This window comes from Hyla sarda, chromosome 3 (assembly GCF_029499605.1).
Source record: "Hyla sarda isolate aHylSar1 chromosome 3, aHylSar1.hap1, whole genome shotgun sequence".
Lineage (NCBI taxonomy): Eukaryota > Metazoa > Chordata > Amphibia > Anura > Hylidae > Hyla > Hyla sarda.
This window is the reverse complement of record NC_079191.1, coordinates 271,835,446-271,967,793: the sequence shown is the minus strand read 5'-3', so window position 1 is coordinate 271,967,793 and position 132,348 is coordinate 271,835,446. Positions and strand designations below refer to the sequence as shown.

Here is a 132,348-nt window from a genome sequence, read left to right as displayed (position 1 = left end):
TTTTCTATATACTATAGAGAGCTGCTATGTTACTGTTAGGGCCCCTGTATTTTTGGTGGTAAGAACACGTTTTCTATATACTATAGAGGAGCTGCTATGTTACTGTTAGGGCCCCTGTATTTTTGGTGGTAAGAACACGTTTTCTATATACTATAGAGGAGCTGCTTATGTTACTGTTAGGGCCCCTGTATTTTTGGTGGTAAGAACACGTTTTTCTATATACTATAGAGGAGCTGCTATGTTACTGTTAGGGCCCCTGTATTTTTGGTGGTAAGAACACGTTTTCTATATACTATAGAGGAGCTGCTATGTTACTGTTAGGGCCCCTGTATTTTTGGTGGTAAGAACACGTTTTCTATATACTATAGAGGAGCTGCTATGTTACTGTTAGGGCCCCTGTATTTTTGGTGGTAAGAACACGTTTTCTATATACTATAGAGGAGCTGCTATGTTACTGTTAGGGCCCCTGTATTTTTCGTGGTAAGAACACGTTTTCTATATACTATAGAGGAGCTGCTATGTTACTGTTAGGGCCCCTGTATTTTTGGTGGTAAGAACACGTTTTCTATATACTATAGAGGAGCTGCTATGTTACTGTTAGGGCCCCTGTATTTTTGGTGGTAAGAACACGTTTTCTATATACTATAGAGGAGCTGCTATGTTACTGTTAGGGCCCCTGTATTTTTGGTGGTAAGAACACGTTTTCTATATACTATAGAGGAGCTGCTATGTTACTGTTAGGGCCCCTGTATTTTTGGTGGTAAGAACATGTTTTCTATATACTATAGAGGAGCTGCTATGTTACTGTTAGGGCCCCTGTATTTTTGGTGGTAAGAACACGTTTTCTATATACTATAGAGGAGCTGCTATGTTACTGTTAGGGCCCCTGTATTTTTGGTGGTAAGAACACGTTTTCTATATACTATAGAGGAGCTGCTATGTTACTGTTAGGGCCCCTGTATTTTTGGTGGTAAGAACAGTTTTCTATATACTATAGAGGAGCTGCTATGTTACTGTTAGGGCCCCTGTATTTTTGGTGGTAAGAACATGTTTTCTATATACTATAGAGGAGCTGCTATGTTACTGTTAGGGCCCCTGTATTTTTGGTGGTAAGAACATGTTTTCTATATACTATAGAGGAGCTGCTATGTTACTGTTAGGGCCCCTGTATTTTTGGTGGTAAGAACATGTTTTTCTATATACTATAGAGGAGCTGCTATGTTACTGTTAGGGCCCCTGTATTTTTGGTGGTAAGAACATGTTTTCTATATACTATAGAGGAGCTGCTATGTTACTGTTAGGGCCCCTGTATTTTTGGTGGTAAGAACACGTTTTCTATATACTATAGAGGAGCTGCTATGTTACTGTTAGGGCCCCTGTATTTTTGGTGGTAAGAACATGTTTTCTATATACTATAGAGGAGCTGCTATGTTACTGTTAGGGCCCCTGTATTTTTGGTGGTAAGAACATGTTTTCTATATACTATAGAGGAGCTGCTATGTTACTGTTAGGGCCCCTGTATTTTTGGTGGTAAGAACATCTTTTCTATATACTATAGAGGAGCTGCTATGTTACTGTTAGGGCCCCTGTATTTTTGGTGGTAAGAACATCTTTTCTATATACTATAGAGGAGCTGCTATGTTACTGTTAGGGCCCCTGTATTTTTGGTGGTAAGAACATGTTTTCTATATACTATAGAGGAGCTGCTATGTTACTGTTAGGGCCCCTGTATTTTTGGTGGTAAGAACACGTTTTCTATATACTATAGAGGAGCTGCTATGTTACTGTTAGGGCCCCTGTATTTTTGGTGGTAAGAACACGTTTTCTATATACTATAGAGGAGCTGCTATGTTACTGTTAGGGCCCCTGTATTTTTGGTGGTAAGAACATCTTTTCTATATACTATAGAGGAGCTGCTATGTTACTGTTAGGGCCCCTGTATTTTTGGTGGTAAGAACATGTTTTCTATATACTATAGAGGAGCTGCTATGTTACTGTTAGGGCCCCTGTATTTTTGGTGGTAAGAACATGTTTTCTATATACTATAGAGGAGCTGCTATGTTACTGTTAGGGCCCCTGTATTTTTGGTGGTAAGAACACGTTTTCTATATACTATAGAGGAGCTGCTATGTTACTGTTAGGGCCCCTGTATTTTTGGTGGTAAGAACACGTTTTCTATATACTATAGAGGAGCTGCTATGTTACTGTTAGGGCCCCTGTATTTTTGGTGGTAAGAACATGTTTTCTATATACTATAGAGGAGCTGCTATGTTACTGTTAGGGCCCCTGTATTTTTGGTGGTAAGAACATGTTTTCTATATACTATAGAGGAGCTGCTATGTTACTGTTAGGGCCCCTGTATTTTTGGTGGTAAGAACACGTTTTCTATATACTATAGAGGAGCTGCTATGTTACTGTTAGGGCCCCTGTATTTTTGGTGGTAAGAACACGTTTTCTATATACTATAGAGGAGCTGCTATGTTACTGTTAGGGCCCCTGTATTTTTGGTGGTAAGAACACGTTTTCTATATACTATAGAGGAGCTGCTATGTTACTGTTAGGGCCCCTGTATTTTTGGTGGTAAGAACACGTTTTCTATATACTATAGAGGAGCTGCTATGTTACTGTTAGGGCCCCTGTATTTTTGGTGGTAAGAACACGTTTTCTATATACTATAGAGGAGCTGCTATGTTACTGTTAGGGCCCCTGTATTTTTGGTGGTAAGAACATCTTTTCTATATACTATAGAGGAGCTGCTATGTTACTGTTAGGGCCCCTGTATTTTTGGTGGTAAGAACATGTTTTCTATATACTATAGAGGAGCTGCTATGTTACTGTTAGGGCCCCTGTATTTTTGGTGGTAAGAACATCTTTTCTATATACTATAGAGGAGCTGCTATGTTACTGTTAGGGCCCCTGTATTTTTGGTGGTAAGAACATCTTTTCTATATACTATAGAGGAGCTGCTATGTTACTGTTAGGGCCCCTGTATTTTTGGTGGTAAGAACATGTTTTCTATATACTATAGAGGAGCTGCTATGTTACTGTTAGGGCCCCTGTATTTTTGGTGGTAAGAACATGTTTTCTATATACTATAGAGGAGCTGCTATGTTACTGTTAGGGCCCCTGTATTTTTGGTGGTAAGAACATGTTTTCTATATACTATAGAGGAGCTGCTATGTTACTGTTAGGGCCCCTGTATTTTTGGTGGTAAGAACACGTTTTCTATATACTATAGAGGAGCTGCTATGTTACTGTTAGGGCCCCTGTATTTTTGGTGGTAAGAACACGTTTTCTATATACTATAGAGGAGCTGCTATGTTACTGTTAGGGCCCCTGTATTTTTGGTGGTAAGAACACGTTTTCTATATACTATAGAGGAGCTGCTATGTTACTGTTAGGGCCCCTGTATTTTTGGTGGTAAGAACACGTTTTCTATATACTATAGAGGAGCTGCTATGTTACTGTTAGGGCCCCTGTATTTTTGGTGGTAAGAACACGTTTTCTATATACTATAGAGGAGCTGCTATGTTACTGTTAGGGCCCCTGTATTTTTGGTGGTAAGAACACGTTTTCTATATACTATAGAGGAGCTGCTATGTTACTGTTAGGGCCCCTGTATTTTGGTGGTAAGAACACGTTTTCTATATACTATAGAGGAGCTGCTATGTTACTGTTAGGGCCCCTGTATTTTTGGTGGTAAGAACACGTTTTCTATATACTATAGAGGAGCTGCTATGTTACTGTTAGGGCCCCTGTATTTTTGGTGGTAAGAACATGTTTTCTATATACTATAGAGGAGCTGCTATGTTACTGTTAGGGCCCCTGTATTTTGGTGGTAAGAACATGTTTTCTATATACTATAGAGGAGCTGCTATGTTACTGTTAGGGCCCCTGTATTTTTGGTGGTAAGAACACAGTTTTCTATATACCATAGAGGAGCTGCTATGTTACTGTTAGGGCCCCTGTATTTTTGGTGGTAAGAACACGTTTTCTATATACCATAGAGGAGCTGCTATGTTACTGTTAGGGCCCTGTATTTTTGGTGGTAAGAACACGTTTTCTATATACTATAGAGGAGCTGCTATGTTACTGTTAGGGCCCCTGTATTTTTGGTGGTAAGAACACGTTTTCTATATACTATAGAGGAGCTGCTATGTTACTGTTAGGGCCCCTGTATTTTTGGTGGTAAGAACACGTTTTCTATATACTATAGAGGAGCTGCTATGTTACTGTTAGGGGCCCTGTATTTTTGGTGGTAAGAACATGTTTTCTATATACTATAGAGGAGCTGCTATGTTACTGTTAGGGCCCCTGTATTTTTGGTGGTAAGAACATCTTTTCTATATACTATAGAGGAGCTGCTATGTTACTGTTAGGGCCCCTGTATTTTTGGTGGTAAGAACACGTTTTCTATATACTATAGAGGAGCTGTCTATGTTACTGTTAGGGCCCCTGTATTTTTGGTGGTAAGAACATGTTTTCTATATACTATAGAGGAGCTGCTATGTTACTGTTAGGGCCCCTGTATTTTTGGTGGTAAGAACACGTTTTCTATATACTATAGAGGAGCTGCTATGTTACTGTTAGGGCCCCTGTATTTTTGGTGGTAAGAACATGTTTTCTATATACTATAGAGGAGCTGCTATGTTACTGTTAGGGCCCCTGTATTTTTGGTGGTAAGAACATCGTTTTCTATATACTATAGAGGAGCTGCTATGTTACTGTTAGGGCCCCTGTATTTTTGGTGGTAAGAACACGTTTTCTATATACTATAGAGGAGCTGCTATGTTACTGTTAGGGCCCCTGTATTTTTGGTGGTAAGAACACGTTTTCTATATACTATAGAGGAGCTGCTATGTTACTGTTAGGGCCCCTGTATTTTTGGTGGTAAGAACACTGTTTTCTATATACTATAGAGGAGCTGCTATGTTACTGTTAGGGCCCCTGTATTTTTGGTGGTAAGAACACTGTTTTCTATATACTATAGAGGAGCTGCTATGTTACTGTTAGGGCCCCTGTATTTTTGGTGGTAAGAACACGTTTTCTATATACTATAGAGGAGCTGCTATGTTACTGTTAGGGCCCCTGTATTTTTGGTGGTAAGAACATGTTTTCTATATACTATAGAGGAGCTGCTATGTTACTGTTAGGGCCCCTGTATTTTTGGTGGTAAGAACATGTTTTCTATATACTATAGAGGAGCTGCTATGTTACTGTTAGGGCCCCTGTATTTTTGGTGGTAAGAACACGTTTTCTATATACTATAGAGGAGCTGCTATGTTACTGTTAGGGCCCCTGTATTTTTGGTGGTAAGAACATGTTTTCTATATACTATAGAGGAGCTGCTATGTTACTGTTAGGGCCCCTGTATTTTTGGTGGTAAGAACATGTTTTCTATATACTATAGAGGAGCTGCTATGTTACTGTTAGGGCCCCTGTATTTTTGGTGGTAAGAACATGTTTTCTATATACTATAGAGGAGCTGCTATGTTACTGTTAGGGCCCCTGTATTTTTGGTGGTAAGAACATGTTTTCTATATACTATAGAGGAGCTGCTATGTTACTGTTAGGGCCCCTGTATTTTTGGTGGTAAGAACACGTTTTCTATATACTATAGAGGAGCTGCTATGTTACTGTTAGGGCCCCTGTATTTTTGGTGGTAAGAACACGTTTTCTATATACTATAGAGGAGCTGCTATGTTACTGTTAGGGCCCCTGTATTTTTGGTGGTAAGAACATGTTTTCTATATACTATAGAGGAGCTGCTATGTTACTGTTAGGGCCCCTGTATTTTTGGTGGTAAGAACACGTTTTCTATATACTATAGAGGAGCTGCTATGTTACTGTTAGGGCCCCTGTATTTTTGGTGGTAAGAACACGTTTTCTATATACTATAGAGGAGCTGCTATGTTACTGTTAGGGCCCCTGTATTTTTGGTGGTAAGAACATCTTTTCTATATACTATAGAGGAGCTGCTATGTTACTGTTAGGGCCCCTGTATTTTTGGTGGTAAGAACACGTTTTCTATATACTATAGAGGAGCTGCTATGTTACTGTTAGGGCCCCTGTATTTTTGGTGGTAAGAACATGTTTTCTATATACTATAGAGGAGCTGCTATGTTACTGTTAGGGCCCCTGTATTTTTGGTGGTAAGAACACGTTTTCTATATTACTATAGAGGAGCTGCTATGTTACTGTTAGGGCCCCTGTATTTTTGGTGGTAAGAACACGTTTTCTATATACTATAGAGGAGCTGCTATGTTACTGTTAGGGCCCCTGTATTTTTGGTGGTAAGAACATGTTTTCTATATACTATAGAGGAGCTGCTATGTTACTGTTAGGGCCCCTGTATTTTTGGTGGTAAGAACACGTTTTCTATATACTATAGAGGAGCTGCTATGTTACTGTTAGGGCCCCTGTATTTTTGGTGGTAAGAACACGTTTTCTATATACTATAGAGGAGCTGCTATGTTACTGTTAGGGCCCCTGTATTTTTGGTGGTAAGAACACGTTTTCTATATACTATAGAGGAGCTGCTATGTTACTGTTAGGGCCCCTGTATTTTTGGTGGTAAGAACACGTTTTCTATATACTATAGAGGAGCTGCTATGTTACTGTTAGGGCCCCTGTATTTTTGGTGGTAAGAACACGTTTTCTATATACTATAGAGGAGCTGCTATGTTACTGTTAGGGCCCCTGTATTTTTGGTGGTAAGAACATCGTTTTCTATATACTATAGAGGAGCTGCTATGTTACTGTTAGGGCCCCTGTATTTTTGGTGGTAAGAACATGTTTTCTATATACTATAGAGGAGCTGCTATGTTACTGTTAGGGCCCCTGTATTTTTGGTGGTAAGAACACGTTTTCTATATACTATAGAGGAGCTGCTATGTTACTGTTAGGGCCCCTGTATTTTTGGTGGTAAGAACACGTTTTCTATATACTATAGAGGAGCTGCTATGTTACTGTTAGGGCCCCTGTATTTTTGGTGGTAAGAACACGTTTTCTATATACTATAGAGGAGCTGCTATGTTACTGTTAGGGCCCCTGTATTTTTGGTGGTAAGAACACGTTTTCTATATACTATAGAGGAGCTGCTATGTTACTGTTAGGGCCCCTGTATTTTTGGTGGTAAGAACACGTTTTCTATATACTAGGAGGAGCTGCTATGTTACTGTTAGGGGCCCTGTATTTTTGGTGGTAAGAACATGTTTTCTATATACTATAGAGGAGCTGCTATGTTACTGTTAGGGCCCCTGTATTTTTGGTGGTAAGAACATCTTTTCTATATACTATAGAGGAGCTGCTATGTTACTGTTAGGGCCCCTGTATTTTTGGTGGTAAGAACACGTTTTCTATATACTATAGAGGAGCTGTTATGTTACTGTTAGGGCCCCTGTATTTTTGGTGGTAAGAACATCTTTTCTATATACTATAGAGGAGCTGCTATGTTACTGTTAGGGCCCCTGTATTTTTGGTGGTAAGAACACGTTTTCTATATACTATAGAGGAGCTGCTATGTTACTGTTAGGGCCCCTGTATTTTTGGTGGTAAGAACACGTTTTCTATATACTATAGAGGAGCTGCTATGTTACTGTTAGGGCCCCTGTATTTTTGGTGGTAAGAACATCTTTTCTATATACTATAGAGGAGCTGCTATGTTACTGTTAGGGGCCCTGTATTTTTGGTGGTAAGAACACGTTTTCTATATACTATAGAGGAGCTGCTATGTTACTGTTAGGGCCCCTGTATTTTTGGTGGTAAGAACACGTTTTCTATATACTATAGAGGAGCTGCTATGTTACTGTTAGGGCCCCTGTATTTTTGGTGGTAAGAACATGTTTTCTATATACTATAGAGGAGCTGCTATGTTACTGTTAGGGCCCCTGTATTTTTGGTGGTAAGAACACGTTTTCTATATACTATAGAGGAGCTGCTATGTTACTGTTAGGGCCCCTGTATTTTTGGTGGTAAGAACACGTTTTCTATATACTATAGAGGAGCTGCTATGTTACTGTTAGGGCCCCTGTATTTTTGGTGGTAAGAACACGTTTTCTATATACTATAGAGGAGCTGCTATGTTACTGTTAGGGCCCCTGTATTTTTGGTGGTAAGAACATGTTTTCTATATACTATAGAGGAGCTGCTATGTTACTGTTAGGGCCCCTGTATTTTTGGTGGTAAGAACATGTTTTCTATATACTATAGAGGAGCTGCTATGTTACTGTTAGGGCCCCTGTATTTTTGGTGGTAAGAACACGTTTTCTATATACTATAGAGGAGCTGCTATGTTACTGTTAGGGCCCCTGTATTTTTGGTGGTAAGAACATGTTTTCTATATACTATAGAGGAGCTGCTATGTTACTGTTAGGGCCCCTGTATTTTTGGTGGTAAGAACACGTTTTCTATATACTATAGAGGAGCTGCTATGTTACTGTTAGGGCCCCTGTATTTTTGGTGGTAAGAACACGTTTTCTATATACTATAGAGGAGCTGCTATGTTACTGTTAGGGCCCCTGTATTTTTGGTGGTAAGAACATGTTTTCTATATACTATAGAGGAGCTGCTATGTTACTGTTAGGGCCCCTGTATTTTTGGTGGTAAGAACACGTTTTCTATATACTATAGAGGAGCTGCTATGTTACTGTTAGGGCCCCTGTATTTTTGGTGGTAAGAACACGTTTTCTATATACTATAGAGGAGCTGCTATGTTACTGTTAGGGCCCCTGTATTTTTGGTGGTAAGAACATGTTTTCTATATACTATAGAGGAGCTGCTATGTTACTGTTAGGGCCCCTGTATTTTTGGTGGTAAGAACATGTTTTCTATATACTATAGAGGAGCTGCTATGTTACTGTTAGGGCCCCTGTATTTTTGGTGGTAAGAACACGTTTTCTATATACTATAGAGGAGCTGCTATGTTACTGTTAGGGCCCCTGTATTTTTGGTGGTAAGAACATGTTTTCTATATACTATAGAGGAGCTGCTATGTTACTGTTAGGGCCCCTGTATTTTTGGTGGTAAGAACATGTTTTCTATATACTATAGAGGAGCTGCTATGTTACTGTTAGGGCCCCTGTATTTTTGGTGGTAAGAACACGTTTTCTATATACTATAGAGGAGCTGCTATGTTACTGTTAGGGCCCCTGTATTTTTGGTGGTAAGAACATGTTTTCTATATACTATAGAGGAGCTGCTATGTTACTGTTAGGGCCCCTGTATTTTTGGTGGTAAGAACATGTTTTCTATATACTATAGAGGAGCTGCTATGTTACTGTTAGGGCCCCTGTATTTTTGGTGGTAAGAACACATTTTCTATATACCATAGAGGAGCTGCTATGTTACTGTTAGGCCCCTGTATTTTTGGTGGTAAGAACACGTTTTCTATATACTATAGAGGAGCTGCTATGTTACTGTTAGGGCCCCTGTATTTTTGGTGGTAAGAACACGTTTTCTATATACTATAGAGGAGCTGCTATGTTACTGTTAGGGCCCCTGTATTTTTGGTGGTAAGAACACGTTTTCTATATACTATAGAGGAGCTGCTATGTTACTGTTAGGGCCCCTGTATTTTTGGTGGTAAGAACACGTTTTCTATATACTATAGAGGAGCTGCTATGTTACTGTTAGGGCCCCTGTATTTTTGGTGGTAAGAACATGTTTTCTATATACTATAGAGGAGCTGCTATGTTACTGTTAGGGGCCCTGTATTTTTGGTGGTAAGAACATGTTTTCTATATACTATAGAGGAGCTGCTATGTTACTGTTAGGGGCCCTGTATTTTTGGTGGTAAGAACATCGTTTTCTATATACTATAGAGGAGCTGCTATGTTACTGTTAGGGCCCCTGTATTTTTGGTGGTAAGAACACGTTTTCTATATACTATAGAGGAGCTGCTATGTTACTGTTAGGGCCCCTGTATTTTTGGTGGTAAGAACATCTTTTCTATATACTATAGAGGAGCTGCTATGTTACTGTTAGGGCCCCTGTATTTTTGGTGGTAAGAACATCTTTTCTATATACTATAGAGGAGCTGCTATGTTACTGTTAGGGCCCCTGTATTTTTGGTGGTAAGAACATGTTTTCTATATACTATAGAGGAGCTGCTATGTTACTGTTAGGGGCCCCTGTATTTTTGGTGGTAAGAACACGTTTTCTATATACTATAGAGGAGCTGCTATGTTACTGTTAGGGCCCCTGTATTTTTGGTGGTAAGAACATCTTTTCTATATACTATAGAGGAGCTGCTATGTTACTGTTAGGGCCCCTGTATTTTTGGTGGTAAGAACACGTTTTCTATATACTATAGAGGAGCTGTTATGTTACTGTTAGGGCCCCTGTATTTTTGGTGGTAAGAACATCTTTTCTATATACTATAGAGGAGCTGCTATGTTACTGTTAGGGCCCCTGTATTTTTGGTGGTAAGAACATGTTTTCTATATACTATAGAGGAGCTGCTATGTTACTGTTAGGGCCCCTGTATTTTTGGTGGTAAGAACACGTTTTCTATATACTATAGAGGAGCTGCTATGTTACTGTTAGGGCCCCTGTATTTTTGGTGGTAAGAACACGTTTTCTATATACTATAGAGGAGCTGCTATGTTACTGTTAGGGCCCCTGTATTTTTGGTGGTAAGAACATCTTTTCTATATACTATAGAGGAGCTGCTATGTTACTGTTAGGGCCCCTGTATTTTTGGTGGTAAGAACATGTTTTCTATATACTATAGAGGAGCTGCTATGTTACTGTTAGGGCCCCTGTATTTTTGGTGGTAAGAACACGTTTTCTATATACTATAGAGGAGCTGCTATGTTACTGTTAGGGCCCCTGTATTTTTGGTGGTAAGAACACGTTTTCTATATACTATAGAGGAGCTGCTATGTTACTGTTAGGGCCCCTGTATTTTTGGTGGTAAGAACATGTTTTCTATATACTATAGAGGAGCTGCTATGTTACTGTTAGGGCCCCTGTATTTTTGGTGGTAAGAACATGTTTTCTATATACTATAGAGGAGCTGCTATGTTACTGTTAAGGCCCCTGTATTTTTGGTGGTAAGAACACGTTTTCTATATACTATAGAGGAGCTGCTATGTTACTGTTAGGGCCCCTGTATTTTTGGTGGTAAGAACACGTTTTCTATATACTATAGAGGAGCTGCTATGTTACTGTTAGGGCCCCTGTATTTTTGGTGGTAAGAACATGTTTTCTATATACTATAGAGGAGCTGCTATGTTACTGTTAGGGCCCCTGTATTTTTGGTGGTAAGAACACGTTTTCTATATACTATAGAGGAGCTGCTATGTTACTGTTAGGGCCCCTGTATTTTTGGTGGTAAGAACATGTTTTCTATATACTATAGAGGAGCTGCTATGTTACTGTTAGGGCCCCTGTATTTTTGGTGGTAAGAACATGTTTTCTATATACTATAGAGGAGCTGCTATGTTACTGTTAGGGCCCCTGTATTTTTGGTGGTAAGAACACGTTTTCTATATACTATAGAGGAGCTGCTATGTTACTGTTAGGGCCCCTGTATTTTTGGTGGTAAGAACACGTTTTCTATATACTATAGAGGAGCTGCTATGTTACTGTTAGGGCCCCTGTATTTTTGGTGGTAAGAACATCTTTTCTATATACTATAGAGGAGCTGCTATGTTACTGTTAGGGCCCCTGTATTTTTGGTGGTAAGAACACGTTTTCTATATACTATAGAGGAGCTGTTATGTTACTGTTAGGGCCCCTGTATTTTTGGTGGTAAGAACATCTTTTCTATATACTATAGAGGAGCTGCTATGTTACTGTTAGGGCCCCTGTATTTTTGGTGGTAAGAACATGTTTTCTATATACTATAGAGGAGCTGCTATGTTACTGTTAGGGCCCCTGTATTTTTGGTGGTAAGAACACGTTTTCTATATACTATAGAGGAGCTGCTATGTTACTGTTAGGGCCCCTGTATTTTTGGTGGTAAGAACACGTTTTCTATATACTATAGAGGAGCTGCTATGTTACTGTTAGGGCCCCTGTATTTTTGGTGGTAAGAACATCTTTTCTATATACTATAGAGGAGCTGCTATGTTACTGTTAGGGCCCCTGTATTTTTGGTGGTAAGAACATGTTTTCTATATACTATAGAGGAGCTGCTATGTTACTGTTAGGGCCCCTGTATTTTTGGTGGTAAGAACACGTTTTCTATATACTATAGAGGAGCTGCTATGTTACTGTTAGGGCCCCTGTATTTTTGGTGGTAAGAACACGTTTTCTATATACTATAGAGGAGCTGCTATGTTACTGTTAGGGCCCCTGTATTTTTGGTGGTAAGAACATGTTTTCTATATACTATAGAGGAGCTGCTATGTTACTGTTAGGGCCCCTGTATTTTTGGTGGTAAGAACATGTTTTCTATATACTATAGAGGAGCTGCTATGTTACTGTTAGGGCCCCTGTATTTTTGGTGGTAAGAACATGTTTTCTATATACTATAGAGGAGCTGCTATGTTACTGTTAAGGCCCCTGTATTTTTGGTGGTAAGAACACGTTTTCTATATACTATAGAGGAGCTGCTATGTTACTGTTAGGGCCCCTGTATTTTTGGTGGTAAGAACACGTTTTCTATATACTATAGAGGAGCTGCTATGTTACTGTTAGGGCCCCTGTATTTTTGGTGGTAAGAACATGTTTTCTATATACTATAGAGGAGCTGCTATGTTACTGTTAGGGCCCCTGTATTTTTGGTGGTAAGAACACGTTTTCTATATACTATAGAGGAGCTGCTATGTTACTGTTAGGGCCCCTGTATTTTTGGTGGTAAGAACATGTTTTCTATATACTATAGAGGAGCTGCTATGTTACTGTTAGGGCCCCTGTATTTTTGGTGGTAAGAACATGTTTTCTATATACTATAGAGGAGCTGCTATGTTACTGTTAGGGCCCCTGTATTTTTGGTGGTAAGAACACGTTTTCTATATACTATAGAGGAGCTGCTATGTTACTGTTAGGGCCCCTGTATTTTTGGTGGTAAGAACACGTTTTCTATATACTATAGAGGAGCTGCTATGTTACTGTTAGGGGCCCTGTATTTTTGGTGGTAAGAACATGTTTTCTATATACCATAGAGGAGCTGCTATGTTACTGTTAGGGCCCCTGTATTTTTGGTGGTAAGAACATGTTTTCTATATACTATAGAGGAGCTGTTATGTTACTGTTAGGGGCACACAGTCTGATATATTAGAAGACCATGTTTCCTGCAGCTTCTCAGTATGTGCTTTGGTGTCTGTCACATCTCTTCAGATGACTCCTGCGATATAGTTATTAAAGAGGTACTCCGCCCCCAGACATCTTATCCCCTATCCAAAGGATAGGGGATAAGATGTCTGATCGTGGGGGTCCCGCTGCTGGGGACCCTGCGATCTCGGCTGCGGTACCCCAGACATCCGGTTCACAGAGCGAACTTTGCTCCGTGCCGGATAACTGGCGATGCTGGGTGGAGGCTCGTGACGTCACGGTCACGCCCCCATCGTGACATCATGGCCATGCCCCCTGAATGCAAGTCTATGGGGGTGGAGGCTTGTGACATCACCCGATGTTGCACCCGACACCTGGTGCTGCACCCGACACTCTAAGTGAACGCCAGGTGAAGCAAGGAGATTGTGGGGGGCCTCAGTTGTGGGACCCCCGTGATCATAAATTGCAGGGGGTCCTGCCACTGGGGACCCCGAAATCTTGGCTTCGGTACCCCAGACATCCGATGCACAGAGCGAACTTCAATCTGAGCCGGATGACTGGCGATGCGGGGCGGAGGCTCGTGATGTCACGGCCATGCCCTGCTTGTGACATCATTGCCATGCCCCCTTAATGCAAGTCTATGGGAGGGGGCGTAGATTCGCAATGAGGGGTCATGGCCATGACGTTGTGAGCCTCCAGCGCTGCACCCGACGCTCTAAGCGAACGCCGGGTGTAGCAGGGTAATTGTGGGGGCTTCAGTGGTGGGACCCCCGCGATCATACATCTTATTCCCCTATCCTTTGGATAGGGGATAAAATGTCTAGGGGCGGAGAACCCCTTTAAGTATGTCTTGAAGTTTTAAATACATCTACTCTTAGCCACTGACTGGTAGGTTTGTTAAACAAAATAAAAATCAGGTAAATGTATGCAATAGCATAAAAGCAGTAGGGTAAAATTTTTTAATGATGCTTCGAAGTGCAAAGCTGTATTTTCTTTCCAAAAGGACAACTATCCCTGTACTAAAGAACAGTTTAACAATATTTGCCTTTTCCCTAGCCAGGGAAGAAACGATGAAAACAGTTCTCCCATATATGATGCTTGTTAGGCTGGCATCTGTTTATCTGAGGTGTGTAGTTTATCAGGTAAGGGTAATTGGTGACAGTGCCCTTTAAAATGCTCAAAGAACTAAAAGAAGTGCAAAGGCATATAGATAGTGAGTACAGTGTTGTACTTGTAATGCTAACTACATCATCGCATTTACATATAAAGCAGCAGATCTGAGTAAGCTTAAAGGGGTACTCCACTGGCCAGCGCTCGGAACTAAATCCGAATGCTGTTTTTGCGCTGCGGTGGTCGGCCATTCCCCTTGTGACGTCACCGCCACACCCCCTCAATGCAAGTCTATGGGAGGGGGCGTCACGCCCCCTCCCATAGACTTGCATTGCGGGGCCGTGGCCGTGACCGCACAAGGGGTGTGGCCGTCCACCGCAGCGCGAAAACAGCATTCGGATTTAGTTCCGAACGCTGGCCAGTGGATTACCCCTTTAATCCAGCCATTCTATTAGCTCAATGCCAACCTGGCACTGCAGGGCTTTGGTTACTTGTGCTACTAGGAAAACCAGAAAGCTCAGTCAGAAATGATATGAATAAGTTCCTTTTTGTCAGGTCTAGTGTTGTTTTCGGTAGGCTATAACCAATATTGTGGTGTCATGACTACATACATACAGAAAATAATACAAGTATTATACATTCTTAGAAATGACCGAGTTATAAATGTAGCAGGATAGGCAAAATATTTCAGAACTGTAAATACCCATGAAATATCCTACTTACAAAATGTAATAAACCTTATTTAGGATAGATTTTGAAATGAGAATTTGATATGTAAAAATCATAGTGCCACCATAAACTTATAAAATGATGTCATAAATTCTCCCGACCCTACCCAACCATTCCCTGACAGCTTGACGCACACGTATGTCGTTCACATGACATGTCAGCTGGCTGATGCAAGGAAACACCGCAGGCTGCAAAGCAGCAAACATCTGGTCCGGTAAGATCTGAATTTGGTTTAGTATTGTCAACACCATGTTGGTCCATGCCTAAAATACAAAGCACACATAGTTAGGTAGTGTAGGTGAAAGCAGAAACCCTCGTCTATACCTACAACATATAAAACAGATGGTGTTAATATTATTTGTGGCACAGAATAGTAAAGTAGACTACACTATTCTATGCCATAAACAAAGTAATACAGTATAGCAGATCAAACATACTCAAAGAAACGCTAGATTGTATTGGGCACACTGCAGTATATATTCCGACATATACCCAGGACATCATGCAGATAATACAGTGAAGAAAAAGATTATTTGACCTCCTGCTGATTTTGAAAATTTGCCCACCAGATATGACCAGTCTGTAAATTAATGGTAGGTTTATGGGACAGAATAACAACAAATACATCTAGAAAAAAGTGCATTTCATAAAAGTCATTAAGCGATTTGCATTTTACTCAGTAAAAGGGGTACTCCGGTAAAAAACATATTTTTTTATATCAACTGGTGCCAGAAAGTTAAACATATTTGTAAATGACTTCTATTGAAAAATCTTAATCCTTCCTGTACTTATTAGCTGCTGAATACTACAGTGGAAATTCTTTTCCGTTTGAAAAACAGAGCTGTCTGCTGACATCATGAGCACAGTGCTCTCTGCTGACATCTCTGTCCATTTTGGGAACTGTCCAGAGTAAACGGTAATCCCCATAGCAAATATATGCTGTTCTGGTCAGTTCCTAAACTGGACAGAGATGTCAGCAGAGAGCACTGTGCTCATGATGTCAGCAGACAGCTCTGTGTTTCAAAAAGAAAATAATTTCCGCTGTAGTATTCAGCAGCTAATAAGTACAGGAAGGATTAAGATTTTTTAATAGAAGTCATTTACAAATCTGTTTAACTTTCTGGCACCAGTTGATTTAAAAAAAAAAAAAAAGTTTTTCACCGGAGTACCCCTTTAAATAAGTATTTGTATCCCCTTTTAATCAACAAGATTTCTGTCTCCCAGGTGTATTTCATATAAGACAGGGATAGGCATAAGGCTATCCTTCATATAAGATAGAGATAGGCATAAGGCTATCCTTCATATAAGATAGGGATAGGCATAAGCTATCCTTCATATAAAATAGGAATAGGCATAATGATATACTTCATATAAGATAGAGATAGGCATAAGGCTATCCTTCATATAAGATAGGGATAAGCATAAGGCTATCCTTCATATAAGATAGAGATAGGCATAAGGCTATCCTTCATATAAGATAGGGATAAGCATAAGGCTATCCTTCATATAAGATAGGGATAAACATAAGGCTATCCTTCATATAAGATAGAGATAGGCATAAGCTATCCTTCATATAAGATAGGGATAAGCATAAGGCTATCCTTCATATAAGGTAGGGGTAGGCATAAGGCTATCCTTCATATAAGATAGGGATAGGCATAAGGCTATCCTTCATATAAGATAGAGATAGGCATACGCTATCCTTCATATAAGATAGAGATAGGCATAAGGCTATCCTTCATATAAGATAGGGATAGGCATAAGCTATCCTTCATATAAGATAGGGATAGGCATAAGGCTATCCTTCATATAAGATAGGGATAGGCATAAGGCTATCCTTCATATAAGGTAGGGGTAGGCATAAGGCTATCCTTCATATAAGATAGGGATAGGCATAAGGCTATCCTTCATATAAGATAGAGATAGGCATACGCTATCCTTCATATAAGATAGAGATAGGCATAAGGCTATCCTTCATATAATATAGGGATAGGCATAAGACTATCCTTCATATAAGATAGCACCAGGGACTATTGATAGTATTCAGAATATTGGGCAGACTAGATGGGCCAAATGGTTCTTATCTGCCAACACATTCTATGTTTCTTTTATACAGGTAGCAAGCTGAGACTAGGAGCACTCTCTCTGGGTGTGCTCCTAATCTCAACTTGTTACCTGTATAAAATACACCTGGGCAATCTATCAAATTATAAACTCTCCACCATGGCCAAGACTAAAGTTCTGTCCAAGGATGTCATGAACAAGATTGCAGACCTACTGAAGGCTGGAATGGGCTACAAGACCTTTATCAGCCACTGAAAGCCAGCAGTGCCCGCAAGGAGACCCTGCTCAAGAAAGCACATGTACAGGCCATCTGAAGTTTTCCAATTAACATCTGTCTGAAGTTTTCCAATTAACTTCTAAATCATTCAGGCCTGTACATGCGCTTTCTGGAGCAGGAGGACCTTGGGGGAACTGCGGGATTTCAGTCCTTTATAGCGTAGTGTGTTACCAATTGTTTGCATCAACTATTGTAAACTTCTCACCGAGCTTCTTTGTGATGGAATGTAGTGCAATCCAGCCTTGTGAAGACCTACAATCTTATCCCTGACATCCTTGGACAGCTCTTTGGTTTTGGTCATAGTGAAGAGTTTGGAATCTGATTCATTGCTTCTGTGGACAGGTGTCTTTTATACAGGTAACAAGCTGAGATAAGAATTACTCCCTTTAATGGGCAAACATACAAAATCAGCAGGAACCTTTCTTCTGCATATTTTGATGCCTCTACCATTCCAGCTGTCCCAAGTATTGTTCATCACGCCTGTATATAAGCAGTGATATGCAGTCAATGATTACCGTATTTTTCGCCGTATAAGGACGCAATTTTTCTTCCCCAAAACTGGGGGGGGGGAAAGTTGGTGCATCTTATATGGCAAATACACATTAAAACCCTGTCATATCACCGCGGTCCCGGCAGCCATCAACAGCCGGGTTTTGCGGCTAATACAGAACATAACCGATCGCGGTGATGCCCTGTATTAACCCTTCAGGCGTGGCGATCAAAGCTGACCGCCGCGTCTGAAGCGAAAGTGAAACTATCCCGGCTGCTCAGTCGGGCTGTTTGGGACCGCCGCGGTGAAATCGGGGCATCCCGAACAGCCCACAGGACACCGGGAGGGACCTTACCTGCCTCTTCGGTGTCCATCAGCGAATGAACGCTCCGCGCCGGGATCCCCTGCATGGCCGGCGTTCTCCTTCGTCATCACGTCGTCGTGCACGCCGTCCCGTCATCCAATAGGAGCGGCGTGCTTAGCGACGTGATGGTGGCGATGGAGAGCGAGGATCCCGGGCAGCAGAGACGTTCCGGAGCGACGGGGACACCCCAGGGACGCGGCAACAGCGATGGAGGGCGACATCCAGGGCAGCGGTGATGGGTCCGGAGCGGCGGGGACACGTGAGTATTACCTCCTATACCAGTTGTCTTCAACCTGCGGACCTCCAGATGTTGCAAAACTACAACTCCCGGTATGCCCGGACAGCCAACGGCTGTCCGGGCATGCTTGGAGTTGTAGTTTTGCAACATCAGGAGGTCCGCAGGTTGAAGATCACTGTCCTATACTTTACATTATATTTGGTTCAGAATCTTTTTTTTTCTAGATTTTCCTCCTTTAAAATTGGGTGCGTCTTATATGCCGGAGCGTCTTATACGGCAAAAAATATGGTAACTTTGGAAACCTCCTTTAAGAGCCATAAAATGGGAAATTACAAGCAGTAAAGCAGTAAAAAAAAAAAAAAATGGCATTACCTGTATTTGAGCTTCTGCATCTCTTGTTGAAATATTGAATGTGCTAACAGTGGACCCAGAGCGAGATCTCTTCTCCTGTCTCAAAATCTCAGGGCCAGCACTGAAAGAGTGTCTCATCTGAGTCTGGTCAACAAGATGTTGGGGCCTTTGTGGCATAGGTGAATCCTGCCCTCTAGAAGATAACATTTCTCCTTTTTTATCCAACTTTGTATCTTTAACAAATGTAGTCAGGTTATGTTGCTGCTTTCTCTTCTTGTATTCGGTCATGAGTTTTGCTATTGTTTTATCAGTGGCTATGGTATAGATTTTATTGCCAGCATTCTCCCACCATTCTTTCTTTTTGCCCTGATCTCTTTTCTCTAGCTTGGGACTTTGTGGCATTGATGCAGCAAAACCTCTTGGTGTTACATTATCAATAGGGTGCTCCTTATTTAGATATCTGTCATCTTCGGATGGTGTTTCCTTTCCCGAAATACCTCCAGTTGATGGTGTTGAGGTTTCTGACTGAAATGATGGTAGGATAAAGAAAGGATCTCCCCTAATACCTGGGTGATCGTCATTATTCTCCAGGTCCAGATGCATTTGAATGTAGTTATTACAAAGTTCCATGCAGAGCTTGTGAAGCCTTTTAACCAACCAAGCCCAATCGGCATTACTGACCGGCTGAACACTCAGAGATGGGACTCGAGCCCTCCATTGCCGTTTTTCCTTCCCTCTTGGAGGACTGACTTGAGCAGTTTCTTCAAATATATCTTCATCCTCTGATGAACACTGCTGGGAGGAATCTGTACTATGTTCATCTTCTTCAAAAAGGATTTTCTTGACAACCTCAGCAGTGATGTTGTCCTGATTGGTCAGCAAGGCACAAATCAAAGCCTGGAAGTAGATGTTAAAGCTCATTGCCGATTGTCGATATAGATTTGCTGCTCCACCAATGCCAGAAACTTTCATGAGCAAGCATTTCAAACCGGGACGGGCATCAAATTCCCTGGCTGTCCTATAGGAGTCCAACAACAAGTCAAAAATAACAGCCAAGTTTTGCATTGAAACGTATCTCAGAAATCCAACAGTTTTAGTTTCGGGAGGAGGGACCGATTTATCCTCAGTCACCGCAGGGCATTTTACAAACTCCTCCAACAAAATGTCGTATAGGTTTTGAAGCAGAACTTGATGAGAAAGCAAACTGACTACGATGGTCCTAAATGGAATACTTTAAGAAAAATAAAGAAATGGTGTTAGAAATGGTTAGCAGGTCTAATTTAAATGATGATGTTCTTCTACCATATAAGGCACTAAATAATAAATTACATTATAGATGTCACATTTTACCATTTACAATATACAGTGGTCCCTCAAGTTACAATATTAATTGGCTCCAGGATGACCATTGTATGTTGAAACCATTGTATGTTGAGACCATAACTCTATGGAAACCTGGTAATTGGTTCTAAAGGCACCAAAATGTCATCCAAAAATAGGAAAAAGTGAGGATTAAAGAAAAATAAGTAGATAACTAATACAGATAAAGCAAATCCTTACATATAAAAGTAAGACAGATCTGCTGGGAGCTGTAATCACTGTCTACGTAGTGTACAGGAGCTTCTTTAGGGTCCTTTACAGAACACGCAATGTCCTAAAAATTTTACATGGAGCCGCCCTAACCTGGTGTCCAAAGGAGCAGATAACCCAGGTACAGAGTAGTACAGAACATGTAGTACCACCCTGTACTGTAGGGGGCACTACCAGACAGCCAGTCAGTGCATACACTTCAGTAATACAGGGGTTTTACCAGTAAAATGCCCATTCTGATGATTCTGGTCTTTTATTCCAGCCATTGACAAGTTTCACAGATCTGGACTGTCTGTAGCATTGTCTGTTGAGTCTGTTTTCAAGTTACAATGGCCCAGAAAAGACCATTGTATGTTGAAAATATTGTATGTTGAGGCCATTGTAAGTTGAGGGATCACTGTATATCATTTGCCATTTTAGGGTGACTCTAAGTAACCCTAATACTACTCAAACACAGAGGTTTTTTGTTTTTTTTCATTGATGCCAATAAAGAAATGAAGACTTTCCTAGTGGATAATGCTGAATATTTTGCTACGATTGTTAAAGGGGTTCTCTTACAATAACAATCCCTGTTAATAATGAAGCCAGCATGGTCTATGATGATTGCTGTTGGTCAACCTTTGAAACCTCTAGCAATAACCACTGTTGTGGCATAACACACATAAATGGGTAGGGGATGCACCTGGTATTGCAGCTTGTCCTACTGAAGTAAAGTACAGGTAGTAACAGAAAATGCCTCTAAATCTCCCAGAAAACCCCTTTAATACATAGCTATAACAATCTCTGATTTATGTGAAATTCCACACATCTTTTTTATACATGCAACCCATTAGTGCCATTAAATAGGTTGTCCAGGGAGGAATATCTATATGGCTGGAAGTGGTGTAAAAATAAGAAACACAGGGGCAGATTTACTAAAGACCAGCATTTTACACACTAGTCTTTAGTTTATCTGCTCTGGAGTACTTTGCCCAATTTATTAAGAGGTGCAGATATGTGGGGCTGTCTTTACGACTTGAGGAGCTGCCGTACGTTTCAGCAAAATTTTACACCAGTTTTTAGGCACAAGTTTTGTTAAATAGGGCAGGTGTTAAAGGGGTACTCCATCGCAAACATCTTATCCCCTATAAGATGTCCCACCGCGATCTCTGGCGCAGCACTCCGTCATTCGACGCACAGAGCGAACTCCGCTTCATGCCCGATGACTGGCCATGTGGCTGCCACACCCTTCTATTCACTTCTATGGGAGGAGGTGTGACGGCTACGGCCTCTTCCCATTGACATGAATGAATGAGGTGTGATGTGACGTTCCTACGCTGCCGCTGCCAGCACTGAGATTGCGGAGGTCCCCAGCAGCAGGCCCCCTGCAATCTAACATCTTATCCCCTGTCCTTTGGATAGGGTATAAGATGTTTGGGACGTAGTACCCCTTTAAGGCCACTCATACTTCCTAAAAAGCAACACCCCTTTAATACAAAGATCCACTCCCACTCACCGAATGCGGCTTTAAAATGAACTATTTTTGGCACCAAATGAGACTTTAGATGCATAAAAAGTTGGATGTTTTTGCCCAAGTCTCGATTTATGCAACAAATTGTGACTATTATGTACATGATAAATTCCCTCCCATAGTAAACTCACCTCTCTTTTTTTGTACCCAACAATATAAGCAATATACATAGATGGGGTGGACACAGTTTCAGTACATTTCCGTGTAACCCCGGATTGTAATTTCTGTTAGCCCCACAATGCAATAGCACCATGCAACAAAGATCTTACCCCAGCTTTCTGTTTAGTAGAACAGCATAAGTTACAGGCAGGAGAGAAAAAGGCAGAGAATTAGAAGCTGTACATGCAGGAAATACAACAATACACACAACATAAGACATCAGCGATAACCTGAACCAGTGATGGTCAGCAGAAAACTAAAGCCTCCTACATCTATACATCAAGCTCCCCATGATTGGTGTCAGTGTTACCAGAGTCTGATCACAAGCATTACGCCACATGAAGGAGAATAGGGGACATACCAAATTAGAGTAGAGAACTATGACATTTGCTTGTTATATGCCCCCCCCCCCCCCCCGCTATGTTCTTCAGAAAGCATGCATAAAGGCAAAAGTGCATATTAAAAGACTACCGTATATACTCGAGTATAAGCCGAGTTTTTCAGCACGATTTTTCGTGCTGAAAACGCCCCCATCGGCTTATACTCGAGTGAACTCTCCGCCTGTCAATCCCTTCTCAGTGGTCTTCAACCTGTGGACCTGTTGTTGCAAAACTACAACTCCTTGCATGCCCGGACAGCCATCGGCTGTCCGGGCATGCTGGGAGTTGTAGTTTTGAAACCTCTGGAGGTCCGCAGGTTGAAGACCACTGCGGTCTTCGTCATCATCCCATCCCCCCCCCCCCCCCTTTAGTTTTCTATTCACCTCCCCTCGGTGGGAAGGAAGGGTGAGCTGGTCCGGAGGGTTAGTCGTTCCGGGCTGTCCATTTTCACCGGGGGGGGCCTCTTCTCCATGATCCGGGCATGCCCCAGACTAGTGACGTTGCCTTGACGACGACGCACAGGGAGACCGCATGAACGGGCATGCTGGGAATTGTAGTTTTACAACATCTGGAGGTCCGCAGGTTGAAGACCACTGATGAAGGGATTGACAGGCGGTGATGATGAAGGGGGGGGGATGATGACGGGGGTCTGGATGATGACAAAGGCCGCAGTGGTCTTCAACCTGCGGACCTCCAGAGGTTTCAAAACTACAACTTCCAGCATGCCCGGACAGCCGATGGCTGAAGGGATTGACAGGCGGTGATAATGAAAAAGGGGGGGGGGGGGGATGATGACGGGGGTCTGGATGATGACATGGGGGGATGATGTATTTCCCACCCTAGGCTTATAGTCGAGTCAATAACTTTTCCTGGGTTTCTGGGGTGAAATTAGGGGCCTCGGCTTATATTCGGGTCGGCTTATACTCGAGTATATACGGTATGTGGTATCATATAATTAATCTCATGATAGAAATTTACTTCCTCAGGATCCATAAAAAGTACACATGGACTGTTTTCTTTTGTCTGTGAAGGTTGAAGGGAAGCACATACAGGAAGAAATGACCTCTGCATGGATCAGGCCGATGACTCTTTATGGCACACGAAAGTCAAGTTTCAAAATCAGCGTCTATCATGCACTTGGTACATGGAATGTCCTAAGATTCTATGTATGATTTTTAAGTGCATAACACACAAATAACACATCTAAAGCAACTAAAAAAAAACATTGAAAACCATTTGTGCAAAGGTCTTTGCAAATGAGTAGCCAAACTGCTGAAGGGGACGTAACCACTAGATAAAATAACTGGCCACACACAAGTCTAAGGCACACTATGGGGACTAAAAATCAGTGAAAAAAAATATTTAAAAAATATTTTTTAGCTCCGCTGTAGATTTTGTGGTAAAATGAATGATGTCACTACAAAGTACAATTTGTCCAGCATAAAACAATCACTCATATGGCCCTGTACCTGGAAAATTGAAACCCTATTAATTTTAAAATGGTCAACAGTGCAGAAAAATAGGACAACAATTAAGTATTAACCCGTCTGCCTGTCATACAGTCTTACCTTTTCTGTGTGTGCCCATTGGGCTTCTCATCTGGAGGCAGCTCAATGATAAGCACACATGACTGAGCATGCTCAAAGCCTTCCTTATTGTTTGGGGTCTTTGGTGAGCACTGGGCATCCAGCATGAAGACCTGTCAATGGAAATGATATTAGTAATTATGAGCTGCAAAAATGGTGCATTAGGAAAGCAAACTGAGAATATTACATTGTTAAATAAGAAACATCTGGCTTTTTACACGCAATATTCGGGTTATCAACAAACAATACATAAATATATATACATAAAAGAGAAAGTAGCGGAGCAACTCACCCGGTGGTAATGGAGTCAGTTCAAATAATGGACATCGCGGTCAGGCGGAGATGCAGCGGGAGGTGTAACGGGGGGAATTCAGGTGTCGGGCCACAGCCGTATCGCACCCTCTGGTGCTTCGTCAGGCCCCTGCATCGCAGGGGCCTGACGAAGCACCAGAGGGTGCGATACGGCTGTGGCCCGACGCCTGAATTCCCCCCGTTACACCTTCCGCCTCCCGCTGCATCTTCGCCTGACCGCGATGTCCATTATTTGAACTGACTCCACTACCACCGGGTGAGTTGCTCCGCTACTTTCTCTTTTATGGATATTGATTACGCTTGCACTTTCAGCGTGTAGCACCACCCATAGGAGAGCAGACACCTGCTACACCAAGTTATATATTAAGAGGGATTAAGCCGTCAGGTGTATAGAACTGTGCCGGATCTGCGTTTTCTCTTGTGATTATAATACATAAATAAACCTCATGAGATAGAAAGCAGTGCTATAAATGAATCTCCTCATCTGCATTAAGCTTCCTTCATAGGAAAGAGTTTTCATTTATTGTAAGCACACGGACTTGCTTCTGCTATAAACCAATTTCTCATTTCCTTGCCAGGAGCCAGCCAACATGGGGAGGAGAACCTTATATTGTGGCTAGTTGGAATGAAAGTAATAGAATACCTTAATATTAGGCTTACCTGTTGTGTCATAGCCCGGATTCTCCAGTATTCAGCTTCTGCATTGGGAGATAAAGATGGTGCTGCCACCTTCACTTCACAGGCGTCTCCAGAAAAACTTTCCGACCCACTATGGAAATAACCTAATAGATTCTGAAAGGTGATGGACCTTTAGTTATACATTTACAGTAGAGTGCCCCACTTCATTGAAATAAAATATATAACATTTCTCGCGGCTTACCTTCATTGGTTCTAACGTAGCAGAAAACGCATCTTGCAAAGCACAGCATGCCAATCTCCACATCTCCTCTGTAAAGACTGGCCCTGCAGTTACCAATACATATCTAAAAACCAAGATCAAGACACTGACATCAGATTAAAAACTGTAAAAACATACTTAAAATCAATGTTGTAAATATAAGCTTCTGTATATTGCAAAGTCAGGGTTAAAGGAAACCTGTCATCAGTTTTATGCTGCCCCCACACGCTGGGACTATGAATCACTCTGATATGCTTGGGTGTTTCAGAGACCCTGGTAAGTAAGTAGTTCCTGCAAAATATCCCTGCAGCTGCACCCCCTGGCCGACCTTAAGTGACTCATGTCTCCCTACCTGTGTATAGGGAGAGTAGACTAACCGACAGCTCATCTGCGCCACCTGCACCTGTGCACGGGCCTGATCAGCAGCGTCCCTGACCACGTGTGTGCAGCAAACGAAAAAGGACGGTCCAGCCCAAGGTTGCAGGTAAAAGCAGTACTTTCTTTATTGGGTAGTATTCAGACAGAACAAAAGCCGACGCGTTTCGGACCTACACCCGGTCCTTAGTAATGGCTAAGGACCGGGTGTAGGTCCGAAACGCGTCGGCTTTTGTTCTGTCTGAATACTACCCAATAAAGAAAGTACTGCTTTTACCTGAAACCTTGTGTATAGGGAGAGACAAGTCAGTACTGGCATAGTGCAGCGCAGCCTTGGGGACCCTCCTTGATGACTAGTTTCTCCATGCAAAAAAACTAAATAATGAAACTGGCCTGGACAAAAATGATGGTACCCTGTACTTAATCTTTTGAAGCAGTCACTGCAATCAAGCGATTTCTGTAACTCTTAGGCTATGTTCACAAGGAGTTAAATGTGTGGAATGCACGCCCGGACGTTCCACACATTTGCATGCTCCGGCGGGGCTAGGATGGCTTGGAAATGCGCCATCTCCATAGATGGCAATGCATTTTCGAGCAGAATGCTCAGAAACATTGACCAGGTTTATTGTTTCTGCGGGTGCCGAAATCAGGATTTTCACAGCAGAAATATTAGCAGCGGAAATTCCATTGTGTGCTCAGTGTAGAAGAATCCCACTGAAATGAATAGGACGCTGCTGCTGCAGAAATTCCATGCAGAATATTCTGCTGGGTGAACATAGCCTGAATGATACTTCTGCACTTGGCTCATTCCTCATAAGCAAACTGCTCCAGCTGTCTCAGGCTAATAGAGTACCTTCTTCAGACGACATGTTACGGCTTCTTCCACAGATGCTCAATAGAATTAACATCTGGGCTCATAGAAGGCCACTTGAATAGTCCAATGTTTTTCTATTGGAGGGCCTATAACCTGCGACAGAGACTAAGCTTCCTGACTTTGGGTAGCACACGTTGAGCTACAGAATGCCTTAATAGTCTTGAGATTTCATTGTACCCTGTACAGATTCAAGACACCCTGTGCTAGATGCAGCAAAGCAGCCCAAATACCTAACTGAGCCTCTTCCATGCTTCTCAGTAGGTACAATGTGGGAGATTCTAAAAGACTACTGTAATTTCTGTTCCAGGAATATTATTCGCACCTTTTTTTTTCTCCTCACATTTTCAAAGGTCTCTTGTGCTGCTTTGACAATATGTGAAACACCACTTTTGTTTTGTTTTTTAGCAGAATTTTTTTTCTTTTTGTTGCAGCCATATTGGAATTTTTGCGCCAAAATTGCTGAGTTTGGCACCAAAATTGCCGTTTTTTGGACCAAATTTTAAATCCCAGAAAATTCTGGTGGAAACATCTCACAAAATATTCCATGGTTACTAGAGCCAAGACAAGCGATAACTATATAAATAAAACATTTCTGAGCTTAAATGTAAATGCAGGTGCAGTGACCAAGAGAAAAAAATTTATAAAAAATATATATTTTTTAATAAAATTTTTCAATAAAAATTATAATTTTTTTTTTAATAATTACTTAAATAACACATTTTCCCAACCAAAAACAATAAAACTACAACCATTTTTGAGATTTCTACACTATCAAAAAGCTGGTGTGAAATGTAAACTGGACTCTCACCCCTATGAAAATATCATGTAAAGCAGACAATATACGTGGACACACCCACTTTTACAAAACTGGCGTGAACAGTGTAAACTGTGGCACAAAGCGCTTTGAAAATGTGGCCGATACTTCTTGCGCCAAAATTTTGGGGCAAAATTTATTTATTTTTGCCGCAAAATTCTTTGAGAATCTCCCCCAATGTTTTTTTTTCTTTATGTGATTCATTTTTGTATCTGCATAAGGCTGATGTGACTTGTCGAAAATATTCCGTTTTGTCTCATCTGTGCATAGTACAAGTCACATAGCTTATGGAAAAATGGCTATAATATTTAATGTGGGGACTCGAGAAAAAATTGCGCCTGCTGTTTTCAGGATATACGTTTGTAAAATACAATACAAGAAAATGTATGTTGTGTGAACCCAACATGAACCTCAAATTACCATTTACCTGTCAAGTTACACCTACCTAATGCAGGAACAGCCTACTCGAGAGATGGTTTCAGTGGGTTCAGCCACACATGATACAAGCAGCTTAAATAATTCTTTTAGCATTGTGTTAATCATATTCTCATATCCAATGTCTGCAATAAAACAAATAAATATATTAAATGGAAACTGTCAGATCCCAAAACTTTTATATGTTGTTACTGGTGAAAATTAAAGACCTTTTGTGATATGGTTGTTTGAATGTTTAATGAAGAAAACGGCTCCTGAAAATCCCACCACTAGGGGTCCCCATATCTACTGGGACACTAACCAGTCCTTCAGCCGCATCAGCTTGTCTATGAGTCATGGACAAGAGATTACATTTTAATTGCAGCATTTTCCCCAATAGACAGTGGTCTGCAGCCACTGTCAAGTACATATTACTGTGAACTCCAGACAGGAGAAGCAACACTAGTTGAGGGAATAGCCTGCTAATTTTATTCACTACAGGGGACTTTTTTAATAATAGTACAATAAAAGTGAAGTTTTATATAGTTAGGGAGGGAATTTTCAATAGGGGTTTTTTACCCCGTCACCTTGGTGACTGGGGTTTGGAGGTTTTTCATGGACAAGAGAGGACTCATGGACAAGGCTGCATGAGCAAACACACCAATTACCTCCCACCACCACAAGGGAGGAACACGTCCCCTTCCCCTGAGAGGATTTCCAACACTGTTACCAAATAAAAAGGGATTTTATAATAAACTAGCTGAATACCTGGCGTTGCCCGGTTTTTCCTTCCTAATCCTTGTTGGGGAGGAAAATAAACAAAGGAGGAAGCTTTTGACTTCATATCCCGTCCCCATATATTGTTGTCATATCCCAACCCCATATCCTGACCTCCTATCCCGTCCTCCTATCCCGTCCTGCTATCCCGTCCTGCTATCCCGACCTCCTATCAGAACCTCCTATCCCGTCCATCTAACAAAACCTACTATCCCGTCCTGCTATCACGACCTCCTATCCCATCCTCCTATCCCTTCCTCCTATCTCGACCTCCTATCCCGGTCCTCCTATCCCGACCTCCTATCCCGACCTCCTATCCCATCCTCCTATCCCATCCTCCTATCCCGTCCTCCTATCCCATCCTCCTATCCCATCCCCCTATCCCATCCCCCTATCCTGACCTCCTATCCTGACCTCCTATCCAGACCGGTAATATGTGTACCAGTTATTGAAATATCTCCAGCCGTACGGAAGTTATGTGGGAACATACATTTCCCATTGATTTGCATGGGACTTTAAACAAAAACCCCGACCCTCACAAATGGGGGTAGTTAAGGGTTAAATTAACTATCCTATATTTTAAGTGGACATATAAGTAACATGTGACCAAGTATTATCAAAATATCTCCAGCCGTTTGGAAGTTATGCAGTAACATATATTTTCCATAGACTTGTATGGGACTTTAAACATAAACGCCGCCCCTGGCAAATGGGGGTGAGTAAGGGTTAAATGACCTATCCTATGTTTGTTGTTGACATATAAGTAACATGTGTGCCAAGTTTCATGTTAATATCTTTAGCCGTTTGGACGTGATGCTGGAACATACACACATACATACACGTTGAGTTTTATATATATATACATATATATATATATATATATATATATATATATATATATATATATATAAAAACCAGATACAGGCGCAGCACTCCAACAAAATAAGTGATTTAATATCTCATGTCAGCATTACAACGTTTCAGCTCCTCCTGGAGCCTTTTTCAAGCTCCAGGAGGAGCTGAAACGTTGTAATGCTGACATGAGATATTAAATCACTTATTTTGTTGGAGTGCTGCGCCTGTATCTGGTTTTTATCTTGGATGGACTCTGATCAAGTCCTTTGGGACGCTGGCACCAATTTTTTGGTTGGACTGGATAAGTAGTGCTGCTTTATTTTGGGATTATATATATATATATATATATATATATATATATATAGATAGATATAGGTGATAGAGGCAGAAAAATTAGATGTACATGGTCAGGATTAGGTACTGAGTGACATATTAATTTTTTTTTTTTTTGTGGGATCTGGCAGGTACGCTTTAAACTGGTAGATCAGAAAACATGCAAATAAGCATGACTGGCAATGGTGAGGTGCTAATGTTTAAATTTTTTAGTAAACTGCATCATCATTATCAATTCTCCAATATACCTTAAATACCACTACTGCTATTTGTACAATCAGGAGTTTTGTGGTACCGCTCAGTATCAAGGGATGTCAGATTTCTTATGGAACTACTCCCCTTCCAGCACACCCCGACATAGATTTAGTATCAGACAGCCCCTGAGCTTCATCTACTGACACAGGCACTGTGAATGTGATTACTCTGTTACTCTGTTCCTGTTATTTTACTAATATCAAAATCACTTCAGCTCATATTGGAAGCTTTTAAGATACTGGAAGGATATTATGGAATTACATTATCCTGCAAATCAATAAGGAAAAAAATGGACAAACTCTTTAGCATAAACTTATAAACTTTAAATATAAAAATACTCAAAAAACATCCCAACAATTCCTCTAATCAAATCTCCCCTCTTTGATCCTGTTGTGTCTCATACTGCAACCAAACTGTGAAAAATATATATAGCATTGTATGTTTTTCCTAGAAGGTCAGCCATTGGCCCTCAATGCCACTGGTCTGGCTATGAGGCAACAGGCTACAGCAGGATCCCACCCATATGCCCACAATATGAGACCAAGAATGCTTATCCCCCTAGGGCAGATTGGGTCTTTTTGACCAACTAAAAAAAAAAATCATCGGCCATTGGCTGCACATCTCTCTGAGTAATAGGGTTGTGGGATGTGTGGCCAATTGCTGATTGCCACACGGATGATCCAGAAATTGTTCACGTAGCCATCCCTGCCCGAAGAGCATTGATCTAAGAGATTTGCAGTCGTGTACAGGGTAGCTCAGGCCGTCTTATACAACCCTTAGTAAAGCCTTGACCCTCAAAGCAGGAATAGGTGATAAGACAATGGCATATGGCCATGTGCAACAGAGTGGGCCATGACGCCCTAATACAGGTTAATGTGCAATCTTTAGCTTGGTCAGCCTCCAAAATAAATGAAAGAACAACCAAGTTAAAAGAAATGGCCACACTAAGGCTAGAAACACAAACTGCGGAAATGTCTGCAGCACAAAACATGTCAATTTGTTACGTTTTCTTTTTTCAATTTAGGTGGGTGTCTACTTTCAGTAAACTGTCTGGGTTACTAGTGGAGTAAAATGTCCAAAACCTCTGGCAGTGAAAAAGTTAGAGGCTGAACACATTTGAAAATAATTTATATATTTTTTTTGCTTTATACTTATGGCGCAAAAAATATTTTCTCCATAGGTCTTTGTTGCTTAGTTTCCCTTCTACAGCCTCTAAAATGTACTGTCTGAGCTCCATTTTCAATTGAAGGAGATATCCAGCCAAAAGTGGTAAAAAAAAAAAAAAAACAACATAAATCATTTATACATATAAGCTCATCATGACTCCAGACGGCATCCCAGCTGAAAACTACACACACTGGGGGAGATTTATCAAAACCTGTCCAGAGGAAAAGTTTCCCATAGCAACCAATCAACTTGCTACTTTCATTTTTTAACAAACTGCAAAATGTAAGAAGCAATCTGATTGGTTGCTATAGGCAACTTTTCCTTTGCACAGGTTTTTATAAATCTCCCCCACTGGGCTAGTTTCCTGTGTGAGCTGAAGGGAGGGGCAGCTGTGAGAGTCAGCAGTGATGGGGGGTGTGAACTCCAGCCAATGAGGGACACTCAAACCCGGCAAACTGAAGCTGTCGGCTCTCTGAGCTAAGGAGAAGGGAGTGTGAAGTATGTCTACAGTAGACGCTAGTCATCATGTGTGATAAGATCTCCTGGACTTCCTGCCTGGAGGAAAAGCTGAGAGAAACAGGGTATGTGCTCAGCAAAGATTACACTTCACATTGCAAAGTTATATAACTTTATCATGTGCAGCTATATAAAGGTTATTTCATTTGGAGTTCTCCTTTAAACTTTGTACACAGCCGGGGCATGGCCTGGCGGTTGAGATGAACGGTCGCACACTGTAAGTGCTCCCGCTCAGAACCTACACATTACCTGTCCTGAACTGAGTCCTGGAGTCCCTGACACCATTAACTCGTCTTAGGAACAAGAACAAGGTCTGTGCGGCAGTGGAGAAGCTCCAAGACTTCGCCCGCATTGGAAAAGCAAGATGGCGTGGGGCAGGTTGGAGCGCTTGCTTCTACCTCAATCACAGAGGTGCATGAAGCCTATTCGCTAGAAGGGTGTCCAGAATCTCCAGAACTGATGCTAAGGGAGGTGAGCGATACCATCCTCCTGGCTATCCAGGCATGCAGATCCTCACTCTCCGGGAAGATGGAGGAGATCAGGGTGGATGTGGGCCTCCTGCAGCAAGATATGGAGAATCTCCGCAGAACATCATATCTCCACACTTGAGGACACTGTGGCTCCCATTATATCCTCCCTCCGCACAGTGCAGGAGCAGCTTGAAATTGCCCAGCAGAAAAACCACGATCTTGAGAATGTGCCGCCGGAATAATATCTGGATGATCGGCTTACCTGAGTGGGCGGAGGACCAGAATCCTGGGGGCTTTGTGGAGGGCTGGACTAAAGACCTCTTTCCTGAGGTAAAGTTCTCTACAGCATTTGCAGTGGAGCATGCACACCATGTGCCCTCAAGACCACCATTACCTGGGGCGCCCCCTGCACCCTTTGCTGGCCCGACTTCTCAGCTGCAATGACAGAGACCTGATCCTCTGCTCTGCGAGGACATTGCCGGAGATCACATTCAACAGCAACAGAGTTCCCGGATTTTCTCCATATTCCCGGATTTTTGTCAGATCTGCAACGCAAAAGAGCTTCCTTCACTTCCATCAAGTCTGCGGGAGAGGGGTGTCCCCTATTCTATAGCTTACCCTGCTCGCCCATGGGTTGTGGATGGAGACAGGGCCATCTTTTTCTCCACACCACAGGAAGCTGATTGGCTGGCTGAACAGGAGAAGGTGATCCCCGAGACGCTGCTGTGAAGAACCGGCACATGTGCTAGGTGCCTTCCTATACTACTACCTGGGGGATCCTGCTCAGTGTCCACATCAACCTGTCTGACTCCTCACCTAGCTCTCTCCAGCTGCTTTAACCCGTTTACAGCTGACAGCGATCCGGCATTGGATGTGAGACACACTATGCCCTCTGTGGGGCCCGGTACTGTTACGCTCCCCTGGTAGCTCTTGTTCTCCCTTGGTTTGTCCCGTCCCCCTGTTTAGTATCTCTTCCTGCCCTGCTTCCCCCCCGGGGAGAGACACTGCCACCCTCCTTGGCTCAACATGATTCCCCTGATCTTGTATGTACCAGCCCCACTTCCCTCCACTGACCCTGGATTCCCCCCCTACTTTGTTCCCCATCTCCGCTGGCCTCCTGGCTCCTTCACCCTGACTCCTGTTCATCGTCCACCCCCCTTCCCTTCCTACAGGAATTTATGGAGGGTAGCTATGTCTCTGAATACTCCGAAGGACACTATGCAGCACTGTTTATGCTTCCGTACCTGTTATGCATATTGTAAGGGGAGCTACTGAAGTCCAGTTGTAGTGCCTTTGGGAGCTTTGCTGGAACATCAGAAGAGCCCTGTACCCCATGTAAGCGTGCAATGATTTTTGCCCACATTAGAAGGTACCGTCCGCATATAGTTGCCTTACAGGAAACTCACCTCACCCCTGATAGAGACAACCAATTATCTAAATCATGGGTCCAATGGCTACAACATTCCTTCCATACCTCATTTTCTAGAAGAGTTACTGTTCTGGTTAGTCGGTTGGTAAGATGGGAACTGGTTACGGTCCGTAGGGACCCGTTAGGCCGATATATCTTTATCCCTGCCTATTTAAACAATGTCCCATTTGTATTCTTGTTTATCTATATCCACCCCCGGCATCTATGGAAATATTGCATAGAGCAGTTACCTTTGCAGCTGGGTATCCATCCTTCCATGATACCAGACCCTTCCATGGACCATCAAAGCCGTCACCATGACCTACATTTATGTCCATTGTCATTAAGGGGTTAAAGCCTCGGATGGGTCCTTATTGCTTGGTAATGAGGAAATGGCTCTTCGCTTTTCCTCCTTTTACTCTGACCTTTACTCCTCACAGGTGCAGTACGATGAGGCGCGGTTAGCCTCCTACCTGGATGGCAATGCATTCCCTTCGCTATCTGAGGAGGACAGAGACTCCTTGGATGCTCCTCTTACGTTGCAGGAGGCACAAGAGGCAATAGCTGATATGACCAAGGGTAAGTCTCTGGGCCCGGATGGCCTTCCATTGGAGATTTACCTGAGGTATTCAGATGTGCGCCTCCCTCCCCTCTTAGCCATGTAGCAGGCAGCGTTTGCAGATGGAACCCTGCCAAATTCTCTCTAATGTCATCTTATTGAAACCAGATAAAGACCCTGTGGAGTGTGGCTCCTACAGGCAATATCTTTACTAAATTTGGATTATAAAATACCAAAATTCTGGCCACCCGGCTGAACTGCTTTATACTTACGATTATTCATATTGATCAAACTGGTTTCATGCCAGGTAAATCTACCTCAGATAACATTTGTCGTGACCAAACTGCCGTCCAGGTGGGAGGAGCTCTGGAGGGAGATTGGGCCTTGGCGTCATTAGATGCCGCCAAGGTATTTGATTCGGTGGAATGGAATTACTTCTGGAGATCCTCCATAGGTTTGGTGTTGGTCCCAACTTTTGGAAGTGGATTTCTATCCTCTATAGGCATCCCCGGGCTCAAGTTCTTGTGAAAGGGATCTGTTCTCTCCAGTGTACCCTAGGCCGCGGCACAAGACAGGGGTGCCCCCCTGTCCCCGCGCCTGTTCGCGGTGGTGGTGGAGTCCCTTGCGCTGCGTGTGTTCGGTAGGACCCTGACTTCCTTGGCATGTCTATGGGCGTTAGGGAGGAACGTATAGGATTATATGCAGATGACATGGTGCTCTTTCTCTCTAATCCAACCAGTATGCTGCCTTATGTCATTGACCTAAATGATAAGTTTGGATACTTCTCTGGTTTATTTATCAATTGGACCAAACCGGCGGTGATGCCGCTTTTACATTGTGATTGGCCCTCTGTTATGTGTGGTCTCCCGGATGTCACCGAGTTTAAGTATCTGGGGGTATATATCAACAGAAAGCCATTGATTGATCTGAACACTAATGTTCTCTCCCTTCTCCCATATATCAAATCTAAATTTAGGATTTGGACAACCTTACCGCTATCAGTTACTGGCCGTATAAATCTCATTAAACTTATTATTCTCCCCAAGTGTCTATATGCACTGGAACATGCCTCAGTCCCAATCCCTAAGTCCTTCTTCGACACCATTCACTCCCTTCTCTCCCCATTTATCTGGGGTCCTAATAGGCCTAAAATTCGTCTTACTACTCTACAGTGCCCTAAATTGGAGGCCGGCCGGTCCCTACCAGATTTGTTCCTATTTTTTTGGCGGGCCAATTAAGTTATATCTGCTCATGGGTTGTAGATCAGACAATGCCAGATTCGGAGCCATATCTGGCCAGGTTTGTCCCGCACTTGACGCCAAGACTTCTTCTGGAAAGCCCTAATCTAGGAGGTCATTCTTTTTTGCCCCTCCACAAATTGGCCATATGAGTCTGGCGCAATGCTAAAGTGGTTTATGGTTACACTGGTATACCCTCAGATACTCCGTTGTGGCACAACCCGAACTTCACACATATTGATGGTAACCTAGATCCGATATTTTGGCAGAATGTGGGGGGTGTGCCTTAGAACACTTGTATTGTGACAACGTGTCACAATACAAGTGTGTTCATTTGACCAATTACAGTCCAGTCATGCTCTACCCAGGAACAGTTTCCATAGGTATCTATAACTGCGTCACGCCCTACATGCTCAGTTCCCAGTGGGAGGCTCACCAATTTCGGCATTCCCACTAACTGGGGTTTTGAAATCTCAGGGACCTAGGGGTCCGGTGTCCATCCTTTATACGAAACTTATTCAGGCCAGGAACGCATGCTCACAATTGCCAGCTATACAATATTGGCAGTCGTATCTCCCCAACCTTACTTGGGATGACTGGGAGGAGATTCTATCTTCTCATATGCTACTATCTTCGGCTGCCAATAATAAACTTATTCAATTGAACATCATTCACTACAGTTATGTTACTCCCACCAGATTATTTAGAATGGGTCGCTCCGACTCGGATGCATGTCACTGCTGTGGTGCTGCAGGAGCTGATTTTTGGCATCTCCTTTGGGCGTGCCCTCAAATTGCGGCATTTTGGAATGAAGTCCTCCGACTTCTTGCCACCCTTGTAGAACCCTCTCCTCCAACTGACCCCCTAATGTGCCTTTTTCGTGTCTTGAACGAAGAAGTGTGGACTTATCATGTTCGCACATTTTTGCGGGAAACTCTGCTCTTGGCCAGGAAGGCAGTTGCTCTTAAATGGATGGACCCACGACCATCTACCCTGTCCCAATGGCGAGCACTTGTTAATGCTGTGATTCCCTTTTCACATCTCATCTACAAAAATAGGAAGTGTACAGGTAAATTCCTTTCAGTGTGGGGGGCCTGGTGCTCTTCTCCCCTTACTCAATGCACTTATTCCATGACGACTCATCGTATCCCCTAATTGCATTGTCCACATGGAATTGTTTCATTTTGTTCCTCATCCCCTCCACTTTTACTCTCTTCCTTTGGTCAGTGCCTGTCCATCGTTTGTCTTGTGTGTTTCCTTTTCACCTTGTAACTATCATTAATGGTGGCCATCCTTGGCGCAAGCTAAGTTTTGAGAACCTGCTGATTCTTGATAATAGGTGGCGGCTAGCCGCCCGCTGAAGCGGTGTTCCTGTATTGTTTCATTGGATTGTAAACTTGACATTGTGTTGGCCCTTGTGGTCAGACGACTATGAACCTGTCGTTTTTATGCTGTACTATTACCTATATCAGTGCCTCGGCACCTTTTGCTGTACACTTGTGGTGTTCTCTGCAAGGCCACTTGGCCAACTTTACTTATCAATAAAACGCATAATAAAAAAAAAACTTTGTACATAGCCTATATGATTCTCCCATGCAAAAAATTTTTGTATTTGTGCTCTTTACTTTTTCCCTTCTGTTAATTTTTCGCTGACTAGCAGCTTAAAAAGGGGTACTCCGGTGGGAAAAAAAATTTCAAATCAACTGGTGCCAGGAAGATAAACAGATTTGTAAATAACTCTATTTAAAAATCTTAACCCTTCCAGTAATTATGAGCTGCTGTATGCTCCCCACAATGTTCTTTTTTTTTTTATTTCCCCATAGCAAACCTCTCCTGCTCTGGACAGTTCCTGACATGGACAGCGGTGTTAGCAGAGAGCACTGTGGTCAGACAGAAAATACATTCAAAAAGAAAAGAACTTCCTCTGTAGTATACAGCAACTGATAAGTACTGGAGGGATTTACCCCTTTAATGGTGGTGAATTCCCAATGAAGACTATTCAGAAAGTCTGCAAGGTCATGGTAACAGACAATTGCATTTCTATAAAAAAATATTTTACCTGAGTTTATGAAGCTTTGAATGTGTTCAACCACTAGCTCACAAGATAAGCCAATAGCGTGTTTGAAATTTGCAGAAGCTGCGTCCCAATATACGTGATCACCCTGGCTGCGACCCAGCCACATGGACATGACCGGTAATAGCAGATGTACAACTGCATAGATAGCAAAGCCAGGGCCTGCAGAGAAAAAGCACTCTGTGAGCATGAGCAACCGCATCCTATTAGAAATTAAATATTAGATTTATAGGCAAAATGGCTTTAAGAGTTTTTATATCTCCCATGATAAAAATGAAATTCATATATAAGGCTTATTTTACCATTGCAATAAATTTACCTGGCACTTTGGCAACTTCCCTTAATAACTCAAAGAGTAAATCCAGAGTGGGTGGTTGGTGCTGGCGAGGGCAATTCGAAACAGCAGCTGTAAGTTGTTCTAAAAGGTTTATCCATACGTCAATAATTCCTAAAGGAACACAAACAGTCACTTTATAGAACTTATAGAATAAGGCTTCATTCACACAGTGTATTTTTCACATGTATTCTGCATCAGAATTTGTGAAAACCACATGTAATACATGTCCCATAATTTTTCATGACAATACGCACTATAGTTCTCATTTTAAACGGACATGCATTTTATCAGACACATATAATTAGCAAAAATGGTTTGTTTTCCATGTGTATTCCTTGCAGACAACACATTAAAGGGGTACTTCGCTGCTCAGCGTTTGGAACAAAATGTTCTGAACGTTGGAGCCAGCGCCGGGACCTCGTAACGTCATAGCCCCGCCCGCTCAATGCAAGACTATGGGAGGGGGCGTGACAGCCCCCTCCCATAGACTTGCATTTAGGGGACGTGGCATGACGTCATGGGGGGGGCGGTGCTAGGACGTCACGAGCTCCCAATGCCGGCTCCATCGTTCGGGACAGTTTGTTCCAAACGCTGAGCAGCGGAGTACCCCTTTAAGTATCCATTTTGAATGGAGGAAATCTGTGTCTAAAATCGAGGCAAAATCTGCAGCCAAGATAGGTGAAATATAATGCAGAAGTCCCAATTTTCTCCTCATATTCTGTGGTGCATATTCTGATATACACCCACCAGGCAACAGAAAGACACAATAGTGGGCAGCATGGGCCAAATACTGAAAAATGCAAAATTTTTGACCAAATGCAGCTTTCCCAATAATTTGCTAATTTTAGACACCACTTTTTTGTTGCACAGAGGTTGATAAATACTGTTAATTTAATGTCCCATGTTAGACAGTTGCCTTTTTTGGTTATTTGAGTATGTTCACACACAGTATATACGCTATGGAATCTGCAAGGGAAATCTGCAACGTGTAATTACTGAGCTTCTCTGCTTAGAATTTGCCCTATAATATAATAAAAAAGTGTTGAATAAATATTCGAACTGTCATTTTACATCTGAATAAATTCTGCAGCATATATGCCATGTGTCAACATAACCTAAGAAACAGAAATCTTTTTTTTTTCCACTTTTGCATCTGTCTTTTTTTTCTACAGTAATATAAACTGATGTAACAGTTTTTTGTTAGTTGTTTGAAACCTGCTGCCTGTTTGAATACTGTCATTGCCGACCCCACCATGTGAGCTGTTCCCTACACTATATAGAAATCATTTGGCTCAGGCATTAGAAAGCTATAGATAAACCTACCAGTGTCATCATCAAACTCGGATAATACAGCATCAATGCCATCTTCACTGCTTGCTGATCTTTCTTGAACTCGGCGAGGCAAACTGTTCAGGCGCCCACACAAGAAGATTGGTTTCATAGGCATCTTGTAGATTTTAGCCAGTAGCTGTAAATGAAAGAAACCAAGGTTCCATTACTATGTATGTGTTTGTTCTGTATGCAGACATGTTCTGTAAAGTATCCATAAACCTCTCTTCTGCAGAAAAATTACACTAAACTGTCCTTTTGTGATACACTTCACAGGGTTAGGGACTTGACATCAGCTTATTTTCTTCAGTGTTCTGCTCTGTTACAGAAGAACAAAGAAAAATGGGGCACTGGATTTGCAGTATGCCAAACAGCACCTGATAGATCCTATTGACTTCAAAGGGGGTCTGTCAAGTTTCCAGGCGGATGTCTCACGTTAAACTAGCAAAATAACACAGCATACTGCTATTTTGCCTGGAATTTATGATGGAATCTGTTGTGGAGGCTGCCATGCAGATGTGAACTAGGCCTTGTGACTCAACCGCTGAAGACCACAGATACATTATAAATTGTTTACCATTTGTAGTAATGCGTATGGTCTACAGAGTGAAAGAATCTTGGAATCAGATGCTGTTTTACCTGAGAACACTTTCTTAAATAATCCAATGCTGGTAGACAAAGGTCTGTAGATGATGAGGCAGATGACAGTACACAATCTCCAATTTCTCTGCAATCATTTTCACCTGAAAATGACATTAAATAGTACCATTATTTTGTGCTCTATAGAAAGTACACTTCATTAAAGAAGCATTCCCGATTTTTTTTAGTATAGACTTTTATTAAATAAAGTAGAGGTTCTTGTGCATGCCTTGTTTGTACCGATTTAAGTTGATGTCCAATGCATGGGCTGCCTGCCATCTTGACTTTTATTTCCTTACTGATATAAATTTTTAATATTGCCTACATGTCACATGATTCCTCCGGCTTTAAAGAGACAGTGAGAGTGGAGTCTCATCACTGCAATTGCTCTGAGTCCTATCTAAGTGCAGCAAGTGACCGATCAGTGACATAAAACTTATGCCCTCTAATTCAAACCATAGAGTATCACATAATTCATCTGTAGTTTTTCTCCTTGTTAGCTCTTACACACAGGAAAGCACTTTGAGGGTGCATCGCATAAAAGACAATAAAGAATGTGCACACAAAACATAGCAGATGCAGACAATAAGAGCCAGGGGAGAGCTAATTGGTGCATGGATAAAGCTAGGAAAGCGAGGAATTTGAGGTGCCAGAAGGGATCTGATAGGTGATCATGTACTATTAAAGTTTACAGGAAGTCAGCTGACACAGAAGAGACCACTTCCTGTTAGGGATGTCCCGATACAGATACTAGAATCGATATTGGGGCAGATACCCGGCATTTGCTTGGTATCGGGGACTCTTTTAATGTCCCCAATACCAAGTCCGATACCTGCTGCAGTACGGCTGCCCCGTTCTCCCGTCCGCATCATGGCATCCCGTGGAGGAGCATGTGACACACACGTAACTCCACCTCCTCCACTGAGCCCAGCGTAACGCTATGGATGAAGCAGAGTGACGTGTATATCACATCCTCCTTCATAGGATGCCATGATGCGGACGGGAGAACGGGGCAGCAGAGCGGCAACACCCGACAGAGAAGCAGAATTGTCCTATGGCAGGTGGTGTTGGTGCTCTGCTGCGGATTGTCAGGAAGAAGCGCAGGAGGAGAGACTTGAATAGGGCTCCGGGAGAGGAGGAGGTAGAGTGAGGTAACCGGAGATATACCTTTCATATACTTGGTATATGAAACTTCTGAGGTGTACACTGTGCATATGACACTACTGGTGTGTATACTACCGCTGTCTACAGGGAGGGGGGCTGCTGTCTACAATGGGGTACGCTGTCTACAAGGGGGGCAGGGCTGCTAATGTCTGCAACTATCTATAATACCTACAAGGGGTCAGCAGCCGCCTCCATTGTACACAACAAGGAACCTACATGTCAGCACTGTAAGTAGCGCCAGAAACCGGGTCACCCTGGTGTCAGATTCCCTTAAAAAAATGAAATAAAAGTACTCGTAATTGGTATCGGCAAGTCCTAGAATTAAAGTATCAGTACTCGTACTTGGTCTTAAAAAAAAAAATTGTAGTATCCCTACTTCCTGTTACACATTGATGATGTAACTTTCTGGTGGCTTGAGTGGCATTTGTATGACCTGGCTGCAGTAATAAAATGTAAGGATGCATCTGAGCTGGAATGATACAGATGACACTGCAGTAATACTGGGGGTGAGTCAGTGTTGCATGTTAAAAAAAAGCTGACTGCTCCGCTGCAAGGTCTGGATATTGCACATTATTTTTACAGGTGCTTATATGGAATATGTATAAGAGTTGAAAAAGTTTAATAACATATATTTAGCCATAACCATTATAGTATCTTGTTTAAAAGAGAACTGAATTGTACCTAATCCTTTGACAAATTTCATAAGGCACATAATGTAATCAGTGGCTGCATTGGCAAAGACTTGAATATTGTCGGTGTTCAGGAAAGCTTCAAATACATCGAACACTGGGGCCTGGCGTTTTCCTAAAAGACAAGAATTGGTAAAACACAAGATATTATATTACATATAAAATTACATAACACGCACAAACTATCATTATTTTAGAGTAGAAAATTGGAGCACTAAAGCACAATACCACAGTCATTTATATTCAATCACTCTTATAAGTGTTATAGAGAAGTGGTGTATTTAAAAGGTAAACTGACAGCTGGTGACAGCCGATTATAGTGGGGGTGAACCAAATAAGATTGGTCAAGCCATTTCTGAGTTGCAGGCTCCATTGCTAGTAAGCAAATATGTCCCTTTGTGCAATGGAGGTGTAAGAAGGCTCTCCGATCTTCCTAGCCTCCTTCCTCCTTAATCATATGCCCGAATGAGCACTCTGCTACAATAGCAAAGCACAGGCGCAGCTTCCTTCTCCTCGCTTCTCACTTCCTAATGATGCAAGAGCCTGTGCCCATGTCAGCACTTTGCTCGAATGGAAAACTCATGTGGGCATAGTCTAGGACGATGAGGAGCAAGCTGTGCCTGCTCTGCTATTCTTAACCCCTTCAGGACCGAGCCAATTTTCATTTTTGGGCTTAGTTTTTCCCTTTTCGCCATCTAATAGCCATAACTCTTTAATCTACAGACCCATATGAGGGTTTGTTTTTTGCGTGACCAATTCTACCTTGCAATGGCATCACTAATTTTACCACCAAAAATGTACGGTGAAACAAACAAAAAATTGAAAAAAATAAAATAAACAATTTTGTAACTTTTGGGGCCTTCTACGCAGTGCACTTTTTGGTAATAAGGACATGTTATCTTTATTATGTAAGTCCATACAATTAAAATGATACCCAATTTAAAAATGTTTTCTTTTATTTTACTTCTTATAAAGTTATAAAAATTATAACTTAAAATTGTCCTCTTCTGACCCCTATAACTCTTTTAGGTCAACAAATGTAAAAGTTTACCCAAGGGAACATGAAGGTCACCATAGATGACTGAAAAAAAGTGTTTACTGCGTGGAGAATTCGTTTGTTTTTTTAAACACAGCCAGAGCATAAAAAAACACAAAAACATAGCTACATGTCAGAAGTTTGGTTTAATGGACGAATAAGAGGGCAGCGACTTTCTGATTCATTACACCTCCCGCCACTCTCCAGCAAAGCTATGTGATCACAGGAACAGCTGAGCTCTGATGCACATTCATTTTAGTAATAAGTTGGGTCTCAGCACCTGGACCCCTACTGTTCTAAACTTCTGACATGTCACTATGTTTTTCATAACAGATGGTAAATACATATTAGAAGTACAGTGGCTAAAACATCATGTCTTAGGCTGCATTCACATCATGATTTCTCCAATTTCTCCATCCGGTCTGAGTACACAATTTTTATAACTTAAAATCGTATGAAATCGTATATTAAGTCAGATCCATTGACCTCCATTAAAAATCGGATCCATCACACACTTCCGATTTGATCCGCATCCGATTTCACACGATTTTTGTTCAGGTCTGAAATCGTGGTCAACCCCGATTTCAGACTCAAACAAAAATCGTGTGAAATCGGATGCGGATCAAATCGGATGTGTGTAATGGATCTGATTTTTTAATGGAGGTCAATGGATCCGACTTTATATACGATTTCATACAATTTTAAGTTATAAAATCGTGTACTCAGGTCGGATGGAGAAATCGTGATGTGAATGCAGCCTTACCTAACAAAATAGTTCACATCTTTGTATGGGCATATTCATAAAAGAACCAATGTTTTATTCAGTTCCTAACCTACCCATAGAGTACTCTCCAACAAGATATTCTTTAATATCAGACTTGCTGCTATGTACGGTTTCCAGGGCACTAAACAGTGGTCTCCATCCTGACTGGATCCGAGGAGAGCACACTTCTACCAGCTCACCAATTGATGTGACAACCTAGATGCGCAAATACAACAATAAATCATATTTAAATTACTCTCCCAAAAAGTTTACCATACATATCATATTTGGACATTTAAAGGGGTTGTTCAGTGGAAACAGTTAAGTTACTATTGCCCCCAGCCTGCCTACAAAAATAATATACACTTCAACTCATCTTCCGCCACTCCCTCGTAGCTCTGTGATCTGGGTGCGCCATCTATGGCTAGTTACCGCTGACAGCCTGCTTCAGTAGGACCGTCTAAAGCTGTAGACGTGACAACACAGCGCCGCTCTGTCAATAATTGGCCAGGGCCAGTGTCCTGCCTTGGCGAGTGATTGCCGAGCGGAACTGTCAGTTCTCCCAGCTATAGACACTATGGGGGAGATTTATCAAAACCTGTTCAGAGGAAAAGTTGCTGAATTGCCCATAGCAACCAATCAGATCGCTTCTTTCATTTTTGAAAAGGCCTCTGAAAAATTAAAGAATATGGTTGCTATGGGCAACTCAGAAACTTTTCCTCTGGTCAGGTTTTAATAAATCTCCCCCTATGCTCTGCAGTCTGGGGGAATCTGTGTCACTGGCCATGTACTGGGCACCCCAATACCGGTTTTACTAGGGAGTGGAGGAAGGTGAGTTAAAAGGATTATTATTTTTGTAGGCAGCCTATGGACAATAGTAAATTAACTGTTTAAAATGGACAACCCATTTAACACTGCTATGCTAGATGCCGCATTAAAGCAACTCTTTATTAACAGGATCAGTGAGGGAAGGTTAGAACCCCAATGATTCAAAAATGATGGAAGTGATATGCCATTATTTTATCAGATGGGAATATCTCTATATAGAATAAAATGTATGAAATATTTCCCAAAAAAAAGTCTATTTAATGAAGTTAGTGAAAGTTCAGATGTTAAGAGGACATTAGCTTTAAAGGACATCTGCAGCGCTGGTACTTAAAAAAAAAAAAAGTTTACCTCATCTAATAGCTCTTTGAAATAACATTCTAACAATGCCTCATTTGTCCAAATTGGTCGAGCCGTTCTCCGGTAATTGCCGCCCAAAGCAGTAAGCATCCATGTCATAGAGACTACATTTCCCATAACTCCCTGCGCCCTGCTTCCTGTAAGCTGCTGCCCTCCCCCTTAGGAAATTATAATAAAGTGACGCCCACAGCTCCTTCCCTTGTGGTTCTCCCCTCCCATCCTCACCACATGTTCTCCCCTGACCAATAGGAGAGCAGGCTGCAGCACATACTAGCTATGAGAGCGCACTGCCTGAATGTACAGTGTATGGTAAAACACAAACCTTCCCTATAAAGCAATGTTGTCTATAGTTATTGTAACACTACAACTCCCAGCATGCCCAGACAGCTATGTGCTGTCAGGTCATGCTTGGAGTTGCAGTGGTGCCTCCAGCTGTTGCAAGACTACAACTCCCAGCATGCTCAGACAGCTGAAGGCTGTCTGGGCATGCTGGGTGTTGTAGTTTGGCAACAGCTGGAGGCACATTGGTTGGGAAACACTGCTCTAAAGGTATTTATTAAATGACTTCAAGAATATCCCTGTTAGTTACGGCAGCGTGACTAGCAGGGATATAATTTGCCTGCTAAAGTCATATGTCTGGTCCCGGCTCTGTAGTGAGTGCGCAGACGCGGACGGAAGACTGTGATTGGCCAGGGGCGTTTGCACAGCCCAGCGGATCGCGGCTGTGCAAACGAAGATGCCATGAATATGTAAACTGTGGGAGTGACCCACAGGAGGCTAGGGGGGCCAGCAGAGAGCAGGGAGGATGATTCCAAAGGTGGCGTTTCGTTACCAAAATGGCCGCGGCACGCAGAATGAATAGGGGACAAAATTCATCATTGAGAAACCCAGGCTGTACTTCCAGATTCCGGAAATCGGGGATGCGTGCATATTACTGAGTGGAGGTAATTAACAATGTTATATAATTTAGGATTATCTTTTAAATGGTCCAAAAAACTTTTGCTCCGGAGTACTCCTTTAAGCGTAAGGCCTACTGAGTGGACTTGAAGCCAAAAGGGGTTCAGTCGCCACAAAGAACCCCGAAACCTAGGATGAGAGTTCAAAGTGAGGTGCACAAGGATGGGAGAGTGATCAGAAAGGCTATCGGGGAGATACTCCACTGAAGTGACCAAGGGAAAAATCTATTTGTTACCCAGCACAAGATCAATGCGTGACAGTTACCCAGCGCGAGATCAATGCGTGACAGTTACCCAGCGCGAGATCAATGCGTGGGAACTAGAGTAGCAAGAATATTGCACCCGGATAAGATTTTGTCTTCTCCAAAGGTCTGCCCACCCCACCTCCTCCACAGACCAAGCCAAACCCGTAGAACCAGTAGTCCTGGAAGGCCCTTTAATAAATAAGATACCACTCTGCGTAAGGCATCGCTCCAGTATGGAGGGGGAATATATAGTGCAGCCAGAACACATAAAGTACAATTAAAGGTGCATCTACCATCCAGATCAATAAGACTAGAAGTACATGAAAACAAAATACTCCTATGAATGAGAACACTCGCCCACCAACCCCCCCCCCCCCCCCCCCCCCGTGCATGTGAGGAAAAAGTGGCGCGGCAGGTCTTGCCAAACCACGGTTTATTTAACACATGTTTTTTATCATTCATCAAGTGTGTCTCAAGAAGCACAATACAGCAGGTTGATAAGATTTAAGCGCCTGGAAAATATCAAGACTCTTAGTGGGGTCATTAAAGGAGAACTCCAGAATATAAAAATTGTCCCCCATACTGCCGGCAGTAAAAAAATAAAGATGTACATACCTTCCTTCGCTCCCCTGGTGCCTCCGGTAACCCGCTCCAGTTTCTGCCGCGATCCTATTCCTGGTTGCCAGTGGTCGGCGAGTCATACTGCGCTCAGCCAATCACCGGCCGCCCCGGGGGAGCGAAGGAAGGTATGTACATCTTTATTTTTTTACTGCCGGCAGTATGGGGGACAATTTTTATATTCTGGAGTTCTCCTTTAAGGCCCCTCACATTCCACGCCACTACATGTAAATCAGTAGCCATAGGGAAAAAACAGAACAGAAATGAAAGTACAAAAGGGCGAGCACAATAGCCGCCAGCAGCCTAGGCGGAGAAGAAACAAGAAAAGGGGGGAGAGGGAATCACTGCGAGAAGACCGGAAGGAAGGACACAGTACAAAACAAACACCTCAGACAAACAATAGAAAACAAACAGTCGCAACATGCGACACAGGGGGCAAACAAAAAGCCCAGGTTAAGTGAGCAGGTAACATATGGGCAGGAAAAAAAATCACACACACATTTCGTGCTCAAGTCCAACATGTACAGTAACCCACAGAACATAGGGCCAAACATCAAAACAAATGGAAAAAATAAGGGGATATCAAAAAAGGGTAATATAAGCAAGAGCAAGGTACATAGACACAAACAGAGCCAGAAGTCTTAGACAGGAACCGGGGCTCAGTCAGACAGGTAGGACCGACATCTGCATACACAGTCCACACAGGAACCTCAGGTACGGGCACGCTGTAGTTGTGCCTCATGTGTATCCAGCCAATCCACAGCTGCTACAGAAGTATCAAACATGTGGGTAGTCCCTAGGGCAACCACATGGAGTCTAGGAGGGTATAGCATAGAGTACACCACATTCAGTAAACACAGGCGTCGCTTGACATCAATATATTTAGCCCGCCTCTTTTGAACCTCAGCCAAAAAATCCAGAAAGATAGAAATGCTTCTGCCACTAATGGTGAGCGAGTCCATGTCCCTTGCTTTGGAGAATAATGTCTCTGTTCTTGAAATGTAAAATACGGAGGAGGATGGCTCTGGGCGGAGCTCCAGGAGGGAACGGATGAGCCGGCATTCTATGGGGGCGTTCAACAGCAAAAAGAGGCGTCAAAGTTTCTTTTCCAAATGTAGTAAGGAGCCAATTCTGGGGCGGTCAGATGAGTAATCACATGATGCATGACTCTCTTGAGGGGAGGGACTTGATCCTCCAGATCACCCATTCTTTCCTCAACCGCACTAATTCGTTCGGAAACCTTCTACATATTATGGTGGATAATGTTAACGTCCTCACGCAGGCCGCCAAGCAACATTTTAACATCAGTGTTAGCCTTGGAGACAGCCAAGAATATATCTTTTAATGTAGGCTCAGTAGTAGCAGATAAAGGCAGAGAGTCACTCAATGCAGCAGGCACCACACCAGCAATGGAAGGGTTAATAGTGGCAGGCAGCTGGGTAGCCATAGCTGACACAACTTTAGCACAGGTAGATTTCACAGGGCTAGCAGATATAGGAGCAGCATTAGTGTAGGAGTCCCCAGAACAAGTAGATGGCAGTCCAGCACTTAGGGGTTAACTCCAGACTGACCTGCAGCACCAGTGTGCGTGGGCCCGTTCGGCACAGCAGAGGAGTCCAAAGCTGCTGAGGAGACCCGGGCCCAACACAGCCAGTCAGCCCCATCTGCCTCTTCCTTCCTCCAGTCATCCACCGGGGCCCGTTCCAACTGATCAGTGACTCGCGCAAAGCGCTGCAGCCACTCCGCAACTCCTGCCACCTCCCCACAAGATGGTGCCGGCTCCCCCATCATCTAGGCCCCCCTGTCCTCCTGTGCCTTCTGCATCCTGATGTTGCGTCTCCGCCCGGCCATCCCGACACCACACCGATCCAGGTATAATCACCCACAAGTAGGCACTAAATGGAAGTAGTTTACGAGCCAAATGCCCAGGATAACAATAGGCCACGCCCAAATTAGAAAGGTTAATGTTTTGCCAAAATGTACAACATATAAAACGTTTTTGAATCTGACAGTGCCCATTTAATGTGTACCGGTCATTTAAAAAAAAAAGATATATCATAGAGACATATCAAAAGTTTTTTTTTTTTTTTTAATCAATTAAGGTCCGAGTGTTTAGACCCCAACCAGTCAGTAGAACTAGCCAGGAGAAATGCACACTTACTTCCAGCTCTGTGTCGCATGACCAATTAAAACATGACCAATTAAAACTATGGACATGTCCCTAAGACGTGAAAGGTTTTTATAACGATAGGTACATTTTAAGCAAAAATATCTAATAAACTAATTTGGAACAGCATATCCAGATATTAAGTTAAGTTATTTATTATGTACAGTGAATGTTAAAAAAAAAAATCTGCTAGAATCCCTGTTTTTCAGTCACCTCGTCTCCCAAAGAAAAATGGAATAAAAAGTAATGTGAAAGGCTGATATACTTTAAAATGGTACATATAAAAGCTACACTCCACAAAAAACAAACCCTTTAAACAGATTATTAACAGAAAGAAAAAAAAGTTGATTTGTTTCACCATATTCTGGCATCCATAACTATATTATTTATTTATCTTTAAAATAGTAAAACATATAAAAAACGCCATACATCCAGCACTGGGGTACCTGATTAGTACATGCACACCAATTGTCACTGGTATTAGTTCACCTGGTCTTGGACATCTTCGTCACATAACTCTAGCTGCATGATGCGCTCAAAAGGACGGAAAAGGGCTTCATTAAAGTGGAAGTGTGGCGGCTCGTTCCAGTCACTCAGAACCTCGGTCATAATGTCGTGGATGAAGGAGACGGCTTTCTTAGAAACACGCCTTTCTTTGTGACAGGCTGCCTAAAATAGGGCAGGAAAAAGGTTAGTACTTCTGCACAAAAGAACTGCAACCACAAAAGTGAAAACAATTTCTCTAAATCATAGATACATATAAGAAAACCACATCAATGAAGAGGTAACCAGAAAGAAAAAGGATCTATAGGGAGCCAAGACCCCTTTGGCATTGCTCAATGTTTTTTTTTTATTATGACTCCAAACAACATTTTATCACACTACCCCTGACGAAGCACAAGCGAAACGTACGTTGGGTTGGAGGTGGTAGGTAGGCAGTCCATGGCAGGATGTTCTGATTTCATATACTTCTTTCTATCTGTTCTCATTGTATCCATCTGACTGTATGCATTTTATATTTGTGCCCACTGTTTGCCCATGTGAGCCTTGTGGTCTCCTCTATTTCCCCCTTTTTTTGGTCATTAGGATCCATACTGGTATTATTTATATTAACATCTCCCTCTACTCCACGCTGCTGTATCCACCATACTCCCTCCACTTTTTCTGCAGTTGTTAAAGGGGTAGTCCAGTGGGTCACCACTGGGTCACCACTGGACTACTCCTTTAACTTGGTGTCTTGCTTTTACAGCTCTGCTATTTTTAAATGTATGTCTTTATTTTTGCATATATATTTATGAAATGATATTTCTTTACATTGCTGATTTTCTTTATTGGTGTATATATTTTATACATGGAGCCACTCATATCAATGGCAGTGTTGTGGCAGATATGAAATTAAAGAAATCTTCAAGCCATGTCTAAGGGTTTAAAGCTCAAGCTCTATAGAGAACCAGTGTCAGCCCAGTGTTCTTCTTCTGCCCTTTAGATCAGCATTTCCCAACCAGGGTGCCTCCAGCTGTTGCAAAACTACAACTCCCAGCATGCCCGGACAGCCTTTGGCTGTCCGGGCATGCTGGGAGTTGTAGTTTTGCAAAAGCTGAAGGCACCCTGGTTGGGACACACTGCTTTAGATCACATCTCACATACATATTCTGTTCTTCAATAGACTGTCTTCTCATGTACACTTGTCTGCCCCTCACATTCTTGCCTCTGTCTATGATATGTAATATTCCCCTTGCATTGTGTATACGCCAATATCCCCCACGTATACTGCACCTTGACGAGTGGTTGATAGAGTAGTAAGGCTAGATTTCCCTCATGAAGATTCTGATACACCCAATACAATGGGGGAGATTTATCAAAACCTGTGCAGAGGAAAAGTTGCCCAGTTGCCCATAGCAACCAATCAGATTACTTCTTTCATTTTGCAGAGGCCTTGTTAGAAATGAAAGAAGCGATCTGATTGGTTGCTATGGGCAACTGGGCAATTTTCCTCTGCACAGGTTTTGATAAATCTCCCCTATATAATAGGGATGTAAGAAAAAATCGATTTGCACGATTATCGCGATTTTTTCATTTGGCGATACTTAATCGATTCAAAATATTTTTGAATCGATTCTTTTAGGGATGTGGAATTTGTATCTCCTGACGCCCGGAACAGCATGTCCCGGGCATCAGGAAATGCAAGTTCCACATTTGTGGAGCTGGGCAGGCCGGATCTGACGTGGCAGCGCTCTGGGTGTATGGAGCGGGCTCCGACTTGCATCCCCGGCTGTTCTCAGTAGCCGGGGACCGCTGCTAATAGCCAGCATGCGGCGATCGCCGCGGCTGGCTATTAAAGGAGTAGTCCGGCGCACACTTTTCTCGTTTTATCCCGTCCGGGCTGCAAAATAAAAGAAAACGCACTTTCTCTTACCTGCATACGCTCCCCCGGTGCTCCGGTACACGTATTGGGTCCCCGGGCTGCATTCTTCTTACTTCCTGTTAGCATGGCACGTCACACGGAGCTTCAGCCTATCACCAGCCGCAGCGATGTCCCGCCTCGGCTGGTGATAGGCTGAAGCTCCGTGTGACGTGTCGGGCTAACAGGAAGTAAGAAGAATACAGCCCGGGAACCGAACACCTGTACCGGAGTGTACCGGAGCTCCGGGGGCTCGTTGGCAGGTAAGAGAAAGTGTGTTTTCTTTTATTTTGCATCCTGGACGGGATAAAAGGAAAAAAGTGTGCGCCGGAGTACTAGATCGCTGCTGTCAAAGCTGACAGCGGCGTCTATTGGGATCTATGAATGCTCCCAGGTGGGCGATGTATCGGGATATATCGTGATGTATCGTCACCTAGACGGTATCGCAATATATCGGGATATATCGAATCGCCACACTGGTATCGCGATTCGAATCGTATCGCCAAATTCTTGGCGATTCACATCCCTACTATATAATGTACTTATTTGCTTGGACTGCAGCTGCCTGGTACTGGTTTAGTGAAGTCTAATGTCCACTACTATTCCTATGTCCTTTACCATGTCAGTTTTAACAAGTAATGTTTTTAAAGGGTTTAATGCATTATATCCATGTGTTCTCCTCCCATGTGCACATATGCATATCCTTAAATTTATCCAACGTATCCAGATCCATTTGTAACTGTGTACTGTCCTCTACCAAGTCATTAACAAATATATGTAAGAGAATAGGGAGAACCTTGACCCAATATAAGCATGTACCATTAAAGGGCTTCTCCGCCACTAGGCATATTTTCCCCTATCCAAAGGATAGGGGATAAGACATCTGATCGCGGGTGTCCCACTGCAGGGACATCCGCGCATCACCTGGCGTTCCAAGTAAACGTTGGGTTCTGGGGGCAGTGGTTGTGACATCACGCCACGCCTACTCATGACATCATGCCACACCCCTTCATTCATGTCTCTGGGAGAGGATGTGACGGCCATTATGCCTCCTCCCACAGGCATGAATGGAGGGGGATGGTGTGATGTTACAACCACTGCTGCCGCCATTCGTCCAGAATAAATAGGGGAGAAGATGCCTAGCGGTGGAGTTCTCTTTAATGACTACCCTCTCTTTCCTATCCCTGAGCCAGTTACTTACCCATGAACATTTCCCCCAGCCCGAGCATTATTTTATCAACCTTTTACATAGCACAATATCAAGTGAATTCTAAAAAATATCATAAATTACATCTGGCGGTTTACTCCAGTCTAGTCTAAAATTACCCAATGAATACCGTAAGTTTCATTTTCATAAAGCTGGACAACACCTTTAACCATAAGAAGAAGGTTTACAGTAAAACCACACACACACCTAAACTTGATCAAAAGACACATCATAAATAATGATGTTTTAGAATTAATACTTGATTTTTATAGTTACCTCTACAAAATGAGGGGCAACTATACTCCAACACCGAATAATATGGAGCAGAGGACGAGATTTGCTGCGAACGATGCGTAACATGACATCGCCAAGGCGGAAAAGATGGAGGGCGCTTCTTTTGTCCTGAGTAGATTTAACCTCACCTGTAAAATCAGACAACCATTGCTAAATTACAGAAGACAATAGCCACGTTACATTAAGGCAAGAAAAGTATGTTAGGGAGGGTGGAGACCATGATAGTAATTGGAGGCATATACTTAGATTTCTGACACAGATTTCAATTTGCTATGCTATAGATTTGGGCAATGGTTACCTCTATCCATCGGGCTAGTCTACATGGGATTACCTGATGAGCTATCTATATGGAATTTAGGTGACGTTACTTATTTTGTTATTGCCATAAATATCTAGATCCCCATCAGGAAAAAAAATACATTAAACTCTATGAAATGAGAATCTATCAGAATTCTTGTGAAAAATCTTTTGTGTGAACAGTGCCAGAGAGCCCTTACCTGGCATTGCCAGGGAATAATCCACTGTATCAGTGACTGAATGAAAAAGCTGAGCCTGGGATGCCTTCTTCAGCTGGTATAGGAATCCACTCAGAGCCACCAGATTGAGCTTGTCTGCAGCACCTTCAAATAGTCTAAAGAGAGCGGAAAATGTATCTTAATATTCCAATATAAAAATAGGGTTGGGGTCACATTGCATTTTTGTCTTTGTTCCTACAGGTTCCCCGACAGTGCATTTAAATTTGCTGTATACAAAACCTTAAAGGGATACTCCGCCCCTAGACATCTTATTCCCTATCCAAAGGACAGGGGATAAGATGTCTGATTGTGGTGGTCCTGCCGCTGTGGATCCCCGCAATCTAGGCTGCGGCACCCCAGACAGCCTGATGACTGGCGATGTGGGGCGGAGACTCGTGATGTCACGGCCCCGCCCCGCTCGTGACATAACGACCACGCCCCCAATGCAAGTCTATGGGAGGGGGGCGTGATGTCTGTCACGCCCCCTCATATACACTTGCATTGAGGGAGCGTGGCCATGACGTCCTGAGCGGGGCATGGCCGTGACATCACGAGCCTCCGGCGCTACACCCGACACTCTAAAAGAATGCCAGATGCAGCATGGAGATCCACCTCTGGGCCCCCCCGCGATCAGACATCTTATCCCCAATTCTTTGGATAAGGGATAAGATGTCTAGGGGTGGAATACCCCTTTAAGTCAACCATACTGGTGTAGGTAAAAGGAAAATATACATGTTGCAATCTGGTTTTTATTTTATTTTATAATGTCAAGGGGGAACAGATTCTGCTGTATGGCATACAGCAGCATTCATTTTTAACATCCATTAATGTATAGGTTTTTCCTTTTCAAGTGCATAAAATGTATACGTTAAAAAAAATAAAAAACCTAGTGTGAACCCAGCCTATGAAAAATAAGATATTCCTGCTAAAAGCTATTTTGGAAGATACAAAGTAGGTTTCTTACTTGTCTGCTTGCGTGGACAGTGTACAGACAGCTTTAGCAGCATTGCTGGGGGTCATCAAGGAATTTCCACGGAAGTCAAATGCCCAGCCCTTGTTGCCCTCCTTTATGAGCTCTTGGATTGGGACCGGCTGGATGATGGGACTCTTCCCGAATGATGCCTCTAGTTCTTTAGTCTGTCCTTGGGAGAAGTCAGTTGAGAGGCCATGCGGGTCTGAGGACTGAGTGATGGTCAGCGGTAGCTGCGATGTCCCCTCACTGAAGTGCGTGTGCTCCAATGTGCTTATATATTCACACACCCTGACAGGGAGAACAGAGTCATATCTCTGAATAAACTCCTTTTGGAACATCAACATATTCATTTCTTCTAAATGGGACCACAACAGAAATTATTATCATACCAGCCCACCAGAGGGTTAAGTACATGGCAGACCCTACCTAAACACATGCAGCCAGCAATCTTGATTGTGACTTCCTATCTCCAGACCGACATTGAGTATGGCATCCATACACAGAACATGGGCATTATGAAGTCGATATCCCCCATGTTTACCCATCTGCTCCAGTTTTTGCTCTACTTTCTGCTTAACTGTAAATCAAAACATGAATGAAAAAGTGTATTAGCCTGAACAATCTCATGGTTTATACGCACTTTGGTAACAAAAACTACACCGGACATCCAAGTACGCCCACCAGGGAGTTTTATTAGCTTTCTAGGAATCTCTAGATATATGGGACATTTATCATTGGCTTTACACCACTTTAATCTTGTCTACTGTTTGGTGCACCGTACACCACTTTTTGCAGAAGAGTTGTATTTATTATTTGCACAAAATAAATTTAAAATGCTTTTTTTTAACAAATCTGCTTTTTTTGCGCAAGTGTACGACAGCTAACAGGACACGTACAAATGTGTCTGATGCCACAGCATAAAGCTTAAACCTAGCTCTGCAGCTCACTGGTGTCTATATTTCTGCAGAATTTGTCAAGTCTGTGAACCATTTTGATAAATTTTGGGAAACTGTAAAAAATTGGAATTGATAAATGTTCCTCATAGAGTTGAAATAAATAAGCACAAATTGGGTAGGTTCACACTGCGGAATCTCAGCTCGCAGAATTCTGCAAGTGGAGATTCCGTCTGGCAGTCGCCGACAAAAATACTTCGGCTGCAGGACCGCGCGGCACTGTCGGCTGTGCAGTGAGCGCGGACTTCTGCAAAAACAACGAACATGTTTCTTCTTTGCGTGGAACAATTTCAGCAGCGGTATTGTCCGCCGCTGAAATTCCTCAGTGTGAACGGGTCTCCCGGAAGACCCATTCACACAGATGGTAATGTTCACTGCGCGGAATTCCAGTGTGAACATACCCATATAGTCAGATTTTTTTAAGTCCCCGTATCACTCATCTTATGGGTTTCAACAACTGGTGAGGGTTGAACAGTTTTTGAGTGTATAGAGGTTTCTGTATAAATACTTCATATATGGAACAAATTTTAGTAACAATAAGGACATCATCACAAACCCCTGCTCCTTGTAGCCTAAGTCCCCAAGATGAATGCTCTGGGACAGAACTGGGACTATATTAAGAAATGATGGTGTGACTCGCACTATATTTACATGCTTTTAGAGAATACCTAAATATATTTGTAAAATATGTACCTTGCGATATGGTGTCATTTTGCTCTGGATTTTCTTTGTCCTCCTTCTCTTCTTGCACACAGGATGCGGCAGCCATCTGAGCTAAAGCCGATGCACAGTTAGCGGCCACTCCTGTAAGTGCATGGATGACAAGGGAAATAAAGCTCAGTATACACAGATGAATGAGGTGGATGGAAAACTAAGAACAGACGTAACCAAAATAACAAAAAAACATAGAGAAAACAATCTGGGGATGCATATTTAAGCCACAGTTAGACCATGGTCACACGGCAATAGAACCACTCAACATATTGTGATTCCACAGAAAGAATTGACCTGTCAATTCTTTGTGTGAAGGCCACAATCGGAATTTTGACAGCAGATGTTTCCGCTGCAGAAACAATGCTGCGTGCACGGTGCAGCAGAATCCTATTGAAAACAATGGTACTCTGCTGCAACAGAATTTCCTAGCTGAATTTTTCTGCCAGATAATGCTTGGAAATTCTGCCATGTGAACAAAGCCTCAGATGGCTAAAATACAGCTTGGTATAAGTTGTATACATATTACCAAAAACAGCATATGATCCTGTCACAGAGTCACTTTTCCTTTTGTATCAAAAAAAGTTTCCCTACTTTAGTATGACATGAAGATACAGTATAAACAGTATAAACTGTATAAAAATAGGCTTCACATGTGTGCATGTGTTTGAGCATTTAGATGTATGTATTTACTTTTTCCACAGCCGCAATACCCCGTCCCATTAGCAGGAGCCCTACAGAACCAGCTCTTGAGTGGAAATACCTTTTTTCCCCACAACTTTACACATAGATACATATACATTATTATTGGAATATTGATCCACTATAGGAGGGTGACAGTAATGGATTCCCTGTTTATAGTAGAATATATGACTCTTTTAGCTCCAGCTCAGAAACACAAGAGTGCTCTAATAATGTATGTATTAAATGTTTTTATGTATGTGTCCATGTATCTATATGTGTGTCTTTGGAAGTATCAAAATTTTCATGGAGATATATTTATCATATATGACATTTATTATTGTGATATTTTTATATCATTTTTATGTTATTATTTTTCAATAAGTTTATTTGGACTATTTTTCTATGGATTCATACAAGTAATGGAAATGTAATGGTGTGGCTTTCCTTATAAAAATCTCATTATGGGAAAGTGTTTAATCTTGTGACACTGAGCACCACTCCACTGTTGGAAACAAGGTAGTTTTGAGCAGGATCCATTATAGAAACCGACCGCATCATTTCTATCTTACTAGAGAGTGTCACAGAGCCTCAGTGCACAGAGCCCTGCTTGTCCTCAGTGCACAGAGCCCTGCTTGTCCTCAGTGTACAGAGCCCTGCTTGTCCTCAGTGTACAGAGCCCTGCTTGTCCTCAGTGTACAGAGCCCTGCTTGTCCTCAGTCTAAAGAGCCCTGCTTGTCCTCAGTCTAAAGAGCCCTGCTTGTCCTCAGTGTACAGAGCCCTGCTTGTCCTCAGTGTACAGAGCCCTGCTTGTCCTCAGCGTACGGAGCCCTGCTTGTCCTCAGCGTACAGAGCCCTGCTTGTCCTCAGCGTACAGAGCCCTGCTTGTCCTCAGCGTACAGAGCCCTGCTTGTCCTCAGCGTACAGCGCCCTGCTTGTCCTCACTGCACAGAGCCATGGATTAATGTGTGAATGTCATCAAAGATAAAGAAACTTCATACCTAAAGCGCAGCTGAGACGAGCAGCTTTCCTAAGACCATCCAAACTCATACAAATAGAATCTCTCTCTTTCTGATTTTGCTCCTTCACACCTTCTGCACCCAAAATAAATGACAATCCTTTGGAGCTTCCTGCCATACGTCCAGTCAGAGGAGCAGACAGGGTGTCTATTAAATTCTTCCAACATCCAATAAGAATAAACCGTGCAAAAGCAATACCTGGAACACAAAAAGCAAGGAATATATAGATCACCAGTTTAACAGTCCACCTGAAAATGGACTCCAAATGCTAAAGATGCATTACAGAAAAGGATGTTAAAGAGGACTTGTGGCCAACCCAAGAAGATTAAAAAAAGAGATGTAAGCATGTTTAAATAGCTTAGAGAGGCCTGATCACATACCTCCCTCTGGGAATCGTATGAAAAGATGGATGTGAACTTAATTTTAATAATGGAAATGAATATCAGGTGATAGGAGGGATTATACAGTCAATGTTTGAGAATGTTTTCAATTAAGGGGCATGTATGCCTAACACACACCACTTAATATAATCCCGCCCATCACCTGATTCAATCCCATTATTAATATGAAGGTCACGCCCATGTGACTGATTCCCTGAACTGTCAGACAAACTCTAAACCCGCATATCTCAAGTACAGGAGTGCATATCAAGAAACTGTAGAAAAGTGTGTGTGATCAGGACACCCTAAGCTATTTAACATCTCTTTTTTGGTGGATGACCACAGGCAGGTCTTTAAATTGCACAGTTTTTACAAATATAGCATCATGACCTTTTTTTTTTCTTTTTTTTTTCTTTTTTTTAGAATAAAAAATGTATATGTGCAGTTCACAACAAAATAAACGAGATTAACTGAGATACTCTCACACCCAGAGAGTGATAAATGGAAAATAATGCGTCAAAGTTCCTCAGTCCTCAGTTAAAGGAGATGTCCGGCGCAGACTTTTTCTATTCCGTCCTGACTGGGCTGCAAAAAAAGACAAAACAAACTTTCACTTACCTCCATATGTTCTACCGGAACTCCGCAACAGCTGATCAGTTGGCCGGACTGTTTACTTCCTACTTCCTTTAGCCTGATACGTCACACGGCACTTCAGCCTATCACCGGCAGAGGTGGTACATCGCTGCGGCCGGTGATAGGCTGAAGTTCCGTGTGACGTAACGGGCTAAAGGAAGTAGGAAGCAGACAGCCCGGCCGACCGATCAGCTGTTGCGGAGCTCCGGGAGAACATATGGAGGTAAGTGAATGTTTGTTTTGTCTTTTTTTGCAGCCCGGCACGATGGAATAGAAAAAGTCTGCGCCGGACTGATAGTTGATGTTTGGAAATAAATCAATATATAATGTATAGTTGTATTTATATTTATTAAAACTTATTGATATAACAGATCTAATAATAGATTCACAAACCGCAGGGCCCTACGGTTGTGTACAGAACCGTAGGGCCCTGTGGTTCGTGAATCTATTATTAGATCTGTTATAGCAATAAGTTTTAATAAATATAAATACAACTATACATTATATATTGATTTATTTCCAAACATCAACCATACATCAGTACTTGTGGCCGATAATAAACTGAGGAACTTTGACGCATTATTTACCTTTTATTTTACATTTTGTTTTTTTTTCTCTGTAGGTTCTTGATTTTGCCTTACAAATGGCCTTTTTTTCTGTTCACATTTTTTTCAGCTTTTTTTTTTTATTTTGGTCAGTTTTTTCAGGCATTTACAGCTCATAATGAGGTTAAACAAACAGTGTGTGAACATAGCTGTTTACATGTCTGTAATACGGATCCGAAATAAGGATATATCACAGATGAAATACCATCAGTATTCCATCTGTAATTCTGTAAAGTTAGTATTGTTGTGCTGCCTTCTAAGTATATAATAAAATATAGTATAGTATTTAGGAGTTTAACTAGAAATGTTGACCAAATATTGACCAAAATACCATGTGTGAATCCAGAAAATGGGACTTTTATTATTGACGCTTATTTCAGCAGTAAATTTTCGCCTAAATAAGCATCAATTCCAAGCGGTGCAGATCTACTGAGAAAATGTAGCAAGTAAATTCGTCACTGAATTTTCTCAGTGATGGGCCTTTACATGATGGGGACAGTCTGTTCCTCAGTAACATTAATGTATAAATCCCTAAGACACACTAATACTTTCTGTTGCCCATACCTGCCACAGTCGTTGGGTCCATATTCTTGTCAGCAGGAAGGGGAGATTGTGTTGACATGGTTTGCAGTTGTCCACCAATGGCACTGCTCCCCAAACCATCGATATCTAAAGTAAAGAAAATGCATTAATAAAACTTATGTCCTAACCCCGTTATTTACTGTGTCACATGACTATGAGGGTGTTGGCACATCACTGTGATCTGATCAAGCGTTACAGAGTATCACTAAACTTCATGTCAAAATGGGCAAAATAACTTATCACTAGAGGTAACTTGGCAAAAAAAAAAAATGCTTTTTCTTATATATTGGTTGAACATTTAAAGGGGGTTTTCTTCAAACAAAAAAAAAAAAAAAAAAGAAGAGAAGTTCGCCAAGTGATAGCTGCCCATGAATGATGGACTATGTAATGTATTGGCATGTCTAGTTTTCCAGAGGAGAAATTACTTTTACACATTAGTCCCTAATAGGACATATGCACAGAAGCTGCTCAAATAGGACACCTGATGCTTTATAATATTTGATAGCACTTTATGGTATGTCCATACTACTGTCATTGGGTAGCATTCATAGGAAGGAAGTGGCAAGTCATTTCGCAATATATCATCACGACTAGCAATGTAATTATAAAAGGTTGTCTTGTAAAAATGACATCCAGCACAGAAAGCATTGATTCAGTGAAACAGTCTAATACTCACTTATAAGCATAGTAATAAGGGGTAGACATTGTCCCTCAGGGGTCCCCCAGAATCCAGACTCTCCAAGCATGTTTCTGTCCAGGATTTGGTGATACAGTTCCTCGATCCAAGCCTGGGAGAACACTATTATCACACCGCTGGACTGAACCTGCTTTATAAATTCTTTCTGCACGATAAAACATTCAAAGTCAGTGTTATTATAGGAATCGTCTAAGTGGAAGAACACTTATTTGATTAGGATTATTGCACTAATCTAGTAATTCAGGAGCTACATGTGGCTCTTACTTCCCTTCATGCATCTCCCTAGCCCCATTTGCAGAATCCGCTTAAATAGTGGGACAGGAGCAGAGAAAAACATACTGCAAGCAACAATCTTTTCTCTGTTCAAATCGTACTAATAAACAGACACCAAAACGAAATCCAGACACCCCCCAATAAAGTAAACAGGCCCTCTACCTCTGATCTTTGTGTCACAAATGCAGTCTGTGACGGAGCTTCAACGCAGATGTGAACCTAATCTAAGGCTGAAACTGTTTGCTGAGCCTTTAAAGGGGTACTCCGGTGCTTAGACATCTTATCCCCTATCCAAAAGGATAGGGGATAAGATGCCTGATCGCGGTAGTCCCGCCGCTGGGGACCCCCGTGATCTTGCACGCGGCACCCTGTTTGTAATCAGTCCCCGGAGCGTGTTCGTTCCAGGACTGATTACCGGCGACTACAGGGCGGGCAGCATGTTACGTCACGCCCCCGCCACCGTGTGATGTCACGCTCCGCCCCTCAATGCAAGCCTACGGGAGGGGGAGTGACAGCTATCACACCCCCTTCCGTAGGCTTGCATTGAGGGGCAGAGCGTGACATCACACGGGGGCGGGGGAGTGACGTCACGCGCCACACGCCCTGTAGTCGCCGGTAATCAGACCCGGAGCGAACACGCTCCGGGGACTGATTACAAACGGGGTGCCGCGTGCAAGATCACGGGGGTCCCCAGCGGCGGGACTCCCGCGATCAGGCATCTTATCCCCTATCCTTTGGATAGGGGATAAGATGTCTAAGCACCGGAGTACCCCTTTAACCTGCACAAACCTGTAGAGAAACCACACATCCGCAATATTTACCAAAAATGATAAGGTAACATTTCACTTACTAGTGTCACAGGGGCCAAAGCGGTTTTCTTCCTGTAATAATCGCTGTTGGCAAGTTTAAGGTTCATCAGCAGAGTATAGTAGGATGCAACATATAAACTGTCTGCATTCAGAAGGGACTGGGCGCACGTTCCACCATTACTTTCAAAGCCAGGTGAATGCATCACACCTGCGAAAATGAATAATGGATTTAATAAATTTTAATAAACATTCTAGAGAATCAGGAGAGAGATATCAATAGTAAGGGGGTGCAATGGAGTAGAGGTAGAGTAAAGTTGGTGCTTTAGGCATTTAGGGGGAAAAGGAGAGTTTTTGTTCTTACCGTAAAATCTCTCTTTCTCGTAGCCTTCATTGGGAGACACCTATACTGATGGGTATATGCTTTTGCCACTAGGAGGCGCTAACACTAGGAAAAAAAGTCAGCTCCTCCCTAGCAGGATATACCTGCCCACTGGAAGTGAGGAAATCAGTTTTGTCACAAAGCAGTAGGAGAAGCCAACAAGAAATAAGTCCGAAGGACCCTAGAAAATAAACCGTATAAAAAAAAAAAACAATAACCGGAAAGGATTATCCGGACCAAAAAATTAAGAAATGGGTGGGTGCGGTGTCCCCCAATGAAGGCTATGAAAAAGAGATTTTACGGCGAGTACAAAAAAAATCTCCTTTTCTCGGTCACTCATTGGGGACACCTATACTGATGGGACGTACCAAAGTAGTCCCCTAGGGTGGGAATAACAACCACCAGAGAAAGGGAGTCAGTCCAGAGACTGAACCCACTCAACCGTAAGGCATGTGGACAAGATCAGGGGCCAGAGACAACTGAGGCCCAGAAATGAAGATGCACTAGGACACCAATGGAAGGGACCGACCATTGCAGAGACGCTGACCTATGGTCCAGATAGAGAGCCAAGAAAAGAGTGACTAGGAAGCCAGATGGACCAGAACCATCCCGGAAGGAGGAAGGAAATCAACTCCAAAAAAACAGTCTTTACTAGAAAATAATAAAATAATAGACCAGGTCTGGGGAGCTCCCAGACATGTGTCTTGCCTCCTACTGACACTAGCTAAAACTGATTACCTCACTTCCAGACTTTCAGTGGCCAGGTATGTCCTGCCAGGGAGGAGCTGACTTTTTTCCCTGGTGTCAGCGCCTCCTAGTGGCAAGAGCATATACCTATCTGTATAGGTGACCCCCAATGAAGAGCGAGCGAAAAATTTATCATTGTCTGTGTAAATCAATTTATTTTATCTTCCACTGTTTGCGTCAAGTGGGCTTCCCACAAATGTTATATAGAGGTGCTAAGTGTGGTCTGAGCTAATAATGCTAAACTACATTTAAGTTGTTGTCTTGAATGAGGCTAAATGCAGTGCGAAAAAATGTGCAATTTTATACTACCAAAAAAATTTGTATAAAACCAATTATAAATTTCCCCTTTACAGTTTAAGGAGGCAGCATTAGTGGAGTCTGTAAGGTGAAGTCCCAATAACAGCATTTACTGTCCCTAAGGGCTGTTGCACACTGAGCAATTTCATTCTGAATTTCTGCTTCCAATTGTTTTCAATGTGATTCTGCTTTACTGTTTTATAACGGAACTTCCGACGCTGATCATTATTCTGCTGAAAGTATGAACAGGTTCAGTGTTTTGGTGGAATATGCTAGCAGAAGCCCATCAATTCTGCACCACTATAAATGGCGCAGATCTGTTGAGGTATTGCCTGAGGAAATATTTCTCACAAAATGTACTCGGTGTGCAATGGCCATACTGAGTGTTCAATGGCCAATATGAAAGCTACAATGTTATTAACATCGTAGCTTCTATTTAAATCGGTCGCCACACTTAGATCTGTCCGCATCGTGCCTGATGCTTTGATAGGAAAAATAGTGATGTGCGCAGCCACTCTGAATGGAGCCTCTGATGAAGATGTGAACATAGCCTTAGAGGCTCATAGCACTGATTTCAATCACCAGACAACACATACTTCTCTGGAGGTCGATAAAGGTGAAAAAGTTCCAAAAGGGGGCATTCCCAGGCAAAAATGGAAGGGATGGTTATAACGTCCCATTAAAGGGGTACTCCACTGGCCAGCGTTCGGAAGTAAATGTTCTAAACCCGTTTTCGTGCTGCGGGGGTCGGCCACGTCCCCTCATGACATCACGGCCATGCCCCCTCAATGCAAGTCTATGGGAGGAGGCGTGACATTTACTTCAGAACGCTGGCCAGTGGAGTACCCCTTTAAATGTCCCTTAGATGTTGATAAGTATGTAGGCAGCTTCATTACCAGTGCATAATAAAGTACTGTTCAGAAGGCTGACTACTCCTATATGTACATTTTTGCATTTTTTATGAGGTAAAGAAAAGTTAAACCTATTACTTATTGGTGGTTGCTCATTGGTAAAAGGGCTGCAGTCATGTCAAGCCTGGATAGACATATACACTGTGACATATTATTTCAGAATAAATAGTTACCAGCTTGCAAACTTGAACAAAACGTTGAAGCAAAATTCTGCAAGGTGGAATCCACTTCCTCCATTCTTTGCAGTGTCAGGAGTCGTGGGATAAGGCCTTCAAGGGACTGTACAAACAGCCTTGCACTGTGCTGATCTGCCTCCTGGTTTTTTAGCAGTTTTAGGGATAAAGCAGCAGTTCTCAATGACCTATGGCCGGGACAGTCTCTGGGAGTCTGGTCTTCATCTGCCAGGGAGCAGTTATCAGAACCAATGTCAGAGACATCAGATCTACCCGAATCCTTTTCTGCTGCCATGGAATATTGATCGCATGAATCAAACTCGGTCCTAGACAGATCCTGCTCATCGACACTAAAGTTACTCTCACTGTACCGTGAACCATAAGATCTGGTCCTGCTGTCAACCGACAAGAAATTTGTTATGTCAGGATAAACAGTAACATGGCTCCTTTGAACAACATCTGGTTGGTCTACAACATCCAGCTCTGAATCTTTATTCCTATTATCTCTGAGAATTGGGGACTGTACATTATTTCCTTGACCATCCACGTTATCTTCTGGGGTAGTTTGTCCTAAATCCCCTTCTAAGGTGGTTTGTCCAGTATCTGTGGTGACGCTGATGCTTATGTCAGGACTCTTTTCTGTTCCCAGCTCCCATGGGGTATGTTCAGATGACAGAATGCGTCTTTGCCACCTGAAATCTGCCTCATTGATTTCCATGGATTCCCGGCTAGATTCTACTCCATCTCTCAGCTCCTCAAGATGTCTCAGGAGATGCTGGACCTGAGCGTCTTTAAGACCTTTCCCTTGACTCATTTCATCTAAAGCTCCAAGCAGTGCACAGACACATGAAACGGAGGCATAACAAGCTTCAATGCCTCCTTTGATACAGGCTTCAGCCATCCCATCCATGATCCTACAAAACAAACCATATAAGTGTCATACATCAGTGATCAGTGTTATTGGTAACTTCAAAGATTAGATAGCATCTTTTTATAGGTCCACATAGTCCCAGCAATTGTTGGCTGGTCACTGGGGCTTTCACCCTGGGAAATAATCAGCCTGTTGTAAAAAGGGCCTTTACTTTCCAGTATCTGGTGTAAAGCCTACAGTCCACAAGAGAAAGCACTATACATACAGTGGGCAGGAGGGGATCTGGGCATAAGTGAGTTTATCAATCTGCAGAATTTTAAAAGGAAAACAGTCAGCCTGTTCACCCACGCTAAACTCAAAACACTATGTCCAGTAGGTCCTGAGATACGTTCCCCAGAATATCCACTGCTGAGTTCATTGAAATGCATGCAGGGGGCGGTGCTTCGCCAGCTCAATTTACATATTCATTGTCTGTGACTCCACTTCACTAGGATATGCGTAACATCTGCGCTCCGGGCAGACACACTGGCCGTGAGCACTCTCGTCATTGCGAGACGTACCCGCATGCAAATCCCAGCCAGTCACTCACCTCCCTGGTCTTTCTGTTCCCACAGCCCTGACGCATGTGCCCCTGCCTCCTAGTGCACGTGCCGGAGCTTTTACATTTAAAAGGGCCAGTACTCATATAATTAAGTGTATTCACCTGTGCTCTTGTGATAAGTACTTGCTCCTCCCTTGTATCCCTGCCGGATCTTTGTTGCCTTTGTGCCCTAGAGAAAGCATACAGTATTTCTGTGTTCCTGATATCCGTGTTCCTGATCCTTGTTCCATTACCTGACCCTGCACCTGTGCCACCAGCCCTGACCTTTTGCTACCTTGACCACGTCTTGCCGGTTTCCTTTTGTGCCAAGCCACATCCCAGCAACCTGTGTGGACGAGTCGTGCCAGGGGTAGTGACCTGGGTGCCGCCTGCCGCAGCAAGACCATCCCGCTTTGCGGCGGGCTCTGGTGAAAACCAGCGGCACCTTAGACTCTGCTCCCTGGTACGGCTCACGTCATCATCCACACAGGCCCAGAGGATCCACCACCTGCCGTGACCCATTACAATATGGAGTCACAGAATATGTAAATTGAGCTGGCAAAGCCTCACCCCCTGTGCACGATTTACTGAATTCAGCAGAGGATCTTCTGGGGGACATATTTCAGGACCTACTGGACTTATAAAAGTAAGTGACCCCTCCTTGGACTCCTGTTCACCCACACTATAACCCAGTATATTGGATTTAGTGTGGGTCAACAGGCTGACAGCAGCTCTGGGTAATGATGGGCTACTATATCATGAACATTTAATTAAGGAAATAAATTGCAGAGCATATCTGTTTAGTATTACATCTATATGTATTAAACAGGTTGCCTTTTTTATGCCAACCCTTTTGGTAAGGGAATATAGATGCAACCGAGCAAGGGCCTGTCAGGCCCAAGCCCTGATTATGGAATCATAAATGTGTATTATAATTGTATTTGTGTATAATGTATAATCTAAGGCATGGGTGAGGGTTCATTCAGACTGTGTATTTCTTTATTTAGATTCCAGTTTTATTGGGGGGTCCGTCTGCCTGTGTTATACTTCTTTTGAAGTCAAAAGCCTTAGTCGCAGCAGGATATGAGATGTCTCTGGTCCCATCATAAAAACAAGTTTGAGATAAGTGACCAGGAGGAGAGATGCCCCCCACCTGGTGGGATCAGAGCGGAGGGGGGGGGGGGGATGGAGTTTAAGACTCCTAAGACTGAGATGCTGGACAAACCTTTGGTTAAAGCCTGTGGAAAAAAGCTGAAAAGCCATCAGAACAGCTGGACTCTACATTTACAAGGACTGCTATACCATTATGCTGTAAGGACACTTCACTTTTGTTTTCTGACCTTTTCTTGCTGAACTCTTTTATATATTTTAGTACCTGTATGTCATTTGTTTATTTTATACGTAGCACTGTGATACCTTTTTTCTGGTCTGGTCTCTGATCTCTAAATATAGGAGCTTATCTTTCTGAAGGAAGCTCTGGTGAAACACGTTTATCAAATGATTAATTTGGTGACTTGCTGGGACTAGTAGTGGATACCCAGAGGTCTGGTGGCTTTAACCCTTGCACCATCACACTCTCTCTAGCGTCTTGGCTGGACCGATAGGGTGTGATCGTGACAGGGCCCCTCACTTGATGCCCCTTTATACAAGCTTTAGTAGAGAACCGCTAACACACACAAGCACATGCTGTGATAGACCCAGTCTGATTATGTAATAAAGGTCCTACTATTCATACAGTGGTTAACAGTCATATATATAATACTACATTTCAGTTTTGCATTATATTTTGTTACAATGATAAATGATGCAAGCTGCATAACAAATCTATATGAAGCTGTCTATGAGAAATACTTTTTTGTTTGTGATTTGTCTTTGTTGTTTGTGATTGGTTGCTATGGGCAAATCCAGAAAGTAATAATTTTAGACAGTTTCATATGTCTCCTTATGTTCTTGTTTCTTTTCCGTTTAAAGATGGCAGTTTCTGGGAAGTAACATTCTAAACCATTTGCAAAAAATTCTAAAATTCTGTTTTCACTTTGTCATTATGAGAATATTAATTACAGACTAAAGGGGGAAAACTTGTTTTTTTGTATTATGTTAGCACTAGTCGCAACATAACAAAACGTGAAAAAAGTGAAAGGGTCCGAAAACTTTCCAAGTGCATTGTACAGAGCACTGGAACCAATGGCCCTCTAACTAAATATTCATTGAAAGTGCTGCTTTAAAAAGAAGCCACATGGCAGTTTGTCTAAATCATTCAGAAATGAATACTCTGGCAATGTGTCCTTTGATAGTTCACTATAATATAGTTAGAAGAATCAAAAGATTCAACGGTATCAACTGTATTACAACATTGTTAACATGGATTGTAAGTTTCCCAGTATCTCCTCCACACCACCTTATTTCAACAGTACTCGGTCTCTAGTTGGGATATTTGGGGATAGTTCATGGCTCCTCTTTTTTTGTAAGTATTTTTTACGTCAATAGACCAGTTCTTACTATAAGTTCTCTCCTGGGAAGTGGGGCTACATTAAAGGGGTACTCCGGTGGAAAACTTTTTTTTAAAAATCAACTGGTGCCAGATTTGTAAATTACTTCTATTAAAAAAAGTCTTAATACTTCCAGTACCTGTTAGCAGCAGTATACTACAGAGGAAATTCTTTTCTTTTTGGATTTCTTTTCTGTCTGTCCACAGTGCTCTCTGCTGACACCTCTGTCCATGTCAGGAACTGTCCAGAGGAGGAACAATTCCCCATAGCAAACCTCTCCTGCTCTGGACAGTTCCTGACATGGACAGAGGTGTCAGCAGAGAGCACTGTGGACAGACAGAAAATAAATCCAAAAAGAAAAGAACTTCCTCTGTAGTATACAGCAGCTTATAAGTACTGGAAGGATGAATATTTTTTTAATAGAACTAATTTACAAATCTGTTTAACTTTCTGGCACCAGTTGATTTAAACAAAAAAAAAGTTTTCACCAGAGTACCGCTTTAATGTAGCCCCACTTCCCAGGAGAGAACTTATAGTAAGAACTGGTCTATTGATATAAAAAATACTTACAAAAAAAGCCGGGACCTGCCGTGCATAACCCGAGAATTGCCCCGATGCTCGTGGTCATGCATAGGATGTAAATGTATGTCCTGGTGTGTTAAGTACCACCGTACCAGGACATACATTTATGTCCTGCGTCGTTAAGGGGTTAACCATCAGAACCAAAGTGACAAGTGTAATGCAAGATTAACCATCAAAGCCAAAGTGACAAGTGTAACGCAATGGTAACCATTAGAACCAAAGTGACAAGTGTAACGCAATGGTAACCATTAGAACCAAAGTGACAAGTGTAACGCAATGGTAACCATCAGAACCAAAGTGACAAGTGTAACGCAATGGTAACCATCAGAACCAAAGTGACAAGTGTAACGCAATGGTAACCATTAGAACCAAAGTGACAAGTGTAACGCAATGGTAACCATCAGAACCAAAGTGACAAGTGTAACGCAATGGTAACCATCAGAATCAAAGTGACAAGTGTAACGCAATGGTAACAATTAGAACCAAAGTGACAAGTGTAACGCAATGGTAACCATCAGAACCAAAGTGACAAGTGTAACGCAATGGTAACCATCAGAACCAAAGTGACAAGTGTAACGCAATGGTAACCATCAGAACCAAAGTGACAAGTGTAACGCAATGGTAACAATCAGAACCAAAGTGACAAGTGTAACGCAATGGTAACCATCAGAACCAAAGTGACAAGTGTAACGCAATGGTAACAATCAGAACCAAAGTGACAAGTGTAACGCAATGGTAACCATCAGAACCAAAGTGACAAGTGTAACGCAATGGTAACCATCAGAACCAAAGTGACAAGTGTAACGCAATGGTAACCATCAGAACCAAGGTGACAAGTGTAACGCAATGGTAACAATTAGAACCAAAGTGACAAGTGTAACGCAATGGTAACCATCAGAACCAAAGTGACAAGTGTAACGCAATGGTAACCATCAGAACCAAAGTGACAAGTGTAACGCAATGGTAACCATCAGAACCAAAGTGACAAGTGTAACGCAATGGTAACAATCAGAACCAAAGTGACAAGTGTAACGCAATGGTAACCATCAGAACCAAAGTGACAAGTGTAACGCAATGGTAACAATCAGAACCAAAGTGACAAGTGTAACGCAATGGTAACCATCAGAACCAAAGTGACAAGTGTAACGCAATGGTAACCATCAGAACCAAAGTGACAAGTGTAACGCAATGGTAACCATTAGAACCAAAGTGACAAGTGTAACGCAATGGTAACCATCAGAACCAAAGTGACAAGTGTAACGCAATGGTAACCATCAGAACCAAAGTGACAAGTGTAACGCAATGGTAACCATCAGAACCAAAGTGACAAGTGTAACGCAATGGTAACCATTAGAACCAAAGTGACAAGTGTAACGCAATGGTAACCATCAGAACCAAAGTGACAAGTGTAACGCAATGGTAACCATCAGAACCAAAGTGACAAGTGTAACGCAATGGTAACCATCAGAACCAAAGTGACAAGTGTAACGCAATGGTAACAATTAGAACCAAAGTGACAAGTGTAACGCAATGGTAACCATCAGAACCAAAGTGACAAGTGTAACGCAATGGTAACCATCAGAACCAAAGTGACAAGTGTAACGCAATGGTAACAATCAGAACCAAAGTGACAAGTGTAACGCAATAGTAACCATCAGAACCAAAGTGACAAGTGTAACGCAATGGTAACCATCAGAACCAAAGTGACAAGTGTAACGCAATGGTAACCATCAGAACCAAAGTGACAAGTGTAACGCAATGGTAACCATTAGAACCAAAGTGACAAGTGTAACGCAATGGTAACCATCAGAACCAAAGTGACAAGTGTAACGCAATGGTAACCATCAGAACCAAAGTGACAAGTGTAACGCAATGGTAACCATCAGAACCAAAGTGACAAGTGTAACGCAATGGTAACAATCAGAACCAAAGTGACAAGTGTAACGCAATGGTAACCATCAGAACCAAAGTGACAAGTGTAACGCAATGGTAACAATTAGAACCAAAGTGACAAGTGTAACGCAATGGTAACCATCAGAACCAAAGTGACAAGTGTAACGCAATGGTAACCATCAGAACCAAAGTGACAAGTGTAACGCAATGGTAACCATTAGAACCAAAGTGACAAGTGTAACGCAATGGTAACCATCAGAACCAAAGTGACAAGTGTAACGCAATGGTAACCATCAGAACCAAAGTGACAAGTGTAACGCAATGGTAACCATCAGAACCAAAGTGACAAGTGTAACGCAATGGTAACCATTAGAACCAAAGTGACAAGTGTAACGCAATGGTAACCATCAGAACCAAAGTGACAAGTGTAACGCAATGGTAACAATCAGAACCAAAGTGACAAGTGTAACGCAATGGTAACCATCAGAACCAAAGTGACAAGTGTAACGCAATGGTAACAATCAGAACCAAAGTGACAAGTGTAACGCAATGGTAACCATCAGAACCAAAGTGACAAGTGTAACGCAATGGTAACCATCAGAACCAAAGTGACAAGTGTAACGCAATGGTAACCATCAGAACCAAAGTGACAAGTGTAACGCAATGGTAACCATCAGAACCAAAGTGACAAGTGTAACGCAATGGTAACCATCAGAACCAAAGTGACAAGTGTAACGCAATGGTAACCATCAGAACCAAAGTGACAAGTGTAACGCAATGGTAACAATCAGAACCAAAGTGACAAGTGTAACGCAATGGTAACCATCAGAACCAAAGTGACAAGTGTAACGCAATGGTAACAATCAGAACCAAAGTGACAAGTGTAACGCAATGGTAACCATCAGAACCAAAGTGACAAGTGTAACGCAATGGTAACCATCAGAACCAAAGTGACAAGTGTAACGCAATGGTAACCATCAGAACCAAGGTGACAAGTGTAACGCAATGGTAACAATTAGAACCAAAGTGACAAGTGTAACGCAATGGTAACCATCAGAACCAAAGTGACAAGTGTAACGCAATGGTAACCATCAGAACCAAAGTGACAAGTGTAACGCAATGGTAACCATCAGAACCAAAGTGACAAGTGTAACGCAATGGTAACCATCAGAACCAAAGTGACAAGTGTAACGCAATGGTAACCATCAGAACCAAAGTGACAAGTGTAACGCAATGGTAACCATCAGAACCAAAGTGACAATTGTAACGCAATGGTAACAATCAGAACCAAAGTGACAAGTGTAACGCAATGGTAACCATCAGAACCAAAGTGACAAGTGTAACGCAATGGTAACCATCAGAACCAAAGTGACAAGTGTAACGCAATGGTAACCATCAGAACCAAAGTGACAAGTGTAACGCAATGGTAACAATCAGAACCAAAGTGACAAGTGTAACGCAATGGTAACCATCAGAACCAAAGTGACAAGTGTAACGCAATGGTAACCATCAGAACCAAAGTGACAAGTGTAACGCAATGGTAACCATCAGAACTAAAGTGACAAGTGTAACGCAATGGTAACCATCAGAACTAAAGTGACAAGTGTAACGCAATGGTAACCATCAGAACCAAAGTGACAAGTGTAACGCAATGGTAACCATCAGAACTAAAGTGATAAGTGTAACGCAATGGTAACCATCAGAACTAAAGTGACAAGTGTAACGCAATGGTAACCATCAGAACTAAAGTGACAAGTGTAACGCAATGGTAACCATCAGAACCAAAGTGACAAGTGTAACGCAATGGTAACTATCAGAACCAAAGTGACAAGTGTAACGCAATGGTAACAATCAGAACCAAAGTGACAAGTGTAACGAAATGGTAACAATCAGAACCAAAGTGACAAGTGTAACGCAATGGTAACCATCAGAACCAAAGTGACAAGTGTACTACTCCAATTTCACAGCTAGTAAAAATATAAGCAAATGAAGGATTTAACAATTACTCACAGCTTTAGCAGGTCCAGATGTGACTTCCTCTTTGATATGGACCTTTTCCTGGTTTCTGTTTCAGAAGTGCATGGCCCAGCAAGATCAAAAAGTCTCTGTGGACTGCTAAGTATCTAGAGGACAAGAGGAAAAGGAACTTAACTATGTAACATGTCCTGTGAGGAGAACTCCAATGGTCTATCGCTGTGTATGTCAGGTGCAGTACTGAGGTGAAAATTTCCACTGCTGCCCTGCCTGAAATCCTCTCAAAGCCAGGTCAACAATGTAACAGGAGAATGCCACGAACACAGGGACTTGTGTAAAACACTGCTGCTGACATTCAATGTACATTTTCCAAAATCTATATACCGTATATATAAAACTCAACGTGTATGTATGTGTGTATGTTCCACAAAAACTTCCAAACGGCTAAAGATATTAACATGAAACTTGGCACACATGTTACTTATATGTCAACAACAAACATAGGATAGGTGATTTAACCCTTACTCACCCCCATTTGCCAGGGGCAGGGCTTATGTTTAAAGTCCCATACAAGTCTATGGGAAATATATGTTACTGCATAACTTCCAAACGGCTGGAGATATTTCGATAATACTTGGTCACATGTTACTTATATGTCCACTTAAAATATAGGACAGTTAATTTAACCCTTAAATACCCCCATTTGTGAGGGTCGAGGTTTTTGTTTAAAGTCCCATGCAAATTAATGGGAAATGTATGTTCCCACATAACTTCCGTACAGCTGGAGATATTTCAATACCTGGTAAACATATTACGGGCCGGGATAGGAGGACGGGATGGGAGGTTGGGATAGGAGGTCGAGATAGGAGGTCGGGATAGGAGGACGGGATAGGAGGTCAAGATAGCAGGTAGGAATAGGAGGATGGGATAGGAGGACGGGATATGAGGATGGGATAAGAGGTGTGGATAGGAGGTCGGGAAAGGAGGTCGAGATATGAGGACAGGAAAGGAGGACAGGAAAGGAGGTCGGGAAAGGAGGTCGGGATAGGAGGTCGGGATAGGAGGCCGGGATAGGAGGCCGGGAAAGGAGGCCGGGAAAGGAGGACGGGAAAGGAGGTCGGGAAAGGAGGTCGGGATAGGAGGTCGGGATAGGAGGTCGGGATAGGAGGTCGGGATAGGAGGTCGGGATAGGAGGTCGGGATAGGAGGTCGAGGTATGAGGATGGGAAAGGAGGTCGGGATAGAAGGACGGGATAGGAGGGGATAGGAGGTCGAGATATGAGGACAGGAAAGGAGGTCGGGATAGGAGGTCGGGATAGGAGGACGGGATAGGAGGACGGGAAAGGAGGACGGGAAAGGAGGATGGGAAAGGATGAGGGGATAGGAGGTCGAGATAGGAGGTCGAGATAGGAGGACAGGAAAGGAGGACAGGAAAGGAGGACAGGAAAGGAGGACAGGAAAGGAGGACAGGAAAGGAGGACAGGAAAGGAGGACAGGAAAGGAGGACAGGAAAGGAGGACAGGAAAGGAGGACAGGAAAGGAGGACAGGAAAGGAGGACAGGAAAGGAGGACAGGAAAGGAGGACAGGAAAGGAGGACAGGAAAGGAGGACAGGAAAGGAGGTCGGGATAGGAGCTCGAGATATGAGGACCGGAAAGGAGGATGGGAAAGGAGGTTGGGATAGGAGGTGGAGATAGGAGGACTAGATAAGAGGACGGGATAGGAGGTCGGGATAGGAGGTCGGGATAGGAGGTCGGGATAGGAGGTCGGGATAGGAGGTCGGGATAGGAGGTCGGGATAGGAGGACGGGATAGGAGGACGGGATAGGAGGACGGGATAGGAGGACGGGATAGGAGGACGGGATAGGAGAACGGGATAGGAGGACGGGATAGGAGGACGGGATAGGAGGACGGGATAGGAGGACGGGATATGACAAGAATATATGAGGACTGGATATGAAGTCAAAAGCTTCCTCCTTTGTTTATTTTCCTCCCCAACAGGGATTAGGAAGGAAAAACCGGCAAACCCGGGGACTCAGCTAGTACAAAATGAAAAAGATAGTAAACGACAATGCATAATAGTAGTAAAAGTAAATACAATTTTAAAGTGGTTTTCCAGGACTTTTTTTTATTGAAGGCCTATCCTCATGATATGCTATCAATATGTAATGGGTGGGGTACCGGCACCCGGCAACGCACCGGTTAGCTGTTTCCTACAACCACAGCAAAATACAGTGAACAGATCTGAAAGCAGACAGCTCCATAACTAGTTAAGTGGCCCCTGCTGCACAGTTTTTATTCACCTCAATGGGCGCTGGGCTGAAGTAACCCAGTAGGGCCACTAACCAATCTGTGGAGCTGCTCTGTATTCTGCATATACAGGTACAAAGCTTTAGTAAAGAGCTGATCAGAGGAGGTGCCTGGCATCTGCACCCAACCCATCACATACTGATGGTCTACTCTGAAGATAAAACATACTGCTACGATTCTGTCAATGTACAGGAGCTTTTCTGTGCAAATATCCATGTCACACAGTGACTTTTCATTTTGTGTATTATAGATTTTGTACATTGAGCTTTCAATGACTAGTTCGTTTCTATTAAAGGGGTACTCCGGTGGAAAACTTTTTTTTTTTTTTAAATCAACTAATGCCAGAAAGTTAAACAGATTTGTAAATCACTTCTATTTAAAAATCTTAACTCTCCCAGTACTTATCAGCTGCTATATAATACAGAGGAAATTCTTTTCTTATTGAATTTCTTTTCTCTGTCCAGAGTGCTCTCTGCAGACACCACTGTCCATGTCAGGAACTGTCCAGAGCAGAAGAGGTTTGCTATGGGGATTTGTTCCTGCTCTGGACAATTCCTGACATGGACAGAGGTGTCAACAGAGAGCACTGTGGTCAGACAGAAAAGAAATCCAATAAGAAAAGAACTTCCTCTGTAGTATGCAGCAGCTGATAGGTACTGGAAGGGTTAAGATTTTTAAATAGAAGTAATTTACAAATCTCCAAAGACCATAAAAAGGGGAGAGAGCACACCGTGCAGCTAAACGTGCAGTTATACGATACCACTGGTGTACACTGGCAGCCTCCGGACCCGATAAATTACACAGCAGCACCTGCGGGGTGCACACACTAGATAAAGTATCCAATAATACAATGAAAAAGAGGTAGCGTGGAGGCCGGAAGAAGGACGTTCCTACGTCCGAAACAGCCGGCGTAGCCTCTGAGCGCCCCTTACCGTCTTTGTCTATGTCGCGGTGATCCCGGACCTTGGGCCTGCAGCTGTTTACCCGCGGTGAGTGCACGCTACCTCTTTTTCATTGTATAATTTACAAATCTGTTTAACATTCTGGCACCAGTTGATTAAAAAAAAAAATGCTTTCCACCGGAGTACCCCTTTAAGTTCAGATTTACTGTGTAGGAATAAGCAGCTTTATCCTAAAGTCTGCACTGTTCTTATACCTGATGCTGCCCAACACTAGTTTCACCCAAACCATCACTAAAAGCCATAATGTAAAACATGTGTACTGGACAATAAATAAAGCCAATACATTTTATCATCTAAATTCTCAGACAAGGGAGACAAAGGTTTCCATCAGGCACTGCGTGCTGCTATAGCGGACTCAGTGTGAGGTGCGGCTTCAACGTGTGGCACAGACCTGGCCGAAAGAAGCGTCGGCTGACGCAAAACTAGTTGCCACCTGTTATGTGCCCCTGCATCTGAGAGCGGCTGCTCTCACTCCCCGCTCTATGGTTTTACATCATCCTGTAATATCTGCCCCAGCACTTATGGAATAAAACATCTTATCAAATCGGGACCTCAAACGTGGTGAGTGCGATTAATTTCTCTACTTCAAGAATTTGACATTTTATCATCTACTTCTTATGAAGAGTTAGTTCTAGAGATGAGCGAACTTACAGTAAATTCGATTCGTCACAAACTTCTCGGCTCGGCAGTTGATTACTTATCCTGCGTAAATTAGTTCAGCCTTCAGGTGCTCCGGTGGGCTGGAAAAGGTGGATACATTCCTAGGAAAGAGTCTCCTAGGACTGTATCCACCTTTTTCAGCCCATCGGAGCACCTGAAAGCTGAACTAATTTATGCAGGAAAAGTCATCAACTGCCGAGCCGAGAAGTTCGTGACGAATCAAATTTACTGTACGTTCGCTCATCTCTAGTTAGTTCCTGTTGTAAGGTAATGCCGCCCTCAGACAGCATAACAGCTTTTTCAGAAAACGGTTACTGCAGTTTTTGAGCCAAACCAGAAGCGGATACAGCAGTCCTACCTTTATATTTTCCATTCCTTTTGAATACACTTTAATCTTTGGCTATAAAAAAACTTGCAGTGGCAGCTATCCAAAAAAAACTGCCAAGTGGAAACCAGCCTTAAAGGGGTACTCCACCCCTAGACATCTTATACCCTATCCAAAGGGGGTCTCTGCTGCGGCACCCCAGACATCTGGTGCATGGAGCAAGCTCAGTGCCGGATGACTGGCGATGCCGCGCGGGGGCTCGAAATGTCATGGTCAAGCCCTGTTTCTGGCATCATGGCCACCCCCCTCAATGCAAGTCTATGGGAGGGGGCGTGGCGGGCGTCACACCCCCTCCTATAGACTTGCATTGAGGGGGCGTGGCCGTGACGTCACGAGCCTCCGGAACTGCACCCGACGCTCTAAACAAACGCCGGGTGCAGCAGGGAGATCGCGGGGGTACCCAACGACAGGAGCGCCGTGAACAAACATCTTATCCCCTATCCTTTGGATAGGGGATAAGATGTCTATGGGCGGAGTACCCCTTTAAACAAGCAAGACTCTGTATACGTCTATATACTTTCAGCCATGTAGTGAAAAATTCATAGCATGACCAATACACAACTTTGAGTGTTTTGTAAGGAATTGCTGAAGTTCTATAATTACAGACTATCTAGTGTAACCTTCAGTGACACATTCTTTTATATTCCTTATCTCGTAGAAGACAAAGCCAGTGTTTAGCCGATGAATAAATCAGGCAGATTACTGGGATTTCTCCTCTATAAACATTCATTACCAATCCTAGTTGGAGAACTCCATATGTGTAAATACAGACATGTTAAGAATAAAAAGGAAATCGTTACTTGCTTAACCAAGGAGCAGTAAATTTTACGGGCATTGGCCATTACCTCCTTCATGATTTTGATAGCTTCCACGCGATTCTGTGGTGGGGCATACAGTAGAATACGGTGGTACAGCGATTGCAGAACAGGTCTCATAGATTCAACAGAGCCCATAAGACGAACTAACTCTGCTGCAATGTAATAAATGGTTCTGGCAACTGGTCCACTCAGAGCTGGTGCTGTAGAAGAACATGCCGATCCCCGTCCCTGGTCCGCGACTCCAGTGGACTGACATTCTGAATCAACAACAGTGTTATTATGGGCAGAGGTTATTGTTTTGTCATGGACTGGATTTCCAAGGATCACTACAAGTGCTGGACAGAGATGCTTCCTAGAAAACAAAAAATACATATCTTTAATGGCAAAGAAAGGATAGTGATAAGACTACAAAGAACAACAAAGAATCTTTATTCTAGCATCGTCTAGGCCAAACACTGGAAAGAGGTCTATTGGAGTCAGTATGGGGCTGCACAAAAAATAACTATTAAACAATCTCACTATTTTTATTTTATTTTTTTAAATAAAGGAACCCTTTCAATTACTGTGTACCAACAGCCTTACCTCCCAAAAGTTCAGATTTATCGGCAGATCAAAATGCATCAGCATTGTTCTACTTCTGGATGCCAAATGTGTGGATTTTTATTGAGTAACTACTACAAGGATACGTTTTGTGGATTTTTAAACACATACCGTATTTTTCGCCGTATAAGACGCACTTTTTCTTCCCCAGAAAGTGGTGCGTCTTATACGGCAAATACACATTTAAACCAGCGGTCCCTGCGGCCATCAACGGCCGGGACCCGCGGCTAATACAGGACATCACCGATTGCAGTGATGCCCTGTTTTAACCTTTCAGACGCAGCGATCAAAGCTGACCGCCGTGTCTGAAGCGAAATTGACACTAACCTGGCTGCTCAGTAGGGCTGTTCGGGACCGCCGCGGTGAAATCGCGGTGTCCCGAACAGCTTACAGGACACCGGGAGGGACCTTACCTGCCTCCTCGGTGTCTGCTCCGTGCTGGGATCCCCTGCATGGCCGGCGCTGTCCTTTGTCGTCATCGATCACGCCGTCCCGTCATCCAATAGGAGCGGCGTGCGTAGCGGCGTGATGGCGTCGACGGAGAGCAAGGATACCGGGCAGCAGAGACGTTCCGGAGCGACGGGGAAACCCCGGGGACAGTGATGGAGGGCGACATCCAGGGTACGGGTGACGAGCGGTGACGGGTTCGGAGCGGCGGGGACACGTGGGTACTACCTCCTATACCAGTGGTCTTCAACCTGCGGACCTCTAGATGTTGCAAAACTACAACTCCCAGCATGCCCGGACAGCCAAAGGCTGTCCGGGCATGCTGGGAGTTGTAGTTTTGCAACATCTGAAGGTCCACAGGTTGAAGATCACTGTCCTATACTTTACATTGTATTTGGTTCAGAATCTTTATTTTCTAGATTTTTATGCTTTAAAATTGGGTGCGTCTTATATGCCGGAGCGTCTTATATGACGAAAAATACGGTACTTACCATATTAAGTCCATAAAGCCTTTGTGTTTGTGCATTGTGGGAGATGAGCTGTTCAGCATTGAGAGTATACATTCCAAATATAGGAGCTGTAATGGGTGATTCTCACTGTAAAGAATAAATAAGATGTAAATGTATGGGACAGTAACTGCATGTTCTAAATTGATGCACAAATGTGCAGAACTTTGATATTCCGGCACAGACATGTCCCTTGAACCAAACTCCACTCTCTAAAGTGTTTTCCAGGACTTTTTGATTCATGGCCTATTAACAGGGGGGGGGGGGGAGGTAGAGGAAAGCTTTGTACTAAAATAAGAGGAGTTCACAAATACTACATACGTATAAGACCTAATGAATCCAGGTCTATTTCCAGTGAGATTTCCCATTACTGTGGCAGTGGAGCTATCCAATTAATGCCGGCGAACGTATGCCAAAATAAAACTCTTTTGGAATTGTTTTGGCTTTTAAAGGGACTCTGTCAGTAGATTAATGCTGCCCAAAACAAGGGACAATGTCGAATCCCGATAAAGTTCAAGAGTTTTGATCTAAGCTGTGGTATGGAGTTTGTGTCCAGAAGCTGGTCGGACAGGTTACGTGTAAACTGATTGTATATTTTAACCCCTTAAAGGGGTACTCCGCCCCTGGCATCTTATAAGATGTTAGATCGCCGCGGTCACGCTGCTGGGGACCCCGGGGATCGCCGTTGCGGCACTGCGCTATCATTACTGCACAGAGAGAGAGAGCTCTGTGCGTAATGACGGGCGATACAGGGGCTGGAGCAGCGTGACGTCATGGCTCCGCCCCTCATGACATCATGGTCCGTCCCCTTAATGCAAGTCTGTGGCAGGGGGCGTGACGACTGCCACGCCCCCTTCCCATAGACTTGTATTGACGGGGGCGGGCCGCGACGTCATGAGTGGCGGAGCCGTGACGTAACAATGCTCCGGCCCCTGTATTGCCCGTCATTACGTGCAGCGCGATCTCACTCTGCGCAGTAATGATAGTGTGGTGCCGCAGCAGCGATCCCCGGGTCCCTAGCAGCGGGACCCCGGCGATCTGACATCTTATCCCCTATCCTTTGGATAGGGGATAAGATGTCTAGGGGCGGAGTACCCCTTTAAAGATGCAGGGTTTTTCAGTTTTTGCCTTTTCATTTATTCCTCATCACCTTCTAAAAATCATAACACATTTTGCACATACAGACTCATATGAGGATATTTTTTTTGCGCCACCAATTGTACTTTTTAATGACTTCAATCATTTCACCACAAAACCAGAAAAAAATTATTTGTGGGGCAAAATTAAAAAAGAAAATGGAATTTTATAAATTTTGGGGGCTTCTGATTCTATGCAGTACACTTTTCGGTAAAAATGACACCATATCTTTAGGATACCTAATTCATATAGGTTTTATTTTATTTTACTACTTATATTTTTTTTTTAACTACGTGCACCAAAATTAGTATGTGTAAAATTTTCATTTTCTGACCCCTATAACTTTTTTACTTTTCCTTTTTTACTTTACCTACACTTATGTCAAACATACATCACAGACATGATATAAAATAAGCCTTAAAGGGGTACTCCGGTGCTTAGACATCTTATCCCCTATCCAAAGGATAGGGGATAAGATGCCTGATTGTGGGGGTGCCGCGGGGTGCCGCGTGCAAGATCACCGGGGTCCCCAGCGGCGGGACTCCTATGATCATGCATCTTATCCCCTATCCTTTGGATAGGGGATAAGATGTCTAAGCACCGGAGTACCCCTTTAAATCATTCTATCATTAATGACAGTACTGGATGTGTGTGAAAAACATATGTTATATTAATTGCCCCAAGGAAACTAGACTATATAGGACAGATCACAGTACCAAATTTACTCACATACTCACTTAATAACCGCTTGCAACTTGTCACACAGGACGGAAAGGACAGATACGACATCATCACAGAGAGACTCAACGGATGGTCCAGATTCTAGGTTATAGGTGAAAGCATCAATAAATGACAAGAATGTAATAATATACACTTTACTATTCATTGTCTATACTGCTCTGTGCAGCATCAGGTTGTCAATGAAATACAGGAAAATCTTTATGTGTATGGTGGAAATGTATTGAAGACTGGCATTGTTTCGAGGTGCTGACCTCTTAAAGGGAGTAGGTCACTTAGATAACCAGTACATCGTTACATATGTGAGCATTGTGACTAACATCACCTTTATTACACTTGCTTTTGCTGAAATTCTCATAAAAATGCTTTTTATTGCTGCTCTAAAGGTGTGTAGCCAAGGTACTAAGGTGCTCTATGCTGTATCATCTACATCGCTCTCTCCCTCTTTGATTGACAGACAGGGCTCTTTGAGGTCTAGTGCACTCAACGTGACGTGGAGAGGCAGTGAAGCTACCGCTGAAGCCGACAAGCTCGCCACAATGTGAAGGATTTCAGCAGGACTCGTCTTGTCTGTCGATCAAAGAGGGAAAGGACGGTGTAGGAAAGTGAGGAGAGGCATTATAGCACGTGGCACTTCATTATCTTAGCCACGCCTCTTTGACATTTCAGGGCAGTAATAAATAGCAATTTTTAAAGAACTGCAGCAACAGAAAATGAAATAAAATTTGTCACATTGCTTCCATAGCTATGTAACCATGTCAGCAGTTTGGTACAGGTTTTTTGGGCTCATAGAGTACAGTACACTGCAATACTCTTATTACAGAGTCAGCAGCCTTTACCTGCAAGGTATGGAGTGGGCCAATCTAAGCATTAATATTTATGGAGACATAAGAGGTAATAGCAATCATTCTGTCACACTGTTGGCCCCATTTGATCCCAGCTATGTCATCTGTATAGCCAGCGTTAAGGTGATTTTCCACAGAAGACCAGTATGATTTATGCAGTTTATCATTGAAAGCAATTTTTTGTTGTGGCAATATATTGTATCCTACCATAACCATCCCTAGAAATTATAGGTACATTGGTGGATAAATATATAGGTATAACTCAGTACACTATCACTGATATACTAGGTAACATTCACAAACCTTGGCTTCGGAATTCCAAAAGAGCTTCATGGATTTCTCTATTCTGTGAAAGTTAACAATGATATTTTAGAAGTCCTGTAGAAATTCATTCATTACAATAAAATAAGACACAGAAGACATTACAGGCACAATCTCCTGTGGATACAGATACAAAAACCGAAAATCTCACCCAATAAATAACAATAACATTATAAAGAATACATTTATAGTATTGAAAATTGATGTCAATAATCCTGGCAGCAGAGTTGGATTGAGATAATCATTTCTCTTAATCCAACTCTTTGTATTGAAACAAAGAATATCCATACTAACAGGCGTATGGGCAAGGTGTCTGCTAGATCACAAAGAGCCAAAGGCCTGGAAACCTTTTCTTTTCCGAAAATGTGTGGGTGTGAATAGTTAACATACAGTGGTAGCAGAAGGCATTTGTGTGCGCTAAAGTCATTAGAAATAACAAATACTTCTCTTACACAGGAGAGCTTTGCAAGATATTAATAATAAATAGTATGTTTTTTTTTTTTCATTTCTTCCTTAAAGGTTTTTTTTGGGCTGATCTTTTTTATGACTTACTTTTTGGATAGGTTATTAATGTCAGATTGGTGGGGGTCTAACACCAGGCCCCCTGCCAATCAGTTGCAGCACCTGTATATGCAGAAAACAGCAGACAGCGCCATACATTGTGCAGTGCCACTCGGGTCTCATTCATTTCAATGGGATTAAGTTGCATTAACCTATCTTGGCTTCTTAAAGGGGTACTCCACTGGCCAGCATTCTGAACATTTAGTTCCGATTGCTGTGTGCGCGCTGCAGGGGTCGGCCCCGACCCCTCGTGATGTCATGCCATGCCCCCTCAATGCAAGTCTATGGGAGGGGGCTGCTAACTCCAAACTCCTTACAATTATATTATGTAAGGAGACAGCGTGCATACAAACAAATCCCTATGCTATGAACAACACAGTACAACTAATCTATAGAAACACAAAAAAGCAAGTGGCCATACACCTCAGGGGATGTCAGTCTAATCTGTATGGTCACATAGAAGGGAAGGTTGGGTGGGCATATCGGTGCTCCGAGAAACACAGACACGTCTCTAGTGCACCAAAGAGCTAATTTGCATATTGAATAAAATGCTTTTAGCCGACCAACGTGGCAGCACGTTAAAATCCTAAAGAAAGCATTCATTACACAATGACATCCTCTATTCAGCAAAGCTGGTGGTCGACTCCTTTTAAGAAGTTCTCATTTAGTATAATAAAAATAGATAAATAAATAATTAGATAAGTAAATAAATAGATGGATTAGTAGATTTCTTTTTTCCTATAATGTTTCTACAAAAAATGTGATTGTGATGTACTGTGTGCTGCTCTAGGAAGTGCAGTATAATGAAGCGCGCGCGAGATCTCTGCCACTGTTTAAAGCACAGATTTCGCCTATGGAAAATACAAGACATAAAACAACCTGACTTCTCACCGGGCTGTCCTGCTTTTGGCGCAATTGTAATGTCAAGTCACTTAACATCTGGCTGAGTGTGGCCCGTACAGCCGTGTTTATGCTCCGTTGATGACAGCTTGAAACATAGGTTTCAATGCAGATCTGAATGGGAAAGGGAAAAAATATTATTGTGATAATCCATTTACAAAGGTATGATTGAATGCAGGATCCCCATTTCACCCCTATAACTAATGGCAGAGATGCGAGTCCGTCTACTAGTAGCCGCTAAATTGGTACCAAAATTTCTTATGATCATTACTTCACAACATTTGTAACAAAGTATAGGAAGAGACAATGAATTATGAATAAGTGTACTTTAATTAATATCTTAGAATCAATAGATCTGCTTATCCGCCATAACTTACCTCAGCAATCTTCAGTACTGAGCTACCATTCAGCTCAAAAGTAGATGTATACGTGATGCAGAGTAAAACCTACAAACAATATAGATAGATTATTCAGCATTCATTAGGATTTATTACACATCTGATAACAGATAAACAAGAAGATCTCCGCCATTACAGCTCCTGTAGACAAAGTCATTCATTTTTGCAGATTTGGGAAAGATATATCTACATGGTTATATAGACTTTGCTTCCATTATATTGCTGCATTGCATGGCAGACTGCCTATGTACGAGTACAGGGAAAACAGGCAACAGACTTTTATAATGGCGATTTTTGATTCCAGGTGAAAATGTTCTGATAATGTGACATATTGCAGTCAGAATAACCATATATATATATATATACACACAGTGGTCCCTCAACATACGATGGTAATTCATTCCACACGACCCATCGTTTGTCGAATCCATGGTATGTTGAGGGATTCGTGCAATGTAAAAAGTGCATTTAAATCTCACCTGTCCCTGCCGCTCCGAACCGCGTCCTCGCCGCTCCCGATGCTGTCCCAGGGGCTCCCGATGCTGTCCCGCTGCTCCGGCGTCTTCTTCGGGATCCTCTGGCTTCTTCCGCATCTTCTCCGGCGTCCGGGCCTCGCTTTCTGGTGACGTTATTACGTTGGTGCGCCGGGACGGCATGCGCAGTGACGTAATAAAGCGAGGCCTGGATCCCGGAGAAGATGCAGAAGACGCCGGAGGATCGCGAAGTGGACCCGGAGCAGCTTAAGCATTTTGCGCTGTCGGATAGCAGTGAATGCAATGGCCCCAACATATAAAAGCATCGTATGTCGATGCTGACAACGACATGCGATGGCCTCTGAGAGGCCATATAATGTCGATTTGATCATATGTCGGGGCCATCGCATGTCGGGGGGGGGGGTTACTATATATATATATATATATATATATATATATATATATATATATATATAAAATCAACTGGCTTCAGAAAGTTAAACAGATTTGTAAATTATTTCTATTAAAAAATCTTAATCCTTTCAGTACTTATGAGCTGCTGAAGTTGAGTTGTTGTTTTCTGTCTAAGTGCTCCCTGATGACACCTGTCTCGGGAACTGTCCAGAGAAGAAGCAAATCCCCATAGCAATCCTATTCTGCTCTGTGCAGTTCCCGAGACAGACAGAGATGTCAGCAGAGAGCACTGTTGTCAGACAGAAAAGAACAACTCAACTTCAGCAGCTGATAATTATTAGAAGGATTAAGATTTTTTAATAGAAGTAATTTACAAATCCGTTTAACTTTCTGGAGCCAGTTGATATATAAAAAAAATTTTTTTTCCTGGAATACCCCTTTAAGGGAAAACAAAAGCAGTTTTAACCACTTCTGTCTTCTGTAGATTTACATATATAGTTATTCCACTAGCTATTGAATGTGTAAAGTTATTCTATACATCCTTTATTTAATTTTAAAGGGGTACTCCACTGCCCCAGGGTTCGGAACATTTTGTTCTGAACGCTGGGTGCAGGCTGCAGGGGTCATGCCATCACAGCCACGCCCTTATGATGTCACGTCACACCCCTCAATGCAAGTCTATGAGAGGGGGCAGTGGAGTACCCCTTTAACTAAAAGCTTCCCTTATCTGCTGTTTTGTGATGGTATACTACTGCCAGATTTATACTTTCATACCTTTGTAAGTCAGTAAAAGTCAATGGACCCTTTTATTTATGTTCCATCTGATCACTAAGGGCAGAGTGGCAGTAAATCAGTAAGGAAAGGTTGCCATGGTGTGTGGTGGCGTAGCAGACGTGAGAGACTTTATCACTGCTGAAGGCTGATAAGTGAGATTCATAGCAGATGTTATGGCCAGGAGGGAACTAACCTTTAAGGGTAGGTTCACACGTATCTGCTGCATATTTTCTGCAGCTGATTTTGCTACCTATTGAAAGTAATGGGTAGCAAAATCAGCTGCACAAAATATGCAGCAAAAATATACAGGGGATCCTGTACGTGTGAACATACCCTGATGGTAGATATTTAGTAAGGATCTACTCAGAAGATTAAGGGTGAATTTGCACGTACCGTAGTCTGCGCAAATTTTATACGTTGGATTTGAAGCTGCAGATTTTAGTGTAAACTCAATGACTGTGCATCGAATATCCGCAGGATACTGTGTGAGTTCACCCTAAAAGAGGATGAGCGTGATCTCCTAGAGCTAATGCTAAGACCCATCTTTCTACAGGCCAGTGGATTGTAGACTGTTTCAATAACATGTTCATCAAGGGTCTTTGCATCATATAGAATTTTCAGATCTTCAGAACTTGGACCACAAGGGGACCTAACACACAGGCTTGATTTACATAACACAATGCTATGTGACTACTGTATATGACTAATGCTATATGACTATGGGTCTTATTAAACTCATTTAGGATCTAACCTCAAAAAAGCAAATAAGGCCAAATTAGGACCTCTTAGGTCAACTGAGTGTTTACAATCCACTATGCAGGAAGACTAGAGTGCTGCCAATACACAGGATTGAACTACCCACTTACTGGGTGAACCACCAGCTGAAAAGATTTGGGGAACACTTGCATGTGTTCCCAGACGATTCAGACTTGGGCTTTGATAAAGTCTTGGTCACTGTGACAGAAAGCCTACTAGAGTTTGCTAGTCCTGAGAAAGTCATCTAAAGGAGTTAGGAAAAATCATGACTTCTTTGATCCACATGGTATAAAGGCTATTACTGTGGCCTGGTCTTGCCTTATCAATAGGCACATGCTTGAAGTTCTTTGATTTAGAGGTTATTTTCCCTGATCTATTAGACCCAGAACTCAGAGGGTCAATGAGGGTTGAAATGAAGGCTCTCAGAGGAGACGGCTCTCAAGTGGTCAATTTTGAGTTCTGCTCGTCAAGAAAGCCCTGACGGACGCAAGGAAAGAGAACATTTAAACTAATATTAATCTGTTTTCTCTTAGCCCCAGCACAAGCTTCTGCCTTGGTGAGGTTACTTTATAATAAACACAAGGTGTCGGGGGCTAGACGTCCTGTCATAGGGTGGGGGCACTGGTAAATTAACAATTCCATCTGTCCTACCAGTAGGCATTGACAAGGAAAGTTATGTTTCATGGTTTCTTGTGTGGCCATTATCCTGCCTAAGGATCTTTTCTGATTTAGTATAAAAAGCAATGGTCTTTTAACCTTAAAGACCCGTTTTTTTTATTTTTTTTTTTCGTTTTTGCACTTTCGTTTTTTCCTCCTTACTTTATAAAAATCATAACTCTTTCAATTTTGCACCTAAAAATTCATATGATGGCTTATTTTTTGCACCACCAATTCTACTTTGCAGTGACGTCAGTCATTTTACCCAAAAATCTACGGCAAAACAGAAAAAAAAAAATCATTGTGCGACAAAATTGAAGAAAAAACACAATGTTGTCAATTTTGGGGGCTTCCGTTTCTACACAGTACATTTTTTGGTAAAAATGACACCTTCTCTTTATTCTGTAGGTCCATACGATTAAAATGATCCCCTAGATTTGATTTTGTCTTATTTCTGAAAAAAAATCATAACTACATGCAGGAAAATTTATATGTTTAAAATTGTCATCTTCTGACCCCTATAACTTTTTTATTTTTCCGCGTATGGGGCGGTATGAGGGCTCATTTTTTGCACCGTGATCTGATGGTTTTTAGCGGTACCATTTTTTGTATTGATCAGATTTATTCATTTTTTCATGATATAAAAAGTGACCAAAAATAGACTGTTTTGAACTTTGGAATTTTTTTGCGCGTACGCCATTGACCGTGCAGTTAAATTAATGATATATTTTTTATAACTCGGACAATTTTATTTTTATTTACGCAGTTTTTTTTTTAAATGGGAAAAGAGGGGTGAGTCAAACTTTTATTAGGGAATGATCTTTAAATGATCTTTATTCACTTTTTTTTGCAGTGTTATAGCTCCCATAGGGGGCTATAACACTGCACACACTGATCTTTTACATTGATCACTGGTTTCTCATAGGAAACCAGTGATCGATGATTCTGCCGCTTGACTGCTCATGCCTGGATCTGCACTGAGCAGTCATTCGGCGATTGGACACCAGGAGGCAAGGTAAGAGACCCTCCTCATGTCCTACAGCTGTTCGGGATGCTGCTATTTCACCTCGGCGATCCTGAACGGCCCCCTGAGCTAACCGGCATTAGTTTAGTTTCACTTTAGACGCGGCGATCAACTTTGAAAGCCGCATCTAAAGGGTTAATAGCGTGTGGCACCGCAATCAGTGCCGCATGTTATTAGCCACGGGTCCCGGCCATTGCTAGGTGCCGGGCTAGACCCGCTATGACGCACGCAGTAGCCCCGTGTTATAGAACGGGAGCGGACTCATGACGTATGGGTATGTCATGGGTCCTTAAGAGGTTAAAAAATATGATTGTAGCAAAGATTTACTTTATTGTTATATAAAACACTATTGCTGACCAAATACACCCCTTCATGGCAACAGTATTCCCTAATGGCAGTGGCCTCCTCCAGCTGGATAATGTGCACTGCTATGCTTTTGAGTAGAGATGAGCGAACTTACAGTAAATTCGATTCGTCACGAACTTCTCGGCTCGGCAGTTGATGACTTATCCTGCGTAAATTAGTTCAGCCTTCAGGTGCTCCGGTGGGCTGGAAAAAGTGGATACATTCCTAGGAAAGAGTCTCCTAGGACTGTATCCACCTTTTCCAGCCCACGGGAGCACCTGAAAGCTGAACTAATTTATGCAGGAAAAGTAATTAACTGCCGAGCCGAGAAGTTTGTGACAAATCAAATTTACTGTAAGTTCGCTCATCTCTACTTTTGAGCCCTGCCATTAAAATGTATACGTTATGAAGCAGACCAAACAAAGTCACCAGCAGACTATACGATTAAAGGGGTACTCCGCTGCTCAGCGTTTGGAACAAAATGTTCTGAATGCTTAAAGCCGGCGCCGGGAGCTCATGACGTCATAGCCCCGCACCCCCATGATGTCACCCCCTGCCCCCCTCAATGCAAGTCTATGAGAGGGGGTGTGACATCATGAGGAGGCGGGGCTATGTATTCGGAACATTTTGTTCCAAACGCTGAGCAGCAGAGTACCCCTTTAAGTCTATGGGTGCTCTGCTGGTATGCTGTGGTATATGTCTGAATATCTTTTTGAACATATTTCAAAGTATTCCCGCAGTGTAGCCCCAAAATGTACCCTGTGAATGGGGCCTAAGAAGTCCTAAAGGATTTGATATCCCTGACCTGCATGCTAAATAAAAGTAAAGGCATTCAATTGCTGAGCGCCACAAGCTTCTATGTTCTCATACCGCTTTCAAATATGCACGGCATGGTGTGAACTATACAGGTAACCTAAAGGACAATCCAGGCAAAACACAACTGTGCAAGGCCGGACAGGGCAGTGCATGCCACAGGGGTTCACAGAGAGAATGCCTATATCATGCACCGCATACTAAATACAGTGATCCCTCAACTTACAATGGCCTCAACATACAATAGTTTCAACATACAATGGTCTTTTCTGGACCATTGTAATTTGAAACCAGACTCAACATACAATGCTATGGAATCTGCGAAACGTGTCAATGGCTGGAAGAACTGACCAATCAGAATGGACATTCACTGGTAAAACCCCTGTATTACTGAACTGTATGCACTGACTGGTGTCTGGTAGAGCCCCCTACAGTACAGGAAGGTATTACATGTTCTGTACTCTTTACCTGTGCCAGAGTTAGCTGCTTCTTTGGATATCAGGTGAGGGCGGCTCCATTTAAAATTTTTTAGGACATTGCGTGTTCTGTATAGGACCCTGAAGAAGCATCTTTCCTCTACATAGACCAGTGTTTCCCAAAGAGGGTGCCTCCAGCTGTTGCAAAACTACAACTCCCAGCATGCCCGGACAGCCTTCGGCTGTCCGGGCATGCTGGGAGTTGTAGTTTTGCAACAGCTGGAGGCACCCTCTTTGGGAAACACTGAAACAGACAGTGATTTACAGCTCCCAGCAGATCTGTATTACTTTTATATGTAAGGATTTGCTTTATCTATATTAGTTATCTACTTATTTATCTTTAATCCTTACTTTTTCCTATTTTTGGATGACATTTTGGTGGCTTCAGAACCAATTACCAGGTTTCCATAGAGTTCTGGTCTCAACATACAATGGTTTCAACATACAATGGTCGTCCCGGAACCGATTAATATTGTAACTTGAGGGACCACTGTACTACATTGGACCAGAAACGCCTTCAATGTTTTGTTTGTGTTACAGGTAATGTCAAAATGGATTAAAATAAAAGATACTTGCAGATCTGCTTAATAATTTAGTCATCTGCCATGAACATGGGAAGTTTGTAGGTTCCCGGACACAGTAAAGAACACTGTGCTGCTGCTGAGGGATATCCGCAGTGTTTGTGTATAGGTTTTCTGCCAGTAACACCTATTAAAGTCATCTGCTGAGCCAACCATACAGAAGACATCTGTCATATGACCACATAGAAACCAGAATAACCTGTCGGGTCTAAGTACACTATGTGGGCTCGCTGATTTGCACAGTTCATTTTCTAGCCTCAGGTATACTGTATATATTTATCTGGTTTCCTCGTTTTAGAATCTAAAGTGTCATTCGTACAACGGGAAAAAAAAAATAAATACCTTCTGCACTTTTCCTAATGTTGCATTAGTGTTTACGGTGACTAATCTTTACATTAAGACCATAGACATAAGTGGTGTACACGTGCACCTTAGTAACAGAGGATCAGTTGTGCTTTTTTGCTTTCTTTTAAAGGGGTACTCCACTGGAAAATATTTTTTTTTTAAATCAACTGGTGCCAGAAAGTTAAACAGATTTGTAAATTACTTCTATTAAAAAATCTTAATCATTCCAGTACTTATTAGCTTCTGTTATGGTCCACAGGAAGTGCTTTTCTTTTGGTATTCCCTTTCTGCCTGACCACAGTGCTCTCTGCTGACACCTCTGTCCATTTTAGGAACTGTCCAGAGCAGGATAGGTTTTCTATGGGGATTTGCTCCTACTCTGGACAGTTCCTAAAATGGGCAGAGGTGTCAGCAGAGAGCACTGTGGTCAGGCAGAAAGGAAATTCAAAAAGAAAAGAACTTCCTGTGGATCAAAACAGTAGCTGATCTGATAAGTACTGGAAGGATAAAGATTTTTTAATATAAATAATTTTCAAATCTGTTTAACTTTCTGGCACCAGTTGATAAAAAAAAAGTTTTCCAGTGGAGTACCCCTTTAAACCCTTGGAATCTCGGACGCTGTTTATCTTGAGATCCCAAATTTATGGGGTTTTTTTTATGTCTGTATTCGGCTGTCTTATTTTTCTTTCTATTCTTTGTTCAATGTAGCTGTATAATGCTTTTTTTTCTACAGGAAGAGTCGCATTTAAAGGGGTACTCCGCTGCTTAGCGTTTGGAACAAACTGTTGGAGCTCGTGACATCATAGCCCCACCCCCTCATGACGTCACGCCCCGCCCCCTCAATGCAAGTCTGTGACACAACCCACCCTATAGACTTGCATTGAGGGTGCGGGGGCGTGACGTCCTGAGGGGGTGTGGGCTTGACGTCATGAGGGGGTGGGGCTATGATGTCATGAGCTCCCAGCGCCAGCTCCAGCGTTTGGAACAATTTGTTCCAAACGCTAAGAAGCGGAGTACCCCTTTAATGTAGGTTGCACATAAAGATCACAATTTAAATTCATATTAGTTTTTCTTTTTACAAAAAAATCTTGTGCAGTTTTCATTCCTATAATGCAATGAAAGGAGGTTCATACCTTGTGTTTCCCAACCAGGGTGCCTCCAGATGTTGCAAAACTACAACTCCAAGCATGCCTGGACAGCCTTTGGCAGCCTTTGGCTGTCCAGGCATTATGGGAGTTGTAGTTTTGCAACACCTGGAGGCACCCTGGTTGGGAAACACTGCCTTAGTCTCTCCCTTTGAATGCTGAAATCAGCCTTTATTCTAGAATTTAAAAAGGTTAAAAAGTTGACATCAGAGATTTCCCTGATCTTTTCCACAGAGCCTCCTAGAGACTGGCTATAAGTAACAGACTCCTGATCGTACAGGCACAGTAACAGCACAAGAAGTATGCTAGAAATAAAGACAAAAAAGACAACCGGGAGGCAGCGCCTCGTGTATTACCCTTGGCAGGTGAGGGAACCAAAAAGTATGCTGAATGTACACCCAGGACTTAAGTCAGGGTGGCCACTCACCTTAAAGCAGAAGAATTGCGCATATCACCCCTTGATTGGGGTACCAGATAGAGTTGGATGAGCTGCCGAGCCTGATGGTCACAGGAGCGTGTCAACGCCCTGTAGAAACTGGAATACTTGTGAGAAAAAAGACCAATGGATCCAAGCGCTGCTCTATCCAGGTATACACAGGATGCAGGTAAGTGTTCTTAATCAAGCAATTTTATTGAACAAAAAAAACAAAAAAACAAACAAAAGGATCATGACGCGTTTCGGGGTAAATTCCCCTTCCTCAGATGATCTAGGTGCTGCTACAACAAGCACCCTTTATATAATGGCAAGGTACAGGTCAGGAAGGGGTGGGCTGAATGTGATGTCACATCCAGTCCACTTACAAAAAACTTAATTTACATGTAGAAACAGCAGAAAATAATTATTGTCTAAAACATACAGGTGTGCGTTCGATTATGATAATAATATAACATCAATATAAACAGTACTAAGTGATATAACATGGGTGGAATCGGCAATGTGACAAACACATCCCAGTAGTGATTGTCCAAAACAAGGCTCAGTTGCGGGAGCTCTGACAAGGTAAACAACATAGCCAAGTGGCTGAAAATAAACATAAACAATGGCATCGGTCTATTGTAAGGCACTCCACTCGCAGCGCGCCGACATAGCAGTGACAGGAGTATCCACGGACGCGTTGCCAAGCAGACGTCTCTGAACGGAAAACAACCAATCACAAGACCAATCAAGGCGCAAAAAAGGTGCAAGCAGGGTTTATTTGCGCCTTTTGGGTTACACATTTCTGCTGATTTTGAGTTGCAATCCACTAATTTTGGCAATACACATGATATGGAAGGGTTTTATCAACTGCGCGTTTTTGTGAAAAGGCACAAAAAAGGCACAAAGCCACTGAAAAGTCTCTAAAACTTCACCAGCCCAGACTTAGCTTAGCTTTTTGGTGTACTGTATGTGAAGAGAGAAATTTCTGAAAATGTAACCTGCACAAATTGTATCAAATGCTCTGCGATCATTTAATAAATGTGGTGCGCCTACACATTACCAGCACACAAAAAGGTGTAGAAAAATGCTTCACTTACACCTACAATGATAAATGCCCCCCATAATGTACAAATCAGCCATTGACTCATGAACTAGCGCGTTGTGACGGTAATGTATCCGTCCGGGGTCATTATGACATTGAGAAGTACTTACTTTCATAACTTCCACTTGCAGATCTTCATGTAGAGATGGGGTCACTTTAACTGCGTTCAGCATTTGGTTAAGTAGCTGCCGCTCATCGGATTCTGTTTCCACGGATACAAATCTATCGTCAGCAAGAAGTTTCTATTAAAAAAAATAGCAGATAAGCAATGAGTCAGCTCTGAGGTCACTATCTCCGACTGCAACCCGTCATCTGAATCGAAATATATTCCTGTATTCTTTTCACATACTAATGTGATCCTTGGTCTACGGGAGAAGATGTAGTAAGACTGTTAAAAGGTTCTGCTAGGAATACATTTTTTTTTTTTTTTTTTTTTTTACATGTATCAGTTATGTGTAAGTATCATCAAAAATAGCAGTATAGTACTTTATAGTTGATTACAAACAAAGGCAAAACCTTTTCCTATAATTGTCTGATAGCAGGGTGGTTGTCTAAAGGGACCTACATACCAGAAGAACAGGGGTTGTATAGAAAAATGTTTTACCTACAAGATGGGCAGTGGCCACTACTATCAAGAGAAGATGTCAAATATCTTTCCTCCAATGTGCATATTAATCACATAATGAATGTGAACACAGAGTCATGCTTAGGCCATTAATAATGAGTATTCTGGATTTTATGACAAGACAAGAGACTCCTATTATGCAAATGTTTTTCTTTTACTACTGCAGCAGCAACCAATCACAGAACAAAAAGAAAAAATGTATGAATATGAATATGCAAATGAGGGATACCATATTGTCCAATCAGTAAACAGTATAGTCAATAAAACTGTTGTGCATAACTGTAACATCCTCTTTCTTGCTGCTGCTGCTAGTGGTAACACATGAGTTAAGCTATTACTGTTATTTATATACCCTTCTGTCTTCTATCTATCACATATATATATATATATATATATTTATATATATATATATATATCACCGTTATTAGTTATTTCCTATAGTTTTCTCATTTATTACATCACATACATATCTTTCCTTTAACCTATGTTATTATTCATATTACATACTGTGTTTTTATATAATCTCCACCTTATCTCCACCTTATTCGAAGTATTCGCTTATTTCAGCTTCATTTCACCGCTGATATATTCTTCTTTTCTGTATTCTCTTGTAATGACAAGCGCTGAGATCTTCAGCTGCTGCGTCATTACATCCAGGTCCTCTGCTCTGCGCGGGACCCTCCATGTGACGTCTTTATAATAAAGCTGGTTGTCAGTTGTTCTCGTTTGCGCCACTCCTACCCCTTAGCTGCTTCGCTGTCATCCGTCTCAGAGTCTGACAGGACGGCTGTGGCATAATTCTCCGCTCCTATATCGGCATTCTCCTTTTCACAAGCATTACATATGTATCTATGTATCCTTCTTACAGTATACATAAGTATTTATTATACAATATATTATATCTATATTTTATTATGATTTATTTATTCATATATATATTTAATATAATATATATGTAATTCATTATATATTTTAGACATATATATTTATTGTCCTTTTCCTTAGCTTTATTCAGATATTGTTATATATTACTGTCACATCAATCATTATGTCACATGAATCCCCCCCCCCCATCTCCTGTTCATGCTGAACAGGTTAATGATAATGCTCGCATTCAATCCATGGTGGATATATCGGTAAACAATGCCATTCAGTTAGCTAACTCTTCAAGAGTCCATATCTCATACCATTTCTATGTCTCTGGCTCAAGTTCCTCCTGTCATTTCCCTTCAGATTTTACCTACCACTCCATTGGACAGATATTGGACTGCTGATGATTCAGCTGCCAAGTGTAATAAATCCAGCAAAACATCTGGTAAAGTAACTCAAAAGAGGTGTGCGTCCCCTGCGTCGTTGCTATGCGCTGCACAGCGCGGCGCAATGACGAGTGACGTCACTCGTCATTGCGTCTCGCAGCGCATAGCAACGACGCAGGGGACGCACACCGGAGGCCTGAAGCAGCGCGGACCCGACCCTGGCAACAGGTAATTATTCTACCGGGGATAGGGGAGACAACGGGGCAGCGGCGTCGGCAATGGGTGCCGCTGCCCCTTCTCTCCCCCTGGCTATCGGCGCCGGCGATGGGGCAGCGACACCGATAGACAGGGGGAGAGAAGGGGCAGCGGCGCCGATGCGGGGTAAGAAACAATGTAGCAGGGTTTTTTACCCAAATATCCTTGGTAAAATGAGGGTGCCTGTTATAGGCCGATGCGTGGTATACCCCGATAAATACGGTAACCTTAACTTCAGAAACAAGAGAGGAACTTCTCTGGTGGCTATAACACATTCACGACTGGAATGGGAAGACCATCTTCAACTCCATGCCAGATCTTGTCATAGAAGCTGATGAGAGTCACATAGGATGGGGTGCTCGATGCAGTCCTCTCTCCACAGGAGGCAAATGGACTTCAGAGGACTGTATCCACCTTTTCCAGCCCACCGGAGCACCTGAAAGCTGAACTAATTTATGCAGGATAAGTCATCAACTGCCGAGCCGAGAAGCTTGTGACGAATCGAATCACTGTAACTTTGCTCATCTCTAGCCTTTATGTCGTTAGATGCTTCTTCCTCACAACTTCTCATTTCATACTTCTGCTTTCTTCCTCTACTCTAGCTAGATGGGTTAAACTTGCCATGTCTTTAGCGGGTATAGATACTTCTGTCTTCACTGCCCATTCCACTAGAGGAGCCATGTCCACCAAAGTTTTTCAATCTGGCGGAGCCTTATCTGATATTCTCAAGGCCGCTGATTGGTTCTCCAAATCTACTTTCCGTAATTTTTATTTCAGACCTGAATCTCATGTTTCTATAGTTCTTCTTTAATCTATTTTAAATGTTACTGCATTATATATATTTATTATTGATATATATTAAAAAGGGGAATTCCTGGCAAAAACATTTTATAAGATGTCTGATAACGGGGGTCCCGCCGCTGGGACCCCCCGCGATCTCCCTGCAGCACCTGCATTCTATGCGGAAGCTGCGTCTCCAGTTTTGGAAACCTCCAGGTTTCCGGGACTGGGGACAGGATGTCAGGCCACGCACCCTCCATGTGTGTGGGAGGGGGTGTGATGGCCATCACGCCCCCTGCCATATACATGAATGGAGGGGGCGTGGCGTGACGTCACGTCCCCTGTCCTGGAAACCTGGAGGTTTCCAAAACTGTAGACGCAGCTCCCGCATGGAATGTGGGTGCTGCAGGGAGATCGCGGGGGGGGGGGGGGGGACCGGGGGGGGGGGGACCCCCGCAATCAGACATCTTATCCCCTATCCTTTGGATAGAGAATAAAATGTTTTTGCCCAGAATACCCCTCCAAGCCTTGAACTTGCATAACAGGAGTCTCTTGTCTTGTCATGAAATTGAGGATTTTCCTAGCCTTGGTACTGGAAAATATAGATTTTATTAAAGACTAGTATTATCCCACCCATATAACCCAACCCTGTTTTATTTATTTTCAGTTTAAACGCCGGATGGTTTGTTTCTTCGTTGATTTCCGGACTACTTCTCAAAATCCTGTTCCAAACCCTTCAGATGTCACAGTTCCGCATCAAGAAAGAGGATGTTATGCACAACAGTTTTATGGACTATACTGTTTACTGATTGGACAATATTGTATCCCCATTTGCATATTCATATATTTTTTTCTTTCTGTTCTGTGATTGGTTGCTGCTTCTCGTCTCTTGTCTTTAATAAAATCTATATTTTCCAGAACCAAGGCTAGGAAAATATCCAATTCATTATGATAAATGGTATAAACAGCTCTCAATGATGGCACAACATGCCATAGTTTCACCTTTAGGAATGTTGCAAGTAAAGAAACTAAATTAGAGACTCAAATAAGAGCCATGTATACCTGTTGATCTCTGTATTGTTACCTGCATGCCAGCTAGTGCGTGTTGGGCCAACTTCATATTCTTTGACTCCAAAGCAAGTTGAAGGGGCAGAAGACATTTTTCCCTATTAAAAAAAATAATAATTTAAGATCTTGATAATAAAAACATTTTTTATATCAAATAGAGAAACCTTGAAGATAGAAGCCATTATTAGCTCCCTGCCAACTAACTGTTCAAGATGGTTTCAGGTAAAATATGTCACATGTGTCATATATTAACATAAGATACGAAGTGTATGGAAATCAGTACGACATTTGGCGAGAGAGGTGACAAGGCCACATCGTGACGCTATTAGGCAAAGGGTCATGAAGTGGGACATTCTTAGAAGAAAAGAGTTCTGGAGTGGGCCTGCGCAATCCTTCTCAGCTAGTTACAGGGATAGAATATGGATACAGGTCAGCTTGCCGCTTTGCATCGTGGGAAATATCAGGCCATGTTTACACACAAAAAAAATGGAAGCTGTTTGCCTGACTCTTGTTCTTTCGGCCAAAAAAAGAAACGTAGAGTAAAAAAATTGACATTTAGTCATATAATGAGAACCTGTGACCCTATATAACTGTTGGCAACACATTATATAGGATAAAATAAGCTCTCTCCATATCCTGATGTCCTCCAGGCAGTCAACGATAGTGAAGAAAATGCATTTTAAAAGTCTCATGCGCCATTTGGTAAGAAGGTGCAAGTAGTCATCGGGGCATGCAGGATCCTGCAATCCGGGCGGTAATCACTGTAACTTATGGTTATGTGATTGAGAGCAGACGTCACCGCTGTGTACTGAAATCTTGTGCAGGCCCAGAAGCTGGGCTATTCCTGTGCATGAAGGGGCTTCTGGGTTACTGAGATTTCAGTAAGGAGAGAACTAAGAAGTGAGGTCGGCAGTGCCCAGACTGTCAATCACACCGAAGTACAGCCTGGAGCACCGTGACTACTTTAGGCTCCTGCACTCCCCGATGACCTGCAACAACCAATTGCTGACGGCTTGCAGGATAGCAGGATATGGTGAAAAAGCTTATTTTACCCAATATAACCTGTTGCCAACAGTAATTTATTGTAAAACCTAATGACAGGTTCCCATTAAGGCTAAAAAAAGGTTTGATTTTACAGTACGTGGCCTTGTCTATCAAACAACAGAGATAAACCAGGACCACTCCCAGGAACATTATTTCAATAATTTGGTCTTTGTTTCTTTCTATAATTAAATAATAGTTCATTATTTACAGTGGAGCTGTCAGCAAGGAATCAGGAGTGTGAACATGGCCAGATAGGGCTGATCATTATGATTCAGGGCATTCCTTTTTTATTTCACTAGTCATCTCCAATGTCAAGAAATAAAAGGTTTAAAAGCCCAGGGGGCAGTGGGTAAGAAGCAAGGTAAGTCCAGCCCATGTCCTCTTTAACTCGTGGCTGTCAAACAGGATGGAAGATGCAAGTGGGCCATGGGGTGGTGATAAAGAGGACATAGGCTGGAAATATGAGAGCTCTTGCCATGCTGGGAAGCACCCCTTATATCCTGACTAATGAAAGGACTACTGAAATAAAAAATAAAAAAAAAAGGTATGCCCGGAATCTTGATGACTAGCCTTATCTAGCCATGGACTTATTTACATCCCTCTTTACCTACCGACAGATCCACCTTAACCCCTTCACGACCACGGACGTAAATGTACGTCCTGGCTTGGCGGGACTTCCCGCACCAGGACGTACATTTACGTCATGTGTATGACCGCGAGCATCGGAACGGTGACCGGCCCGTAATGGCCGACATCCGCGATCACGCGGATGTCCGCCATTAACCCCTCAGATGCCATGATCAACACAGATCACGGCATCTGCGGCATTGCGCTACTTTGATTGGATGATTGGATCACCCGCAGCACTGCCGCGAGGATCCGATCATCCAGCATGGCGGCCGGAGGTCCCCTCACCTGGCTCCGGCCGTCTCCCGGGGTCTTCTGCTCTGGTCTGCGATCGAGCAGACCAGAGCAGGAGATAGCCGATAATACTGAGCAGTACTGTGTCCTATGCATAGCACTGCTCAGTATTAGCAATTAAAGAATTGCTATAGGTAGTCCCCTATGGGGACATAAAAAGTGTAAAAAAAAAAAAAAGTTGAAAAGTGTAAAAATAAAAAGTAAAAAAAAAAGTGAAATATCCCCTCCTCCAATAAAAATGAAAATTGTCCGTTTTTCCCATTTTAACCCCAAAAAGCGTAAAATATTTTTTTTAATAAACATATTTGGTATCGCCGCGTGCGTAAATGTCCGAACTATCAAAATATAATGTTAATGATCCTGTACGGTGAATGGTGTAAATGTAAAAAATAAAAAAAATTCCAAAAATGCTGCTTTTTTGTCACATTTTATAAAAAAAAAAAATGATCTAAAAGTTTTATGTGGCAAATGTGGTATCTAAAAAAAGTACAGATGACGGCGCAAAAAATGAGCCCTCATACCGCCCTATATACGGAAAAATGAAAAAGTTATAGGTGGTCAAAATAGGGCGATTTTAGATTACTGATTTGTACAAAGTTTTAGATTTTTTTTAAGCGGTACAAAAATGTAAAAGTATCTAGCCATGGGTATCATTTTAATCGTATTGACCCACAGAATAAAGAACACATGTCATTTTTACCGTAAATTGTACAGTGTGAAAACGAACCCCTCCAAAATGTGCAAAATTTTTGTTTTCATTGAAATTTCCTCCCTAAAAATTTTTGGGGGGGTTCGCCGTACATTTTATGGTAAAATGAGAGGTTTCATTACAAAAAACCTTATATGGGTCTGTAGATGGAAATATAAAAGTGTTATGGATTTTAGAAGGCGAGGAGGAAAAAACGAAAACGCAAAAATAAAATTGGCCTGGTCCTTAAGGTCAAAATGGGCTTGGTCATTAAGGGGTTAAGAGATGCAAAGTAGGTATAGATCATTTGGTAAGAATTGCATTATGTGAAGGTATGTTCTTAGTTTAGTAGCAGACACTTACCAAGAAGAACTGATACGAGCCAATTATATAAGAGAACCGAATACACAATAAAACTAAAGCTAATTATTTGCTAAATCTTTCTATTTGGAGCATGACGGGATTTGGAAACATGTTCACACACATCTACTGTCTATTTGTAGAGTCTAAAGACAGTCTGCCCATTTTCTTTATGGTTTTGGGAATTTTACCTCCCAAAGGATTGTTCACACAAATGCTTTCTTAGTAGCCTGGCAGAGCAGGCATATCCTTCCAGTAAGTTCCTGGCATCCCTATATAGATCTTCCTTTTTTAACTATTTAAATACTTTCTAAAACTGTTTTTCATTTTTTATTCTATTTTCTTTACAAGATTATGGGGGCAGCCATTTTAACCTGAGCTGTAAACAGTTTATAGCAGGCACATGGCAGAGGCATGCTTGTATATGCGCATGCGCTGGATGAGGTCAGTATAGTTCAGCGCCTGCACAGAAAAGTGGAGCCAGTCTCCAATGTATAGATGGGAAACAGAGGGCCTTTCATAGCAGAGCTAGGGTGAAGCCTAGAGGCGGGTATAGTTGTAAGTGGCACAGTTTATATATGGCCTTTTAGGAAATCTCTCTTTAAATAGACAACCCTTTTAATATGAGGAAATGACAAAAAATATATATAAATAAATAAGTAAATTAAAAACGTCATTTAGACAAAGATTCTTTTAATGATAGATTCCTTTTAACCTGGCTATATATGAACTGCTCAGGCATCTGTAAGGGAGGATCCCTATGTGGCACAATTTTAAAGGGGTACTCCGGTGGAATTTTTTTTTTTTTTTTAAATCAACTGGTGCCAGAAAGTTAATTTGTAAATTACTTCTATTAAAAAATCTTAATTCTTCCAGTAGTTATTAGCTGCTGAATACTACAGAGGAAATTATTTTCTTTTTGGAACACAGTGCTCTCTGCTGACATCTCTGTCCAATTTAGGAACTGTCCAGGGCAGCATATGTTTGCTATGGAGATTTTCTCCTACTCTGGACAGTTCTTAAAATGGACAGAGATGTCAGCAGAGAGCACTGTGCTTGTGATTCAGCAGAGAGCTCGGTAAGGTGCTGGCTATGCGGGCTATCCCTGACCTGTGGCAGCAGATCAGGATATTCTGGGTCAGGCAATGTGTGTGGTCGTGCTAACACGTATGGAGCAGTCCAAACAAAATATTACTACAGAAGGGATGTGAAAAAAACGGAGCCCAGACCTTTAGTTGTTGAAGATCAGGAGCTTCTTTATTGAAGTCCTGGGGACAAAATATGCTGGTGTAGCAAGACGCCGGACAGTTCGCGGGCTAGGACCATATCGCGTTTCATCTGGCCCTGATGAAGCGCTGAAGAGCGATACGGTCGTAGCCACCGAACTGTCCGGCGTCTTGCTCCCCCAGCATATGGTGTCCCCAAGACTTCAATAAAGAAGCTCCTGATCTTCAACAACTAAAGGTCTGTGCTCCGTTTTTTCCACATCTCTTCTGTAGTAATAATTTACAAATCTCTTTAACTTTCTGGCACCAGTTGATTTAAAAAAAAAATATAAAGTTTTCCAACGCAGTACCCCTTTAACCCCTTAAGGATTCATGACGTACCAGTACGTCATGAGTCCTTTCACTTTCTATAACGCGGGGCCACGGCGGGTCGGGCACGGCCTCTAACAACGGCCGGGACCCGTGGCTAATAGCGCACAGCAGTGATCGCGGTGCCGTGCGCTATTAACCCTTTAGACGCGCCGTTCAAAGTTGAACGCCGCGTCTAAAGTGAAAGTGAAAGCATGCGGTTAGCTCAGGGAGCTGTTCGGGATAGCCGCGGCGAAATCGCGGCATCCCGAACAGCTTACAAGACAGCTGGAAGATCCTTACCTGCCTCCTCGCTGTCCGATCGCCGAATGACTGCTCAATGCCTGAGATCCAGGCATGAGCAGTCAAGCGGCAGAATCATTGATCACTGGTTTCCTATGAGAAATCAGTGATCAATGATAAAGATCAGTGTGTGCAGTGTTATAGGTCCCTATGGGAGCTATAACACTGCAAAAAAAAAGTGAATAAAGATCATTTAACCCCTCCCCTATGTTTAAATCACCCCCCTTTTCCCATAAAAAAAACACAGTGTACATAAAAATAAACATATATGGCATCGCCGCGTGCGGAAATGTCCGATTTATAAAAACATATAGTTAATTAAACCGCTCGGTCAATGGTGTACGTGCAAAAAAATTCCAAAGTCCAAAATAGTGCATTTTTGTTCCCTTTTTATATCATGAAAAAAATGATCATTAAGTCCTATCAATGCAAAAATGGTACCGCTAAAAACGTCAGATCACGGCGCAAAAAATTAGTCCTCATACCGCCCCATACGCGGAAAAATAAAAAAGTTATAGGGGTCAGAAGATGACAATTTTAAACGTATTAATTTTCTTGGATGTAGTTATGATTTTTTCCAGAAGTACGACAAAATCAAAACCTATATAAGTAGGGTATCATTTTAATCGTATGGACCTACAGAATAAAGATAAGGTGTCATTTTTACCGAAAAATGTACTATGTAGAAACGGAAGCCCCCAAAAGTTACAAAATGGCGTTTTTGTTTTTTTTTCAATTTTGTCTCAATGATTTTTTTTTCCGTTTCGCCGTAGATTTTTGGGTAAAATGACTGATTTCATTACAAAGTGCAAAAACGGAAAAACGCTCAATCCTTAAGGGGTTAAACTCAGTATTTGTCTGCAGTAAATCCGCAGATTACCCTTGCAGAGGGACTGAATTGTCCACTCTGCGGGGAAAAGCTGATGCTCTTCCGGCACCTGAGAAAATGAACCCATTCTTCCCAATAGAGGGGCCTCAGGAAGGCGTACACAGGTGGCTCCAAGGGTAAATATAACACTTGTTTATTTAGAAAATAATAAGAGGTAGTTACAGACAACGCGTTTCCTGCAGATGTTACACGTGGATTGCAAAAGTTGTCCACAACAAAATGTGCACGTAAAGCACATGCAGGTTTCAAGGTGGTGCCACTGTGGTCAAATCTATGTCATAAAAATAACCATGTGTCAATCTACCCTAACATGGATAATGACAACCTGTGACACTATATAAATGACACTGATCAGTAACATTTATCATGAAATAAAATGCAGAACAGAACAGCGAGCCTTGGTAAGGGACATGCTCTTACCTTAGTTGGTAAGGAGGGATCTTGGCTACACCCTCTGGAGCTTCTAAAACATCTGTATATTGAAAGAATAAATACAGTAATAAAGTATTTGAATAATGTGGAATAAACACTGTATACACAGGATTCAGATTAAAGATAAATGCTGCAGAACTGCAACAACAGACTGAATGGTACAGGAGAAAAGTGAATTATGTAGATCAAAGATACACAACATTTATTCATTTACCACAGGAAGCTGTGCATTACAATCTAAGCATGACAACCTTGGAATACAATATGTGCTCAGCTTGAACAAGCTCAATTTATATGAATCCTTAAAGGGGTACTCCGCCCCTAGACATCTTATCCCCTATCCAAAGGATAGGGGACAAGATGTCAGATCACCGCGGTGCCGCTGCTGGGGAGCCCTGGGATCGCCGCTGCGGCACCCCGCCATCATTATTGCACAAAGCGAGATCGCTCTGCACGTAATGACGGGCAGTACAGGGGCCGGAGCATCGTTATGTCACGGCCCCGCCCCTCGTGACGTCATGGCCCGCCCCCTTAATACAAGCCTATGGCAGGGGCGTGACAACTGCCACGCCCCCTCCCATAGAATCATATTGAGGGGGCGGGGCGTGACGTCACGAGGGGCGGGGCCGTGACATAACAATGCTCCGGCCCCTGTATCGCCCGTCATTACGTGCAGAGTGAACTCGCTCTGTGCAGTAATGACAGCGGGGTGCCGCAGCGGGGATCCCGGGGATCCCCAGCAGCGGGACCGCGGCGATCTAACATCTTATCCCCTATCCTTTGGATAGGGGATAAGATGTCTAGGGGCGGAGTACCCCTTTAAATGGGCACTGTCAGATACAAAAACTTTTGATTTGTTGTAAAGCATGTATAACCAATAGGTTTTGGAATTGCTTTCATTAGAAATTTTTCAGTATTTCATATTGAAAAAGCCAGTCAAACAACTGCCCCCCCCCCCCCCCCCCCCCCCCCCGCCTGCTTGGACACATACTAGTCCTGCTGTGTCCATGCATCATCACCTATGTCATGGTGCCGTCGCTTCGGACGCGGCTCCGTAACACCTCTAGCCCTGCCGCGTTCATCTATCCGCATGTAGCCACTGTATTCATCTCTCAATAAAGTGCGCAGCATCGGACCGGTGAGTGATCCGCCTCTTTCCTTATTTCAAAGTAAAACAAGGCCAGAAATAGTGAAGGAGACCCAATGGGTCAGGCTTCCTGACAGTCTATACTACTCCATTGGATGGCTACAGGATTCTCCAGGTAGACCAGCAGAGGTGGAAGACTGCTGGGACCTTGGTAGCCCATTTGGCTGTATGATCAGATCATATAGGCCAGTGTATACAATCCCCTGCTGTAGGTACGCCCACACTTTCAGTGTAAACAGGACTGAATGAAGGCAGGCACAGAAGTAATGCTTCCTGGTCAGACATAGGAGCCATCAGATGGGTCTCCAGACTGATGACTCAGGATGTCATTGGTCCAAACCCTCAGGATCTTTTCCAGGATCGGAAGCATTTCTAAAAGTTTAGTATGTAGAGATTAGATCTTCATAAGGCCATCCATACATGACATACATGTACAGTGCACAGGACACATGTGACATCCTGTGGCCTACACCTGGCAGGCAGTGATCCTGAAGTGTCAGGCATCCACCTGCTGCAGGCAGTGTAGACAGCCATCATATGTCAGCAGCATCCATGATCTCATACACATACAGCAGGACAGGCACTCACCGATGGCCACGACACACTTCTCCTTGATAGCCTTGTGCTTGTTGCCCGTGGCTTCCTTCTGCAGCTTTCTCAGAATCTCTTCCATGTTTACTGATGTGGAGGGGCTGATGGTGATGCTGAGCAGCAGACACGATAAGCGCAGGGTTTCCTGATGTCCCAGCCCCCTCTCCTAGGAGGTGTCAGTGCGCAGCATCATCCCTGGCTCCACAGCTGATGAATCATCTCCGGGCTCCATAGTGGCACCGGACACAGGACTGATGCTCCCGGGGCTGAACGGCAGGGGGCGGGCCGGGCTCAGGGTGACGAGCCGAGCTCCCCCTCTGCTTATTAGCCTAGTAGGAAATCCTCGTTTAGGCTTTTACTGTAAAGAAGAAACCATTGAGGAAGGGAGGGGGAGCGGAGAGGGATTTCCTGTGGGAGGATTGTGTACGTATTGGCTGTAGGCGCTAGGTGTGTGAGCATGCTCAGGAGACACCTGCCCGGGGATCTGTGCGGGCTCCACAGGGTGATGGCGTGTTACTATATGTATGCCACCCGGGCACAGTAACTACGACACAGGTCACAGTTCTCTATGCCATGCTGAAGGGGGTTTCCTACTCTCAAACTATATAGCTTTGGTTTTACATATGACCACGGGGACCGCTAGAGTACCCCCATTACTAGAGCCAGTGTCCCCATTACTGAACCTCAGTGCCCCCACTCATAGAGCTAGTGTCCCCATTACTGAACCTCAGTGCCCCCACTCATAGAACTAGTGTCCCCATTACTGAACCTCAGTGCCCCCACTCATAGAACTAGTGTCCCCATTACAGAACCTCAGTGCCCCCACTCATAGAACTAGTGTCCCCATTACGGAACCTCAGTGCCCCCACTCATAGAACTAGTGTCCCCATTACTGAACCTCAGTGCCCCCGCTCATAGAACTAGTGTCCCCATTACAGAACCTCAGTGCCCCCACTCATAGAACTAGTGTCCCCATTACAGAACCTCAGTGCCCCTACTCATGGAACTAGTGTCCCCATTACTGAACCTCAGTGACCCCACTCATGGAACTAGTGTCCCCATTACTGAACCTCAGTGACCCCACTCATAGAACTAGTGTCCCCATTACTGAACCTCAGTGCCCCCGCTCATAGAACTAGTGTCCCCATTACTGAACCTCAGTGCCCCCACTCATAGAACTAGTGTCCCCATTACTGAACCTCAGTGCCCCCACTCATAGAACTAGTGTCCCCATTACAGAACCTCAGTGCCCCCACTCATAGAACTAGTGTCCCCATTACGGAACCTCAGTGCCCCCACTCATAGAACTAGTGTCCCCATTACTGAACCTCAGTGCCCCCGCTCATAGAACTAGTGTCCCCATTACAGAACCTCAGTGCCCCCACTCATAGAACTAGTGTCCCCATTACAGAACCTCAGTGCCCCTACTCATGGAACTAGTGTCCCCATTACTGAACCTCAGTGACCCCACTCATGGAACTAGTGTCCCCATTACTGAACCTCAGTGACCCCACTCATAGAACTAGTGTCCCCATTACTGAACCTCAGTGCCCCCGCTCATAGAACTAGTGTCCCCATTACTGAACCTCAGTGCCCCCACTCATAGAACTAGTGTCCCCATTACTGAACCTCAGTGCCCCCGCTCATAGAACTAGTGTCCCCATTACAGAACCTCAGTGCCCCCACTCATAGAGCTAGTGTCCCCATTACTGAACCTCAGTGCCCCCACTCATAGAACTAGTGTCCCCATTACTGAACCTCAGTGCCCCCACTCATAGAACTAGTGTCCCCATTACAGAACCTCAGTGCCCCCACTCATAGAACTAGTGTCCCCATTACGGAACCTCAGTGCCCCCACTCATAGAACTAGTGTCCCCATTACTGAACCTCAGTGCCCCCGCTCATAGAACTAGTGTCCCCATTACAGAACCTCAGTGCCCCTACTCATGGAACTAGTGTCCCCATTACTGAACCTCAGTGACCCCACTCATAGAACTAGTGTCCCCATTACTGAACCTCAGTGCCCCCGCTCATAGAACTAGTGTCCCCATTACTGAACCTCAGTGCCCCCACTCATAGAACTAGTGTCCCCATTACTGAACCTCAGTGCCCCCGCTCATAGAACTAGTGTCCCCATTACAGAACCTCAGTGCCCCCACTCATAGAACTAGTGTCCCCATTACAGAACCTCAGTGCCCCCACTCATAGAACTAGTGTCCCCATTACTGAACCTCAGTGCCCCCACTCATAGAACTAGTGCCCCCATTACAGAACCTCAGTGCCCCCACTCATAGAACTAGTGTCCCCATTACAGAACCTCAGTGCCCCCACTCATAGAACTAGTGTCCCCATTACTGAACCTCAGTGCCCCCACTCATAGAACTAGTGTCCCCATAACTGAACCTCAGTGCCCCCGCTCATAGAACTAGTGTCCCCATTACAGAACCTCAGTGCCCCCACTCATAGAACTAGTGTCCCCATTACTGAACCTCAGTGCCCCCGCTCATAGAACTAGTGTCCCCATTACAGAACCTCAGTGCCCCCACTCATAGAACTAGTGTCCCCATTACTGAACCTCAGTGCCCCCGCTCATAGAACTAGTGTTCCCATTACAGAACCTCAGTGCCCCCACTCATAGAACTAGTGTCCCCATTACAGAACCTCAGTGCCCCCACTCATAGAACTAGTGTCCCCATTACTGAACCTCAGTGCTCCCACTCATAGAACTAGTGTCCCCATTACTGTACCTCAGTGCCCCCACTCATAGAACTAGTGTCCCCATTACTGAACCTCAGTGACCCCACTCATAGAACTAGTGTCCCCATTACTGAACCTCAGTGACCCCACTCATAGAACTAGTGTCCCCATTACTGAACCTCAGTGCTCCCACTCATAGAACTAGTGCCCCCATTACAGAACCTCAGTGCCCCCACTCATAGAACTAGTGTCCCCATTACTGAACCTCAGTGCCCCCACTCATAGAACTAGTGTCCCCATTACTGAACCTCAGTGACCCCACTCATAGAACTAGTGTCCCCATTACTGAACCTCAGTGACCCCACTCATAGAACTAGTGTCCCCATTACTGAACCTCAGTGCTCCCACTCATAGAACTAGTGCCCCCATTACAGAACCTCAGTGCCCCCACTCATAGAACTAGTGTCCCCATTACTGAACCTCAGTGCCCCCACTCATAGAACTAGTGTCCCCATTACTGAACCTCAGTGCTCCCACTCATAGAACTAGTGTCCCCATTACAGAACCTCAGTGCCCCCACTCATAGAACTAGTGTCCCCATTACTGAACCTCAGTGCTCCCACTCATAGAACTAGTGTCCCCATTACTGTACCTCAGTGCCCCCACTCATAGAACTAGTGTCCCCATTACTGAACCTCAGTGACCCCACTCATAGAACTAGTGTCCCCATTACTGAACCTCAGTGACCCCACTCATAGAACTAGTGTCCCCATTACTGAACCTCAGTGCTCCCACTCATAGAACTAGTGCCCCCATTACAGAACCTCAGTGCCCCCACTCATAGAACTAGTGTCCCCATTACTGAACCTCAGTGCCCCCACTCATAGAACTAGTGTCCCCATTACTGAACCTCAGTGACCCCACTCATAGAACTAGTGTCCCCATTACTGAACCTCAGTGACCCCACTCATAGAACTAGTGTCCCCATTACTGAACCTCAGTGCTCCCACTCATAGAACTAGTGCCCCCATTACAGAACCTCAGTGCCCCCACTCATAGAACTAGTGTCCCCATTACTGAACCTCAGTGCCCCCACTCATAGAACTAGTGTCCCCATTACTGAACCTCAGTGCTCCCACTCATAGAACTAGTGTCCCCATTACAGAACCTCAGTGCCCCCACTCATAGAACTAGTGTCCCCATTACTGAACCTCAGTGCTCCCACTCATAGAACTAGTGTCCCCATTACTGAACCTCAGTGCTCCCACTCATAGAACTAGTGTCCCCATTACTGAACCTCAGTGCCCCCGCTCATAGAACTAGTGCCCCCATTACAGAACCTCAGTGCCCCCACTCATAGAACTAGTGTCCCCATTACTGAACCTCAGTGCCCCCACTCATAGAACTAGTGTCCCCATTACTGAACCTCAGTGCTCCCACTCATAGAACTAGTGTCCCCATTACTGAACCTCAGTGCCCCCACTCATAGAACTAGTGTCCCCATTACTGAACCTCAGTGCTCCCACTCATAGAACTAGTGTCCCCATTACTGAACCTCAGTGCCCCCACTCAGAGACAGTGGGGGAGATTTATCAAAACGTGTCCAGAGGAAAAGAAGCGGTCTGATTGGTTGCTATGGGCAACTCAGCAACATTTCTTCTGGACAGGTTTTGATAAATCTCCCTCAGTGTCCCCATTACTGGACCTGAGTGCCACCACTTACAGAACCAATGGGGAGATTTATGCAAACCTGTGCAGATGAAAAGTTGACCAGTTGCCCATAGCAACCAATTAGATCGCTTCTTTCATTTTTAACCTCTTAAGGACCCATGACGTATGTGTACGTCATGGGTCCCGGTCCTGCGATATAACGCGGGGTCACACGGTGACCCCGCATCATATCGCGGCGGGCCCGGCGTCATAGTGAAGCCGGGACCTGCCTCTAATAGCGCGCCGCACTGATCGCTGTGCCGTGCGATATTAAGCTGAGCCGTGCGGCTAAAAACGAAAGTAAAATGTGCCGGTTAGCTCAGGGAGCTGTTCGGGATCACCGCGGTATAATCGCGGCATCCCGAACAGCTGTAGCACAGGAGGAGGTCTTCTTACCTTGCTTCCTGCAGTCCGATCGCCGATTGAATGCTTCAAGCCTGAGATCCAGACTTGAGCATTCAATCGCCGAAAACACTGATTGATCCATTCCTATGGAGATGGATCAATCAGTGTAAAAGATCAGTACATGCAATGTTATAACCCCCTATAGAAGCTATAATATTGCATAAGAAAAGTGTAAAAAAAATCATTAACCCTTTCAATTATCCCTTCCCCTAATAAAAGTTTGAATCACCTGGCATTTCCAAAAATTAAAAAAACATTATGTAAATAATAATAAAAATAAACATATGTGGTATCGCCGCGTGCGGAAATGTCCGAATTATAAAAATATACCGCTTTTTAAACCGCTCGTTCAATGGCATACGCGCAAAAAAATTCCAAAGTCCAAAATAGCGCATTTTTGATCACTTTTTATACCACAAAAAAGTGAATAAAAAGTGATCAAAAAGTCTGATCAGAACAAAAATGGTACCGCTAAAAACTTCAGATGACGGTGCAAAAAATGAGTCCTCAAAGCGCCCTGAACGCAGAAAAATAAAAAAGTTATAGGGGTCAAAAGATTACCATTTTAAACGTATACATTTTCCTGCATGTATTCATGATTTTTTTCGGAAGTGATACAAATTGAAACCTATACAAGTAGGGTATCATTTTAACCGTATGGACCTACAGAATAAAGATAAGGTATCATTTTTGACAAAAAATGTACTGCGTAAAAACAGAAGCCCCCAAAACTTACAAAATAGTGTTTTTTCATCAATTTTGTCGCACATTGATTTTTTATCCCGTTTCACCGTAGATTTTTGGGTAAAATGACTAATGTCATTACAAAGTAGAATTAGTGACGCAAAAAATAAGCCATTATATATAATTTTAGGTGAACATTTTTAAGAGTTATGATTTTTTAAAGTTAAGGAGGAAAAATTGAAAATGAAAAAACGGAAAAAGCCCGGGTCCTTAAGGGGTTAAAAAAGGTCATTGGAAAAATAAAAGAAGCTATCTGGTTGCTATGGGCAACTGGTCAAGTTTTCCTTTACACAGATTGTGATAAATCTCCCTGAGTGTCCCTATTACTGGACTAATCTAAATGCCCCCATTTACAAAACCAACATCCCAATTAGACTCCATCCACACTACAGAGATTCCACACAGAATTTCCTCTGTGGAACCACAATCTTCCTGCTGGTAAATGGAGGAGAAATGATCCAGAATTGGTTACAGCAAGAGATTGGTGGCACTGGCAGCAGGAGACACGAATCCCATGGCAATGTTGCAGTACACCAGATGGGGATGACTGTAGCTGCCGGCTCAGACTGCCTGTAATCCCCCAAAGCAAATAAACAAGACTTCTCTTGTTTCTATGTTCAGTGTTTCGCCGGAATCCAATTCCTCGTTGGAAGTTCCATCGTGGGACTTCCAACGTGTAAACAGAGCAGTAGAACTCCAATTGAAATCAATGAGAGCCTGCTGCAAGTGGAATCCCATTAATGTGAAAGCGCCTTACTGGACCGGTGTGCTAGCCAGTCAATGCATTTTGTAAGGCCTGCTTTATATCACTCAAGGACATAAAAAGTCTAGTGTTCCATACATAAAGTGCACAAAGATGCAGTCTATCACAAACTCTCTCCAAAATGGGGCAGGGCCCCCACAAACCTTTTCAATCCCCGAAGACTGAAAAATCTGCAAGGGTCACCAGGGAGCCACAGTCAAGGTTGGCCTCCCAAGATGGGTAGGTGGAGTAATTGGTAAGTGTTTATCCAGAAATAGAAAAAAGAATGTAATTTTAAAAACAAGCAGCACCTCATTTGTCCTCAGGATGTGTGTGGTATTGCAGCTCAGTTCCATTGAAGTGAATGGAGACAAGTTCAATTAACCACACACAATCTGAGGATGTGTGGCACTGTTTTTGAAAGAAATAAGCCCTGTTCTTTTCATTCCTGGATAACCCCTTAAGGACACAGCCTATTTTGGCCTTAAAGGGGTACTCAGGCCCTTAGACATCTTATACCCTATCCAAAGGGTATGGGATAAGATGTCTGATCGCGGGGGTCCTATCTAGCATGTAGCACCCACCTCTGGGAGCTCTACACAGTGTTGCAGCCTCGGAGTCTGCCGGGTCACGATTACGGGGCAGGAGTATCGTGACGTTACGACTCCGCCCCTGTGTAACATCACACCCCGCCCCCGCAATGCAAGTTTATGGGAGGGGGCTTGACGGCCCCTCTTTGTGGTTTTGTTTACGTTGTTCTCCGTACGTGATCAATAACATTATATTTTGATAGTTTGGACATTTATGCACGCGGCGATACCAAATAGGTTTATTAATTATTTATTTGTTTACACTTTCTGGGGGTAAAATAGCCTTTTGGCTATATGCTACCCACACCCTGATACGGTCCATGTAATAAAAAAACATTGATAGTGGCCTGGGGCCCAATATGTCACACTGCAGCTCAGCCAATCACCAGCCTAGGTAGGAGATCGCTGCAGTGTGACAAGTCAACAACAAGCAGAAAGGAGACCAGGATACCGGAGGCATCAGGGAAGCGGTGGGAGGTAAGTCCAGTTATTTTTTTTTTAAATGCCTACAATCTTGGCAAAAAAAAAAACTATCCCGGAAAACCTTTCTAAGGCTGTGTCCACAAGTTCAGGTTTTTAAACACAATTATTGAATACTAAGCCAGGAATAGATTTGAAAAGAGGAGAAGTTTCCAGTCTCTCCTTTATAATTGTGATGTTTTTGGCTTTGCATTCAATTATTGCACGTAAAAAACTGAATGTGTGAACACTCCTTAAAGTGTACCTGTCACCAAATAAAACTTTTAATATAGTGTTCCTTGTGTAATTAGCTGGCACTTTCCCATTCACTTGCTTTTAACCCCTTAAAGAGTACCTGCCACCATGTAAACCGGGGAACTTATCTGCTCTTGTGTTCCCCTTGTCATCCTGAGTCCATATCACTTTTTATTTTTCAATTTGGGCCATTTTTTATCAAGTTACAGCCTTCTAAAGTCTGCTCACTTACTCACTGCTTTAGCTGTTGCAGGGGGGGCGTTACCCGGCAGGTATGACGTCACATGAAGCCTGCATGGTAACGCTTCTGCCCTTCCCTGTTCTATGCTGCGCTCAGTCTTTGGAGCGTGCATAGAACAGGGAGCCAATCACAGCAGACTGCCTGCGAGTCCCCTCCTCTCTGTTATGCAGATTGCGAGGCATACAGAGAGAAGGGACATCGGAGCATGCTGCCTGCCAGGCACCCTGCATTACATAGCATATGTGAGGGGCGAGGGGGACACAAGGCAGGGGGAGGTGATTATGTGCCTGCGCACAGAGCCCTGTATGCACAGCGCTCGCTCCCGCCTGCATGATTGACAGGCAGGGAGCGGGAGCTGAGCAAAGCTGCATTTCTGGAAAACGGACCAATGCTCGTCCGGCACTGGTCCTAAGCCTATGCAGCAGCTTATTCAGCGCATGAAAGACACTATGCAAGAGGGACCTCTAGTGGCCACTTTTTAGCAAGGTAAAAACTGATATAAATATTCTTTTTTGTTAATAAGACTTATTTTTACATAAGGAATACTATATAATAACTTTTACTTGATGACAGGTACTCTTTAAAGACCAAGCCCATTTTCACCTTAAAGGATATATCCAGTGGTGAAAATCTTATCCCCTATCCTAAGGCTAGGGGATAAATTTCAGATCACGGGGGTCCGACCGCTGGGGCCCCCCCTGCGATCTCTCTGTACGGGGCCCCGGCTTGCTGTCGAAGCGCTGCCTTCGGCAATCTTCGGCTCTGCCATAGCAATGTATTGAGGGGGTGTGTCAGCCGCCGCTTCGTGCGGTGGTCAACATGCGCTATCTGGCCAGCGAGTCGGGCCCCAGCGGTCGGACCCCCCGCAATCTGAAACTTATCCATTATCTTTCGGATAGGGGATACGTTTTTCACCACTGGACTACTCCTTTAACCCCTTCCCGCAGAATGAAACCAAAAGAAAAAGAAACCACTTGAGAACGGACCATGTATAAACTAAAATGAGTTTTATTGAGGATAATATCAAGACATATAGAGGGACATTTATCAATGTTTGCTTATGTATTCCTTTTTTTAGTAATTTTTTCCATACTTTTTTTTGGCTTATGTGAGACGTATTTATCAACTGCTTTCAGCCTGTTGATAATTTTCTTTCACGTAAGCAATTTTTCCTTTTTTACTTTGGTAGTAGCTTTTTCTGCTCCATGTTTGAGCTGGAGTAAATTTAGTAAATTTTTAACGCTGTTGCGACTTTTTTTTGCGCAGTTGCGACTGTCGCAGTTAATAAATACCTGACTACCCGTAGTCCATTTTAAAATTATTACTACATAGTAAATTTTAGGAAAACTTGCTTTTCTCGCTTTCCAGTCAAAATGTCGCACGAAAAAGCGTGTAGTCGCAGTTGCGACAATTTTGCGACAATTATAGTAAAGAAAACCTGACTAAACCCCTTGATAAATGTCCATAATAATGATTACACACACAGCATGGACAAACAAAAAGTGGGAACCAGGGAGCAGGGGGAGATAAAAGCCCCTGGATAAAGCCCCGTTGGGTGAAACGCGTTGGAGGTCTGGTGGGTAACTGGGGAGCGGAGGGAGTCTCACTGTTTTATGTCACTATTATATCTGGTTTTCTCTGTGATCCGTTTTGTGTGCGTTTTTAAGATATTGGTCCTATTTACTCATGGCACGTTGCTGGCACTTTAAATTGTTCAGCACACTTGGACACTATATATACTATTGTTACTTTCTTTTTATCTCCCCCTGCTCCCTGGTTCCCACTTTTTGTTTGTCCATGCTGTGTGTGTAATCATTATAAGTCTTTATATTATTCTCAATAAAACTCATTTTAGTTTATACATGGTCCGTTCTCAAGTGGTTTCTTTTTCTTTTGGTTTCATATCTAGAGCATTTACCACAGGACCCTATACATTTATGAGCATATCTCCTCCCCCTTTTTTGGTGTTTTGCCTTCCCGCAGAATGTCATATATAAACGCCGGGTTGTGCAGTGCGTTCGCGCATCCCGGCGTTTATAAATGACATTCAGTTAACCCGGCGATGCGCAGCATCGCACGGGTTAACTGGCAGAAGTCCCGCTGTTTCCAGCAGGGGACAACTTCTGCTTCACCCCCAGGACCATCCATTGATGGTCCTGGTCAGCGATCACTGTGATTGGTCCCTGTGGACCAATCACAGTGATCTGGGGTGAAAGTTCAGATCCCCCGCACTGCCCGCCCCTGGAAGTCGGGCAGAACGGGGGACGAAGGCTGCAGGGGCTCGCGGGGACCTGCGGCACACGGGGGGAACACGTGGGGACCGGCGGACTTACCTGGAGCAGCGGCAGGACCGAGGAGCAGCGGCAGGACCGGCCACGTGGACGAGCAGCGACGGGACCGGCAGGTAAGTATGTAGTCCTCAGAGGCAGCAGTGAAGATCTTCACTGCTGCTTCTAGGAGTCTGAAAACTACAACTCCCAGCATGCCTAGACAGCCTTTGGCTGTCTGGGCATGCTGGGAGTTGTAGTTTTGCAACATCTGGAGGGCCCCAGTTTGGAGACCATTGTATAATGGTCTCCAATCTGTGCTCTTCCAGCTGTTGCAAAACTACAACTCCCAGCATGCACTGACTGTCCAGGCATGCTGGGAGTTTTAGTTAAGCAACATCTGGCCCTTCAGATGTTGCCGAACTACAACTCCCAGCATGCCCTTCAGCTGTCTGGGCATGCTGGAAGTTGTAGTTTTGCAACAGCTGGAGACACACTGGTTGGGAAACATTGTTTCTAACTCAGTGTTTCCTAACCTGTGTGCCTCCAGCTGTTGCAAAACTATAACTCCCAGCATGCACTAAAAGACCATGCATGCTGGGAGTTGTAGTTTTGCAACATTTGGAGGGCCCCAGTTTGGAGACCATTGTATAATGGTCTCCAATCTGTGCTCTTCCAGCTGTTGCAAAACTACAACTCCCAGTATGCACTGACTGTCCAGGCATGCTGGGAGTTTTAGTTCAGCAACATCTGTCCCTTCAGATGTTGCCGAACTACAACTCCCAGCATGCCCTTCAGCTGTCTGGGCATGCTGGGAGTTGTAGTTTTGCAACAACTGGAGACACACTGGTTGGGAAACATTGTCTGTTTCTAACTCAGTGTTTCCTAACCTGCGTGCCTCCAGCTGTTGCAAAACTATGACTCCCAGCATGCACTAACAGACCATGCATGCTGGGAGTTGTGGTTTTGCAACAGCTGATCCAAGCCCCCCCCGCCACCCCCGTGAATGTACAGGGTACATTCACATGGGCGAGGCTTTTACAGTGGGTTTCTCGCATCTTGAGATGCAGCAAATTTTGCGCTGGGAAACTCGCTGTAATCCCCCGCCCATGTGACTGTACCCTAAAAACACTACACTACACCAACACAAAATAAAATAAAAAGTTAAAAACACTACATATACACATACCCCTACACAGCCCCCCTCCCCCAATAAGAACGTCCGGTACACCACTGTTTCCAAAGCAGAGCCTCCAGCTGTTGAAAAACAACAACTCCCAGTATTGTCGGACAGCCGTTGACTGTCCAGGCATGCTGGGAGTTTTGCAACAGCTGGAGGCACCCTGTTTGGGAATCACTGGCGTAGAATACCCCTATGTCCACCCCTATGCAAATCCCTAATTTAGGCCTCAAATGCACATGGCGCTCTCACTTTGGAGCCCTGTCGTATTTCAGGGCAACAGTTTAGGGTCACATATGGGGTATCGCTGTACTCGGGAGAAATTGCGTTACAAGGTTTGGGGGGCTTTTTCTTCTTTAACCCTTCATGAAAAGGAAATGTTGGGGTCTACACCAGAATGTTAGTGTAAAAATTTTTTATTTTTTACACTAACATGCTGATGTTGCCCTATACTTTACATTTTCACAAGAGGTAAAAGGGAAAAAAGCCCCCCAAAATTTGTAACGCAATTTCTCCCGACTACAGAGATACCGATACCCCATATGTGAGCGCAAAGTGCTCTGGGGGCGCACAACAAGGCCCAGAAGGGAGAGCGCACCATGTACATTTGAGGTGATTTGCACAGGGGTGGCTGATTGTTACAGCGGTTTTGACAAACGCAAAAAAAAAAAAAAAACACATGTGACCCCATTTCGGAAACGACACCCCTCACGGAATGTAATGAGGGGTGCAGTGAGAATTTACCCCCCACAGGTGTCTGACGGATCTTTGGAACAGTGGTCCATGAAAATGAAAACTTGTACAGCCCACTGTTCCAAAGATCTGTCAGACACCAGTGGGGGGCAAATGCTCACTGTACCCCTTGTTACGTTCCTCAAGGGGTCTAGTTTCCAAAATGGTATGCCATGTGTTTTTTTTTTGCTGTTCTGGCACCTTAGGGGCTTCCTAAATGCGACATGCTCCCCGAGCAAAATTTGCTCTCAAAAAGCCAAATATGACTCCTTCTCTTCTGAGCATTGTAGTTCGCCCATAGTGCACTTCAGGTCAACTTATGGGGTACCTCCATACTCAGAAGAGATGGGGTTACAAATTTTTGGGGGTATTTTCTGCTATTAACCCTTGCAAAAAGGTGAAATTAGGGGGGAAACACACATTTTAGTGGAAATTTTTTTTTTTTTTTTTTTTACATATGCAAAAGACGTGAAACACCTGTGGGGTAATAAGGCTCACTTTATTCCTTATTACATTCCTCAAGGGGTCTAGTTTCCAAAATGGTATGCCATGTGTTTTTTTTTGCTGTTCTGGCACCATAGGGGCTTCCTAAATGTGACATGCCCCCCGAGCAAAATTTGCTCTCAAAAAGCCAATTATGACTCCTTCTCTTCTGAGCATTGTAGTTCGCCCATAGTGCACTTCAGGTCAACTTATGGGGTACCTCCATACTCAGAAGAGAAGGGGTTACAAATATTGAGGGGTATTTCCTGCTATTAACCCTTGGAAAAATTTGAAATTTGGGGGGAAACACACATTTTAGTGAAAAAAATTTTTTTTTTTTACATATGCAAAAGTCGTGAAACACCTGTGGGGTATTAAGGCTCACTTTAATCCTTGTTATGTTCCTCAAGGGGTCTAGTTTCCAAAATGGTATGCCATGTGAGGGTTTTTTGCTGTTCTGGCACCATAAGGGCTTCCTAAATGCAACATGCCCCCCAAAAACCATTTCAGAAAAACGTACTCTCCAAAATCCCCTTATCGCTCTTTCCCTTCTGAGCCCTCTACTGCGCCCGCCGAACACTTTACATAGACATATGAGGTATGTGCTTACTTGAGAGAAATCAGGCTACAAATATAAGTATACATTTTCTCCTTTTACCCCTTGTAAAAATTCAAAAATTGGGTCTACAAGAACATGCGAGTGTAAAAAATGAAGATTGTGAATTTTCTCCTTCACTTTGCTTCTATTCCTGTGAAACACCTAAAGGGTTAAAATGATAACTGAATGTCATTTTGAATACTTTGGGGGGTGCAGTTTTTATAATGGGGTCTTTTGTGGGGTATTTCTAATAAGAAGGCCCTTCAAATCCACTTCAAACCTGAACTGGTCCCTGAAAAATAGTGAGTTTGAAAATTTTGTGAAAAATTGGAAAATTGCTGCTGAACTTTGAAGCCCTCTGGTGTCTTCCAAAAGTAAAAACTCGTCACTTTTATGATGCAGACATAAAATAGACATATTGTATATGTGAATAAAAATTTTTTTTATTTGTAATATACATTTTCCTTACAAGCAGAGAGCTTCAAAGTTAGAAAAATGCAAAATTTTCTAATTTTTCATCAAATTTTAGGATTTTTCACAAGGAAAGGATGCAAGTTACCACAAAAATTTACCACCATGTTAAAGTAGAATATGTCACGAAAAAACAATCTCGGAATCAGAATGATAACTAAAAGCATTCCAGAGTTATTAATGTTTAAAGTGACAGTGGTCAGATGTGCAAAAAACGCTCTGGTCCTTAAGGCCAAAATGGGCTTGGTCCTGAAGGGGTTAAGGAACAGGCCAATTTTCGTTTTTGCACTTTTGTTTTTTCCTCCTCTCCTTCTAAAAATCATACCGCTTTAAATTTTGCACCTACAAACCCATATAAGGGCTTGTTTTTTGTGCCACCAATTTTATTTTGTAATGACATCAATCATTTAACCCCTTCCCGCAGAATGTCATATATAAACGCCGGGTTGTGCAGTGCGTTCGCGCATCCCGGCGTTTATAAATGACATGCAGTTAACCCGGCGATGCGCAGCATCGCACGGGTTAACTGGCAGAAGTCCCGCTGTTTCCAGCAGGGGACAACTTCTGCTTCACCCCCAGGACCATCAATTGATGGTCCTGGTCAGCGATCACTGTGATTGGTCCCTGTGGACCAATCACAGTGATCTGGGGTGAAAGTTCAGATCCCCCGCACTGCCCGCCCCTGGAAGTCGGGCAGAACGGGGGACGAAGGCTGCAGGGGCTCGCGGGGACCTGCGGCACACGGGGGGAACACGTGGGGACCGGCGGACTTACCTGGAGCAGCGGCAGGACCGAGGAGCAGCGGCAGGACCGGCCACGTGGGCGCTGCCCCATTGCCGGCGCCGATAGCCAGGGGGAGAGATGTCACTCGTCATTGCGCCACGCCGTGCAGCGCATAGCAACGACGCAGGGGACACCACACCGGAGGCCAGAAGCAGCGCGGACCCGACCCCGGCAATAGGTAACTATACAACCGGGGTAATTATTCAACCGGCGCCGCTGCCCCTTCTCTCCCCATGGCTATCGGCGCCGTTGCCCCATTGCCAGGGGGAGAGAAGGGGCAGCGGCGCCGATAGCCAGGGGGAGAGAAGCGGCGGCAGCAGGGCTCCAGACCCCAGGAAAGGCAGGGGGAGAGAAGGGGGCAGCGACGGCCTCTCTCCCCCTGCCTTTCCTGGGGGCTTCTGCGGGGTCAGAAACTGTATCGGGGTATACACATGCGTACACACGCACCCTCATTTTACCAAGGATATTTGGGTAAAAAACATTTTTTTACCCAAATATCCTTGGTAAAATGAGGGTGCGTGTTATAGCCGGTGCGTGGTATACCCCGATAAATACGGTACTTTAAAAAATCCTAACTACATGCACCAAAATTAGTAGGTTTAAAACTGTGATATTCTGACCCCTATAACTTTTTTATTTTTCTGCATACGGGGCTATATGGGGGTTCATTTTTTGCGCCGTGGTCTGTAGTTTTTATTGGTACCATTTTTGTTTTGAGGAGACTTTTTGATTGCTTTTAATTAATATTTTTATTTTTATATGAAGTGACAAAAAATGCACAATTTTGGACTTTGGAATTTTTTTTTATGTGTACGCCATCGACCGTGCAGTTTAGCTAACCTTATATTTTTACAGTTCGGACATTTACGCACGTGGCGGTACCACATATGATTATTTAAATTTTTTATTACATAATTTTATTTAAAAAATGGGAAAAGGGGGGTGATTTAAGCTTTTAAGAGGGAAGCGACCGCTTTTACGCCCCCTTCCCATAGACTTTGGTAGAGTCACGAGGGGGCGGGAAAGACGTCACGAGGGGCCGGGCGTGATGTCACACACCCGGCGCCGCGAACACGGAAGCCCGCACACAGCGTTCGGAGTAATGAACTTCCGGACGCTGTGAGCGGAGCTCCGAAAATTAGGGCAGCGCACAACCCCTTTAAGTACCGGGACATCAGGGCATTCCTGTACGCCCTGTGTCCTTGACAGGTTAAAATTATGAACATAAATATATTTAAAATGTAATATAAAAAACGGCCACTAGGTGGCTCTGTTCTGTTTCCTTCCACAATTAATACAGTGGGTTCGGTCTCCCCAGGCCCGGAAGATGTCCAAACTCAGGAAGTGTTTCTCTGCACTGAGCTTGATTGACAGCTTCACAGAAAGTGAAAGCTTTACAGATTTTCACAGAAAGCTGCACAGACTGAAAGCTGCAGGAAAGCCTCACTGACAGCAATACAGACTGAAACATGCACAGAACCTGGGGTCTTTTATTAATCACAGCACTGCAACCATGTGAGGGCGGAAGTGGTCATCCAGCAGGCTTCAGTGATGTCATGCCTGCTGGAAAACACCCACTTGCACTATGTGAGCAAGAAGAAAGGCAAGATACAGAGCTTTTATAGCTCTGAAATAGTTTTAAAGGGTGGGACAGGTGTAAGAAGTAGTTAGGGAACATAGCTTAAGTTAGTTTAGAACAGTTTATTTGGTGACAGGTACTTTTTAAAGTTGTCTAGTGGGGACAGCAGATGCAGACAGAAGGAGCTGAGCAAGACTGTCCTCAGGGGATGGTGAATGCTTGTGGTTAAGCAGGTTAAACACCCTCAAAAGGGTTATCTGGAAAAATAATCTCAAATGAAAACTGGACAGGGAGCTTGTAAGTAAAAAGCAGCAGGCGACGTCCGTATTCTCTGCTCCATGTCTTCACTATAGCCCCCAGGCTTCCTCCTCTAGACTCTGCTGCAGTGTCTGCTCTGCTCTCTATGGGCTGCATGCGAGCACTAGCTGTAACTTAAAGAGAAACTGACAACTAGTTCCCTGCACAAAATCCAGTATACTAAGTTAGGGCGTGTTCACATGAGCGGATTTTGCTGCGGATTTTCAGCTGCTTATTTACTACAGCTTTTTTTCTGCTGCTCATTTTTGCTGGTAAGTCAATGATAAAATAAGCAGCAGAAAATAAAAAGCAGCAGATCAGCTGTGGAAAATCCGCTTCTGTCCACATGCTTAATTTTGCTGTAGATCTGCAGAAGATTTCCTGCTGCAGATTTTGCTGCCTATTGATTTTAATGCGTAGCAAAATCTGCTGCAGCAGATCTGTACGCACGTGGGAACGTACCATTAAAGTTTGGGTGAACAGCTATAAAATGAGGCGTCACCTACTGAAATCTGTTGGTAATGTACTGAGTTATGGTTGTAAATAATTTCATTCCTAATGCACCCCAGCGCGCATTGGAGGAGGGGAGCCGGCTGGCCGAGCTCCCTTGCCTCATCTATATTCACTCCCTGGCCCACCCCGGCTTGATTATTCAAATTCTTCACTCTCACGTCACTAGGATGTGAGAGCTGGTGAGGGAGGTGGGCGCTCACCTAAGGTCCAGCCGGCTCCCTGCCTCCAATGCACGCTGGGGCACATTAGGAATAAAACTATTTAAAACCATAATTCTGCACATAACTATCAGATTTTAGTAAATGACCCGTCATTTTACAGCTATTGACCAGCATTGTAACCCAATATACTGGGTTTAGTGCTGGCGAACTAGCTGTCAGTTTCTCTTTAATGTGTCATTACACGCTTCTCTAAAGTTTCCCTCACTAATCCCTGTCAGGTACCACATATATAAGGTTGTTCCACCCATCTCCTGTTGCCTGAGCACTTGTGTAGTTGACTACTAGTAGAGGTGTCTGAATTCTGTCCTGTTGATCCGTGTTCCTGTCCTGTACCTACAGTTGTGCTCATAATGTTTACATACCCTTGCAGAATTTAGGATTTTTTTAACCATTGTTCAGAGAATATGAATGATAACATAAAAAGGTTTCTTTCATTCATGGTTAGTGGTTGGCTGAAGCCATTTATTGTCATACAACTGTGTTTACTCACAACACAAACTACCCAAATGACCCTGATCAAAAGTTTACATACCCCAGTTCTTAATACCGTGTATTGCCCCCTTTAACATCAATAAGAGATTGAAGTCTTTTGTGGTAGTTGTGGATGAGGCTCTTTATCTTTTCAGATGGTGAAGCTGCCCATTCTTCCTGGCAAAAAGCCTCCAGTTCGCCTCAATTCTTGGGCGTTCTTGCATGAACTGCTCATTTGAGGTCTCCCCAGAGTGGCTTAATGATATTGAGGTCTAGAGACAGAGATGGCCACGCCAGAACCTTCACTTTATTTTGCTGTAGCCAATGACAGGTCAACTTGGCCTTGTGTTTTGGATCATTGTCATGTTGGGATGTCCAAGCATGTCCCATGCTCAGTACTGAGACAATCCTCAAACCTTCTGGCACAAAGTCATTTGGAGTGATGAGACTAAAATTATACTGTTTGGACACAACCATAAACGCTACATGTGGAGAGGAGTCAACAAGGCCTATGATGAAAGGTACACCATTCCTACTGTGAAATATGGTGGTGGATCGCTGATGTTTTGGGGATGAGTGAGCTGAGGCACAGGAAATTTGGTCAGAATTGATGGCAATATAAATGCAGTAATGTATCAACAAATACTGGAGGAAAATTTGCACTCATCATCCAGGAAGCTGGGTATGGGACGTACTTGGACATCCCAACATGACAATGATCCAAAACACAAGGACAAGTCAACCTGTCATTGGCAACAGCAAAATAAAGTGAAGGTTCTGGAGTGGCCATCTCAGTCTCCAGACCTCAATATCATTAAGCCACTCTGGGGGAACTAGAGGCTTTTTTACCAGGAAGAATGGACAGCTTTACCATCTGAGAAGATAAAGAGCCTCATCCACAACTACCACAAAAGACTTCAAGCTGTCATTGATGTTAAAGGGGGCAATACACAGTATTAAGAACTGGGGTATGTAAACTTTTGATCAGGGTCATTTGGGTAGTTTGTGTTGGGATTATGATTTAAAAAGAGTAAACACAGTTGTTGGACAATAAATGGCTTCAGCCAACCGCTAACCATGAGTGAAAGAAAAGTTTTTTGTGTTATCATTCATATTCTCTGAACAATGGTTAAAAAATCATAAATTCTGCAAGGGTATGTAAACTTATGAGCACAGCTGTATTTTCCTGATGTTGCCTCTGTTTTATCCCTAGGTTATTATCCAATGTATGATCTAGACTGTCCCCTGTGTTCTCATTAGGCCTGCACCACCTTGTTGCATCTGAACTTCTCACCTTTGCTGTGCTACAGACTGAGCACTGCTATAACACCTTTTAAGTTCTGCTACTCTGTACTCTGCTGTGCTGCACTACTACCATCTACAGTGTCAACAATGCAATGCAATGACCTGTTTATTCCTTCTGAGGATTCTGGAATTTGAATTGCCATAGCAGATGTTTCCGCGTGGAAATTCTGCCGTGTGCAGCGGAATCCTATTAAAACAATAGAAGTCTGCTGCAATAGAATTTCCGAGTGGAATCCTGTACCACCGGTTTCCGCTCAGATATTCCGAGTGAATGGGGCCTCACCTTCTTCGTTTCCGTTCTGCCGTTGGTATAATTGACACTTTGTTTAATCTGTTTCTATGTTCTGAGTTTAGTTATTTTATTTCATTTTTAGTACCTTACCATATTGCCTGAGATATGTGGTGGCCCAGTACAGGAAGTGTTACCCCGTGCTCCTGCTGTCCTGTCAGGCAGCCTCCTTCAGTGTCCCCAAGGTCCCCTGCACTTGTTTCCCCATTATAAATATGTTTTACCATGTTAAGTGTTATAAAATGTAATGTTGCTTACAGAGTTATACCATGTGATATGTCATGTGATTGTTACCCAGGAGGTACCAGTGACCAGGTGATCCCAAGAGTGACCTATGGGCTCCTTGCTAATCTCCCCCATATAAGCCCTGGGTGGAGCTAGCTTCTCCCTCTTTGAGCTCTGCTCTTCTGCTAAGATGAGGTCCAGTGCAGTCATGCCTAGTGTGTCTGTCCAGAGTGTTGGAGACCTCAAAGTCCAGTCCTGCAGGGACCACAAAGTTAAGTAAGCTAAAGTCACAGCTTTATGAGACAAGTCAATTCCTGTCACCCGTCAAGTCAGCGTGGTCTGCATTCAATTGTCCAGTCCTACTACAAATCCCAGCAAACCCTTAAGGTCTCTGCATCACTGATCACCTCCTTGGGTCCTGGCTGAACTGTATAGACTTTACCAACTATCTACCCTCAGTAAAGCTATCGTTGTCTGTAACTTGGCGTCGGAGTCTTTATTGCTCCCGTGCCTAGCCCAGGATCCAGTAGTATACCCTTGGGTGGTTATAGGCTAAACTAGGCCCTGGCGTCACAAAGACAAGGGGAAAATGCCATCTGCCCCTAGGGTAACAACATCTGCCCTCCACCACACACCCCGCCACCACAGATACTTTTAACAGCACTTAGTGACATGCTTTACATGGACACGATGACACAATGAAAATCTCTAGACCCTATTATTTGTATGGTGGAAGTTTGTAAGCATACTTTGTGTTACTTGTACAGAGGTCATTCTTCTCTATCTACTGGTGTCACATTTCACTGTAATACAGCGATCCCTCAACATACGATGGTAATTCGTTCCAAATGAACCATTGTTACATGAATCCATCATATGTTGAGGGATCCATGCAATAGTAATATAGAAAGTTATACTAACGTGTCCCCGACGCTCCGGACCGTCACCGCTGGCCTGGAACGTCGCTGTCATCACGTCCCCAGGGTGTCCTCGCTGTTCCGGACCGTCACTGCTGGCCAGGATCGTCACTTTCCATTGCCATCATCACGTCGCTGCGTATGCCGCTCCTATTGGATGATGGGACGCGTGCGTGGTGACGTGATGAAGACGAAGGAGAGTTACGGCGATGCAGCGGAGCCCAAAGAGGGTGGTCCGGAACATCGGAGACAGATGAGTGACACTCACCTGACCACAAGGGGCACCTTAAACGGCTATCCAGCAGCAGCCGAAGCAGTCTGCGCTGCCAGATTGCCATTTATGCGATGGCCCCGGCATAAAAAAGCATCGTATGTCGAAATTATCGTATCTCGGGGCCATCGTAGGTTGGGGATGACTGTACTGTACAGATCTCTTTCCAGCAGCCTGCTCCTTAACATAACAGACAGAACATTAAGTCTCAGTTTAGTTTTAGGCTTAGTAGCTAGACTTGAAGATTTCAGGTTTATTTTATGTGTATCGGGGGGAGGGACAGCACCAAAAAGTGAATTAACCCCTTCCTAATAAAAGTTTAAATCCCCCCTTTCCCATTTTTTAAATAAAATAACGTAATGAAAAAGAAAAATAATCATATGTGGTAAAGCCATGTGCGTAAATGTCCAAACTATTAAAATATAAGGTTAGCAAAACCGCATGGTCGATGGCTTACACGTAAAAAAAAAATAACCAAAGTCCAAAATTGTGCATTTTTGGTCACTACATATAACATAAAAAAATTAATAAAAAGTGATCAAAAAGTCCCAAAACTAAAATGGTACCGATAAAAAGAACAGACCAGTGCAAAAAATTTGCCCTTATACACCCCCTTATGCGGAAAAATAAAAAAGTTATAGTGGTCAGGATATGCAATTTTAAACATACTAATTTTGATGCATGTAGTTATAATTTTTTAAAGTAAAAAAATAAAATAAAACCTACATAAATTGGGTATCCTTGTAACCGTATGAATCTGAGAAAAAAGATAAGGTGTCATTTTTACCAAAAAGTGCACTGCGTAGAAACAAAAGCCCTAAAAAGTTACAAAATGGCAGGGTTTTTTTTTTATTCCCCCCCCCCCCCCCCCACAAATACGTTTTTTTTTTTTGTTTCGCCGCAGATTATGCTATAAAATACGTGATGTTATTACAAAGTCAAATTGGTGACCCAAAAACCAAACCCTTATATGGGTCTGTAGGTGCAAAATAGGTTCAAAATTTAAAGCAGAAAAAGGAAGAAAAAACTAAAGTGCAAAAACGAAAACTGGCTGGATCCTTAAAGGTTTTTTTTTTTTATCAACTGTTGCTAGAAAGTTAAACAGATTTGTAAATTACTTCTATTAAAAAATCTTAATCCTTCCAGTACTTATCAGCTGCTGTATGCTGCATAGGAAGTTGAGTTGTTCTTTTCTGTCTGACCACAGTGCTCTCTGCTGACACCTCTGTCCATGTCAGGAACTGTCCAGAGCAGGAGAGGTTTGCTATGAGGATTTGCTTAGGCTCTGGACAGAGGTGTCAGAAGAGAGCACTGTGGTCAGACTAGAACTAACAACTCAACTTCCTTTGGAGCATTCAGCAGCTGATAAGTACTGGAAGGAGGGGTCATCCAGGGGGGTCATCAGAATGAATTCACACCGGTAATTTGCGGCAATTCTGGGTCTCCGGTGACCCGGAAGATAAGGGGGATCGGGGTTGTCCAAGACCCCCACGATCCCCCTGAAGGGATAGGAGTGAGGCGGCAGGGGTGCAACCCTTCCTATCCCTGCAATTGGTCGTCTAGAAGCAACAACCAATAGCAGATCAGGGGCGGGGGGGGGGTAACTTTCGGTTTTCCCGTTCTGCCCACCCACAGTAGGCTGGGCAGAGCGGGGAAACCGACGAGGACCGCCGCTGCCAATGGGTGAGTGGACCTTCGGCGGGCGACGAACAGCGGTGGTGATCGGTGGCAGCAGAGGACGGCGATGCGGCTCCCTGGATCATGCAAAAGCCGGTGAGTTGCCTAGCAACATCTGGAGGGCTACAGTTTGAGACCACTATACAGTGGTCTCTAAACTGTAGCCCTCCAGATTTTGCAAAACTACAACTCCCAGCATGCCCAGACAGCTGTTTGCTGTTTGGGCATGCTGGGATTTGCAGTTTTGCAACAGCTGGAGGGCTACAGTTTGGAGATCACTGTGCAGTGGTCTCTAAACTGTGGCCCTCTAAATCTTGCAAAACTACAACTCCTAGCATGCCCACACAGCAGTTTGCTGTCTAAGCATGCTGGGATTTGTAGTTTTGCAACATTTTGAAGGCCACAGTTTGGAGATCACTGTGAAGTGGTCTCTAAACTGTAGCCCTCCAGATGTTGCAAAACTGCAAATCCCAGCATGCCCAGACAGCAAACAGCTGTCTCGGCATGCTGAGAGTTGTAGTTGCGTACTTCCAGCTGTTGTATAACTACATCTCCCAGCATGCCTTTCGGCGATCAGTACATGCTGGGAGTTGTAGTTTTGCAACAGCTGGAGGCACACTGGTTGGAAAATACTGAGTTAGGTAACAGAACCTAACTGATGGTTTTCCAACCAGTGTACCTCCAGCTGTTGCAAAAGTACAACTCCCAGCATGCACGGTCTGTCAGTACATGCTGTGAGTTGTAGTTTTGAAACAGGATACATTCACATGGGCAGGTTTACAGTAAGTTTCCTGCTTGAAGTTTGAGCTGCGGCACTGCGAATGTACCCTAAAAACACTAAACTACATTACACTAACACATAATAAAGGATAAAACACTACATATACACCCCATTGCATTTTCCCCCCCAATAAAAATGAAAAATGTATCGTACAGCAGTGTTTCTAAAACGGAGCCTCCAGCTGTTGCAAAACAACAACTCCCACCATTTCCGGATATCCACTGACTGTCCAGGCATGCTGGGAGTTTAGCAGCAGCTGGAGGCACCCTGTTTGGGAATCACTGGTGTAGAATACCCTTATGTCCACCCCTATGCAATCCCAAATTCAGGCCTTAAATGCGCATGGCGCTCTCTCACTTCGGAGCCCTGTCATATTTCAAGGAAATAGTTTAGGGCCACATATGGGGTATTTCCGTACTCGGGAGAAACTGCACTACAAATTTTGGGGGCCTTTTTCTCCTTTTACCCCTTATGAAAAGGAAAAGTTGGGGGCTACACCAGCCTGTTAGTGCAAAAAAATTAACATTTTTACACTAACATGCTGGTGTGGCCCCATACTTTTTATTTTCAAGTGGTAAAAGGAAAAAAGACCCCCAAAATTTTTAACGAAATTTCTCCTGAGTATGAAAATACCCCATATGTGGGCGTAAAATGCTCTTCGGACGCACAACAGGGCTCAGGATTGAGAGCGCACTATGTACATTTGAGGCCTAAATTGGTGATTTGCACAGGGGTGGCTGATTTTACAGCTGACATAAAAGCAAAAAAATATCCACATGTGACCCCATTTTGGAAACTACACCCCTCACAGAACGTAACAAGGGGTATAGTGAGCCTGAACACCCCACAGGTGTTTGACGAATTTTCATTAAAATTGGATGGGAAAATGAAAAAGAAAAATGTTTTTCACTAAAATGCTGGTGTTACCCAAAATTTTTCATTTTCACAAGGAAAAATTGGAAAAAAGCCCCCCAAAATTTGTAACCCCATTTCTTCTGGGTAAGAACTTACCCCATATGTGGATGTAAAGTGCTCTGCTGGCGCACTACAATGTTCAGAAGAGAAGGAGCGCCATTGGGCTTTTGAAGAGAAAATTTGACCAGAATTGAAGGCCACATGTGTTTACAAAGCCCCCATAGTGCCAGAACAATAGAACCCCCCCCCCACATGTGACCCCATTTTGGAAACTACACCCCTCATGTAATGTAATAAGGGGTACAGTGAGCATTTACGCCCAACAGGTGTCTGACAGATTTTTAGAACAGTGGTCCGTGAAAATGAAAAATGTTATTTTTCATTTGCACAGCCCACTGTTCCAAAGATCTGTCAAACGCCAGTGGGGTGTAAATACTCACTGCACCCCTTATTAAATTCTGTGAGGGGTGTAGTTTCAAAAATGGGGTCACATGTGGGGGGTCCACTGTTCTGGCAAGACGAGGGGCACCACCATTTCAGAAAAACTTGTTCTCCAAAATCCCACTGTCGCTCCTTCCCTTCTGAGCCCTCTAGTGCAGCCCTCACAGAGCACTTGACATGCACATATGAGGTATTTCCTTACGCGAGAGAAATTGGGTTACATATTTTAGGAAGATTTCTCTCCTTTTACCCCTTGTAAAAATTCAAAAACTGGGTCTACAAGAACTTGTCAGTGTAAAAAATTTAGATTTTGAATTTTCTCCTTCAATTTGCTGCTATTCCTGTGAAACACCTAAAGGGTTAACAAACCTTTTGAATGTCATTTTGAATACTTTGAGGGGTGCAGTTTTTATAATGGCGTCATTTATGGGGTATTTCTAATAAGAAAGCCCTTCACATCCACTTCAAAACTGAACTAGTCCCTGAAAAATTCCGATTTTGTGAAAAATTGGAAAATTGCTGCTATACTTTGAAGCCCTCTGATGTCTTCCAAAAGTAAAAACATGTAAACTTTATGATGCAAATTTAAATTAGACATATTGTATATGTGAATCAATATAAAAAAAAATTGGAATATTCATTTTCCTTATAAGCAGAGAGCTTCACAGTAAAAAAAAATGCTACATTTTCAATTTTTTCAGAGAATTTTAGAATTTTTCACCAAGAAATCATGCAAGTATTGACAAAATTTTACCACTAACATAATGTAAAATATGTAAAAAAAAAAAAAAAAAACTATCTCGGAATCAGAATGAAAGGTAAAAGCTTCCCAGAGTTATTAATTCTTAAAGTGACAGTGGTCAGATGTGAAAAAAATGGCCGGGTCCTACACTGAAAATTGGCTGGGTCCTTAAAGGGGTACTCCGCCCCTAGACATCTTATCCCCTTTCCAAAGGATAGGAGATAAGATGTCAGATCGCCGTGGTTCCGCTGCTGCGGCACCCCGCTATCATTACAGCACAGAGCGAGTTCGCTCTGTGCGTAATGACGGGCGATACAGGGGAAGGAGCAGCGTGACGTCATGGCTTCGCCACGCCCCCTCCCATAGACTTGTATTGAAATGGACGGGCCGTGACGTCACGAGGGGCGGAGCCGTGACGTAACGATGCTTCGGCCCCTGTATTGCCCGTCATTACATGCAGAGCGAACTCGCTCTGTGCTGTAATGATAGAGCAGTGCCGCAGCGGGGATCCCAGGGTTCCCCAGCAGCGGGACCGCGGCGATCTGACATCTTATCCCCTATCCTTTGGATAGGGGATAAGATGTCTAGGGGCGGAGTACCCCTTTAAGGGGTTAAGGCCAAAATGGGCTGAGTCCTTAAACGGATCATGTATGCCCTGTGCACGCTCCTGCCATTTGAAGTGCATTAAGGAGCTAAGAGCAGCCAGGACCCATGGCTAAAACCGGACATCTCCGATCTGGCTGATGTTCGTCATTAACCCTTTAGACGACACAATCAAAGTTGATTGCGGTGTATGCATGTGGGAAATACAGTTGCAGGCTAGTTCTGGGAGCTCATTGGGACCACTGCGACAAAATCGTAATGTTTCGATCAGCTGAGAGGAAGAGTGGAGGTCTCTTTGCTTGTTTCGGCTCATCTGATCAGCGCCTCAGCAGCCTGCACTAGTGGAGCATGGATAACATTGATCAATGCTGTACTATAGCACAGCATTGAACAGTGTATGCAATTGAAAGACTGCAAATAATAGTCCCCTATGGAACTATATAAAAATTATTTTAAAAAAGTCAATAAATGTGTGTAAGCCCCTTCCCTAATAAAAGTTTAACCCCTTGGGGAAGAAGCACATTTTTACCTTAAAGGGGTACTCCGCCCTTAGACATCTTATACCCTATTCAAAGGATAGGGAATAAGATGTTGTTTCGCTCGATCAGATATCTTATTCCCCTATCCTTTGGCTAGGGGATATGATGTCTTGGGGCAGAGTACCCCTTTAAGGTTTAAATGGGCTTCGTCCCCAAGGAGTTAAACTTTTATCTCCGTGCTGCGCCCGGCGTTTGTTTAGAGTGTCAGGTTCAGTGCCGGAGGCTCGTGACGTCACGGGTGTGCCCCTGAATGCAAGTCTATGATGTCACGAGCGGGGCGTGACCATGATGTCACGAGCCTCCGCCCCGCATTGCCAGTCATACGGCATGGAGCAAGTTGGCTCCATGCAACTGATGTCTGGGGTGCCGCAGTTGGATGTCTGGGGTGCCTTTGGATAGGGAATAAGATGTCTAGGCACGAAGAACCCCTTTAAGGACGAGGCCAATTTTTGTTTTTGCACTTTCGTTTTTTCCTCCTTAACATCATAACTCTTTCAATTTTCCACCTACAGACCCATATAAGGGCTTGTTTTTTGCGTCACCAACTGTGCTTTGTAATGACATCACTTAGGTTATAACATAATCTGTGGTGAAACAAAAAAAACTTATTTGGGGGGGAGAAATTTTAAAAAAAACACGCCATTTTGTAACTTTTGGGGGCTTCCTTTTCTACACAGTGCACTTTTCGGTACAAATGACACCTTATTTTTATTCTGTAGGTCCAAATGGTTACAAAGATACCCAATTTATGTAGGTTTCATTTTATTTTACTACTTTAAAAAAAGGAATACATGCACCAAAATTAGTATGTTTAAAATTGTCATCTTCTGACCCCTATAGTTTTTTTATTTTTTGCTTACAGGGCTATATGAGGGCTCATTTTTTGAGCCGTGGTCTTTAGTTTTTATCAGTACCATCAGTACTTTTTACCTTTTTATAAAAAAAATTTGGTATATGAAGTGACCAAAAAGGCACAATTTTGGACTTTGGTATTTTTGGACTTTGTACACCATCCACCGTGCGGTTAAACTACCCTTATATTTTAATAGTTCGGACATTTACGCACGCGGCGGCGGCACCACTTTTTTTTTTTTACTTTTTTTTTAGCCCCCAAATGGGGCTATAACATGCAATAATTTGATTGCATACACTGACCAATTGTTACGCCGAGCGCTCCGGGTCCCCGCTCCTCCCCGGAG

General features: G+C 43.1%; 1 protein-coding gene across 1 annotated transcript; it reads right to left on the bottom strand.

Moving 5' to 3' along the window:
* Positions 1 to 14,723: 14,723 nt before the first annotated feature.
* Positions 14,724 to 105,364, bottom strand: ARFGEF3 (ARFGEF family member 3). Its single transcript, XM_056566657.1, has 34 exons — positions 105,004 to 105,364; positions 103,257 to 103,308; positions 97,074 to 97,155; positions 93,184 to 93,315; positions 83,730 to 83,798; positions 83,344 to 83,466; positions 81,874 to 81,916; positions 80,725 to 80,809; positions 78,836 to 78,940; positions 77,325 to 77,649; positions 72,202 to 72,314; positions 63,777 to 64,690; positions 61,311 to 61,477; positions 60,167 to 60,332; positions 59,473 to 59,577; positions 57,273 to 57,488; positions 55,573 to 55,683; positions 54,353 to 54,503; positions 53,918 to 54,214; positions 52,936 to 53,069; positions 52,421 to 52,566; positions 49,026 to 49,205; positions 43,440 to 43,581; positions 41,559 to 41,681; positions 39,714 to 39,817; positions 39,069 to 39,213; positions 37,728 to 37,856; positions 37,394 to 37,570; positions 27,788 to 27,902; positions 25,262 to 25,364; positions 25,042 to 25,173; positions 24,052 to 24,182; positions 18,866 to 20,075; positions 14,724 to 15,323 (listed from the first exon to the last, which is right to left on the bottom strand). The coding sequence occupies exons 1-34, from the start codon at positions 105,086 to 105,088 to the stop codon at positions 15,132 to 15,134; spliced, it is 6,504 nt and encodes a 2,167-aa protein (XP_056422632.1). The 5' UTR covers positions 105,089 to 105,364; the 3' UTR covers positions 14,724 to 15,131.
* Positions 105,365 to 132,348: the final 26,984 nt, after the last annotated feature.

Coding starts and splice junctions, on each gene's coding strand:
- ARFGEF3 (XM_056566657.1), bottom strand. CDS start 105,088: ATGGAAGAGATTCTGAGAAAGCTGCAGAAGGAAGCCACGGGCAACAAG. Junction 83,799..93,183: donor TGCAAGTGGAAGTTATGAAA/GTAAGTACTTCT, acceptor TATTGTTTGTAG/GTTTTACTCTGCATCACGTA. Junction 80,810..81,873: donor TTTGGAATTCCGAAGCCAAG/GTTTGTGAATGT, acceptor CCTATAACCTAG/AATCTGGACCATCCGTTGAG.